At 39.9% G+C, this 125,429-nt stretch overlaps 3 protein-coding genes across 3 annotated transcripts in view; 2 read left to right on the top strand and 1 right to left on the bottom strand.

The window, feature by feature from the left end:
* TENT4B (terminal nucleotidyltransferase 4B) overlaps positions 1–29,858 on the top strand; it is a 37,429-nt gene extending 7,571 nt beyond the window's left edge. Inside the window, exons 2-12 of the mRNA XM_072346314.1 lie at positions 10,553–10,676; positions 15,553–15,599; positions 18,046–18,166; positions 19,152–19,259; positions 20,266–20,394; positions 21,657–21,870; positions 22,808–22,934; positions 23,034–23,137; positions 24,886–25,073; positions 25,625–25,789; positions 26,844–29,858. Coding sequence (XP_072202415.1) covers positions 10,553–10,676; positions 15,553–15,599; positions 18,046–18,166; positions 19,152–19,259; positions 20,266–20,394; positions 21,657–21,870; positions 22,808–22,934; positions 23,034–23,137; positions 24,886–25,073; positions 25,625–25,789; positions 26,844–27,023 — 1,507 coding nt within the window. The 3' untranslated portion in view covers positions 27,024–29,858. The remainder of the gene's footprint in view (positions 1–10,552; positions 10,677–15,552; positions 15,600–18,045; positions 18,167–19,151; positions 19,260–20,265; positions 20,395–21,656; positions 21,871–22,807; positions 22,935–23,033; positions 23,138–24,885; positions 25,074–25,624; positions 25,790–26,843) is intronic.
* A 33,985-nt stretch (positions 29,859–63,843) lies between these two features.
* Positions 63,844–92,043, top strand: ADCY7 (adenylate cyclase 7). The gene is made up of 26 exons (XM_072346367.1): positions 63,844–64,364; positions 65,043–65,243; positions 67,208–67,369; positions 68,150–68,299; positions 70,384–70,532; positions 70,825–70,936; positions 72,494–72,621; positions 72,866–73,024; positions 76,057–76,189; positions 77,259–77,444; positions 78,311–78,354; positions 78,747–78,827; positions 79,267–79,339; positions 80,168–80,265; positions 80,969–81,053; positions 82,100–82,237; positions 83,241–83,303; positions 83,860–83,898; positions 84,565–84,728; positions 85,547–85,628; positions 86,158–86,313; positions 86,987–87,133; positions 87,501–87,608; positions 88,350–88,464; positions 89,009–89,133; positions 89,257–92,043. The coding sequence occupies exons 1-26, from the start codon at positions 64,194–64,196 to the stop codon at positions 89,401–89,403; spliced, it is 3,216 nt and encodes a 1,071-aa protein (XP_072202468.1). The 5' UTR covers positions 63,844–64,193; the 3' UTR covers positions 89,404–92,043.
* A 1,496-nt stretch (positions 92,044–93,539) lies between these two features.
* BRD7 (bromodomain containing 7) lies at positions 93,540–107,332 on the bottom strand. Its single transcript, XM_072346368.1, has 17 exons — positions 107,196–107,332; positions 106,722–106,930; positions 105,519–105,648; positions 105,095–105,152; positions 103,752–103,896; positions 102,572–102,682; positions 102,054–102,238; positions 101,467–101,590; positions 100,862–100,937; positions 99,925–100,032; positions 99,260–99,392; positions 97,823–97,934; positions 96,635–96,685; positions 95,766–95,877; positions 95,458–95,601; positions 94,650–94,793; positions 93,540–93,739 (listed from the first exon to the last, which is right to left on the bottom strand). The coding sequence occupies exons 1-17, from the start codon at positions 107,242–107,244 to the stop codon at positions 93,675–93,677; spliced, it is 1,956 nt and encodes a 651-aa protein (XP_072202469.1). The 5' UTR covers positions 107,245–107,332; the 3' UTR covers positions 93,540–93,674.
* Positions 107,333–125,429: the final 18,097 nt, after the last annotated feature.

The following is a 125,429-nucleotide window of genomic DNA, read 5'->3' on the forward strand; positions in this document are numbered from 1 at the left end:
CAGACCTCGTTCCAGATCAGCCTCTCTGACAGTCTCGTAATGTCCTTCTTGGCATGGGAACTACATCTGAATTATTCAGAAGCAATGTGCAGCTAAAGAGGCACAGTCTTGCTACAATTGCTTGAAGAAGGCTTTACAGTATGGCATGCTCCATCACTACTCTGCTCTGTCCAATCTTGCAGTTTATTTCTTCTGCTTTGGTTTGTGGAGGATTTTTACTGAGAAATGGTGGTAGTAGGGGGCTTAGGAACAAAGTGTGCCTATGCACACCCACTCTTTCATTTTATTGGCGTGATTTGAGGTCAGGGTTGAAGGAAGGAATGAGGCAGCTGGAGTTACTTTGTAAGTGTTGTTGAGCAGTACAGAGGAACTGGTGCTGTGATTCTGCAAGTAATGGGATGTAATAATGGGCGGATGCAAATGTTAAAGTCCTTCACAAACTTCCATATTGGGAAAATGAGGGTACTGGAGAAAGGATTACACTTCCAGGTCAGCAGGAACTTGGCTTGCTGCCTTTGCTCAGTGTAGGTTTTCTGCTGGTTTGATCTGAGAGCACATGTGTAGAATGTTGCTTATTTGCTTACAAGTTGTTGTACAGACTCAATTAATGCTGAGAGAACTTGCACTGTCACAAGTACAGTGTAGAGATAAGCCTCAAAGTGTCTTGCAGTGATTAGAGTGGGAGCTTTGCTCCAGTATTGCAATGAGGAGCAGCATGCAGTCAAAGCGGACCTGGCCTGGCTTCTTGGTCTGTCAGTGGCCCTGGGCTGAAGACGTGGTAATGCAGCCAGCCCCTTTCTGTGAGTTTTTCTCTCGCTATGTTAGTTCTGGAGCTGTTCAATTCCACTGTTACTTCAGAATCAGCTGGTATTTTCCTATGTAGTCCAAAAAAGCCTGTGCCCAGGGCTCTGCCAGCTCTGTGTCAGGGACTCCCAGCCTGCAGGTGCCCAGTGGCTGTTAGTACAGGAGCTGGGCTGAACAGCACAGTGTAGGAGCTGTCTGGGCCCGAATAGTGGCCATGGCTACAGGTTGTGCTGGCTTGGGTTAGGACTGAGCTGTGCTGAGAGAATGAGATCCTTATGGGTTTTGTTATTATTTGCTTGGTTATGTCACGCTGTAGTTGGGTGATTCAGTCAGTGTTTGAGGATCTTCTGTTTACTTGGCCTTCTGGTTGTGTTTTGGTCTCACTGTCTCATTCCCATTCATCCATGAGGATTCCTCCTTGCTGGAGTCATACTTGGCAGGTACTCATAGGAGAACATCGTCATGTTGGTTTTTGCCTTGAAGAGCCAGTTGTCTGAGGTTAACAGCTTTATACCTATTTCTGCTTCTAGCATTGTAGAGACGAGAGGTTTGTCTCACTGAGCTGTTGCATTTACCTCTTACTAGATACTTTTTGAGATCAGATTAAGAACGTTGTCTTGCTTTTGTTTCTGTCTTGTAATTGTATTATAATTGTATTATACATCAGCTGTAAACATTTTCTTAGCTAAAACCTATATAAATTTGAATTAGCTACTGATCTTCTGAAGCTGCTCTTGTTACAATTTGGCCAAATGCCACAGTGCACCTATAGGTTTTAAAAGATGCTCTTTCAGTGACAATAAGTAGCAGTGTCAGTTCCTGGGATAACAGTATCTTGAAGCAAATGAAGAGTGTAATGGTATAATAATAAACTTAATCTTTCATTTCTTGTGTAATGCAGTATGTGCCTGTAGGTACTAAGTTAGTTGTTGGATGCTGGAATAGTTCACTTCAGCATCTGCTCCTCTGGTATGTACCAGCTGCAGGGACACAGGAACACATCGTCCACAACCTTAATTGACTGGGCAGTGTGTGGAGATCGCAGTGACTCCCTGAAAGCTGGCCAGCTGGGCTTCTCTGCTGCATTTTGTGCTCACTTCTTGGTGTGCTAGACAAATTCACTTAATGTTCGATTTATTAACGGAATTATTCTGAGATGGTGGTTTCAGTAAATTAGTTGGACGAATCTCGAGTGCATGTTGTGAGAACTCCTAACAGCCTCATGTCCATTTACTGCTTCTGTCAGGACCTGCACACAAATTAATGCTGTGCTGGGGATGTCCCATCCTACAGAGGGGCCCAGAGTTCAGCTGCCTGCTGTTACGTCTGGGCCCATTGGGTGGGTTTGACTCTGCAACCACTAAGAGCCCTGTTTTATCACCACGTATGGATTCTCTTGTCCTTGTGTCCAAGCAGAGAATTCAGCAGTAGTTGCAGTCCAGTCACATTACATCCTTAGCAAATCCTTCAGCATATAATGGTCTATATGAATTCTAAGATTTTATGGTTTTGGAAAGTATCTTCAGTGAAGGGTGTTTTCCAGGCTCAAAGCTTTCTGACAGATGTACTAGCTCAATCTTAGGGGAAGAAGGCAAAAACCATGATTTGATCTGCAGCTTTAGTCAGAGATTTACTCTTCTAGGTGCTGTGAGGAATGTGTCTGGTAGCCTGCGTGGGATGAGGAAGTGTTTCTTCCAGTTCTCACAGTGAAGCTCCTGAGTGAGCATCTCTATCATTGATAGAGTAGGGACCTCAGGACACACTTTTCTGTGAGCTGCTGAAGTATTATTCTTTTCTGGCTGTTACCATCTGAAGCCATCTAGCCCGGAGAGATTGAGCGGAGCAGAAGGCAGCTGGTGGCTCCCCAAAACGTTGCAGGTTGTGTGCAGGTGTGGCACAGTGCTTTGCACAGCATATGTTCTTTCTGGTGCCTGTGCAAATGTCTTGTGAGTAAAAGCATCAGAATGCTGGAGAGCAAACCAGAATGTGAGCAAGGAGCTCATAATACGTACCTGTAAGAGAGTATATTATTGGTTAAATGGGCTTCCAAATGAATGCCAAGTTGTCAGTCTGAACTTAGTTCACTTTGCACAGCCTTACTGTAAAGATAGCAAGTGATCAAAGAAAAAAGCAACCTGAAATGCTCCTTGTACATTGCCACAGCATGTGTGGTCCTTCCACCACCTCTTCCCTCAGGGTGCTCCCCCTGCACGGACATCTGAGCACGGTCGCATCTGACTTTGCAATGCTGTTGTATCACAGAGTCACTGAAATGCAGTAACAGGTCTTAAATGGGATGATCTGGTTCTGAGCATGTGCTAGGCAGGTGAGTTGTGATCGTAGTCCCTTTTAATTGAAGAATATAAATTTAGCATACAAATTTAAAGCCTTGTGCAAAGTAGTAAGTACTAACTTCAAATCTTTATATTTAAAAAAACAAACAGACAAAGCACTTGTAACATGAAGGTCCAACTGGTGTGACTTGTGGCTCTTTCCTACATTCTTTGAATGTGTCCAGATGCAGTCCCCACAGCCCTCCCCACATCCCTAGCCCAGATAGCTACCCAGGACTGAGTGTTAGACAGCTATGGGGTTCTGCACTGACTTTCTAGGTGGTACGCTCGGATTTCAGGTTTTATTTGAAAATATTCATGTGCTGGACCTGAAGAGTCCTGTACTGCAGGTGTAAGTTGTTACTGGATGCAGTATTCTTACGTTCAATTATTGGCAAGTTCTCTCAAATGCTGCGTTACTGAAATGGAGCTGCTTAGAGTTGAGCTCTGTTCTGGGCAGTTCCTGCTGAGCAGCAGAGCAATGTGCTTGTTGTGCAAGCGGCCCTGAGGGAGCTGCGCGTTTATCACGGCTGCTGCTCTGCAGCCAGGTGTGTCAGCAGCTGCCGCTGTGGGGGAGCTCAGACTGGGCCCGGCTTTCTGGCTGACTTGGTGTGTGCAGGGAGATGCGGGATTGCCTCTGCTCCTCCTAAGGCTGCTGTAGATGTAGTTGGGCTGGAGCTCTGGCAGTTTAAATCAACTCTGATGGAAGGAGGCTGAAGTGAATAATTGTGTTACTCTCCTCTTGGTTTAACTGATCTTCCCAGTGAAATCTGTTATGGAGTAATAAGCGAGAAGAGCATTTCCAAGCAGAACCCGCTGTGTGTGGGAGAGCAGACAGTTCTCCTCAGCTTTCTTCTGTTCCAGAGCTCCGTTCTGGGTCTGCATCAGGCTTTCTTGGCCACACGATGGACTTGGCTCTCGGCTCAGAGGCAGCCTGGCATGTGCGCAGCCATCTATGTGCTGAGGGGAACCTGTGGTGTGAGTTGTAGCTCGGATGGTAGTGTCCAGGTGGAGAGCTGTTATCTGTCAGAAGTACTCAACAGCCGTCAGGGAGTACAGTGATCCCACCTGTGCCCTGGCAGCATGTGGTGTCACTTACAGGCACACCTGACATTGAGTGCTTACACCATAATATTTCCTGTGCTAACAAAATAGTAGCAGTGTGTTAGAGATGTGTAAAGAACCTGATATAGTGTGTGTTTCTGAAGATGAACAGCAATGATTATAAGCTGACCTACCAGATCCCTCTGTTCTATTTTAATAGTGAACACCGTGGCTGACATTTGCAGAACTGATCTGGTGTGGTTGTAGGTTTTTTTTGTTGTTCTGTTTCTTTTAAGCTTCCTTCTCTTACCTGTTGTGTTGATTCAGGAGGTGTCAGGCCTAATTGCAGGCCCTGGGGAGGATGTCCCAAGGGTGACTTCTGTTACAGCACTAACACTGATACAGACTCACTGTGTTGTTGCAGCGTTACTTGGGAAAGTAACATTGAACTGCTGCTGATGATTACTTTTACTTCTCATTAAAGTCTTGTTTCAAATAACTTACAAACCGGTGTTTGGCCTCTTCAAGTGAGAGCTTTTTAAGCAAGGGAATCTGGCAGGCTGAGGAGTTTCTGGTTCCTCACTAAAGGAAACAGATACCTTTATTGTTTCAGAAGTTTTAGCTGTTCAGAATCCTACCTTGCTGCTATTACGGAACGCAGAGTGTACGTACCAATAGTCATGCCCTGCATCTAAAGGCTCTTTTTAATATAAATCTGTTTTCTAAATTATGAGTTTGCAAAATGCGGAGCTGCTGCAGCATATATTTCACTGTATTCCAACAGATCGATGCTTTTCTACAAGTGAGTTGAAGAGAAAAGCCTTGCAGTATTTTACATGTGCTCACCAGAGGGGCTGCTGGAATGAGAGGTGATTCTCAGGACATTAACTGTTACTAGGAGCTGAAGCCATTTTGACACAGGGAAAAAAAAAGCTCACTTGTATATCATCAGAAAATGCAGTCTCTTGTGTTACTTTTTGACTGGAATAACAGTGATAATTTAATTTCAGTAATAGAAAAAGCTGCCCACATTGCTTTCTTTTCCCTCCTGTGTTTTAGTATGTCTTGGCCATTGCCAATGTGCAGTGTTATTTTGATGCGTTTTATGATGCTGTTAAACCAATAAGTTAACGTTTATTGGGGGACATCGCTAAAAAGCTGCGTTTTTTTGGAAGGACCTGGCGGAGTGGTGTTTATTGGGAGGAAGGAGGAGGGGCTTCACAGCATTTCAAATGCTTGCACAGGGCAAACATTATAGGCCTTGTAATAGAGGTTTTTGTGGCATCTCTCTGTGTCCCACTGCATTTGAAGAAATGTGATAATCAGTCAACCATGAATTTTTAAAGTGAACAAATTCAGGGAAACATTTTCAAATTTAACATCAGAGTATTTAGATGGATCTTGAAACACGTTGGTCCTGAAAGCAGGGTCTGGGCTCCTGCCTCGCTTACTAGTTTGGGCAAACATTGCCTGCCCTCCCTGTGAAAAGGCAGTTCTGTGGCTCACTTGGTGAGCTGGGGGTGCTGGTCAGAGGTGTCCGGCTGTTGGTAGATGAATGCTGAGCGCTGCCCTTCCCAGCAGTACAGCTCTCAGCAGCCCGGTCGTGCCTCCTTGTGCTCTCCTATCTGTTACCTTACTAACAGAGAAGTCTCCAGGGATTTTTCATTTTGAAGTTCCCATAGGGCATGTGTGGCCACAAGATCCAGTTACTGTGTGACCTGTAGTGCATTGATGTGGTTCAGTGATTGAGGGTAGAAAGCAGTGGCCAAAGTCTCTGTGGGTTTTGAAAGTTGTTTGCTTTGTTCAGTGCAATTTTAGTTTCTTATGAGGACCGATTGTATCCGTTGTCATGAAGCTTAATTGCCTGTTAAATCACCTGCAGATGCACTTAGTTGTTATTTCGGTAGCTCAAAGCCTAGCACACGCTAGAAGAATTAGTCTGATGCAGAGACACAGGTGGCAGGGACAGGAGCTCAGCAGATGCTGTGTATTTACTGCTCCCTTTGCTGCTCTAATGCTTGATTTTGCTCAAGATTGAAGGTAGGCAAAATGGTTTGTGGTCTTTATGCTGTCTGCTCTGTCCAATTTTGTTACTGAAAGCATGGAGATGGTGATAATCATCTAGAAATATATATTTTAATTATGAACCTTGAAGCTGAAAAGTGAATTTAGGGTGCTGTGTTAGTTCTGTATTTAAAAATACTGGAGGAGGGAGGGGTTTGGGCTCCCAGTGCTTTTCCTTTGCCTCAGTTTTGTTCAAAGTCCCTTCAGGACCAATCAGCTCACGAATGGGAGATGGCCAAGCTTCGTTTGCTTCCCAAAGCATCTAAAGGGTCAGAAATCTCTGCCATAATTCTGTTTGTTTGTTTGTTTTATAGTTGCAGAAACAGTACCATCTTTTTCATAGTAAAGTATTCTGGGAAGCTTCAAACCAAAGTAGCTGTTCTCCTGTGCAGTCCTGGTTTTCTAACTGGAGAGGGATGGATGCTGCTGAGTTGTTTTTTTTCCCCTCCAGAGTAGATGTAAATGAATGGTGAGGGCAACAGAATGCTGCTGTACGGGAGTGATTCGGCCAAAGAAAATTCAGATATAAAGACTTGTTCAGTGATACAGAAGTGCATTGTAAATATCCCATCCAGGTGTGGATATAAAATCAATAAGCTCTGAAATCAGAAGTGATTCATCTTAAAGCATAGAGTTTGGGGAGACAGAAGTTGTCTGTGTGTTCATTGCTTGCTTCTGCCCACAGTCCACAGAGGTTCTTAATAATTTAAATTTTCATCACTTTGAAAATGGAGCTTCCTTCAGAACATCCTGTAGAATAAATTGTAGTACATGAGCACTGTGGGATTCTGGATCAGAAGCTGTGGGTAGCACCCTTACCAGGGAAATAAAAACGTGTGTGCCTGCTGAAAGGCGAAGAGGAGCCAGAGCAAGTGGATTTATAGCACTGTTCTAAGATGACAAAAGCAGAAAATTTTCAGTTACAACTGATTTCTCTGGTTAGCATAGAACTTCACGTTAGCACACGATGGCAACACAGCTGCTGTTCTGTTGTTATTCTCGTCTCACTGCTTAGCAATATGGCAGCTTGCTTCTCAGCATTTGGGCTGCACCAGGATGTCTCCAGTTCCACAGAGCAGCATGGCTATAGGTAACGCTCCTGGGCCCAGTTCTGAACTTGTTGGTGTAAGTTGTGCTGCTTCATACGTCAGGCAGCTGAGTTTGTGTCTGTGTGCAGGGCATTTCAAGTAGACACCACGTTTTGTTTGTCCATGACTGCTTTTAACTGATTGGCAAAGGTGTGGTAAAGTTCATCCTCCAGAATAACAGCATCTTGGCCACACAGTTGGAGAACCTTGAGTAGTGATCTTAGAGCTCACAAGTTGTACTGTGAAAGGAAATAAGGTGTGATCAAATGAAGAGATGGAAGGTCCTGCATTCCCTGTTACTTGCAGCTTTCTGCCTTATTGGTGCAAGTCTCATGGGCTTTGTGTTCCTCATAGTGCTGTTCGTGGCTGTTGCAGTGTGACGTCCTTTTTGTCATTACAACTTGTGTGAACATTGTTTACTTTTTTATTGATGCATCATTATGGCTGTCAGTTAAACATAACAAACGCAACACTCCACTGGATTCAGTGGCATCTTTTTTTCTGTAGCTTTAGTTCTGTTTGGTCCGTAAAACTGTAGTGAACACATCTTAACGTGGTTTGAAAGCAGGAAGTGATACTGCTGGTACTTGGTTTTAAGGCAAATTCAGAGCAACTGTAAGGTGTTTTTTTCTCCCCACGTTAAGACTTCCTTGAATACAGGACAAAGGCCTGCTTATTTACTGCTATTTACTGTAATAAATAAACTAATGCGCTTATGCATTGCAGAGTACTCTCTTCATGCATTCTAAGCAGCTCTAGGGTCTCAGTAGCTTCAGTGTGATTCTGAAGCCAAGTAAAATAGCCCTATGTGCTGTCATCAGGTTTATTACGGTGTAATTTCCTTTTAAAAACAAGCCTCCTTTTAAGGACTTTTATCTTAAATAACTAATGAACGTAGTGGCATTCAATAACAAAATACTGTTATGATGCCAAAAATAACTTCTTGGTCTCTTTGATCTTCATTTCAGCTGAAGATATAAAATTCCACCAGAGACTTTAGACAACAGGCTCCATTAATCTCAACAAATTGTTTAGAAAAAGTGCAGCTATAGACGTTGATTAAGACAGTGAATAACCTTGGGTTTTAATTTTCAATGCAACTCAAGTTAACTGCGTTAATTGGAGTTACGCTACCAAGTCGTGTTGTCTTGCTCTGAAATCTGCATGTTGCTGCTTCTGTTTATCTTGTCTTTGATTAATCATTCTCTCACTTGTTGGCAGCAGTTGCGGTGGGCAGGGAAGTGCAGTTCCAGGTGGAGCTGAGGGCTGCGCTCTGCAGCACAGTGCTCCTGGGGCTCGGCAGGTTTCCACCTGGCACACTGGGCTGCAAAATACTCTTAAAGCCGGTCTTCTGTCGCTGAGAAAGTTCCCATTTCATTCTTGCTGTGTCTATGCTGTGTAGCAGCATTCAGTGTCTGTGTTTGTGTCCTGCTTAATTTCTTCTCTTCACCATAAGAACTTGCACGGCAACCTAAGGATAAGAGTGATCCAGATGTAGGTATGTATGATACTTATGTGTAGCACCTCAGTAGTTACATGGTGTACAGAGGGTGTACCAGCTTATGTGTTTATCTCGATAGGAGCATCGTGTGGCTGCATTAATGGAGGAGGCACTGAGACCTGCAGTGTCTGCATGGCACAGACTTCATTTGGCTTCAGGGACTTAAACCTCCTGGTGGCGGTGTTTCCTGAAGTGGAGCTGAGCGTGCAGCTTGGCCCTGGAAGCCCAGTAGCAGCTGGGGCCACCAGCAGCTGGCAGGAGGCTTGTGCTGTGCAATATGTTCATGTACCTCCAGGTCCCTCGGTTTTATCTTGCGCTGGGCCTGTGCCGTCATGTACCCTCTGACAGCCAATGCACAGTCAGTTCTGCCTTGTTAAAAACATCGCTGTAGGCAAAATGGTGCAGTGGGTGTAGCTAGGCTGCCCCAAGTCTGGACTTGAGGCCTTGGTGAGGTTCCCTCTGAGGGTATCCTGGCTGCATCCCTGTGAGGAGCTTTTCCAGAGGCGTTTTTCTTTTTGCATCAGCCACAGAGAGCCTGTGATGTTTGCCATCGCAGGCTAATGGGCTGTTAGCACAGTTGTCTTGCAGATGTTGGATCTAATTCCAATAAAAGCTGGGTAAAAAGTAACATAGGTATTTCATTCCTCAGTCTCTTACAGAAATAAGCTTATGTTGTTTGTAACATGCAGTGCTGAAGAATGCAAGACTAGTGATAGACTGAATACTGTCCATACTCCGACTCTGTTAAATACACCTTTCAGATGTTTCTGTCCTTTTGACCGTTGTACAATTTCCAGTTATCAACATGTGATTTATCTAAACGTGTGTGCAGTGGGGAAGCGTTGGATTCTGTGTGTGATCTAAGGATGTGCTTTTGTGAATGGTGATCCTTTTTGGTGGTCCCTTGGAGCTTGAAGGAGGGATGTGTGTGTGCTTGGAAACTAGAAACAATACATTTAAATAGAATAACTGTTACTGTAATGATCGTTACAGGGAACAAATGAAATTAATTTCACTACTGTGTGCCAGATGTATTTTGATGGAATTAAGGGGTTTTTTGTGTCTGCTTTTTGAATACAATGTTAGTCAAGCTGCTGATGACACTACAGAAGTCTCCACATTGATGGCACTGTGTGAAGACTTTGTTATTGCAGCTGTAGTGAAAGCGATGTATATGTAGCTTGCTGACTGTGAGCAGCACATGTAACAGGGTAACTCACATCTGCCAAGTTGGTTGTGTGCTTGTCAGGCAGTTTCTGAACCACAGCTGCTGTGTGTGTACTACTTACTTGCTTGTTACGGGGAGAGAATGCTTATTCAGTTTGTGTCTTGTCTAAACAGTAAAAGAAGCAATTTTTCAAGCTCTAGTACTGGCACAATTACTATAAACTTTTCTGAAAGCTTGGGGCTGGACATAGACTGATGCCTGGAACTCCCCTGCTGGTGCCAGGGGTAAGCTGGGAGGTGCTGGCTGAAAACCTCGTCTTGGAGCTTTTGAGCTGGGTGTGCTTTGAGCTTACAGCTGCATACTTAGTTGAAGACTGAAATGTGCTGTATAATGCTGACTTTACGCAGTGCAAAGGTACTTTGCATAGATTTGCTTCTGTACCTGTGATGCAAGTTAATGTGGGAAAACTAATGAGAAACTAAATCTTGTGAAGTATTGCATTATGCTCATAGACTGGTCCTTAACTAGGAGTTTGTTTTTTTTCTTCCAGTCTTCATGAAGAAATCATTGACTTTTACAAGTATATGTCTCCCAGACATGAAGAAGAGAGAATGCGGATGGAAGTGGTGAACAGGATAGAAAACGTTATAAAGGAACTCTGGCCTAATGCAGATGTGAGTAGGACACTGTTCTGTTTGTTGAAATATGAAAAAGAACATTTTTTGCCTGCTCAGTCTTTGAAGTATTGAATAGTGAAAAAACTGTTTATTCTCTCATTTAAAAAAAAAAAAACAACAACAACAAAAAAAAGGCTTTCTAGTCAAATAAGAGAGGTGATGTTTATTTCTATGGTAATATAGGTCAACATTTTATATCACACCTGAGAACAAAAAAGAACAAAGCCAAGCTAGACCTGTAGTCAAAGAAAAGATGTAAGGTATGGCAAGGTAATGTTTAATCTCATTAATATTTATTATGATGAAGGTAAACTTATCAGGCAGGCAGACATGCTTATACAGTACCATGTTAAAAAAGTAAAAATCTGAAACTCATAGCTTGACTGAAAGAGTCTGTAGCAGGGCTTCTAGTACAAAGACCGGCAGTCTTGAATAAATCTCTGAAGGTGGAATGCTGACGATGCCGTGCTGTGCAGACCATAATGGGCAGTTAAACTGAATTGAAATATCTTGCAAATGTAAAGGATCCAGGTTTCTTACAGGAAAAACAAAGGAAAAAAACAAACAAACCCAGGTCTGCAGATCTTTTCACTATATATTGAGCTTTAAATCTGTAATACCACTTTCCATCGAAGGTAGGTTTTTGCCAATGCTTTGTTCAACTGAAACAAGTTCCTCCTCTGTATTTATGAACTATGTATTTATGGCTTGTTTTGTTTATGATAAATGATGGATTGAAAAGAAACTAGAAAAGCTTCTGTTACATCTCAAGGAATTTTTATGGAGACACTGTTTTTAGCGTAATTGTCTCTACTAACATGGTGTTTGTTTCCAGAATGCAGGTTTGTAGCCTCAGTCATTTATCTACAGATAAATATAGATAACAGTAGCTCAAAATAAAGACTCGCTAAGCAGAACAACAAACCAAATTCAGACAGCAGGCTCTTTAGTTTAAGGAATGCACTTTGATCCTGCCTCAGTAGAAGGTAATGTTATGACATGAGTGACTTTAACCTGCTGTTCATTTCAGATCTTCCTAACATTTTTGTTTTTTTGGGAAGTGTTTTTAGAGATTGGCAGAATGACTACTGGAATTCAGTATGAGCTCTGTGTATGTGTTTGTTTTAATGTGTAAAATGTACTGCTGTCTTTAAGGTAGTTCATGTGTTACAGACAGCGTGTTAGTGATGTATATAACATGCAAAGAGCACACTCCCATCAGTCAAAGCCTTCGTCACAGAATTCTGGGGGATTGGTGCAGTCAGTCAGTACTATACATTGGGTGATTTTCTCTTTGAGGATAAAGAAGTATTTTTTCTAATGGAACTCAGTATATCTCACAGGTGTTGTGTAGCTCTCATGTAACTGTGAGGAAACAAGGTTGTAGACACTGTTCAAGGGCAGGACTGGTGGGCTGCTACTGTGACAGGAAGCAGTGCTGGCCTTGAGCAGCTCTTACTATGGTACACCTTGCCAGAGTCTTGTAGTCAAGGTTTTCACTGAGGAAACACATTATTTTCAGCCTAGAAAAGATGCCACTGTTACCCAGAGACAAGTTTACATGCTGTAGGCTTACTAGCTTTGTGGGGTGAGTGGATTTATTACTTGGGGATCTTTCTTTGTTACTGCCAGAATTTTGAGTGGTACACCAGAATTTACTGCTTTCCAAGGTGTTCCAACCATTTGTAGGACAGACTTGACCTATGGGAGCCAGATGTTTTATATGTAAAAAAAAAATATATATATTTATTTTTTAATTTTTTTTAAGTATATGACTTTGGGCCATCGAGACAACATTTTTTTATCTAACATACTGTTACTGGTTTTTTGAAGCCATAATCTTTTTAAGAGCTGGAATTTTGCCAGCTTATAACCTGCCAATTATGGTCATGTCATTTTTCTAATACTTTACAGACCTGCTTGGGAACTAACTGCTGAACTCAACTATTTCAGCTTTGGTGTCCATCTGTAATTTTCCAGTCTTTTCAGTTAATCACTAACCTTTTGGAAATCTTACTAGTTTAGTACTTTCAAAGTTTGAGTACTGAGTACATGCTCTGAGAAGGTGAGCGGTATCTGGTGCAATGTCCTCTGCTGTAGCTGTAGTGTAAAGTGATAAGTTAATGTTTAAGCTGTTCACTTTGACTGATAGGTGCAGCAAATCCAGCTAGAATCAACTCTCAAACATACACATTCACCTTTGTGTATGTTGTAAAAATCTGATACCGCAGGAAGTAAAATCTGGCTGCATGAATCCAATTGTATAGTGTAGAATGTGTGTTTTTTCTTGTTCCATTTCACAAAAGGCTGAAAAAAACAGATGGGAAGGGGTAAAACTAGGTATCCTAAACTGTTACTTTATTTATAGAAGTTAGCAATTGTGTCATTTGCTCTCTTACTCAAGGGAATGTGCTTAGAAGGAAACATTCCTAGTAAGTGAGAACTGTTCTTGGCATCGGCAAAGCTCTGACCATAAGAAAGGCTTTAATTACACTGGAACTGAACAACCCAAAATATTAAATGAAGGCATTTAACAAAGGCACAGCGGTTTTTGAGTAGTTGAATCTGAAAAATGGACTGTTGAACAAGTACTTCAATGGAGTTTAGGATGCATTTGTCATAATGCCCTCAACTTTATGTCTGAGTGTCTGGCCTCATTGAGGTAGTGTTGCATACTTCATGCACTTCGGTTATAAAAATACTGCGATTGGAAATAGTAGGACTGTATTTATTTTTATAGACTTTAGAAAATTCAGTATTTTAACTTAATGATGTAGCAGGAAGAGGAATTTAAATTGGCTATGGATAGATTTGTTCTTTGTCCTGATGTGGGGATTTTGGTAGCACAGACTTCCCAATGTTTTGTGGGTTTCCGAATTCTGTTCTGTTCATAGTGAGGACGTATTTGGACACATACCATTATTAGAGCTCCTTCAGGAACTTGGGAATTTAACTTGAACAAGTTTATGGAGATAAATACTGACAGCAGTAGGAGGCCATTACAGTACTGTGAAATGCTGACTTATGAACATATATTCTTACCTTTGTCTACACAGAATAAAAAGAAGGTGAACAGTATTAGCACAGTGTAAAAACCAACACATCTCTCGTAACAGTATCCCGCATTTGGGGTGCTTTTAATGTGAAAATGGCTATACAACTACAATGGATTAAATTCTACTTTGGTAGTAAACCGAAATCTTTTAAAATACGTGTTCTGATGTCCCCACTCTTCCTCTTCCATCTCTGTAGTTTTGATGGATGAGAGAGGGATTGGAGTGTGGGTGTGGGTTTCTTTTATAATAATTCAGTTTCTTATACTCCAAATTATTGTACAATAGCAGATGTTCTCTCATTCCTTTCAGCAAAGGTCATATATGTCGTATCATTAAGTTTATGAATATTTTCAGGGTTGTTTATTCAATAAGAGCTTTCTTTGCTGTCGAGTGGAACGCGCTCCTTTGTTTAGTAATGTGAAAGCATGTTTGGACTTTCATAACCCATCCACGGTGTTCGCTTTATTATGCAAAAGTACTTCTCAGACGTTTTTAGTGGTGGAATAAATCCTGATCTGGCTGGATCCAAACAGTTTAAGAGAGAGTGCTTTTTCTATTATCATAAGTTTAAAATTATTGTTATTTTTGTTACATTTCTATCTTTATCGTGTCTTGTCTTTCTGCTTTTGTCAAGGTCTAGTAAAATATTGATACTGGTGCAGTAACATCTCTCGCAGTCTTTTGTGGTGTGAGCAGCTGTGGACTTTGAACATTAAGTTTACTGTAGTCCTGTGCTTTTTGTTGGCCTTAGGAGTGAGAAAGTTTAAAGAATGAGGTGATGCCAAATAATCTAGAGGAAGCATTTGTGTACTGCTTCTTAGCCTTTTAAAGTGTAAAAGCACTTATTTACAAAACATCATCTTTTTCCTATCTCCCTCTTTTCTTATCCCAAAGGAGAAAAAATATGAAAAGTGGGTCACTTGACATACACATAGGTGGAAATCAAGCTAGTTTGTGAGACTCATTAAAGCAGAATATGCAACTGTAAGGTGGCTCCAGGAAACACATCAGAAGACAGTCTAATTGAAAATTAGTCCGAGCGTGTAGATAACTTACCTTTGAAGTCTCCCCAGTCCCCTCTGAGACGTGGATTATGAGTCTGACCCCCCAGTGAGGCTTGGGTACATTAAGATTGAGGTTTTGGACAGCTTGCAATACATGTTTTAAACAAATACAATGTTTTAAAATTCCAGTGCTAGTAAAAATCCAGCACAATGAATCTGCATGATGTGACAATTCCTGCAGTGATTTTGTTGATACTTTAGGAGAGAGTTGTGCTACCTGTAATTCAGGAAAAATAAAAACAAACACAACAACAATGAAAACTATTGAGTTTAATTTTTATTATTATTAAGAATATAAAGCAACAGAAGTATATAGAGCTAAATTCTGACAATGTGTTTAAAAACAGAAGGGTTTGCTTTGAGCAAAAACTGAATTGATGTAATATTTTTTCTGTGTTGTCTTTTATGTGTGTGCTCTGTCAGTCATCAGTGTTTTAAATCATCTGGTTTATGGCTTTTGCCAAACTTGGCAATGGTAAAAATTCTGATGTTACAGAGAAGGTTTAGTAGGAGAAAAGTTGAAGTTGTAAACGTTATTATCTGTGCTTACACAATAATTAACTATTTATACTACGTTAGAAATGTAAGTGCTTTGACAGAAAAGAGTTCTTTCTTTAGTAACGTACCTGCTAGCAGTACCAAATTCTACCAATGGAGGGTAGCAGTAATCAACCCTTACAGACAACTGCATAAATTTTTTTGTCTTCTGAAACCAGCAAATCTGATTTCTTGTGCTCTGCTCTTGTGTTTCAGGTGCAGATATTCGGAAGTTTTAAAACTGGTTTATATTTACCTACAAGGTTAGTAATTTTGCTGTATAAATTTCATACAGGAAGAAGGATGTCCTGTGGAATCTGTACTGCTGTAGGGATTTATTCAGTATCCCAGTATCTGTTACTGGTGCACATATGTCCATATATTTCTTTTATTAAGAAAGGGTTGTGCTATTAATACTCTGCAGGATGTGTAGAAATACAGTAATTAATGCTACTAACTCTAATGCATCTATGTAGACTTCACATTATCAGTAAAAGATCTGAGTTACTACATTGCTAAAAGAAAAGAAAAATGTGATTTGACTTTATTAAGAGACTGAACCAAAATAAGAAGCCAGCTTTAACAGAAAAGCATGAATTTCATCTAGAGATGAAAACATGCAGGGCTATTCTACTTGAGCTGTTTCAGTCTAAGATGTTGCAGAAAACCTGAATTGGTCCTTTTTTGTTTAAAAAGTTAGAAGGCCCACCAATATATTTTGTTTTCATGCTTGGCCTCAGTCTCAGCCTTTTCACATAGATTTTAAATGGGCTTAATTAAACTTGATTGTACACTGATAGTGCAAGAGATTCCTGTCCCCATGACTGGTGGCTATAGTTCTGTACTGTATTTGCTTGATTGTTTGGAAGTTGATGCAATAGCAAAAAAAGGTTTGTTGTTTTCTACTTGATTCCATAAACTTTGTTTTCTCCTTATTGGTTTCGAGTGAATTTTTGGCAGAGAACAAATGCAGGTACTTGGAAAACAGTGTAGGCTTATGGGAAATCTTCCTGTGGCATTTCTTCCCTAAATTTCAAAATAACCAACATTCACACATCAGTAATTAATTCACTGTTGCACTCTAACAAAGCTTCTCTTTGCGCTGTTTTTTCCCTCTCACTGGTAACTCAATAGTCAACCTAGATTTTAGGTCCTTGAACTCAAAGAGGCCTTCAGTATGTTTTTAATTGTGTTACTCTGTGCTAGAATTTCTCTAATATTCTTCTACTTAGACAAAATCTTCAGTATCAGCTTATGTGATTGTTCAACTGCTGGATCTTTGTATTATCTCACAGGTAATTTGTATACTCAAGGTGATGAGAGAGCTGCCTTTTCTTTCGTAGTGTACATCAGAAAGATGTCTCCTACTGCCACCATCAGCCTCATTAGTGTGTTAAACACTAGTTTAGTTAAAGTAAATTAGAAGAGAAGTGTTCAGCACCTTTTCCTGCTCTCCAAGCAGGTTTTAATGTGGTTTTTGGAAACTTGCTGAATGCTACCTGCCCTTGTCAGCTAAATGGTATGCAGTTGAACTGGTGCTGAACTTGCCTGTTGCTACCAGTAGTTGTTGTCAAGAGATGTTTCATCTAGTGCAGATGTTGTTTCTTCGAATGATTTGAGAATGTTAAAGCATCATTATTTGTGAATGAGCAAACCTAAAAAATCGATGTGTGGGGGGGGGAAGAATGTTGGGAGTAGTGTTCTTGTGTTCTTTTTTTTTAAGCGGTATTCTGTTATGCAGCTCTCAATATTTCTGAAGTGACCTTGGCTATACTTAACTACGGGGTTATACGCTTGCCTTTTTTGCATAGGAAATCAAGAACAAAGTTGAGAAGCAAAGAGGAAAAAGGAGTAATTAGGGTTTCAGCTCCCTGCGTAGCCAAATGAATGTCAGCGTGCGTTGGCGGGAAGTGTAGAGGGATGGAGGTACTTCTTCAAGGAGCTGAGTTAATGAGTGAAGTTAATTAGAGGGTTTGATCTTATTTAACAGCTTGTTGCTTCCTGAAAAGTTGCCACGTTTCTCTCTCTTCTTTCCTGCTCCCTGTTGTTAGCACTACATGCCAGCTGCTTACCACGCACCCGCTCTGGTGTGCGGATCACCCGGAAAGCAACATTTGAGTCGTGAGGAGGCAGGAAATTACCTCCAGAGTGTGGTGTTTTGTTTTGGGTTTGGCTTTTTTTGTGTGTGGAGGGACAGGGGCTGAGCGAGTATCGGTTTCTGCCAGGTTCATTAGTATATGAATTGATTTGCTGTAGATTAGACAATATCAGACTTGGAGTAAAGAAGACAGGATTGTGCATCTGGGAGAGGAAGATGGGGAGCGGGGCTTTCCCTTTCAGTGACTAGCTGTTGAGTTGACCTTAACGATGAATACAGCCCAAAGATGATTCACAGTTATTTACTTTCTTGCTCTGAATTATTCTGGAGAAACTGATTCCTCTCTGCTGACTGTGTGATGTGAGGAGATTCATGTCTGACTTTGGCAAGTTGGTTGATTTGTATGTGTATCAGTCCTCTGCTCTTGATAATCTGAAATGCTCTTTATCTTCCCAAGCATAAGAGTTCACCCCCACCCCTTTCCAAAGAACATAAAGAATAAACTATTTGGCTAAGCTGCATTCCATCAGCTTACTTCTAGTTACATGCGGATATCAATTGTTTTTTTGGTGTATTGATTTGAATGTATCTATGTTTTCTTTTCATTTCAGCGATATTGACTTAGTTGTGTTTGGAAAATGGGAGACGTTACCTCTTTGGACCCTGGAAGAAGCTCTTAGAAAGCACAATGTAGCAGATGAAAACTCAGTAAAGGTTTTAGATAAAGCAACTGTAAGTTTGGGAAAGGAGGGTGTTTCCTTGTTCTATGCTAAATTTCTGGCCAAAGGAATATCACTGTTAAAAGGATAAATACTCATAAACAGAAGTTACTTCACATACACATTCAAAATAGAACCTTTTTGTTTAATGATGGTTTTATTTCTGACAAAATAATTGGTGTTCCAAAAGAAAAATTTCTTCTATTGGGAAAAAGTCTTTGAAGCTTCCACACAGAGCAGCATGTGCTTGCTTTCAGGTGTGGTTATGCTAGTCATTGAGGTGAGTTATTATGATCAAACTTATGAATTTCTGGACAGGGTTTGTACATGTGTAAGTGAAATATATGTACTTTTTATTGCAAGTAAGCAGACATAATATGCTTTCATATAGAAGTAATAAGTATGGCATAAATATTTAATGGTGTTTCTTGTGCAGGATGGGATTAATTCTATTTTGACTTCTTCCCTTTTGCTTGTTGCAAGACTGTGTTAAGGGTGTTGAAGTTTAAACAGGTGTCTGATTGCTATCATTAGTAAAGGACATAATTTGGAAATCATGCAGACAGAGATGCAATAGAGTGCTCTCAGTACCTTCTGCTTCTTGTTTAAAGATAATTTTGCTGAGGAATCTGTGTCTTTCCTCAGGAGTATGTCTGTTACCATTTATTTCTTAGGCGTTTGTCTCCCTCTGGTGTTTGTTTCTCCGACTAGAACTGAACCAGAAACTGACTAAAACCGGTGTAAAATAAATAACTTTGAAGCTAATGTGTTATGTTCTGTTAAAACAGTACAGTAAACTGAAAACAACGTATATGAGTTAAAAGCAAAATTTGAACAGATAGGCAGAGTGTGTTCATAACTTGTTAGGAGTCCTTTTTTTTCTATTTGTCTTCTCTGTATGAATTCATAGAGATATATCAGTTTTATCGATGCATATTTAAGGATGAAAACAAATGTGTGTTGAAAGTGTGTTGACTTAATCTGTCTTTCTCTTGCAGGTACCTATTATTAAACTGACAGATTCCTTCACGGAAGTAAAAGTTGATATCAGTTTTAATGTACAGAATGGGGTTAAAGCAGCACAGCTCATCAAAGATTTTATTAAGGTTAGGCAATACTATGGTAGAGCTATAGAGCTGGATATGTGATGACTTAATTTGATTCTGTTTTACTTTGACCTGCATCCTCACTGCAGATAAGCTTTCACAGTTGCTTTTTGTTGTCTGGTAGTACTTTATGTAATTCTTAGGTTTCTTGCCATCAAAGACATGGAGAGAGTAAAATGTACAATGAGAGGTACATATGGAAATGTTACAATGATACAATGACTAATGAAAATGCACTAATACTGACTTTGAATGTTCTGCTCTTTAACTATGGTTCCGTGAACATTAAATCAGTAATATCCTGCAGTCTTGTAGCAGGTAGGAATAATCTTATTCTAGATTGAATATTGTTCCAGCATACGAATGCTGATTAAGTAGGATGGGAAATGTTTTATGAAAATGGTAGAAAATGTTACTTGGATTTTCATGTTCTATGTAAGGGTATGAAGTGCAGTCTCATTTTGGCAATACAGGATTGGTTTTCTACTGCTAATGCTTTGTTTTGTTTTTCACCAAACCAACAAGAAAAAGAAAGTATTTCAATAGTTAGATAAGCAAAATTCCTTCAGGAAAATCTGTGAGTCTGAGTAAAACAAGCACTTTGAATCAAAATGATGAGAAATCATGTACATCTATCTTGATAATGTCATTGAGTTGCAAGGTAACTTCCAAGTGTTGGGGGATTTTCTCAGTTGCTGATGAGCTAGATGTATGGACTTCAACTTGTCAGTCTTTGGTTCTTTTATGTATATATATTAGTAAGCATGAAAGTAACTCAGTTTGCTTTTACACTGTCTTGTACTTCAACCTATAGAAGTTTTGTAGGAGAAAAAAAAATCTTCATTCTTTGCTCAGTTTTGGCATAATAGTCTTGAGTACTTGTCTGTCTAGTCCTGTCTGTGTGTGCTTATACAAATTTTAGGCAGAAGGTTTATATGTCAGGCTTTTTAGCATCAATTTTTCATATGTATCAGAGTGCCCTAATGCTTTTGTTCTTCTTTTTCAGAAATATCCTGTATTACCATATCTAGTTTTAGTATTGAAACAGTTCCTGTTGCAGAGGGACCTTAATGAAGTATTCACAGGTGGAATCGGTTCTTATAGTCTTTTTTTAATGGCTGTCAGTTTCCTTCAGGTAAGCTTAATGAAATCTATTACTGTTGATGCTAATGGGCATATATTAAGGGATTTAATTGTTAAACTTAATAATTTAATCCCTTCTGATTGTAGTTTTGCACCCCCTTTTCATTTATAAATAGTCACATCTCACCTGTCTTGTATTCTGTCTTCCTTACTGCTGCTTCTGGAATTAGAGGAGGTGTTTGGAACATCCATTACTGTATCAATACCAGGTCTTGAGCATGGTAGTTAGTGTTAGATACAGCTGTTCTTTATAGCACTTGGTTTCCAGCTCATGCATTCTGTATGTGGTTAAATGTATACAACAGAATTTTATTTGCTTGTTCAGGTTTTTAACCTGGTATAGAACAAAGATTTTACTTCCTGTTAAATGTTAGAGAACAGAGTTCATAAGCTAAAACCATTTTGTTGTTTTGGGTTGAGAAAATACTGCAGAAGTACGAAGTAGCAAGTTCTGTCTTCTAGCCTCATTGTTTTCTTCTTGTATTTAATCTTATACACACACACAGTATATACACAGTATATTTGTACTTTTTCACATTGTAGTTACTTATAAACCTGAGCCTTGAACTGGAGATCAGTGTTGGCTCATTGCAGTTTTCAGTTGGCAACTGAGCAGAAAAGAAGTGAAGGAAACAGGCATATCTTTTGGAAACAAACCAGAGCCTCTCCCATTCCCTGTTTGTTTGTTTTTATCCCCCCTCATTGTAACTGGTGGCATCTCCATTTGCAAAAGCAGATCCAGTCAAGTTTTTCATCAACTACAAAATCAACTTGTAATCTCTTAGGCTGTGTGCTTAACAGTAAGGGGGCTAATTTGTATAGCTTTGTAAATTGAAATCCTGTATTTGTATTTTGAGGCCAGCTTTTTGAAGATCAAATTGATTTTGGAGTACTCCGTGTGTGTGCAAACTCTGTTGTTGGCACTGAAGTTGACGTACTGAACTGAAAGTTCAAATACAAAGTATATTAATATTAGAAACATTTAAAATTCAAATATAAAGGCAGAAATACCTGCCAGCTTTGTTGTAAACAGGTAATGAGATTATAGAAGCTTTGATTACGTCTTGTTTCAAAGAGGTAGGACACCTTTATCAAGAATAGTTATTACTATTGAGTTATGTTTGCTTTATTATTATGTATTTCTTATTATATTTCAACATGCTTGCTTTGAATTGGAGAAGAATACAAAGGTAAACAGAAGAGGACTTACAGGCACCTAAAGAATTAAGAATTTGTTTGTTTTCTTCTCAATAGCTGCATCCCAGGGAAGATGCCTGCACACCCAATGCCAACTACGGTGTTCTTTTAATAGAGTTTTTTGAACTATATGGACGTCACTTCAATTATCTGAAGACTGGAATCCGAATAAAGGATGGTGGCTCTTACGTTGCCAAAGACGAAGTGCAAAAAAGCATGCTGGATGGCTATAGACCGTCAATGCTGTATATTGAAGATCCATTACAGCCAGGTATCCTCACAAACCATGCTTTTCTGTGTTGACAAAGAATATGCTAAATTCAGAGTTAAACCAAGGGATAATTTAGTGACCCCCCAAAAATCAAAGAAATGCCTTGTTTGTGTCTGAGAACACAAGATGCACTCAATGTTGTGGGGTTTGTTTTTTGTTTTTCTTTTAAGATGTTCCTAGCAAATGCTACCTTGTAATCCAAAAGTGTGTCTATGCTATTGTCGGGAAATTTGGGTATAATAAGGTGTACCAAATAACCTTACAGCCCTCAAGAGCTGTGACAGCAATATAGCTACAGCAGTGCAGGCATGAGTATGAGCTGGCTGTGTGTGTATGTGTCCCTTCCAAGCCTGTGACTGCCTCCATTGAAGTTGCACCTTTGTGCCTTATAATATATGCTTTTGCCCACTCTTCTCATTCACAGAATCACAGAATTGTAGGGCTTGGAAGGGGACTTGTGGTGATGATCTAGTCCAGCCCCCATTCTGTGATCCTTTAGAATCATGTAAACACAGTGATTGTATTCTATCTTGTTACTTTTATGTTAAATTCAATTGTTAATGTGAATGAGTGCATTCTGAAGTGGTAAACAAAGTGCTGTTTAGGAAAGAGTGAACATTCGTCCTGTCTAACTTTTGCCCAGGATAGTACTGTTACATTTGTAATACATGCAGTACATGATTTGTATTTCTATTTGTATTTTTCTTCATGTATTGAACTTTTATCCTTTTGGGCTTCCATACATGTAAATATCTACATGTTTCCTAAAGTCTTTCATATGTTTAGGCTTCACTAGAAGTCCTGTATTGTAAAAGTTTAACTGTAGTGAGATGGAAATTAAGGACAGTTTAAAAAAAAAACAAAGTAACTGTCCCCTGTTGGAAAGGAGATAATCTTGGTTTCAGTTTCATATGCTTATTTATATTCTTATTTTAAGGTAATGATGTTGGGAGGAGTTCATATGGTGCCATGCAAGTGAAACAGGCTTTTGATTATGCCTATGTTGTTTTGAGCCATGCAGTTTCCCCAATAGCTAAATATTATCCCAACAACGAAACGGAAAGGTAAATTTTATGAGTCTAAATCTCAGACATTAATTGCTTATGTTCTCGTGTACCTAAAATTAATTGTTTGGATTTTTCTTCTTTTCTCCTGGTTTGCAGTATATTAGGTAGAATAATTAGAGTAACACAAGAAGTAGCCACCTACAGAGACTGGATATCAAAGCAGTGGGGAATGCAAAGTAGGACTGAGTCTTCATGTAATGGTAAGACTTGACGAAGCATGACTGACAGACTTCCTGTGTATTTTGATTACGTTCATTTTTTTTGTTGCTTCTGCTCCACATAAGGCAGCGCATACATCTTAACATAAGTTTATTTGCGAAGTGGAGGAGGATTTTCTTGTGTTTTCACCCAGAAAATTTAAACATCTACAAGAGAGGTTATATCGTAGCATCGCTGTTCCACAGTGATAGATTTGGTCAGTATGGATGTCTGTGAAGAGTGCTGGCTTGCAAAACTAAGCTCCTGACAGAGAGTTAAATCACATGAGTTGTTATTGTTGCATTTCCTTTGTGGATAGTGTTTGAAAAAGAATTATTAGGGATGCTAGTTAAAATCCAAATCTTTACCTTTTGTTCATCTTGTATTTTTAATGTTTAACATAGCAATGTCTATCTACAGAAGCAGTAATTAAACGAGGATTGTCCATATAAGTGAAATAAGCCTTTAAAACATAGACATAAAAATTGTGATTGATACGTTGTTACTAAGGAATGGAAACACACGAGATCTATACAGAGAACTTGTTGAAAAATGTATTTTAAAATCATCTTTGTTTTCATTGCCCAGTAACAAGTTGTTACTTTCTGTGGGTGTAGGTGTATCTGCTAGCTGCAAGTTTTCCAATTAAAATTAATTATAGCACTCTACAATTAATTTTCGACTGTTAGTTACTGGAAGTCTTCTCCTGTTAGCCATTAAATCAGAGAAGATGCACAAGTACCAGTGTCACGGATTACCAGGCTTCAGGCTAGGCTGGGGTTTTATTTGTTTTTAAAGATATTTTTAGTGATTTCCCCCGATGGGTCATTTCTGTTTTACCTCTCCGTAGAATTTTGTGGCACTGCTGTACCACTGGCAATGGCAGGCAACTGTAGTTTGGTCCTGCAAGCTCCATAGCGTGACTTATCTACCTCTTGAGACGTATGAAGCTGTATATAAATAAAGCTAGTGGTGCAATAAATGTGTATTACATAAATCTATTAGAAAGCCAATTCAATACAAGTTGTCCAAAAAGCCTGACAGCCTTTAACGTAGATACTAGTTACTGGGAAAGAAGCAGAGGTAACTCCAAGGTACAATATGTGGGACAAAGCAGTTATTTAATAACAATAACCATATATTAGGGAGGTAATGGTGGCAGTTGCGATGTTCAGCTGGTGGGTTTAGCTTGAAGTTCTGATTCTTTTTATTTATTAAGGTAGAAGTTAAGAAATAAAATGAATTCTGTGTCTTGTATTTTCAGTTGAGGGAGTCACAGAAAGCCAGTGAGAATTATTTGGAGTTCTTGTGACCCTGGCAGCTCCAGTAGAAAACAGCTGGGAGCTGCTGAACGCTGAGTGCGTAGGAACAGTATTTAAACCAAAAATAAAGCTAAATATAGTGTGCTGTTTAAACATGCTGTAAAGCAGTTCTATTAATCCATACCTCTGGGCTCTGTTAACTGCCCTCTTCCATGCCTTATCTCTCTTTCATCCTGAACTGTGGGTAATGCTTAGTTGTTCTCATATTGTACAAGAATGGATCTCGTCAGTAATCCACCACAGCCTCTGCAGAGCACTTGTTTGCTGCATGCAGTACATACACCCAAACATACAGATGTGTGCAGACAAATGTCTGTCTGTGTCCTGCTGTATATAACAAATACGTACCTGAGTGGGTGCACATATTGAAAAAAGTAATCATTAATGTCACTTAATGTATGTTGATGCTTCTGTCTCATTTTTAATAGGTAATGGAGTAACCTTGATAGTAGATAATCAGCAACTAGACAAATGCAACAATAATCTCGCTGAAGAGAATGAAGCACTGGGAAAACCTAGAAATAAAACTTCAGAAACACTTAGTAAACATTCTTCAAATTCTTCATCAGGTCCTTTATCGTCATCATCATCTACACTGTCCAGCTCTAGTGATGTAGTAAGTTGGAGGTTTCCTGCATTTTGATTTTGAACTGTGTTTTCCTTATTGGTATTGCCACAGAACACATTTGGAAGGTATAGGATCAGAGTTAAGTATTTTGTCCAGAATCATAACTTGCATAAGATGTTCCTTTTTATTAAATTCTTGCACATGTAAATTGCAGTGTTTTTTGACACTGCATATAAGTGAGTGCAGTAGATATGAAGCTACGTAGCCCTTCTTAATCTATATATTTTTTTAAAAAAAGACTGATAGTCATGATCTGTATGCTTAAAAAGAGAAATAGGAAATGTCTTAGAAATAAAGTCTGTTTGAATGAGAATTCTATTTAAAATTAATACATGAAAAATACAGCCCAACTTTGGAATCATGAACCAAGACTTTTTAAAATCAACCTGTTTACTCAGTAAGAATTCTGAGTTGAAAGTTTAGGAAACAACATTTGAAGTTGTATGCATTGCTAGCTTTATTTCTAAGGGAAAACTCACTTATAGAAAAACACGCTTATTCTTAAGAAAAGCTCACTAATACTTCACATTTTCCTGAAGGATTCTGATGGAACACCTTGCAAAACCTCTAAACAATTGAGTTGTCGCCAACCTACGACAAACAGAGTGGGGTCACAAGAAGTATCACTGGAATCCTCCCAGTCAAGTGGGAAAACACAGAACAGCCAAACAGGCAATACATCCAGCAACACGAACAAATCTCAGGTTTGTGAAACGTTTAAACTTTAGGGCTGCCTACTGGGAGCATCACACACACCTCTATGGAAGGATGCTTTGTTCTGGAAGGAAAACGTTGTGTTTTTCTTCTCTCGTTTATTCCACAAGCAGAAGCTAAGTACCATTCGCATTTAAAATTCACCCAGTTCTCTGTCTAGCTTAGTTTTGTGCTTTCCCTGGTCTTAAACATATTCAGTTGGATTGGCTTTATTTTGGGAAGTGTAGAATTGTTAAAGTACATATTTGTGTTGTAAACATTTTCTTTTTTGCAAAGATTTTGTCAGTCCATTCTTAACTCCAAAGCACCAGAAATAACGGGACTTGCATATGCTTTAGTAAATAATAGTACAGATGTGTATGTGAAACAGTGACTGGCTGCTGTGTTCACTGTTATCCTTGTTGAAATGCCTTTTAGTAAAGGAGATGAGATGCTTGCTGACACATGAAATTCCTTCTCATTTCCCCTTAAACTCAGATATCTCTATGATGAGCCCTAGCAGCCTTATATGCCATGCCAGGGCCTTTGATATACCGTTAATGTATGTTTGTGTTACTGCACAGAGCCAGTTCTGGTGCTGGCAGATGAACGTGCACAACCTGAGGGGACTGTATGTCTGCAGAAAGATGTGATGTAAAATTAGTCTTGGTCTTAAAGGGATGTTGTCTTAATTTGCACAGATTAAGAGACTTGAGCAATCTTCATCTCTCTTCTTGGATTATGGAATTCTGTTTCTGTCGATGTTTTTGGTGGTTGCACGCTGGGTGAGATGGAACAGTTGTATGGTTTTCAAAATTCAGCGCTGTGTTCTTCACTCTCTTGACATGCGTGATTTGGATCTAGAGATGAGGCTTGTTTGCAGCTGACAAAGTGAAAGATTTGTGGTTCCAGGCTGCCACCCAAACAACAGCCCAGCTTCTGCCTGTCAGGTCCTTTGTGGACTCATTTTCTTGGGTTGATGTCCTTGTTATCCCAAAATAGGTTTGTGCAATTGCCTCACTTTCTTCTTACCATGCACTTACTGGGCTCTCTTTCTTTTCACAGCATGGATCTGCACGGTTATTTCGCTCTTCTAACAAAGGCTTCCAAGGTCCAGCAAACTCAAGCCATGGTACCTCAGTCACAAACAAACAACATCAAGGCAGCAAATCACACCATCAGTATTTCCATGGCAAAAAGAGGAAACACAAGAGGGATGCAGGCCTTTCAGACCTTTGTAGATAGTTGCCTATTTTATGACTGTTCTTCTGTGTGCAATGATCTCATGCTACAGGATAGTTTGATAGTGACTCCTTGGATCTCTTCCGGAGCTTCAGACTGTTCGGACATTGATTAGCAACTGCATTTTTTTTTTCCCAGCTCGCCACGGAACGGATCATGAAGATTGATCACTGCAAAATAAAAAAGGAAAAAAAAATAATAAAAAAAAGAAAAATAGGAAAAAAAAAAAGAAAAAAAAATAAAAACCCAAAAAATATAAAAAGGAAAAAAAACAAAAAAACAGGAGAAAGGCTGCTCATTTGATAAGTCATATGCTACAACAGGGTCATTTAGGATATAAAAGCTTGAATGTAAGATAAATGTATTTCCCATGAGCTCATGCTGACCTATAGGGGTAGTACTCAGTGTGTCTAGGGGGTGGTTAACAAAACACAAAAAATAGGAAAAAAATAAAAAAGGCAAAAAATTGTATTTTGAGGGAAACCCAGCCTTTAAACGTGAAAGTAATTTGTGCATGATTTTTTATTATTATTATTATTTTTGCATATACTTACCATTTTATTGTGTATATATAGATGACCATATAGGAAAACTGACATTTGTAATAGTGGATTTGTTAATACTTTTTACATAACATTACTGTTTAAATTGTACACATAAATTTTTCTCAGGATTAGTTTGGAAAATGATCTGAATTGTCATCTTAACATCCATATAAAGAGACATTACTAGTTACATTGCTCAGAATTTCTTTTCTTGGCATTAAGATTTCATAGAACATTTGATCTGCAAAAGCTGTTCCTCTGGAAGAAAGTTTTATGGTGACAAATGAAACGTTTCATTTGTATAAAGTGTAGCTGTACTTTGTGTAGACACTGAGCTTGTCATCTCGGAGAAGTAACCTTCACCTTGTTTTCTAGAGTGCCATCATTTCAGGGCAGTGGGGTTTTATAGTTGCACCCTTCTCCTCCTCCCCTTAGTGGTCCTCCCTCCCTCTTTTATTTTTTCTTTTTCCTTTTTTTGATGTAGGCCACTTTGGGGAGGGCTGCTTGGTTGCTGTTGGTGATTCTTTTTGGGTTTTTTTTTTCTTTTTTTTTCTTTTTTTCTTTTTTTTCTTTTTTTTTTCTCCCATCCTTAGTTTAAAAAAACCAAACAAACCCAAAACAAGTCAGTTTGCTACAGGCCATTTGCATTCCTGGGCTGCTTTGATCCCACGCCTCTTTGTTTGTGCCTTCCCTCCCCATTCTAGGTCTGTTTTTTTGTCTTTTATATTTTTGCTAACTCCTGTAGGAGATGATAACTGTTGAAGCTTTAAGTAAATTTTACAATTAAAGTATTTTTTCTCACTCCCCTCTAAGGCATTTTTGTATTTACACTTAATTATTATTAAAAAGAAAAAAAAAATAAGAAAAAAAAAATCGAATGATGAAATATATTTTGTATTGCCTTAAAAACCCAAACCTTTCATATCTCATAGTATCTCTTCATTGATCTAATTGCCACTAAATTTAAACTCCGCATTTGTCTGGTTGGGTCACGCTGTAAGCCTAGCAGCTCGACGCCGTGAGTGCAACTCAGATGTGTAACTGCAGGTATCGTTTGGAAAAGGGGCTGGGACACTTCAGTGGTAAAAGGTTGAGTAGCATTTACTTTCACGTGTTTCTTTTAAGGGGAAGGTCTGTACCCGGCATACCTGGCTGTATTTAATGCAGCTGTTCTGGAGATATTGCTTTTATAAAAAGTACAGTTAGCTTTTCTTTTTTATTAATCCATATACATTGGTGGAATTCTACAGACCAACCTGACCTTCGATGGGCACTAATGAGTGCAATGATTCTTAAAGGAAAAACAAAAAAGCACAAATAAGACCAGAACTGATGTCATCACTTAAATTAATAAACATGTTCAATGCGTTAAAGTGTTTTACTTCAAAAAGGAAAGAATATATATATATATGTATTCCGAACGTATGGAAAGCCGTAACAGTTACTCAAACACTAAGCTTAAGTGATGTTAATTTGACAATATTTAACAAGGAGATTAGATTCATATTTTAATTTGATCAGATAATTTTATCCACAGGATGTTGAGCTTTTATTCATAGAAACTAGTAAAAGTTACACCACATTATGCATAATCACAGTATTTATTTTGTTTCAGATTATTGTGAATGTGTAGACTTATGTTCACCGCTTAGGGAACAATTATTTATAAATTATATTAATCCAGTATTGTTAGCTGCTATTAGCAAAACTGTTCCAAAACTTAAGTAACTGCAAAGATCTGTATCGCATTTACCACACTGAAGTGTTTTTTAAAAGAATCACCCTCATTGTTGAAAGCAAATGTACTCTTAGGGTGCAGATGTTAGTGTTCCAATAAGCATGTGATAATTTTAAGGTGGTGGTAGCGGGAAGATAATCTTGATTCCATTGGGAATCTTAGGTTTGCCTCAATTTATGGTTTTCATAAATTTAATGGAAAATAGCTTTTCCTGGACTGCTCAAGTTTCTTTTTGGTAAACAGTATCTTTCTAAAAGAAAAAAAAAAGGAAAAAAAAAAAAAAGAAAAAAAAAAAAAAAGCATGAAGGAAGAATTGAGGTATTTTACATTGCCTCAAATGACCAGCATTGTATTCATAAAATACTGTATATCTTGCAAATCTTTATTTAAACAGAACAGTTGAACTGTTCATTTTTCAATCTGAAGTAAAATACTTTCAAGACCTTTTAGTTTGCCTGCTCATTTGTCTTGTACATTTCATCTCTGTATTTGACTCAAGTCTAATTCCTTTTTGAGTTTCAATACTTTTGTGAAGATTTTGTGAATATATGAAAAATAAATGTTTAATCTAACCGCTGCGGTTTATCACCATTCTTGGCACTCACCCTGTTTTTCCCTTCACAGTACTGAAGAGAACAGAACAGTCGAAGCCCTTTAAGGTTTTGTAGTATCTGGGTGCTTCACCCGCTGGTTGCTGGGCACCTCTACCTTTTGCGTTGGTAGGCCTGCCCTGCAGCTTTTCACTTTAAGAGAGCTGAAGCAGAATATTCTGAGAACAAGTTGTAAGGATACGTGTGTATAAAGGCTTTTGTAACTATGAATGTAATTTCCCTCCATAGTATATGTAGGAAACTTGTCCAGTCTTGTGTTCCGTTTGGAGTTGCTCAAACCTTCCTTTCGGAGCAGGGTGCTGTGGATATACGCAGAAGTTAATGTGAGTGGCCTTCAGTGGAAGCTTTGTTTAACATAAATCCTGATGCATGGTTGATTTTAGAAGTGTACGCTCTTATTTCTATTAAGTAATTATAACTTAATTGTGCAATTCCTTGCATAAACCAGTAAGAAGACATATACATATTGAATTCTTCCTTGCTGCTGCTGGTTTAATAACATAGACCATCCAAAATACCTAGAGATGCTGAAATGTTTACATGTCTTCTTGTTGAGACATCAGATTGGTGGGTCTTTTGTTGTTGTTTTTAAAAGGTAGCTCAGATTGTTTTTATAGCTAAAATGCTGTGTGTTTATTATACACTTTTTTTACACAGTTGTTCTTCTACTGTATGGCAAAAAAGAAGCTGAAACGTAAGTAAAGCTGCATTTGTGACTCATGACATGGTTCTCTCTACTCACCTCTGTGTTCCTTGCAGCATCCTCAGCATTTACAATTCGGATTTCCAGTCTTTTAAGTTCTAGGAAAACACAGCGGTCTTATCTTGAAAATGTATGTTAAGTTAAAGAGGTCGTCCACTTGATGTCTCGATGGATGCTAGAACTCATGTTAGATGTTAATGTGTGACTCCAAAGCAAAAAAAACCAACCTAAAACCCCCCAAAAAGCATAGGAGATTGCAAACTACGTGATTGCTTTAGAAAGGGGCATCCCCATTCAGGGGCTGTTGTAAAAAATGTGTTTAATTATTCCAGCCAGAGTTAAAGTGAAAAAAGGTCAGTGATTACTTACGCTGCTGGTTCCTACAACTTGATTCTTTGGCTTAGAAATGCAATTTTCTAGAATCAAATCTGCCACGTCTTGTAAGTGTTTCTCTCTCCTGACAGTGCAAACAGATGACAGCTTTATTTTCTAATCTGTCGTGCTTCCATAAGCTCATTAAATAGCTTCTCAGAAATGTTTTCCGCTTTCAATGACCTAAATGTTAGTGTGTCTCAGCTCCATATCCATGAGCCGTTCACACATCTGACAGACGTGATTGTGGCTTCACCTGTAAGTTGAAAGCAGCTTTGTTAATTCTCATGGTTCCAAGTCAGTAGTAGTTTGTTCTGAGCCTAATAACTAATCTTCAAAGGCTGGTGGTGAGGATGTTTGAGATAATCCCAGAGATTATCTCAAACCAAGTGTGATGCCTTTATTAGACTTCTCGACCACAGACCTGGGTGGGGTACAGTGCAATCTGATCCTGTCATTGCAGAGGCTAGCTTCAAAAAATCACTTCTTCCCATTTGTTCATTCTCTTATGTGAGCCACCAGTGCTGAGCATGAGTGTGAAGCTGAGAGAAAACCCATAAACTTTGTTTTCTGCAAATGAGTTGATAAAAATGAATGGGATCCTGGAAGTCCTTTATGTATGCAGATAAGCAAGGGAAGATGAACAGAAGAAATCTTGGGGATACTCAATGTGAAAGTGTTGCAGAGGAATGCCATCTCTTTGCCTTCCAGGATGAACGATTGCTGAGACACCACAAGTCTGATGGGTCACTTTGCTCAGACTTTCCTTCTCATCAGGTACGGAATGACCTGGTACATCTGCTCACCACTGAACACTGTTCAGGGTTCCTACGTTCCCCAGCAGCTATAAAGAGCTGCAAAGGTGTTTATTAGTAATTAGGCTGATATTAATATGTCTTGCTTCTGCCTTCTGCTGGGAGACTTTTAAAAGATGTCATTTTAATCCTTGGCTGCTTTTGTTTTTAAAATCTTGCTAACTTGAGTCTCATAAGCCTTTTTTTTCCTTTAAGCCAGCCTTCAGTTTTGTGGTGCAAAGTCTTGGTGGTGAACGTGGTATTTATCAAAGCCTGTCCAGCCCTCTGCAGGGAGGCAGGAATTGAGGTGAAGATTGATAGTATTTTGAAGGGAATATTATCTTCTCTGACCATAATGCTCCCACCTTAAAAAACAAAACAAATCTATTTCACTGGTCTGTGCACAACAGATCGTTGCACCTAGGAGTATTAATATATATATCTGTTTATTTTACAATGTTATTGTGGTTTATGTGAATTTAGTGGTTACAGTTCCTATTTCCCTTGTTTTATGGTCTTTCCAAACAGGACCGTTGTCATTCTCACACAAAGTCGGGCACTGGTTCAGTTTGGGGTGCTTGTCTTATTTTAATTCACTACAGTAGATCTTGAATCAGACTCATTTGTGGTTGTCTGGTAATCAGTGACTATGGAAAGACCATCCCCAGTCAGAAAAATCAATGGCCAATCCAATAGCAGGTAGAAATGTTTCATGTTTTCCTCCTTCATTGCGGGCTTGTTTGCCTTTTCAACATTTTTAACAGTGCAAAGGAATAATTAATAAAGTAATATTTTCTATACGATTTTTACCTACACCGAAACGTGTCTTACCAAACGTATGTTATGACATTAACTTGTATCCCTCAAGGTGACAGAATAAAGCAGTCTAATTCCTGAAAGCCCCAAGTACGTCAGAGCCGCAGCGTGTGCCGCCTGCTGAATGACTTCTGTGCAGTGTCTAAGCAACGTACTCCATCAAGAAAGGTAGTTCAAAGGTTTCTGTTTTATAATGTTTGTACATAGATGCTGGGAACTTAAGGTAGTAGGAATTTGTTTGATACTGCTGAGCTACACCTCCATTCTTTATACATCCCAAAGCCCAGAGCTAAGAGCACGGCTGAAAAAATCCATTTCTGATGCTTGAGGAAAAGAAAAAAAAGCATAAACAGTATCAACAGGGTTCAGAAGCCAATGGGTAAGAGCAGCCTGCCCCTGCAGAGAGGAGCTGCCACAGGGATGGCAGTGCTTGGCCTGGAGCCTCCCTGTGTACAGGGACTGCCATGGGCGGCTCCCACTGACCGGACCTGCCTTCCTAGACAAAGCGCCTTGTTGAAGTGAGTGCAGCAATTAAGGATTTCTCAATTCTTGAGAGCAAAGTCACGTGATGCTTTATCAAAAACAGAACAAGCTTCTCACAGTAGGTTGGCAAACACCAAAGTTGGAAACCTGGAAGCTGAAGAATTAACACAAAAGGGAAGGAATTCAGACTTCCACAGGTACAGAGCGTGCTGGCTTGGAAATGTTATAAACAACAGAAAGCAACAACAATTCATTAAATAATGCCAGTTCTCTTTCTCCAGGTTATCAACAAGCAAAATTCTGCCCATGAGAAGCAAAGTACTTGGGCAGTGTGATGAGGTCTGTGTTCGTACCTTCGGGGGAGTCTGAATATCCTGATGTGGCTTAGTAAGGGAAAACTGCAATTAACAATTTTGATGAGCTGGTGTGTAAAAGCTGGAGTAAAAGGACATAAATTAGAATTGATGTTTACTTTCCTGATGTCATAATAGGAAGTTATTTCCATTTCTTGTTTCGTGTCCTCTTGGATATTTCAGTTTTTACACTCTTTTTCTACCTTGGTGACACATCTGGCCTGTAGAGGAAATCACAGCCGTCCTTCATTCCAGCTGCCAGTTGGCATCAGTTAAGCCTTTATGTTAGTCCATTTTCAACACACGCATAGTTTTTGATAGAGCAGAACTCTCTGATTTCAAAACAGTAAGAAACTAAAGCCCCCTATCATCTTAGTCCCTCTCAGCTTTGAGATAATCATGATATTGAAGTGTTTGAAAATGCCACCTACTTGCAGGTGGAAGGTTCGAGCCATTGGCCAAGCACTGATTTTAGGGCACGCTGCATGTCCTTGTTCTGCAGAAAGAAGCACAAGAGAGAAAGGAAATGGAAATACTTCTCTGATTCTTAATTCAAGAAGTCAACAAACCTCACAGCCAAGGCTGCGAAGCTGGAGAAATCCAGTGCTAAGACTTGGACTGCTAAGGGCTGCTCTTCCTTGAGAAGCTGGCTTATTAGCCCTATTGTTACAGTAGGGCTTCCTTTGTTCCACTGGCAGCCATCCTGATCTCCTCAGTGCTTTCACATCGCTGTGAGTTTGTGCTGGTTTTCAGCACAAGTGGAGAAGCTGCTTCTCTAGAAAGTCCCACTGACTTTCACAAAGTACAGCAGAAAATACGACCTTGGTTCACTTAGACTGTGAGAACCTCAAAAACAAATCACAGCTGTGACAAGAGTCCTGAGTAGCTTTTCATTAGCCCAGAGATGCTTGTAACTCCTTTAGGTTTTATGCTCTATTTAGAGAAAAGCAGCAAATTATTCCCAAAAGTTCCTCAAATGGATCCAATAGCCCAGAAATGTAAACTACGTAACAGCAATGAAATTCTGCCTTCTTTTTATTGTGGCTGATGCAGTATTTTTGCATTTAACATCATTACAAATGGTCTTCAGCAATCCATTCTAATGCTGTCCCAAAAACGGGGGTGATGATAACCCATCTTTCTAGTATGAATAGTGCAATTAAGAGTATCCTGTAGGCAGATTCAGCCCACAGTGACTGAAGAATTACGTTATCTACTCCAACTTTCATTGAAGAGGAATTCTTTCTAACAAGTGTTTTGCTGGAGGATCTTATTTTGCCCTCTCTCCTGATCAGCGGTGCCTGCGTGGCCTTCAAAGGGTCCCTTAAAAGGTCCCTTAACGGGTCCCTTCTGCCTCAAGCGGTTCTGAGATGCTATTAATTGACGGAGCTGGGTTTGAATTCCCCATCCCACAAGGCGCTCCTGTCGGGCAGTCTCACAAAGCATTTCCCATTTGCAATATCCAACCGGGAGCGCGAGAGACCAACGGAGCGCTCGTGCTGCACGTGAAGCGCTGCTCCCTGAGCGGCCGGCCAAGCGCGGGGCCGCGGCCTGAGGGAGAAGGTCGGAGCGAGCGCTGCCCGCGCTACACCTGCGGTCTTCGGTTCCTGCACCGCGCGGCGTTACGGCGGTGCGGGGCTCCGTCGGACGGTGGTGCCGCCCTCGCTGACCCCTTGCCGGCCCGCACGCTGAGCGGATCCCGCTGGCCGCCCCGCAGCCCCTCGCGCCGCCGCCAGGAGGCGGGCAGGGCATGGCGCGCGCCGCCCCGCGCACACGGAGCCTCCCGCGGCCCGCGGATACCTCAGAGACGGCGGGGGGAGGAGGACGAGGAGGACGAGGAGGGAGCAGCAGCGCCCGGTGCCGATCCGCCGCTCCACCGCTGCCGCTTCTCTTCCGGCCGCCACAGGTGAGCGCTGGGCCGGGCGGAGGGCGCGCCCCTTCTCTCCCTCGGCGGCGTCGGGCCGGGAGGCGGCGACACCGAGAGGCGGCTGCGGCGGCCGCGCCCCGGAGGTGAGGGGCCCCGAGGTGAAGGCCGCGGCGGGGGGCTCGGCGGGGAACGGGCACGCTGCCGCCGCCATCGCCGTCCGCCCGGCCCTGGGGAGCCTCTGCCTGCAGGGTAAGGGGAGCCGGGGGGGGCGCTCGGCCGGGGGGAGTCCCGCTCCGGTTCGCTTCGTCGCTGCGGCTCACGCCGGAACGATGCTGAAGCGGCGCGTTGTGCCCGGGATCGCACCTGGCCACTTACGGCGGTCCCGATCGGGTCTGGGCGGTTCCAGTAACAAAGGGAAAGAGAGGCTGAAAGAGCAGAACTTGTGGAAAGTCACAGCGTGCCGCGTTGCGCCGAGTGCCGCGTGGGAGGAGCGGGCGCGTTGTCGGGCCCGGGCTGCTCTGGCTGTGTCAGCTGGGCGCGCTGAGCTCCGCGCCCCGTGCTGAGCGCGGATGAGCGGCGGGACCGCTGAGCTCGGCGTCCTGCAGAGCGGCCCGGAGCGAGACTGAGAGCCGCTGAGTCCTGCCGGGGGAGCTCGGGACCCCGACTGAGAGCTTTTACAGTCTGTTCGAGTTCTACTTTAGGGAAAGAAGTACGTAGGGTGCTCCAAAAGTAATGCCTCCATTTAGTTTTTTTTTTCTTAGATACTACAAGACTTACAAAGACACAGTAATATTGTTTGGTAGAGCAAATTATCAGCCACATAACGTTGTTTTTCAACACAGTCGTGACCGTTAGCTCTGCAGCTGCAGAGGTGCCCCACTGGCACTATTGCTGCTGCTGAAATGCACCACCCACCCCTTCGCTGTGCTCACATCCACTGTTTGGCCTCCGTAAGCATTCAGCAAACGTTGATGTTAATGGGCGTTATTTTTTCTGCGTGTAGGAATCCAGTGACACACCTTTGCTTCATCCTCACTTCCATGTCAGACATCGTTTTATCGGACTGCCCCTCTGCTGCCATCTGTTGCATGGCAACAAACTGATTGTAATTGGTGGGAAGGTTCAACCTCTGCTGCCGTACCACCACCATTTGCTTCTGCCATTGTGGGCCAACGTAATAAAATAGGAGGTATTTCTTTTGGAGCAGCCTTTGTACTTATAGCTCCAGAGAAGACTGAAATGCATGAGGCAGCTCAGTTCATGTCTGTTTCTGCTGTTGAACCAGTGCATATCATTCGACTCTGCTCTCGGTAGGAAGCATTACAGCATTACTGCAGTGAGTGAGCGCAGTTAACTGAGGGATTTGTGGTGTGCAAAAGTATTGAAGTCTGACGAAGCCACTTGAAGCCATTTTTGGACAGTAAAAGTAAACACAGTGTAGTGTTTGCATTTGGCTCAGCATAGAAGCCCGCTTCTCTCCTGTCAGCGTGCAGCTCTTTATTTGTATTGCTCTCTGCCTTACATGCTTGGTCATGGACCAAGACCACGTTGTGCTAAGTGCTGTGCAAATATTGGGGAGCCCATGCAAATGCATCTAAAAACCGGTTTGGATTTTGAGGCTGTTGTGATTTGCTGTAGGAAATAAAATGTCCTCTGCTGGACACAGGAGTGTGAACGTTCCTACAGGGTGGGACACGCACTGGTGATTTTACTGCTTTGTGCTATAGCTGCGGATGCTGCAGGCTTTCCTATTTATTTAAATGAAGAAACAGGCTGGGAAATGGTTTATTAGCATTAAGCAAACAGAATTCCAGGTGAGAAAGTTTCATGGCAGGTTTAATGATAGTGATAGGGCCGAACTAAACAAATAAGCTTTGTATTGCTTGTGGGTTTTTGTTTGTTACAGAGATATCCCAATCTTCCAGATGCTGAAATACTGATCTGGAAGTTTTTAGAAGGTCCCCTCTGGGCAGGAGGACGATGTTCTGCAGGTCTGTGGGAAGGCCTGGGATGCTGTGTGCTCAGGGGATGCTCGTGTGAAATTAGTGCTTTGGGAATAAGTATTGTGGATCGTAGTGGTTGACAGAGTCATCGTGCATTGACAGTTTTCTCTCTATCCAGAGATGTAGAATAGAAAAATAAGAACAAGAGCCAGCCTGGAAGCAAGAGGGCAATACTGGCTTCTAATGGCCATTAAAGGATGTTATTTGTGCTTCCAGAAGCCATTACTGACAGCAGTTAGGGACACTGGGGGTTCTTGTAGAGCAGCCATTAAGCTTCTTAATTTTTTTCTTAATGAAGCTAATGTCAACACCATTAAGAATAAGTGGGGAAGGCACTTCATTCCCTAATGTATGTGAATACTTACCTCATGGTTTGTGCTAAGTGAAAGAGCAGGTGCTGGTGGAGAGCTAATTAGCTGAGGTGTTAGCCTAGAGACAGATGAACTTCTGTTAACGTGGGCGTTTGTGTAATTGCCAGCAGCTCTTGGATCAAAAAGAGAAAAGGGGACCACTTTTAATCTGTTGTAAAGGCTTTAGATGTGTAGGGTGAAGCACTGCACCCAGAGATTCCTCCCTCAGTCTGATCGTTTGTTTATCTGCTGGGAAAAGCACCCAGCCTGCCTGATGGCTTGGGAGGGTTCGGCTGCTATGTTAGGTGAATAAAACGCAGCTCTGAGCAGGGCTTCTGTTCACATCATGTTTTGGGACTTCTATTGGAAATATACATGTTTATAAATCCAAGACTTAACAGCAAGTGACCTGGAGATGAGGGCTGTGTGGGAGGTAGGACTGGAGATGTCTGGGCTGCATAGAGCTGTCTACTGGTAGGCACCATCTGCAGAGCCTGCTTGTTCTCTTACAGGCTGAGTGCTGCTCAGCACATCATTAAGCGAATACCTGCGAAGTTTCAAGATGACGATCTGCTAACCTGACAGGATGTTACAGTGTGAAGTAGTTTGTTACCGCTCTGCAGGCAGATCATCCTGCATCAACATGAGGAAGTGCAGCTTCTGCCTTAGGCCACGAGGTCCGTACCTCGTGTGCGGTGCTGTCGGCTGCTGACAAACAGGCCTTCTGCTTATAAAATGTAAAGTCGGAATCTGGGATTTCCTCCTACTCTTTTAAAGAGCCATCCTCACCTGGAAAAAAGAAACAATAACACCTTTAATACAAATGGTATAAAGCATCTCATGATAATAAATATTTCATCATTATCTCCAGAGAGATTTGCCAGTCACTTGAAGTACCTTTTGCTGTTCTTCCCATTGCTTCATACCCTGCCCTGCCTTCCTCCATTCGCCCCAAGGAGGGTCCCAGCTCTGTCCCACAGTGCAGTAGGTTCCTGCTGCAGCTGAGCATCATCTCTTCAGTTAGGAAGATTAAGGCTCAAAGGGTGAATTCATTCCCTCCAGGTTCTGCAGAGACAGATAAAAGGTAGTAAGATAGTAGGATGTGTCCTTCAAATAGGAGCGTGATTTGTTTTCTGTAGCCTGATTTCAGTAATGTTCTATAAAACTCAAGACAGTGCTCTGTGACAGCCAGGCTGCCATTCTGCTCTTTATGGCGCAGTGTGAGTTCAGCAGCTCCAGTCTGCCTGTGGTTTAGAGACAAAGCCACGTCAAAGTTGGCTCAGGGCTGCACATGCTGCTGCTTCTGTGAAGAGCTTCCTTGCAGCTCATAGCTGAAGGTTCATCTCCTAGCGCTGCACGTTAGCACAGTTCTGCAATCCTCGTTTCAGCATTAGCAGCAGCTTTTGGTCTGTAATTAGACAGAAGGAACAAGCAGGGTGTGTTTAGCTTCTGTTTTTTGACTTACAGCTAAGTGATTAAGTAACACGCTGTAGTTAATACAGAAATAACAAAGACTACCGAGGCTGTAACTAAGGTGTACCTAAGAGGAAGGTGACAGGTGTCTCTGGATGTGGCTGTTTGTGGCACTGTTGCTCCGTAGTGCCTGTATGCTGCCTGTATGTCTGCCTGGGTGTGAGCTCAGTGCCAGCAGCATGCGGGGCTTCTGCTAAGGACAGCTGTGTGAGGTGTTCCCAGCTGCCTTCCTCGCATCCTGCCTTCAGTCTGCTTCCATCATGGGGCTCTGCGTTGTCCTCTGCATGATGCATAAGCCAGTGCTGCTCAGCCTGGGAGCTGTGGTTCATCCCACAGCCAAGGGAACATGTCTTTCTGAGGTTCCCAGCGAGTATACTGATAAATTCTCTTTTGATAACATTGCTTTGTAGTTGACCACGAGCGTCCTCTTGTACTGTAATCAATATTAAATGTGTTAAAAGGACTTTGATTAAGTCCTAAGGTCTTAACAGTGAATACTTTATATTGGGGAAGGAGGGAGCGTAAGTCTTTTATAGGCAGATAAATGTCGAAACAGCCTACACGTGACTCCTTGCAACTTGTTACTTTTTGCTCTGGGAGAAGTTTTGTTATGACCAATAATGTCAGCGCTCCGGTGAGTTGAAGAAAATATTTCAGTAAGAAAGTCTTAATTTGTAATTTATCCTGGACTTTAGTCATTAGTCGCATAATGTCTGGTTTGTGATATCTTCTTTATTTCTATGGAATAGAACTTTTTAGTGTTAGGGGCTTCTTTTTAAGATGTCTTTCTCAGAACCGGTTGCTGACCAAAGCAGTGACTGACTTCCATGCAGGCACTGACTTCTGCCCGTGTAACCCAAGTGGAGCAGCTGTGCAGGTGCTGCTGGGCTGGATAGTGAGCGTGGTGGAAGCAGCCATCAGAGCTGGGTTTGAAGCAGTCTGAGGTCACTGAGGTTTACTCTTGGGCAGCTGAAGTTAACGGCAGTGGGCAGGAAAAGGGATCGTTTTAAATGTCAGGTGTTCTTAGCACCTGGCTGGTGTCAGCCCTAGTCCATCTGTTACCTTCCTTTCAGTCAGGACCTGCTGCTGGAGCCGTGCTGAGAGGGAAACAGTGGGGCACTGAGAGAGAACAAACTTCCTCCTTGGGCTTCTTGTCTGTAGCTGATTCTCTGTTGTTGCCACTGAACTTCTGGGGCTGAGTCAAAAAACCCTGAGTTCCAGTAGCAGAATAGGTTTTCAGTTTCAATTTCCTCATTCGAAAGGAAGCTGGGGCACGGCTCTCCACACTTTCTCACTTCCCTGTGCTGACTGATCTGCTGGGTTGCTGCTGGAGGGCGGCTGTGGGCTGGGGGAAGTGGTGCCTGAGGAACGCAGCCGAGTTCGTGAGACACTTCTACTGCAGTAAGCTAAAATAAATCGCAGAGATGTTGTGTGTTGTTGTTTCTGAGCATGCTTTAATCAGGATTAATCCGGGTTTTGAGATGAAAACTCTCTGAAAGTTCGTATTACGGATAAAAGCAATGAATCAGTTGTGATCTTTAATTACCCACGTGATACATACACTTGTGTGTGTGCCCTGTGCACTTCATTAGCAGAGATCCAGCAGAAGAAAAATACAGGTAAAGAATACTCCTGTCAGTTTACAACTCGTAGGTTGCTGGGCTGATTTATTTCAGTAAGAAGCCTGAAGGGAATGAGAGCATTGCAGTGTGTTTCCTCACATGTGGGGTAGGAAGAACAGCTGGTGCCCACAGGAGGAGATGTGCGGCACCTCTCTGCAGCTCTCAGCCCCTCAGCTGCTGTTCTAAGCCCAGGAGCTGATTGAGGTTTGGCTTTTGGGGGCCTAGTTTTGCTCTTCTATGGACTTCATTTGCAGCTCATGAATTGAAGAATTCTTTCTCAGCAAGGGCTTTGCATATGTCCAGCAGCTCGCAGCTTTTTTTGGGAATGCCTTGGGAATGCCCTGGAAACGTCAGGTTGCTTTCTGCATGCTGGTTATGTGCAAATGACTGTTGATGGCTTTGTAAAGTGTATTTTTTGGAAGATATTCCTGTGTGACTGAAGAAAAACGAAGGCGTAAATTGAACTCTGGGAGGGATTTGCATGGTGAGGCCACATGTCTGTCTGTGGGTTGGAACAACTCTGCCCACTTCCTGAGCTGGTTCGTGGGCAAAGTATCAGCGTCTATAGGATAAGCATGTTTTTTATTTTTAAGTGAGAGCTTTTTCTTCCAAGGGAACGGAGCAAGCAGGATAGAGGAACTGGGAAGGCAGCATTGGTGGACTTCAGGAGACGGGATGTGCTGCAGGATGCCAGGCTGCACTGTGTGCCATGCTGGGGCTGGAACTGTTAGCACCACTGCAATGCTGCTGTAAAGAGATTTGCACTCCGCTGCTTTCCGTGTCCAACAGGAAATGGAACGGAGTGAAGTATTTTCACATTCTTCTTAAAAATCTACAGGTTTTTTTTGTTTTGGTTTGAGTTGTTTTTGTGTTTTGTTTTGTGCTGTTGAGTGTAACAGAATGATAAAAATAAACAGATCTTGGAAGGCAGGCCAAACTAGGAGCTAATCTCAGAAAGTAAGAATTTAGTTTTGTTACTATAAACAACATGCACAGCTTTCAAAGAAAGTAGGGGAAAAAAAGCAGCACAGTTACTTTGTAAACCTAATTGGATGCAGTTCTTACAAATACGTGAGGTCTCTCACGGGCAGGGCTCTTCTACCTGGGGAGCTGAGGTGTTGATTGCCTGCATGCTGGGAGCTCACTGAGCCATAGAGCACGCTTTGGTGACGTCCCTTGTCAGTGGGAGCAGAACTGGGGGCTGCTACCTTGCTTCTGGTCAGGTGCAGGCCAGTTAGCTAACAGCTTTACTGGACAGTGGTGATTAAATTGGGATTCGTGAATAATGTTCTGGAAGAATAAAAGGAGAATTGTTTTGTTGTGTTTTTTTCCCCTAGATTTTGGACAGATTTTGAATCAAGCTGTTCATTTTGTTACGTTGACTGTGTGTGTTCTGTAACTGTTTATAAAACATGTCTAGACGGGGAATTTGGGTGTAGTTGTAGCTCAACTGGTTTACCAGAGTGGCTTAAACACTTGTTTTAAATGTTGAATCAATTTTTGCCCTACATTCATCCAGGCTGTCAGTTAGAAATGCATTCTGCTGCACTTCACTGAGATGTGGTTCCCTCACCAGTGATGGTTAAGCTTTTCATAGTTATCTCTGCTGCTGAAAAAAAAGCACATATCCATAAATGAAGAAAGCTGACTAAAGTGTCATTCCTGGAGACTACAGAATCAAAAAGCTGCTGTGCTTGTTTGTCTTTCTGGATGGCTTCTCATCTCTGTGTACAGGTATCCCGGGCATCCTTCTTTGATCTTATGCGTTTACAGATGGATAACCACCATTTTAAGAAGCACTTGCCAAAAAAAATATCACACTACTTGGTGGTAAGTCTATGAGCAGTGCTGGCTGCAGAAAGTGTGGATGCATAAGCTGGTTAATTTATTTTCTCATTGAAACCAAGCCAGGGAGTGAGGCAGCACTTCTCCAGCACATAGTGTATTCAGCGTGCTGAAAGCTATGCTAAGTAACACAGTGTGCAGCTGGAATGGTTGGAAATAGGATGATGTGTTTCTGTCCTTACATGCTGTGAAAACATTCTCACTAGAAACAGGGGTTTCAAGAGTGGGAAAAGGTGGCTGAGGGTGCAGAAGAGGAATGACTCCTTTGACTGTAGCTCTTGCTCATGGAAACAGGCTGACTGCAGGTTGCAGGCAGAGGGGCCTTCTCTGCAAGGCAGCAGTCGGTAGTACTGTGCCCCCTGTACACGAGTGCTCTGAGCACTTTGAGGCTTGAGGGATGCTCGGTGTGGTGCCTCTGCAGACTTGCTCAATGGGCCTGGACCTTGGAACAGCTGTCCTGGGCCTTAAAACCAGCACTGACTCTGCATGCATGTCAAGTAAATTGCTTGGAAGGCCCTTGAACCAGTACCACCCAGGCTCCTGGGTGCCTGGCATAGCTGCCAATCACAGAGACACCGGCTAATTCTGGGACATGTTCTAAAGAAGGCTTTTAGGTGACACTGAACATTGCCAGTCGTAGAATCATAGACAGTGCAAAATGAACAATTCTACATGCTGTTCCCTGAGCCTCCCTTCTTTGACATGTTCCCTGGGGTCTGACTGATGCTTTCCTGGGCTCCCATCTCTGCTTCACAGCTGGTGCAGGCCTGTGTCCACCTGGAAGAAGGATCCTCTCACCATTCCCTCAGCTGCTGCCTGGCCTTCTGTTGGGCACAAACCCCTGGGTGGTCTGTTGCGTGGTTACCATGCAATTTGAGTTCAGACCTGAAAAACTGGTTTTTATGGGCACTAACCATCTGTTCTGTTAGGGAACAGCCCAGGTAATTGTGGATGGTCTTTAATGATGTTCAGCTGTGGAGGCTGAGCACCACTCCTTCCTCAGTGCGTTGCAGTACAGTTCATCCTCTTAGCTAGGCTCTGGGTCTTGAACAGAGATGCTATCTACAAAGATCTAGGAATGTCCAACTGACATTCAGAATATAGATGTCAAATCACGTGTAATCCAAGGAATTTGTGGAGTGGAGCTGTATTTTGCACCTGTGTTTTTTCTGCCTCTCCAGAATGGTGCATAGTCAGGCAATCTATACATCTGCTGATGTGTCAGGAAATAGCAAAGTAATTCTGGCCCTGGTAGCTCGTAGTCCCTACCTGGGCAGGTAACTGGTCTGCATGCAAACCAGAGAAGGTGACTGCAGAGAAAGCTACGAGGAATGAGCCATAAAGCCTCCTGTGTGCATTGCCATCCTATGTAAGGTACATGTGAGCCAGTTTGTTCTGGCTTCATTTGCAGGAGGAAATAGTTTGTACATTGGCAGTTGTTATGGGAGATTTTACATGTTATGGATCCCCTTAACTTTTGTTATTGAGTGGGTTTGTTTTCCCTTTCATTTTTTTCCAAAGCGTGTTCATGCTATACAGCTTCTCTTTCTTGTGCTTTCTGAATTTTCACCTGTTTTTGACATAAGTTTAATTTCTCTCTGTGGACAAGTGCTGAAAGCTCTGATTAAAACACACAGTTTTGTGATTTAGTGTTATACTAAAAATGTCAGCTAGCATAAATATTCTGATAAAGCAGTAAGCTTGTCAGCCGGGAGGCTAAATCATTCTTATAACTTCCTTCCTGCCTTAATGGGGAAGGCTGCAAACTTCTGTGCACTTTAATTGGGCCCATGACTTACACTTTTGTGTATGTTTCTCTACCATGCAATACTCATTCTAGATTTCAGGCACACTAAATGAAGGAATGTATGAGCAAGGTTATATGCTGGGTTTCAGTAATGTGTGAGACGGTTTTGTATTGAGGCTGTTGTCTTATTTTTACTCTTCTGTGCAAGTGAATCATTTCTGTACAAGAATCAGTGGTAAGGACCTTAAAAGTAGGAGTACTGAAACAAACCTCTGCTTTTTATTGATGAGATCCTGGTGTTTCTTTTGTTTCACTTTAGTCAGAGTGTGCATGCACGTTTCTTTTTGGGGATTCGTTCACATAGGTTTACCATGCAGTCTTTCAGTTCCTTGATTCTCCTGAAGATTCACCAGATGTTTGCTTTTCATTTAGGCTGATCCCTTAATAGCTTCTGTAGGATCATAAAAGGGTGATATGGGAGAGACATTGGTTTGCTTGGAGCAGGAGTGGCTGATCCCTGGGAGCAGCGGGGAGCCCAGACCTCTGGCCCCATCTGCCTGTGCTCTGGGACAGAGCTCTCTGGCCTCCCGACGGCAGGAAGGAAGGTGGGGACTGCGTGCAGACTGGTACTTAATTCAGCGTTGTTGCCTTGTATTTAAATGATAAGTTTCTCCATGCATTTTTGTGCTAGCTTCCAATCATCACCTCAGCCAAGAGGAAACCTTTGGGGAAGCTTGAAGTCAAACAAAACTTGAAATAATTGTTGTATTAGTTAATGCATTTCCTGTTGTGAATACCATTTTCTGTAGCTCTTAATATTTGTTTATTTTGGGTTATGTACATTCTGGCTTTATGCTCAGGGTACAGGTTTATTTTCACCCACGATGCTGATAATGCAGACATCCAGTGTTCACAGTGCATGCAAAACATCTCCTTGTCTTGGCATGGTTGATTGCAGCTGTTATATTGTTATTTTATTATTTTTTTTTTACTTTTGTGCGTCATCCTGTCTAAGAATTCAGGATTTCATAAATCAATGCTTTGGGTGGGGAGTTTAGTGAATGTTCGTTTCTTTGTTCATTGTCCATAGCATTATCTCAATATAAGAACTTATTCTTCTACTGTTCTTAATTTGTGCTCAGTACCTCTTAGTGACCCTGCACAATTCATTTCCCAAGGGGACATCGCTTGTACTGTTAATACCTTTGTTACAAACCTGCTGTGGTTTAACTAAATGTTACAGCATTTCTATGGCTGTGTGTAACACAGAGAGTAGCTAAAAATGTAGATGTGCCTGTTCTGTGCGTGGTTTAGGTCACTGAAGGGTTGCATATGGTTTGTGTTTTTTCTTACCCTGAGATGTTTGGCTGCTGGCTCCTGAATGAAGCAGGCTGCGTGTTAGGTATGAATACAGGGTTGGTCACGTCGCACAGGCTATTGCATTTCTGCTTCATTTGTTAAATTTTTGCCTTTGAGACACTCTCCTTTTTTCCAAGCATCGTGGTATTCACTATTGAAACTTTGTCAGAGGCCATTAAATAGCTTAATTAAGTGTCAACAGAAATACCTGAAGGAAGTAAAAGCAACTTTTGGACATGAAAACATTTGGGAGTGTTGCTTTAGAGATACAAAACGTGTACATGTCTTTGCCTCTTTATTTGCTTTCTCTTTGGAAATAGTACATCTGGAAATGAAACTGGAAATGAAATGCAAGATGACTTGGTTCTGTAATTTGCGTAGGTGTATAAAAATGTGTAAAGCATATGAAATATATATACTTCAAAACAGTCACAACAGGATTGACATTTCTCTGTGATTGTACTGAGAACTGTCGCCTTACCAAAAGCATGAGCTACAGCTTTTAAAGGTTTCTTTTCATTGTGAAACTTCTTCATTTAATCCTCCCCCCTGACCTGCACTTGTATTCAGATACTTGTGGTGTATGTCTTACGATGTGACAGTCTAAGATGGAAGAAGGGATTTTTTCCCATGTGAAGTTCCTGCTTTTTAGGTGGCACTCAGTGTGATTTAATGGTGGAAGCATAAACCTGGCAGTCAGCAGATGCAGTTGGTGTTGGTAGGGTGATCCTAGCAAGTCTGCTTTTTTTCTGGCTTTTTCTGCCTGCGAAGTGCTGATACTAACAAGAGTACAGGAGGTGTTAGGTGCTCCTCTGGGGCGCCCCTGGCAAAAGCAGAATGTGCTCTGGGCATTAACAGTAATTTGGCTGCTGGAAGTTGCCCAAAGTATTAGCAATGTATTCTTGCTCTTTGTGAAAAATAAAATCACAGGTCTTTTTCTAATAAGTGAAAGCTTGGATCCTGCACTGCAGCCCGTGCACGAGTCCTGGCTTCTGCCGGCACAGAGCTGCAGGGATGGCTGCAGGGCAGCGTCTGGCTCAGCACTGACTCACAGGAAGGAGAGCTGCTGCCCGGACCGGTGCCGCTGCTCAGCTCCATCCAAGTGGTGCAACCACAGCCCTCCGCCCAGCTCGGGGAACAAGTCTCTCGTCGCCTTGATTTTCAGTGGGGTAAGCCAGCCTGGCTGGGGGGAAGCTACTCTTTTGCGTACTTATTGGTCCCCCGTTCTTAAATTCTTGAGTATTTCCCTGGGGGTGTGGACTGGCTGTAACTGAACTGGCAGTTACTGCTGGCAAGCGTTAAAATAGAGAATTACTGACTGCTCTGACTGCTTGCTTAGCTGAGCAGCCTGTTTTCCACAAGCGGTTGATCTTTCCTGTCACTGACCCTTCCCTAGCATCTCTCTGGGCTCAGGGCATGCAGGGGGCACAGCTCCCTCCTGCCCTCACCCTGCTCTTGCTGCAAGTCGCAGCACCTGCCCATGCTGTGCTGCCTTGCTGTGCTGCTGTGCTTCTTAGGGGAAAAGAAACGAGAACCGAGAGGCTCCAGTAGGTTATTTTTGAGCTGAATTTGCTGAGTGTGGGTCTAGAAATAGTTGCATGCTCATATCGAAACAGCGGTATTGCGTGTTGATAAGGTAGGAGCAAGCAGTGTGGAGGGAGAGAAGGGGAAGCTCCCTTGAACCACTGTTACCAGCAAAGCCCCTGTCCCAGAGCTGGAGCCGAGACAAGGGATGCAGTGGTTAAAACTGAGCAGAAGTTCTTGTCTAGATTTCTGTTCACTGAACTAGTTTAAACCAGAGAGGGAAGGAGGTGTGTTGGGCAGGGGTTGATTCATTAATGTGTGCACTTGCCAACTTGTCATAGCAGCTGTTTGGATTTGAGTACATCCCTGGTAGCAATACCTGTCATTTCACCAGCAGGCCATTGGCTTGTTATATTGGGGTTCATTTTCTTGAGCAGAAACTTAGACTTTAGAAGTAATGAAATAATGGCAGTGGTCCACCTGTCAGGTTATGGCCTGCAGTGGCTGGTTTACAAATATGAGAAAGAGAGGCAAGAAACCCCATGATTTTATCTACTCTCAGCTTTGCTGTTTAGGTGTGCTGAAGAAGCCACCATTAATTCTCAGATGGTCAGACCGTAAATGGAGGATCTTTTCCCGCTTTCCTAACTGAATTTGCAGCACTGATTGACTCTGTTTTTGTAACTGCCATGACTATTGCTGGGAGTGGAATGACTGGCATTCTGTTATCCTTAGCATGCATTCTTATTTAATTTTATATTCAAAAATAAATATAATAATATTATGCAATAACTTAATTATTTTTATGTGATATTTAAAGCCTGGCATTGTGCTTCCTGCCACAGCCAAACAGACTTTCTCCTTCGGGGCTATCAATTTCTGGAAGCATAAGATTAAAGTTAAGCAAAAAAAAAATTAAGTGCAAAAGCTGATGTCTACTGTATTGCATTGTTACAGTCCAAAATGATTTGTGGCTTACAAGCTTTGGACTGTCATACTCTTAAAATGTCTTGAGTGTTCATTTGTTTTGTCAGCACCTTTGGGTGCTGGTATTAGTTCAGCCCCTTTGGAAGACAAAAGGAAATAGCCCTCTCTCAAAGCCAGCCAGCAGGAGATCTTGGGAGAGCTGAAAGTTAGAAAATGAGTTTTGAGCTCTTCGCTTCAACCACATGTTGAACATGGTCCTTCTCATTCGTAGGCTGAGAACTTCAGATGGTTTTGAGAATTTGTATGTGCACAGGATGGAAAGAAGGGATTGCACACAAGAGAAATGCCTCTGGAATTTATTACACTTTAACCACAGGATGTGGTTGTTAAAATAATGTCTTGGGTTTTCTGGCAATGTTTGGATTTCAGGCCTGCTCTTAAACTGTAGTGGGCACTTTAAGTGAAAGTTAGAAGCAATCAGAATTTTGAGAAGTAGGGAAATGGCTGTGGCACTAATTAAATGGGTGTTTTATGCTTCCATGGGACCTCCCTGATTTACCAGATAAGATCTTGCCAGCAAGCTATCAAGCCTAGATTTCTTCACAAGTTTGCTTCTGAGGAACTTCATGGTGTTTAATTAAATGCTTTTCCTGTGTATGGCTGCTTGCTTTCCCTTCGTGTTACTATTTGGGATGTGAAATCTTTGAATCATGGATTATCTTTTAGGATGCTACCATTTGGTCAGATCATAGGGCTACTGCTGACGTCCATTTTTAGTCAGTTTTCTTGATGTATAAAACTTTGTGGAGAAAAAGAGAAAAACCAAAAACATGTATTTCTTTCACCAACAATAAGAGATAAACTAGGGATTTTGTAGAATTCAGTTACATAGTTTAGTTACATTTTCATTAAAAGGTTTTGCCTTTTCTTAGTTTTGAATTGGTTACTTCCTAAATTGTCGTTTCTGTCCCTTTTTATGTCATTATCCTCTCTGACCTGGTTACAGATGAGTAGTTGAAGTGCATCGCTGTATTATCAAGGTGGTGTATTTTCTGTCTCCTCTAGTAGATCCCAAAGCTCTCAGCTCTGTAGTGCCTTTCTCTGAGGCTAGTTTTGGTGTATATCCACATCTCGTCTGTGCTGGTGTATCGCTGTTGCTATGAGCACCAAGGTACAACCAGCACCAGTATGAACATGCTGACAGAAGGACTGTGTATGTTGAATCTGTGCTGGGTTCTGGCAAAGAGCTGCCATTGATGCTGGAGAGCTGCAGGAGCTTACAGATGCTGTGTGTACTTTGCAGCTGCCTGTAGTCATGGTGTTTTTGTCCTTGCCTTTGCTTATAAAAAATTGCAGTTCTAGATGAGAAATAGTTTAAATGTGAACTACTAATTGCTAAGTTCTTAATTACTGAAATTCTTATGCCAGATAGAGGAACTCTAGTCACTGAAACTTAAAAGCACTCCAGCAGTGCTATGTAACCTTTAAAACTGTTGGAGCAATAAGGATTGTAGCAGAAAATCTTGGGGACCTTCCTAGCAGTGCTTCTGGGACGGGCTCTGCGAGTGTCTTATTGCTTCAAACTTCCTGCTTCCAGGAAATAGTTCCTGTGTTAATGAAATATTACTCCCCGGGGAGCAGGAACCAGTCCTTGCATAGAAGTCCTGTTTTCTAGGCGTATCCAGAGGGACATCTGTAAGATGTTGGTAGCCACAGAGTTCCAGGGTAACAACAGGTGAAATGAAGGAGGGAACTGCAGGCTGACCAGGAGCTGCAACCAGTGCAGTCAGGCTGCTCTGCTGTTGCTTAGAAAGTTTAAAATTCATTTTATGGGAGAAATCGATACACTCTTGGCTTTTCTTGTGGTTTTCAGCGTCATTTTGAAGATAGTACTGGAGAGGAAGTAGTCCCAGTTTTATTTAGTGCTATTTTGTTATGACTTTTGTTCCTAAGCATTTATTTCATTTCTCCAATAAGCTGTCTGATACGTTGCTGATTAAAGTAAACTGAAAGCTAAGTATCAGCTCAATTTCACAGAATCACAGAACTGTAAGGGTTGGAAGGGACCTCTAGAGATCATCGAGTCCAACCCCCGGAGAATTTATCTTTCTTTAGACTGTTATATGAGATAGCATGGAAGAGATTATTTTTTTTCCTGCTCAGCTGTGAATTAGAAGAAATATCTTAGTCTATGTATTAATTTTAGTTTGCTTCATTTGTGCTTGTTTGTTTGTTTGTTTTAAAAAGAGAATATGGAAAATATTTTAAGGATTTCTGAAAGGCGCTGAAGAGTTCTTAATTATGGACTCTAGTTTTTGTGGTAGGTAACTTCAGCAGTGTTATGAAATGCTGTTTGAGGATCTGCCTGTTAAGATACTGCAGTATGGTGTGACATTTTAATAACCCAAGTTACATATTTACTGAAAAAATCTTGCGTGTACATATTCCAATATCGTACGCTTCGTTGTAGATTTGATAAAAAAAGAATCCAAACCCGGACCTGCTAAATGCTATGCTGCTATATCTTGCCTAAAAAGACTTCAAGTGAATGAATGTCAGTATTTCACTTCAAAGGTGGTATGAGAGATTAGCCGTAAAATTTTCTCATTCTCTGTATAAATGTGATTAATTCGATATGAATTGAGGTATTTCCACAATTGTGCAGATGCTGGATGAGCATTCAAAGTAGGGCTGGAGCACCACTTCTGTTACACCTACTGCCAGGGTGAATTCTTGAGACTCATTTAAGTTAATAAACAAACCAAATAGATAACCAAAAACCTTGCAGTGATTCTTTACAGAAGTGGAGGCGTCAAATGAACCAGTAAGAATGTCTGAGTAAGGATATTGTGAACACTTTAAAAAACAGTATCCAAACCCAGTAATGGGTCGTATTATATTAAAATAAAGAAGCCACTGATCAAAAGCCAAAAGTGTATCCTATAACTGGACCAAGAGAAGAATATGAAGGAGAGTGCCTTGTAGAAGAAAAATGAATCTGAACTGCTGCTTTCAGAACTTCTGTATGATTTCTGTGACCACAATGAGATGTGAATTTCCTCAGGTTGGTTGTGCTGGTGAGTGATGAGTGAGCTGATGTCTCGAGTAAAACTGGGATAAAGAAAGTAATGTGGGAGGTCTGTACTCTGAAGAGGTGTGTTACATTTGGATAAACTATGATAAGTCTGGGAACTTGTAATACAAAACTAATCTGTCCCACTCCTTGAAGCTTCTGTTAAGTCACATTTGTTATTTCTTGAAGTTAATGAACTCTCTCTAAAACTGACTGAGAACCGTTTGCATCTCTGTCTTCATACAACAAACTTGTTCGTACTGCAAACCTAAAGCAAGGGAAAAATCATGAGAAAATGAAATAGTAGACAAAAAGTTTTGCTAAAGAGTAAAGAGAAGAGGTATTATTATTGGTATTACAGCTTGGCTGCAGGTTTTTCACCCTGTAACAGTTTTAGCTTGAAATAGATGCTTTTCAGAAATGACAACAAAAGCAATAGGAAAACAACAACAACAACAAAAAACAGCCAAACCAAAATCAAAACCTATTTGTCCTGCAGGTGCATCATTGATCCATCAGCTCAACAGGACATAAGCAACAATTGGTAGGTGTGAAAAGCAGCTGCTGTCAGGGCAGCAAGGTGCAGTGTTCAGATGGTGGAGTGCAGTGGTGGAGCTGCTTAAATGTGCCTCGGTCAGAAGGAAGACAGCCTGCAACCATTCTTAGGGCAGCAGGCGCCTGTGGTTAGTGCTGAGCACGGGGAAGTTTGTCTTTCTGATCAAGAAAAGGCTCAAAGTACTCAGCCTGCATATCACTTCCTGAAACCTGCTGCTTATCAGCAGAGTGCTGCGTGCTGACAAGCTTCAGCTACAAAAACAGAATAACCTTTTTTCCTCTCTGTAGATGTAGAAGTCTTCTCTTGCTTGCTGTCTCTGTTTTCAGTGCTTGTGTTTGCCATGGAACTTGCTGTCCTTGGGCTCTGCTCCTGACAGCGCTTCCAGATGAGCAACTTGATGACAGTGAAGTCAACCTTACATATAAAGCTTTGTCAGAGGCTCAGGGGAAAGTCATATTTGCAGGAACATCTTTAAAAAAATACAATGGAATTTGGTGAAATTTTGGGAATTTGGCATAGTCCTTAACGTAACCCCCTACTAGTTAACCAGATACACTGCAAATACAGATTACGGCAGTGAAGCCTCTTCAAAGTACTGAAAACATCAGTGCTCAGTTCTTTCTTTCCTCTTCCAGAGTCTTTGACCTGTGTTCTTTCTGGATGGTTTCAAAGCAGCATCACGGTGTGTTTTTCTAAAAGGCATTATGCAATTCTGAAACACCTCAGCTGCTGGATGTTTCTCTCCCTGTCCCACCTGAGTACCAGTAAGCAGCTGCCTGGCTCTGTCCCTGGACAGCAGCGACCCATTTCTAAGAAGCACGAGGCGTCTGTCTGCTGATGACATAGGAGTCATCCTTAATGCTAGAGAAATATCAGGGTGTGAGTGGAAACTTGCTTGGGCGTTCCAGATTGAGCATGTACCTCTAACAAGACATACGAAGGTTAAAGTCTTAGTTTTATCTGCATGTACATACACGTGCATACATATGCTTGGTGGATTTCTATCTCCTTTAACAGATCAACTCTGTGAGATGTTTTGCTTTTTAAAATGTTTTTTTTTTTTTTTTTTTTCTTTTTTTTTCTTTTCTCGTTTCCCTTTTAGATCCAAGGCTGTCAGCAGCCTTTGTCAGGGTCTTGACCTTCTTCTCAAGAATCATCTCCAGTTTCTACCTTAGTTTTATAAATTCTGGTGTCCATTGACGTGGCTTGCTGGAGCTCACTGCTGTGCAAAAAGTAATCAGCTTTGATTACAACTTGTCCTCTTTCTTATGTCTATACTGGACGTTTAGTCCATTCTGACAGACATGCTCCCAGGGGCTTGGATGCTGAGTGGGATTGTGTCCAGAATTTTTAACAGAAAATTACTACAGGTTTACTTGAATTCTTTTTTACAATAAAACACTTGGCATCCATGTTCATTTTGTGCCAGACTATTTGGCAGTTCCATTTGCTATTCAGTTTCCAAAGTGAACTAATACTAAATGAGTCTTCTGGACACCTGCTTACCTGGAGGTAAAATTTTCAGTTCATCACATCTTAGGAATGTGCTTTCCTGCTCTTGTGCCCCAAGACAAAGACAGTGGGCAGTGCCAGAATGTCTTCACTTCCATGCTAGCAGTAGAGAAGCCTTCATTCAAAGCAGCAAGGTGCAGGGAAGGAACTTATAAAAGTTGGTCTTTTAATGTTATGCTATTTTGAATTATACGTTGTTTTATTCAGTGAAACTGTCGATGTTTCATCTCATGTGTAATAAAACTTATTGGAAAAAGATACAGCTTTTATTACAAAGAATGCTGTCAGTTAAGAAAAACATTCTCCCATTTTTAGCTGACTACCGCTTGCTGTCGTTGCTTGTAAAGCACTATGATCAGTTAGCACAAAGACAGTACCTCTCTTCTGTCTTTTGCCTTCATCTCAGACATTTCCATCTATCAAGTATTTCAGACAAGTTGCTTTCATTCTGCAGCTTGTCCCAGTATAATTATTTTAAGTTTTTCCTGTATTGATTTTTCTATGCCAAAGTTTTACTGTCTGTGGAAAAACTGAGTAGTATTTTACTTCCTTGAGCTAAGAGGGTAAGAAATAGAAAAATTCTTAGTGCTGACACTGATCCTCAGAATGTTCTTGTCTGCCTTGGTGCAGGTTGGTGTGTGGGGTGTCTTAAAGATGATGTGTCAGGGATTATACCTGACAGGGCTGCACTCGCTCTGCTGCAGAAATTTCAAAGTGATCAAAGGGATCACAGCAGAGTGAAGAAATACTACTTTTGCTGATTAATTCTGTGGCCTGTAATGGTAAGCAAACAACAATTATATTTGTTTTTAAGCTGGAGTCTTAGTAAAATTCAGGACAGTAACACCTGCGAGTTACCTGTTGTGCACAGCTCAGCCTTAGGGTTGCAATCTAAGAAGCACTTTCTCAGTGGCTACACCCAGCTCTGGGGATCGATGGGATGTTGATCCTCAGCATGATAACCTCTGTGGTAGTGGCTTTGTCCTTTGCTGTTTTGGAAAGTTCTTCTGTGAACTGTCTTACTCCAAGGCAGTAACTGCATAGTTGTGTTTCTTCATGTTTGGTTGGTTGGTTATATTTGTTGTTTTTTATTAAAGGAAAGTGACTTTTGTCATGTTCTCAAGCTTTGCTATTGCTATCAAATTAGTTCAAGTTTCTGGTAGTAACTATTTCTGTTCTAATTCCAGATAACTGAATGTACTGTGAGTGGATCTCAAGGGTTAAGCTGCTCCAGGATCGTTTAATTTAAGCATCTGCTTCATTTCAGCTGCTGCCTGTTGAGACACCAGTGTTTCCCATTGTGAGTCAGTGCTTCACATGATGTAGGTTTCCAGTAGCCTGTTAGTGTGGAAAACAGGGGGGTTGGCTGCCAATTAAAGCTTTGAAAATAAAAGATGGAGGATAAGATGAAACAAGAAGAATGATACTGATCACAGATTTGTGTTCAGCAATTGCAGTATCTCAATAGACAATCAAAGCTTACAGTGCAAACAGTTCTCATGAGGTGTGCAAGTTGTGTGTGGAGCAGTACAACATGGAGAGCTTTGTTCTGCTTCTGTTCTTCCAAAGATCCAAAAGTACCTACCCAGGCATCTGTGGCATGTAGCCTGAGTGAGTGATAAATGTGTACAACTCCTGTACAACAATTTTGAAGTTTGCATTACTTGAAGTGTGACTAAAAAGACAAGATTTTGTAAGTTTGCATCCTGTTGGTGGTGGTTTATTTCAGAGCGAGTCTGTAAAGGGCCTTTTTTAAAACCTAATATTGTATTTTTTCACAGCTTTCTTAAAAGAACAGTTCTGGTTTGGCTGCCGTTCTGCCCTGAGGTAGGGTACAACTGCAGAACTGATGCTTCCTGTTTGAAGTATAGGTACATCTCCTTAGTGGTGCTTTCACACTTACCCTCCAAGGGAGGGAACTTCCTCATTGCAAATGTTAGTTTCAGTTTTGGTTTTGGCTGTTAAGCACAGATGTGATGGTGTAACCAGTATGGCGTGGTTGATACTTGAAGATGCTCTTAAAATCCCCATGTAATAAGTAGTTCATAGAAGTAAGATGTTTAAAAACACATATTCCATGGAACTTACTGCATAAGTAGTAGTCATTAAACAAAGAGGATAGGATTTGATGTCTCCTTCCCCCCATTATTATAAATGGCAGGAAGGCTTTGCTTTCTAAAACTTCAAGGGCATTTTATAACTTATTAAGAATATTTGTGCTCTAACAGCACTCTGCAGTGCATCATTCCGGGTACTAAGGCAGTTATGTCCTTTCCATTGTCCATCCCTCAGCCTCAGGCTGAGCTTTATTCCCAAAGTGAAGCTGCCTGCAGATCTCTTTGCTTCTGGAGGAATACTAACCCAAAGAATGTTGCAGACAAATAAGCAGAAGATCAGATGGGAAAGACAGTCTTTGCCTTTAGCAGCAAACATAACCAATGTGATTCTTGTATTATTATTTACTCTAGAATTTTGGTTATGATGTTTGATACAATTCCTTGAAAAGTGCTTAGTTCTGTAGTAGCTTTTGATGACAGAGTGTGATACAAAAATAGTGCTGTTCTGTGCTTTGGGCAACCCTACAGGTCAGTTACCTGCTATTCAGTGACATCTTTTGGATATGAATGTCTGTGTTGTTCATTCTTCCAAAAATCTAGAGTCTGGAAAAAAGAAAAGCCCGAGAAAGCAAGGTTGTTGGGTTCAGTGCATCCGTGCAGCCTCAGCTACGTCTGTTTGCATTTCTACTCAGTACGTGGAAGTACTGCAGAGAGAAGAGAGGTTTTCATCTTTGAGTCTGCTTCTCTGTTTCACCGTTTTTGGTTGAACTGAACCTAAATCTAAACAGCAAGTGGTTTCTTATCACGCTCAGAACAGGTTTTATCTTCCTCCCGCCCACAGTATGCCCCCTATCCCTGGCCATATGATGATTGCACCTGTTCTGTGCAAATATACTATTTACCCTAGAGGTGGGAAACACACATTTATCAGGAACTGTAACACTCCCCCTAAACAACTAAATGAGATGGGGAGGGGGAGAAGATAAGGGTAACGTGGGATGCCTGTTGCAGCCATTGTGATTTATTTATTTTTTTGAACATCTCCTGGCATACTGAGCTGTAATTAGAAGAGTCAAGTTACATCCATGTACTCTGGCTCTGTCACATCAGCAGTCTGTGCTTCTTGATTGCTTTAGTGAGACGGAAAAACAGAGGCATATTTAAAACATTGCTATACAAATGAGAGAAATTTGGTTCTAGATGTAATTCAGCTGAGCTTGGGTCGCTTGTCAGCATTAGCATGTTTCTGTTAAAATTTTGTATCCTAAATAATAACATCTGAAAGAATCTCCTGTCAGTTTGAATTTATCTCTCAAAGAGATTATTTTTTCTCAGTGCTAATTTCAGTACTGACTGAAATTTACTCAGTGTAATGTATTTCCTCGCTAAACTCATAATAAAAAAAAAATAATAAAAAAATCTGAAAATACCAGGGAGTTCAATTTCTCTAAAAATTGTGGGTATTCAGTAGAAAATATTGAGGCTTTCTCACTATGGTACACACTATTTTTGCCTGTAGTCTTCAAGCTAAATGTGCTGGGTTTTTTGGTGTTTTTTTCCTCTCAAATGCTGTAGAAGTTGCTTAATATTGTTGTTTTTATTACTACAAATAACTGCAAGCTGCTTTTGATAAAGTTGAAATTATACAATGAAAACTCATCCGGACTTCTGAGGACACAGTGTTCAAAGATGCAACTTCTAAATAGATCTCTGAGAACCTAGTGTAAGTGGGATATTGACTTTTGTAGTTGTAAGTTCAATTTTAAACCGGGTGAAGTCTGAAAATCTATCAGTGAGATAGGACAGAGTGTCTGGGACTCATGAAGCAATCACGCACCTTGGACTTTGGAAGATACAAAGCACAGCTGAGTTCCTTCTGGTGTGATATGTTGTTTTACACCCTAGAGTTGGCTGCTTATGAAAATCAGCCATTATAAAAGGACTTCTTTCTTTCCTGCTGAGATGGAAATAGAAGTTAATTATAAGGCCTAATAGATTTGTTGGCTGAACTGTCATAGCACAGTAAACCATCTTGGAACAGTGGTAAACCCTGCCATCTAATTCAGTTGTGCTGCTCTGGCTGTATGGATTCTTTTTCCTTCTTTACTAGCTTATCTTATCCTCAAAGCAGATCCTGTAACCATCATGGTATTTAGACACGAACACCACCACCCCACCCCAGATCCAGAGGTGATGTTATCGATGTCCTTTTCTTGGGCTGCAGACGCATGGGAAGGGGTGAGTCAGTTCCCAAGCCCTCCTACATGTGGTTTGCCTGGTGCCTTTCCAGATGCTAGGCCAGCTCCAAGCTCCACAGCCACCTTTGCTCCAGTACCATGGCAGAGGTGTGACCATCAATGCTGTTTGGTGGCCGTCCCAGCAGCCAGGTGCCTGGGAAGGTTGTGTGTCTCAGGAGAGGGCTTTGTGTGGCAGACCTTCTCCTGGGGCTCTGAGCCACTTGTGTTAGGGAAAATAAATCCTCTGACGTTTCACACCTTCAGCTTCTGCTAGTTACTGGAAAATCATTTTCAAATCCCTACTCTTGATCTGATTTTAAAGACTATTGTAGAATGAACAGCACAAGAAGAAGCAATCTATTCAGAAAAGAATGTGAGAAGAGAAAGTTTTAAGTTTTAATCTTTATCTGCAGGGTGTTTGGCCCAATTGTTGTTACAGCTCTCAAAGTGCATAGTCTAGGTGATTTAATGTCATATTTTAACCTTTGTTCTGTTTCATCAATAATGACCATTCTGATGTGTGGTGGGACTACATCTACCTCCTGGTTTTTTTTCCAATTGCCAGACTGGTTTGTATTTAAATAGAGTTTTGAACGATGAGTGGAAAACAGAAGGTTAATCTCAATATGATTTTTTTTTTTTTCTGTATACCAGAAAGAATCTCTTCAGACATTAAACATAAATAAGGAAGGTGGAATGTTGCATGTAAAACTTCAAAATGTAAAAATGGTTTGCCTTTGGAGAGAGACTGACCTGCACAGGTGATGAATTACTGCTGATAGCAGACAAGTCATTGAAAACAGCAGTTCTCCTTTTAATGTCCTTCTAGGAGTAGAAAAGGCCAAGAGGGCTGCAGGCTAGCACTTGGAAGTATCTTCTGAAAGGAAGTCGTCTGTAACGTGAACGGTATTTCCTGTGGTGACTGCTATGAAGTACTCAAAGTCCAAAAGAATTACAAACCTTTGTTTCCCAATCTAAATGAGTTGTGCAGCCCACTAGACTGTAGATTGTTTTTGTCTGAGGTTCGTAACTCATCTAGCAATACTTTTCCAATAATTCCATTTGGTGTTTAGAGATTCCCAGTTCCCTTGTAATATCTGCTAATGGGTAATTGTGGTCAGCAATCACTCTTCTCACGGAAGTTGCTGAAGTCATTTCAGAAACGCTGTTGACATTTGTGTGAAACAAAAGATGAAATGAAAATCAAAAGTGTATCATCCTTCTTTGATACCATAGTAGTTAAAAATAGAAAAACTGGTTCTGCTTGCTTTTGTGCTGTGGTTATGGAGAGGAGTCAGGCAGTAGACGTCATTTTACTTGATTGTGGCTATTAGGGATTGTCTTTAATTGATGAGACTGCTTTTTAGTGAACAGCAAGATCTGAGTTTTTGGCAAATGAACAGCTAAGTGGAAAAATAAGTACTTTTAAAACTATTGAGGCAGTTACTGAGAATGTGTTTGTGACTACATTGGTAATTTCCAAATGGAAAGCAGAACTGCTGCATGCTCAGATCCTGCTTGGAAAGATATCAACTTGGTCAGCAGCTGTAGAGTAACACTTCTAAGGAAAAGGGAGAAAGGATGCAATTCCTGACCATTTGCATCATAGTGAATGGGAGACTGAGCAGGAGGATACAGCTTTGCCAGATCCACTCTGCAGTTTGAAATGAAGCTAGCACCTGAAAATGGTTTGTGCTCTGTAAATCATGAGAATAGAGGAGTGCCATACCAAGAGCCGTTCTGTTATCAGTCTGATTTTTGTATCAGATAGTGTGTCATTCTGTCTGTTGCTCTGCCTTGCATTGTCAACAAGGAAGAATGCTATTTGTGCCACAGTTCAAGAGGAAAGCCTCAGTGATGAGAGGCTCTCTGCTGTGCTCCCTCAATGCCTGAGATCTCCTCCTGTGTCTCCCCACTCGCCCTGCTCTGGCAGTGATCCTTGCAGGCAGCTGCTGGAAAGGAAGCTGCCAAAGTGACCCTATCCATCTGGGCTGATGTGTGACCCTGCACCATGTTACAAATAAAGAAGGAAATAGAAAAGGTCTGGAGCAATGTTGCTGAAGCAAACGCTTCTGTATATCATGGGGAAAAACTGGTGAGCCTCTGCCACTTCCTCAAGGAGTAGATGGGAAGTACAGAGTGAATGGCCAGGAGATGGATTTCTGAAAGTAAGATGTTTGTCCAGGCAGCAGGAGAGACTGTCAGAGGTGAAACAAAGAGCTGTTGAACAGACATTGCTAACTCATGCTTGCAGAGAGATGTTAGACCCAGGGGCAAGACCCCTCAGTTATTGCCAGGACAAAGGCTCAAGCTGAACTTTTGATCTCAGTGTATTTTGAGCAGAATCTAGAGAGCCTTGTGGCATTTACCCATTTAGTATTGTTTCAGAGAAATTAAACTGTGTGTGCCAGAAGCTTTCAATGGCCTGTGACTTTGATGTGATCCCGTTTCAAGTCAACAGGGGAAAAAAAAGACGACTTGATTTCTACTCACTGTTCAGTGTGTGTTTGTCTGCACTGGATGCAGAATGCACATACAGTGTGGAATACACCACTGGGAGGCAGAAATCATCTCTATCTCCCAGACAGTTACATTAATTACAGATGCTCACCTGGGATGAAATTTGAGGCACTAACAAAATAATGTAGGTGGTTGTCAGCTATTAGGATGGCAAGTAGAGCACTGATGCACTTTGGAAAGCGGCAGTAGCCTATTTGGAAAATAAGGTGGGAAAAATGGTTTGTTTAGTAAGTAGCTCTATTGTGAAAATTTATCTGCAAGCAAATGGCTGGTGGAGTATGTTCCCTGGTGAGATGGCACATGCTGTGCAGGACAAGGCTGGAGATGGCAAGTGGGGTAAGTTCTTGCAGCCGTAGGAGCACAGGAGTTTGGTCACCTTCCCTGTGCTGTGCGAGGTTCCTGATTAGTTTTCCTTGTGATCAGACTTGCTTTTCTGTAATCACTTATCTTACGCAAGCTGCAAAAGCAGTTTTCTCTGGCTTTTTGTAATATTACTTGCGAGTGCAGCCCTTGTGTTTCTGTTGGTTTTGTTTTTGTTTTGTTTCAAGCACTTGGTCTCTCTAGGTTCTGTAGCACAGTCTTGCCTATACTGAGACTGCTGAATCCTGGCCCATTCCTAAGAAAATGTTTTGTATTGACACAAAGCGCTGCAGGCAGCCTCACTTGAGATGGAGAACAAAAGAGCTCCAGTCCAAGCCTGGTAGCTTCCACAATCTTATAACAAAATCCTATGGCTTTGTCAGCAGGAGACTGGTGAATTTAGTGGTGCCTGATGGTTGTTTTAAGTGGAAATCAAAGCACAGAGCCTTCAGAAATAATCAGGTCTGCAGTAAGCATGGTCTTCTTTTCCCTGGTGAGCCTGAGGGGTCTGTGCGCATGTGAGAGAGAAATCCTGCCCAGTACTTGTCTGAGTTTCTGTTGCCGAGTATGAATGCAGCTTTGTTTCTATTGGCTTGAACCAGAATGGATTTACAGGGTGGTTCTGATTCAGGTTCTGGAAGGTACCTTACTGCGGTGGGTCTTGTGTTGCTGTTTTTCTGTTTGTTTGTTTTTCTTGTCTTGTTTTGCCTATCGCATCCAATGTTCTTGCATGTTGGTTGGGAACATGTATTCATCTGAGCAGGAGTTTGTCACATTAACAGGCATGCAGGTGTCTGGAGCTCATCTGGATCTGGGTGAATGTTGTGTAGTTCTTCTGTAGGCATTCCTGTCAGTTCTCAGTGCAGTTTCCAATCCATGCGCTTCGGGTTATTTTTTATGCACACGTAACAAAATAATCGTGTTGACAATGTTCATGTTGAATAGAAGGGAAGACTTCCAAAGAAAGGATACTTTTTGTTGTTAAGGTGATGACCAGAGCTCTGGGTCCGGTCCCTGCTTGGCTTGCTGTGTTTGCTGCCGGTACTTCAGGGAGTGCTGTTGGGTTCTGTGGTCTGTCCCCATTTCTGGGTTGCGCCTTTCTTGTGGTGTGAGAACAACAAATCTCCAAGAAACTGACCTAAAAAAGTAAAACTGAGTAACAGTGCTCATGTGATCCTTAAATACTTAAACAGGTGTGCCTTCCATTGGTGATGTTGTGTTTTTCCCCCAAGTCTGTCTTCCTTGTTTTAAGATGGCTTTTGGAACGAATTCAGAGGAAAGGCACCTAAAGTGGGGACTTCCAGCTAGGACTGTTAGTTCCTTGAATGGAAGATTTGTTTTTTAATTAATTCTTTCCAATACTTTAACTTAATATCAGTAATGTTTGTTTATGTGTTTTAAATCTAGTCATGCAGTGCTGACAGTTTTGGAGCTGCAAGTAGCTAATGTCTTGTAGTGTGGGAAATTTGAAGTTTCGAGGTACTTAACTTGTGTTGGAGGAGCAGAAGTTGCTGCATGGTTCGTTTTCAGCAGGGTTCTGGTAGCGGCAGTGGACACGGTGCAAATTGAATCAAGTCTACAATTGAATCACCTCCAAGTTTTTGTAGTGCTTTACAGATTTCTGTTAAACTAGTGAAGTATTGCTCTGGGATTTTTTTTACTTAATGGAGATTTTGAGAAAAAAATGCTATGACCCAGGCCTCGTTTGTAATTACGTGCATGGCAATGAGAATCTGAGAAGGAATAAATGAATTGATAAGCTAGCACTTTGTATTATTAAAAGCAATTAAGTCATTGACAAGACAAGTCTCTGAATTCGTGTCTTGTAAAACTCTTTAATAATATTCAGAGAGAGCTCCAAGTTAATATTTAACATCTTTCTCATCTTTTAAACTAATGCTAGAACTAATTAGACAACTGAACCATAGAATGGATTGTCCCTGGTGCTGTGTTTTCATGGACGTGGTCAGAAGGATAAATTACAGAATGAAAATTGTGAATTCATATTTTCTGGATTTCAGAGTCAGCAGCCTGAGACAGGACTGTATGTGCCTCATCACTGTGAATGTATGACTGTGTAGCAATTAATAGTTATTATAGTTATAACAGCTGATAATGTATGCACCAAAATTATTTTGTCAGTTGAGCTATGGGAGACTTTTTTCTTACAAAGGAAAGCTCAATAGTAACAAGTACAGGTGAGATGTCAGGTGTAGCATTAAGATGTATTGAAGAGTGTCTTCCATTTAATTTCAGTTTTGAATATGTACATCAAGTTACTCTGGTACAGACTTGTTAGCAGGGTCTGTTGTGACAGGACAAGGGGGACAGGTGGTGAGGCACTGGCACAGGTTGCCCAGAAAGGCAGTGCCCTGTCCCTGCAGACACTCAGGGTGAGGCTGGGAGGGGGCTCTGAGCACTGCTGGAGCTATGGACGTCCCTGTGCATTGCAGGGGTGTTGGACTGGATGGTCTTTAAGGGTCCCTTCCAGCCCAAACGATTCCATGGTTCTGCAATGAATGAAAGTAGTGCAATATACTCTTTCACTTTTTATAATTATTGCAGGTTTATGATGTACTGTGAGCAAGAGGTTAATTTTTCATTTTTATGTAGAAGTTTGCTTTCTTTTTGTGTGTGTGTGTTCAGTCTCAGTATGATATGTCTGTTTGTTCCTTCTTGGTTGTTAGTAAAAGAGTGGCATATTAATGTTTGGCTGTGTTTACACAGACTAAGTCATTCAGTGTGCTTTCTGAAACTATTTTTCCTTAATACCACTCCTGATTGCAGTGTGAATGCAGTGTGAACACGTGTGGCTAAATGTTTTGTCTTTTGACAGTAACTGGCTGGAATTTGGCTTTCCTTTTAGCTGGTTCTTTCTCCCCAGATAAATAGGCACCATGGTGACGGCCGTCAAGTGACAAAGAAGCTGCGGTCCTGTTATCAAGTTCTAATAAAACTTCTCCTGAAAGCCTGTTTTTCATGCTTCCCCTCATCCCATCCCCCCATTCTTTTGTTTTGCTACAAGTCTTTTGGCACTGAGTGAGTTATATTCGTGAATCTATCTGAAAAGCAGCAGTCATTAGTAATTAATAATACAGTTTGTTCCTTAATGTTCATTGCTAGTAGAGCACACCTATTGCTGCAGAAACACTGTAAACTGGAGATGAATGCAATACGAGCAGCTTGATGTTAAGTGCCTTTTTTTTTTTAATATAGTTGAGTGAATTTTGTCTTGGACAGAATTGTATCATTTTCTCATTTTCCTTTCTTTTAATCAGAACAGTGTGAAAGGAAGGAGGTGCTTTTCTCTTTTCTTGGGGAACGCTGTGTCCATTCAACTGAAGTCAATTAATTTAATTGTATCTTCTCTCTGCAGAGTTCATCCCAGGAAGTAAAATCTGAGCTTGCTGAAAGAAGTCCTGCAAAATAATACTTGGGGAAAAAAAAGCAGAAAAAAAAAAGACATAAAAAGATCCTATCAGCACAAATACGCATTGATTTAGAGATTCATGCATGAAACTCCTGGTTTCGGGGAGACTAACTGTCTTGCTTTTGGAAGCATTGGAAATCTGAAGTTCATGCTCATGAGAAGTCAAACCGGAGAGCCCGGGTTGCTCAGTGCAGTTACAGATCACAAGTCAAACGTTACATGTGAAGTGGGAGATCCATCTGTATCCTTCTGTGAGCACTGGCAGCTGAGAGAAATAGTGGCCAGCCTGGGATAAAATGCCAGCCAGGGGTAAATATTTCTTCAGTGAAAGCGATGACTGCAGGATCACAGACCCTCTCTATGAGAAGTACCGTTATACAAGCCAGCAGCTTCCACTCCTGCTACTGCTGCTCTTCATTGCAATCATCTTCTGGACTACGCTAATCATAATCTTTTTTGTCAAAGATGTGAGTATTGAGCGGTATTAATTCAGCAAAGTGCAGGGATACTGTAGGCATTCAAAAGATGCTGCTTAAAGAAATTTGTGGCTGGGTAGCATATTATGATTCTGTTTTTTGAAAAAAAAAAAACAAACAAAAAACAAAACAAACTTAAAAAAAGAGTAAAAGAGTGATGAGGAAGCTGTTACAGTCCTTTATTGCCTTCTAACACTGCTTTCCAGTTGCAGTGCTGCATGGGAGTGTGTCTTTAGGTTAACTGCTGAAGAGATTTAATCGTACCAGTTGTTTAAAAAAGGAGAGTAGCATCAATATTCATGTGTTGTAAGTCATCCTCTGTAGAACTTGGAAAAGTGCTGTTACACCACTTTTAGCAAAGCTTGAATTCCTTAAATGCATTTATCAGGATTATAACTTATCTTAAAAGACAACAACAAAGAGAGTAGTTTGGGAAATGAAAGTGGTGAAGCTGGGTAGACTGGATAACTTCAGAATTATTTATTATCTCTGACTGTATCAATACCAGAAAGCGTTAGAGCTGCTGCAGCCAGACTGCTTAGCATTAAAGTATGTTAACCTGAGTTCTGCTCTCAGCCGTTTCCAGGAGGGTACAGATGAGTTTTCCATTTTTTTTGTTTCTAAAGGAGAATGTTGGAGCAAACATAATGCTTTCTTTTGCTTTTTCAGGAAGCACGTATTCATCTTGCCTTCATTATTGCAGTATGTGCTGTTCTTGTCATATTTTCAGTCATGTACTTACTTTTATGTGTCGAATCCTTATTTCGGAGATGGCTAACGTTATTTGGAGTTACAATTTGGATTTGCTTCTTAACGATAGGTTACATTCCTCTTCTTGAACGAGAAGATTATTTTTCAGCATGGGAACAGGTATGTAATTCCCAGTGATTCAAGTATTTACCATAAAACCTGTGGTCACTTTGTGTGAATCTGCTTGCGCACTTCATGTTTTCTGAACACTATGACAGCTTAAAACTAGTTTTCTGAGATTCAGCGTACTTTCCTGGATTAGTTCATACTGTGGTCAGCTTTTGTTTGTTTTCTGACTGAGAAAATACAGTTCAGCTAAGAAGACTGGATAATTGCACACTTCTGCTTAGGAATTGCGTCTTTTAAGTTGAAATTCTATTTCTGTGTAAGCAGGTTAAAAATTAATATTCATAAGTTCATTTTTAAGAGAATTTTGCATTAATTATGCTGGCTTTTATTAATTTCTGTGTGTCAAAGTGGTGTTCAAGAAATGTGTAAAGGACTCTGGAACTGGGTGTGCCCTAGAGAGCATGTTTTCACATCAGTGGGAGAGGTGAACAATAAGAATTAATGACACGTCCTGGCATAGCTGGGTGCGGTTCAACTTCATTACTTGGTATCTCTGATCAGAAGACGGGAGATTTTGTGATGCCAAAAATACCATAATCTGTAGGAAACTCCTCCTAAATTCTCATAATATAAACAGAAGAATTTTCAGTAAAATAAAAATGACTTTTTATCTTGTTTTACTGACTCTTCCCCTTCCCCTCTTTATTTCAGATAAAGAAAGATATAAATTATGAGTTAAACAACACATATCTGATTGTATTATGGCCTGGATCCAGCCACCAGTATTTACAGTTGCTATTCAGTATTTTTTGATTTACGAAAGAAGATATCACCATTAGAAAATAAAACAAAACAAAATCTAGTTCTTAATTATAGGTACAAGTGTGTAATAAAGCAAGATTTGGTTCTGTTGCTTTCAGTGCTGCAACACAGTGGCTTGTGTCATTGCCACATGGTGATATAAAGACAAAAATGGAAGGTTAGATTAGAAAGCAGAAGCAAATAGGTAAATTCCAAATTTATCACAGATTGAGGCTACTGTTTAAATGAAGCTTAACCTCTGCTTGTCTGTGCTTAAAAAAATACTGCACAGCATCCAGAACGGTCTGATGAGGATTATATGAATGGCAGAGGAGGTTTTGGTACAAATGAAATAGTAAAGACAAACATTTCAAAGGTTACGCCTGTTGGATGGAACCTTTTATTTGTTTGTCTGCTTGTTACATTCTGTCTCAGCAAAGAAACGTGAGCTGTTAAGCATTTCACTGTAGTCTGGGCCTTGAAACTTCCTTGAAGGAAGCTGCTGTCTGGAACAGCGTGAGTTGAGCTGCAGTGGGGAGACAGAGCTGAGCCAGAAACACTGCCCTATATTTTGCTGATTGACGTTGTTACTTTGCATATATATGGATGTGGGTATAACAGATCTATAAATATGGGTATAACTTCTGTCGATGTTCCTTCTTATCCCTAGCAGTGCAGCAGAACATTGTGCATTTTGTAAGATCTCTGCTGTTAAATACATAGTGGAAATAGTGATTATTCTCTTATGTCAGCATTGAGAACTATTATTTAGACTTTTGGTTTTGTCAAATATGGAGTAAATAAACAAGTAATGTGGCGCTTTTAAGATTAAAATACTAACTTGGAGAAGGTGAGAAATTCCATTCTGTTCAGCTCTGCTATCCTTGCAGTGCACTGTTCTTGATCTATCAAGTGCATCTTCAGCTGTAATGGATGAGCTAAGAGTGAAGGGCAAGGACAACTGAAAAAATTAAGTGATACGTTGTGTTAATCATTCAATCTTTGAATCTGCATCTACTAATTCATTCAAAGCTTTTAGGGCTACTTCTTTCCTGATGTTTTTAACTCTGCTTTAGAAATGTCAGTATTTCATTGTTCAGCTTGAAAATAAGAAGAATGCTGCTGCTTTCCTTCTTCTTTAGTGAGTTTTGTTAAACACAGTAATGTGTGTGTGTGTGATTAACTGTTCTGTTGTTTTTTTTCCCTTTCCATAGGTGCCATTTTTTCTGTTCATAATCTTCACAGTTTATACCATGCTACCCTTTGGGATGAGAGACGCAATCATAATTAGCGTTCTTTCTGCTCTCTCACATATTATTGTGCTAAGTGTTTTATCCAAGGATTCTCATGCAAATAAAAGATCCATTCTGTTTCAGGTAAGGAAAAGCTACTTTAAGTCATTAAATATCCTAGTCATATTACCATTTGATATTGGCATAACTATCCTGTTTAGATTGCATTCCAAACTTCCACAAAGTTCAAGGATTTGGATCATGAGCCCATATCTGTTTTTTATGCCTTTAATAACAATGCATTTAGTTTCATTTATAATACGTTTTGATTTTCTGATGTAAGTGGAAGAAGCAGAATTTCTTAACTGCTACTCAACATAAGACAAACTTGGTCACAATCTTTCTTCCCAATCTGTGCTGTTCAGATGGGTCCTATCTTCATCTGACACTGCCTGCTGGGTGGATCAAAGGGGCCACTGTTGCCCCGGGGAGTCAGCAGGGCCTGGGGGTGCTACAGGAACCTTTCAGGGTTCCTGGCCCTTATTTATAGGGCGTGTTCAAAGCAGCACCCTGCTCTTTCAGTGCAGATATTTGTCAGACTCCACACAGCATGCTGATGCATGGTTTTGTGGACTGTATTCTCCCAATGCCAGTCACTGGTGTCTGCAAATAAAAGTGTTAAGTGATACAGCAGAATTGTTTCATCGTACTACTGTATGTTCCCACAGGAGTGCCCTTTACTGCATAAGTTGGCTTCTGTTGTCCAGGTAAATCCTGGCCAATGGAAATGCTGTCATTTGGTGTGTAACAGGGTAAGGGGAAAGTGGAACGATGCCTGGGATCGATTACTTTTAAGGAACTAGTGGTCATACTGGTGAAATATCAATGACTGTTCTGCAGTAGGTAAATATTTTTCTTGTGCAGGTACTTGCCAATGCTGTCATTTTCCTTTGTGGTAATCTGATGGGTGCATTTCACAAACGCCAAATGCAGGTTGCTTCGTGGGATTTGTATAGATACACATTAAAGTGCATTCAGGTCCGAATGAAACTGAAGATTGAAAAGAGGCAACAAGTGAGTGAAGTGGTTCTTGCGATGAATTTCTTGTTTTCGTTTCTAAAACTGGTGCAGTTTTATAAGGTTTGTGATTAATGTTCATAGAAAGGCTTGGTCCGATCTTCCTAATACCCACCTCATATCAAAAATAAAAGTCGTGCCATTAGTAACAAAAGAAGGAAGTTGAAAGGAGGAAGCTGTTCCATGCAGCTTGTCTGTATGAAAATCACAGTATTTGTAGCAAGGATGTCGCTGCCAGTTATTTCAGCTAACTTGTACTTCCTAGCACAAAAGGTTGATGGGACTGGCCTAAGGTAACCCAACTGAACATGTCCTCGATGTCCTGACAAATACTTGTGGGGTAATTTTAACAGTTTCGTGCTTCCCTTTGTTATGAATTTTCTTTGAAATTCTGCAGTATTGTTTGTTCTTTTGTTTTCTTGTCTCAGAAACTGTTTTTCTTTTGCTAAGGAGAAAATTGAAACTTAAATAAGAAAAAATCCAGGCTGGATTTGGCTCTGGGCAGCCTGGTCTAGTGGCTGGTGACCCTGCACGTAGCAGAGGGTTGAAATTAGGTGATCATTTTGGTCCTTTTCAACCCAGGCCATTCTATGATTTCATGAAAAAAGTCATTTAATAAGTTACACTTTGGAGTATGATAACATTTACATCTCTAAACTCCAGTGGTATTTAAAGAGTAAGCAAGGAACTTTAATCTCCTGCTGAGGAAGGACTGTATGGAAGTATCAAAGCTGAAAGTAGCGTGCCTTCCTTTAATCCGGGTGTGGAGCAGCAGCTCTTGAAGGCTGATGTGAGCTGAGTTCTCTGCCCACAAGTTCCTACATAAAAGGAAGGGACTGAGGAGTGACTGACTTGACAGAACTGAAGAGAATGCCACACAGCTAATGCAGCCTGTCCTCCGATGCTAATCTTGTGCGGTGACAAACCTGCGTGAAAACCCTGGCAGAAAGCTGTTCCCTGTGCAACAGGTGGGGAAGTATTTAAGCAGCTTACAGAAGCACTGTGATTCAAAAACATCCTTGGATGATGTGGTAACTTGCACATGTTTTATGGTTGCTTGTTTGAAGTGTAGATGAGCTGAAGTCTATGGACAGTTTACTTTTCAGCTGTGTTACAATTTGCCAGACAATGCTGAGTTGCCTTTTTGCTGCCCATTTTTTCCCTATGAAGATAATACAAGAACTGCACGTCGGGGTTCATCATCACTTCCTTGAAAACTGAGTAGCATGCCATCATCACTACATGCAGTGGGGCTCTGTTTTCATTTAAGTTATTCCCCAAAGTTGGCTCTCCTATTATTAAAACATTGGAGGAGAGAAAGGAGACATTTCTGTTTCTGGTAGGCAGTCTCAAGTCAGACTGCTGTCTAAGGCTAGTTTAGTCAAGTGCTTGATGGGCTCCTTCTTCCCACTGTGATTCCAAGGCATTTATTTTTGGTGGCAAGTGCTGTTTAAGCAATCCTGGCAGCTTGTTCCCTTCTGTGGACTGCTGCGTAGTTGCTTGGGAAGGGGAGACAAAGTTTTAGGCAGAAGAGGCAGGGTTTTACTCAGTTACACAATCTTCTGTCTTTGCTGGCAGTGTCATCAGAAGTTGTTCCTGCTCATAGCTGCTCCATGCGGCGTTTCCTCTTCTGTGGTGACCCTGCTGTAGAGCAGCAGAGCCCTTCCTGGATTAGAAGTATTCATTTGTATTCCTCCTCTGCCCTGAAGCTTCATGGTGGTTTGAGGGGGCAGGGAGGGATAATTTATCTAGAAATTGTCATAATATTGATGTTCTTTTCTCTATTTCATAGTTAGAGTGATGTGGCATCTTTGTTACAAGCAAGAAAATAGAATGCAACACCCTTATAGAAAATAGAAAGAAAATAGAATGCAACACCCTTATTAGTTCTAACATCAGAGTTTTTGAGAACTGAAATGGAACAGTCTTTTCTGGAAAATGTGACATTTGTTACTCGAAGGCTGGTTGAATAAAGAGTTTTTATCTCTTGAATTCCTTTCTGTTGTCACTACATCCTGCAGTTTCCAAATTAATATATGAAGAGTTTTACACTGTAATTTTTTTTTTTTCCCACCTTTTAGGAAAATTTGCTTTTATCCATACTGCCAGCTCATATATCTATGGAAATGAAGCTGGCAATCATAGAGCGACTAAAGGAAACTAATGATAACAGGCAAATGCATGACAACAACTTCCACATTCTATACGTTAAAAGACATGAAAATGTTAGGTAAGTTGAAACTCTAGAGGTATTTGAGTTTATATAAACTGCTGATTTCTTAGTGCATATTGTCCAGTGATTCCGAAAGTCAGTGAGAGGCTTTCAGGCTGAAGTGAGCTCCTTTCATGTTGTCGAAAGATAATGTCTCCTGAACCTGTAATGAGTTGAGATTTCTGGAGTTGTTTTCCTAAGGCTGAGGTGCCCTCTATTAAGTGCATTTTAATGTTCAACTGACTGTGGAATAGACACATCTTCATGTTTCAACTATCTGTTTTTTTGTTTTCCTTTTGTTCTTATCTAGCATTCTCTATGCAGACATTGTAGGATTTACTCGCCTTGCCAGTGACTGCTCTCCTAAGGAACTCGTAGTGATGCTGAATGAACTTTTTGGAAAGTTTGATCAGATTGCAAAGGTACGTGTTGCACTTTGTTGTGTTATAGGGATTTAATTTAGTTAAAGTTCAGTTGTTGTTAAAACTTCCAAGTACTGGAAAATAAGAGGGCCATGATTAGTGTATTGTATCAAAGCAGGGATTTAGAGTGCACAAAAGTAAGTTATGCCATCCCAGCTGCCACCAGCTTTTTGTGCTACAGTAAGAGCTGAGGTTAAGGATATTTGGTCACTGTTTACAGATGTTCCTTGGGTACAAGAATATAAAAGATTTGTGATTTTAAGTGATACATCTGAATTTCTCACTACTTTCCATAAATTGCCCTGTCTAAAAAACTCTTGTATTTAGCGAGTCAAGGTCTTCCAGCTCTTTTGTTGGGCTATAAGAAGTGATTCTTGTTTGAGCTTGTTTGGTTGTGGGTTTTTTTGCTATTTTTGTACTGCAGTGTGTTCTGTCATCTTTTTCATTATGTAAGGATGTTGTAGGCTCCAAACTACATAATAAAAGCCCATGGCTAACCTGGAAACTGGGCTTGATACTGAAGTCTACCAGCTCTAACATAAGGTTACCCACTGATCTTTGAAACTAAGAAGCTCAGGGCTGTGTAAGCTGGCTTACTCTGAACCTACTGATGGCTTTAGATGTTGGAGAATAGTGGATGTCCTTTTAAGGCCTGGATTGACAAGTGAGAACGGCTTAGTTTGATCACTTGTCACTGATTGGTTGTGAATAATAGTATTTTTTAGTTGGAAGAAGAATTGCTAGGCTGCTCCCCAGCAGGGATGGTTTTGCAGCTGGAGTGGCGGATGATTAAGCATCTCCCCTTATCAATCAAACCTTATACAGCCTTCTCAGGCAGAATTAGCCCAGGCCTGCTTGTAAACTTTGTAGCTAAAATTTGTCACTAGTATGGTAGCAAAAGACAATATGAGGAAGTCTTCTTTCTTCTCTTCAGCCAGTAACAGGCAGTAGTATCTTCTGTTGCGGAGTTCAGAAGTTGATTTCTGCTGCCAAACTGTACTGCTGCTTTGATGATGAGTGACAGCAAACTCCACTGTGTGCCAACTTCCTCTTCCTTTAAAGATAAAATAAATTTTCTGCACGTAAATATACCAGGTTAGGAACCCTAATTCCTAACTTCTCCCAAGATTCTGTGAAGGTTTTATGACACTGCCCTGAAAAGCTGAGGAAAAGGTGAACAAAGTGATTAATTTATTAACACCTGAATAATAAAGATGAATCTTAAAGGATAGTTGAGTAGATTCCATCCTCCAAATGGTAAATTCTTTGAACATTTTTCAGTTGCAAACAGTTCCAAGAATAAAGCCAGAAATTATTAAGATTGTATTTCAGGAACACTTGAAGTAATTTCTATTACGCTCCAGCCATTTGAATGCAGAAAATGAGAAGCGGGTTTTGCTTCAAACAGGACTGAATATAACCTTACTTTCTCAAAATGATGTAATACAAGTCCTAGTTCTGGTGTCATTCATCTCCTTGCAGTTTTTTTGGTTGTTTTTTTGGTTGTTTTTGTTTTTTTCCTTTTTCCTATTAAATATGTTCATCATTATTTTTCAGGAGAATGAATGCATGAGAATAAAAATCCTGGGAGATTGTTACTACTGTGTCTCAGGCCTACCCGTGTCCTTGCCAGTTCATGCCAGGAACTGTGTTAAAATGGGACTGGACATGTGTGAAGCAATAAAGTAAGCAAAGCACAAAAGACTTTTTAATTGTGCGAAGGCTATAAAGATATTGAATGAAGTCATTGTTAGTGCTGTCATTGTAAAAAATTATTTACTCCCTCTAGTTTGATAGTTATGCATTAGATCATAAGTTTCTCTCTTCTCTTTGCACTGAGCATATAATAAGACTAAACCTCAATGGGTCTCCAGAAGGAAGAGAGGAAGTCAGAAGTCTAAATTATACTCTAACTACTCTCCTCCACAGGCAGGTGAGAGAAGCCACAGGTGTGGATATCAACATGAGAGTTGGCATTCATTCTGGGAACGTGCTGTGTGGTGTGATCGGCCTCCGCAAGTGGCAGTACGATGTCTGGTCTCACGATGTTTCCTTAGCAAACCGTATGGAGTCTGCAGGCGTACCTGGGTGAGGCCCTCCACTCTCACTGCTGGCTCACTGTCATCACCTTTCTCATAGTCATGGCTTGTGAGACTGGAATTTGTAACTGTTCTGTGACACAAATCGCTATAATTATGTGAATAAAATGGGACAAATGTGTACTTGCCTGAGCTGTAAAAAGCTAATATTTTCTGGCTGTTATTTTTTAATGAGCTATAAAATTGTGTTATCAGGAAAGTGACTACTCCTTGACCTCTCCTTCATTTGAGAAAGCTGTGTGGCTTTAGCACTGTATTATTTTGTTGAATCGACCTGTGTTGTGTACGAGGGTAATACTATATTTTTAAGCTTCAGTGAAGAATAGATACAGAACTTAGGTTGACAAAGAAAAGCTGCATATTTGCAGCAGTTAGTGTTTCTGTTGATATATCAGTTGGTTCCTTGGTCACCTGATTTATACTAGCTCTATATTCAAACACTTCATAGCACTGAACTCTCAGAAATGAAAATAAATCCTGCTGAGGTACATCCAGGGAAGAAGAATTTAGAGCTGTTGGCTGTTGTGTGTTCTCTCAAAGCTGTATTTGGCATGGGCAGAACGGGAAGGAGAATGAGTAGTCAAATTTGTGTCACTCAGCAGTGCAGGGCATTGGGCTTACTCTTTTTTTTCTGCTTAGTGTCACTGTCATTGTAGAGTGTCTTCTTATTTGTGTTTTAGGTAAGTTCTGCAAAGTAGTAGGGTATGAATATCACGTTCTTTTCTTTCTTCAGTAACAGAAAGCAAACTAATTGAAACTTAGTTAACGGTTGCAATATCATTTAGGTTGAGTGTTTCAGAGCAATTTTGCGTGGTTAAACAAGAATATGGAGTTGTGAAGTTCCTTTTCTTGGCAAAGAAAACAACATGAATCTGAATATGACATGAATATCATACAAATATCACATTTAGGACTATTGTTGAATCTTAAAAACTGATTATTCCAATACATTTGTTATGCAAATGCTTGATTCTCTGATAGAATTAAAAATTATTTTAAGTTTGCTTGTTGATTCCAAAACATAGCACGTAAAACTTGCTGTAGCACTCACTTTCCATGTGTTAAAACTGGCCACAGGAAACCTGTTCTTGGAAGACTGAGCCTCCAAGGGAGGAGGGGTTTTTACTTGTTATGTAGCATCTACTGTAGAAAATCATCTGTCTGGGGTTCTCCATAGTTTCCACTCTTACCTTGTTCTTCTCCTTGGGAAGTCAGCAGAAGTTTTGTCATAGGGAGCAGTTTGAGGTTTTTATTTAAAATAGGAAGTATAAATGTATTGGGCCTTGTGAATGAAGAAATCCTAATGATTTATGGAAAAATGCAGAGAAACTGCTCCTTTTATGAATAATTTATTCCCATTGACTGAGTATCCTTGTTCTTCTTTCACAGTCTAAAATTTAATTACATTTGTAATAACGTAATAATTTATTGGTAAAACAGAGCAAGCACAGCACCAATATTAAAACCACATTTATGATCATTTCTCTAACATAGATATGCCTGAAACACTGAAATAGATGCTCAGGCATATTAGCATAGGGGAGTGAGAGTGCAGCGTTTCAGGTATTGTGCACTGATATAGGTGCCTTAGTGCATGTCAAAGCTTGCCTGGAGAAGCAGCTTTAGCAGCTTTTGTTATATGCCAATCCTGGAATCCACTAAAGCATTAGGAACTGTTGGAAGTTGTCAGCACAATAAGTTAAGTAGAAGGAAGTTTAAAGTAAGATCTGATGAGTACTATAATAGTGTGTGATTAGGGAAGAGGGGAGAGGATCCATAACAAAAATGGATACTGAACAGATGAGGTAAATAGAAAAAGACAGAAAAGTTACTGCAGTAAGTGTGTGTTTTAATGCTGAGCTAATACAGACATCACTCAGTATGCTTCAGTTCCTGTGTGGGGGGAGAAATGGCGATTAGAAGCTGGCTGTAAGATTTCAGATACAAATACTTGCCTGTATTTCAGAGCTGCTTAATACATTGGAAAAAAACAAATAACAAAACACCATAGTCTTTTTAGAAAATTGCCAGTAAACAAAAACCTCTTACCTTCTAGTTCCAAAAGAATTGTGGAAGGTTTTGCTTCTCTCTGGGAAACCACAGCCTGTGGTCTCCAGGTCTTGGCTGCTTTATCTTCTCATATCCTATTCAGGTTAAGAGAGTTGAGCTGGATCACCCCCTCTTTTCTTCAGTTAGACAAATGCATTCTGGACATGAGCTGTTACCAGCTCTGTGCTGATGGGTTGTAGGAATGATGGTGCACTGGTTTGAACCCCTCTATGCCAAGGAAAAATGAGAAAAGTTGTGGGATGATGGATGACTAGAAAAAATACAGCAAAATTATGCGTTCATATTTTCACGAACGTATTGAGGCCTCTCATTAATAAATTCTGTGTGGAAAAGTGTAACTCATCATTTCTGTGGAAGTACATGATTCAGGATGTTGAACTAAGTCACATCCAGGGGGAAAGCATGAGTGGATACAAAAAGTGCCAGCTGTTGCTGTTATACTGTACTTGTTTCTGTCAGGAGAGACAGACTTCAGGACTTGGCCTCCTTGTTGACAAAAACCTTTTCCATTTTCTTTTCCCCTTTTCTTTGTCACTCCTCATGCATTGCCAGCCTAAGACAGTCCTCCCTTGTGCGCTTTATGTCAGCTTTCCTTGCAGCTCTTACAGTCTGCAACAACCTGCCTGTATGTCTGTCTTCTCAGTCATCAGATCTTCTGTGATGATATTTCTTCTTGTATCTCCATCTTTCTTGTATTGTGCTTACTTCATTTTAATCTTGCACTGATATTATCTCATTCTGGGAAGTGTTTTTTGGGATACTTTGTATGGAAGATGTACAACAAAGGACTGTGGTGATGGATTGCAAATGCAGTTTTAAGTGCTGCCAGGATTTTGGAGTTGGCTGCCAAAGCTGAAAAGCAGAAATGTAGCAGTAGCCATTGAAATGTAAATGAAATGCTTACTATGACCTTTCTGTAAATGCTTGTTTGTCTTTTTCTTCTATTCTCAGTCGTGTACACATCACTGAAGCAACCCTAAATCACTTGGGCAAGGCTTATGAAGTAGAAGAAGGAAATGGACACCTTAGAGATCCTTACCTTGAATCCATGAATATCAAAACCTACTTGGTGGTTGATCCAAGGGTACGTGTGTGTTTTTAAACACATATTTAAATACATTCATTTTAATTACAGAGCTGTCTGTGTGAGTCATCTGAGTAACTTAGATTTGGGACTTTAGATCTGAAAGCATATCCTACTGTTCTGTGTATGAAACCTCAAATGTGATTCATGTAGTCACAGCATTTGTATTCGACCATGTATTTGCTTGAAGCATGTGACTTAAAAATTCAATTCAAAAGGTGGGATGAAGTCATGAAAGTGCACCCATGCAGTGTAGCCACTTCCAGATAGAATGTTCTGTGAAGTAGATTCCAGCAACTTTCTCCACGCTGTTGCATATGTAAGATTCACCTTCCTTTCAAGGTATGAAGTAAGTAACTGTCACCCATTTAGGGATGAGTAATGCCTCAAGCATTACTAGTTTGGATTGGCTTGTGGCTGACAAGTAAGACATTTCAAAAGGAGGGCCACTTTTAATTATCAAGAACTCAATCTTATCTTCCTTGTATGTTTTATTTACACAACACTGAAACAAACTATTGAAGTGGTCCCTGCTCAACTGAAGATACCTATGAAATGTTAGCAAATAGCCAGTCAATGATGCATCAGTTTATTCTGTAGTTTAAGCTTCCTTTTAGACCCACAGAAGTCTGTTTATCTGTTGTATAGGGATATAATCTAAGAGTGACTCTGTCATCGATGGGGATCTTTCTCCTGACTATTCTTTTGATATGCTTTGGCTCAGAAATTGGGAATCTTATGTTCCTGCTGTTGCGCTGATTGCATGGAAACTGTATCTATGGTCCCAGGATCTCTAGTATCATCACTCTCTAATCAGGGAGCTTGAAAGTTGTTTTACGCGTGAAGGCTAGTAAAGGCAGCTCAAACGAATTCATTATGTCATGATTTGCTACAACTGAAATTAATGAAACAAGACAAAGGAATGGAGGTTGGCTGACTTTGCTGATGAGTGTCAAGTCCTACTAAGTGGCTCAGTTATTTAGTTTACAATTACTCAACTATACTGCGCTTTGTTTGTTTGTAATTTGTATGATTTCCTGTTTTCTAAGTTACTGTGTTTTTCTGTCAGTCCAAACAGTGCTTATCAAATAATCATCTTCCTAAAACAAGAGTGAATGATGGCCTGAAAATGCGGGCATCTGTTCGGATGACACGTTACTTAGAGTCCTGGGGAGCAGCCAGGCCCTTTGCCCACCTAAACCATAGAGAGAGTGTGAGCAGTGACTCTTCGACTTCACAAGGAAGGCAAAGAAAGGTGAAGTTCAAAGTGATTATGTCGTCTTAAAACTTACGAGCTACTTGTGTCTGTGGTTTGAAACTTGAAATCTGGCATATTTTTGTGTTTGAATTTCTGCTGTTACTATTAAATATGTGTACAGAACTAAGCAGGTATCTGTGCAACAACTACTTCAGTCAAAACAATATTCACACTGCGCTTAACTCTAGCATGTTATGCTTGTAGTAAACCTTCAAAGAAAAACACTGAAACTATCTTTATCTTCTGACATCTCTCCATCCTAGAGTTGTACTCAATATGTGTGGTCTTAGAAAAGAAAGAATTTGTCCTAGCTTCTAGATGCACTCATGATTTACTTGAAATTATATAGAAAATAAATTGTCCCTCCACATGCTCCATTTACAATAGGCTTTTGTCAGCAAATAATTTAAGAAAATTCATTCTTCCTACAATCTGCCATTACTGAAAGCTGAAAGGAGGAGATGCTCACCTCTCAGCTGTGTTTCCAAGGCCCAGCAGAGCTGTGCTACTCTCTGGCAGTGATACTTTTTAAAATGAAGTATCATTCCATTCAGGTTTGTGCAGGTAGTTTCCTGTTTACTTGTCTCTGCTCATCTTAATTATTTCAGTGTATGGAAAAAAAACAGAAAAGATTTGTTAAATTATTTTCTAATATTTTTTACAGAAAGGACAGAAAACACCCACTTCTTAAAGCAGAAAATGTTGCTGGGAAGTGTTGGTTTTGAGAAGCCTTTCTGTTTGAGAGCGTTTCTTGAATGCTGTTTGTAAATAAAACTGTTTTTGTCTTCCTCTTGAAGTTCATTCTCAATAGTTGCTCACAGTGTTTAGTGTGTAACTTATTCTTTATTCCTTCCATGACTTAGGAAATACCTCTGTGTTCCACTGGGCGCCAGAGGACTTCTGACAGGTTTGTTGGGTACTTTTTTTTCCCTTGATATATCATTCTGTGTTCTGTCTACTGTAAGCATGCAATCTTTTGACTGATTAATCAGTGTGTGTATGCTGTTTCCACAATGAAAATGTGCAGCTAGGTCTCTGGACTTTTAGAAGGCATCTAAATTCATGTTTGTTATGGTTGGCAGTCTCTAAAGGCTTTCTCCCCAACCTTCTCTTCCTTCAGTTCTGAAAGTAGCCAGATGTTATTTTAATGTGATTTAGAATACCTGTATTTGTCAAAAAGCTTTTTAGTTAAGATAAACAATTTGTGTGATAATTCCACTGTGTCGTTGGGATAGAGAGGATTAAGCAGTTACTTGTTTCTGAATAGTGTTTGTGACATGGGCTTCATGTCGTTCACAGAAATTCATCTCAGAAGGGAAGAATAGAGGAAGATATTTATGATGAAATGATGTCAACCATTGAGGGACTCAGTTCAACTAAGTATGCAAAACTCTTATTTTCTATCATCTTTTATTTTTTTCCTCAATTTTTAACTGGATATTAAAACTGTACTTCCTACTATTCCTGGTAGGTGATGCTGTTGGTAATGCTTAAGGGCAAAGTGTGGAGGCTGTAAGCCATCTCTAATACTTGCTGTTCTATGTGGCTATTTTTAAACCACAAAAAAGGTCTGGGGTCACATTTTGCACATAAATGGCAAACTGCTGTTAGTGGAAGTTCTGGATCTGCCTGTCAGCAGTGTAAAAACTTAACAGCTTCTGGGTCACCCTATGAATTATAAAGACTTTTTGGAGCTGTCAATCACGTATAAATCCGTAGCACTATCACCCTGTGTACTGTGGGCTGTAACTACGTTGCTTTTGCATCCTTCCTGGGCTGTTCTGTACATTGTGTAACACGTGTGTCTCTGTGCATGCAGCCCATGGTGTGGCAAATCTGATGACTTCTGTGGATTTTCACTGATATTTGCAGAACCTGGTCTTGAAAAAGAGGTTGGTAAGAGCAAAGTAATAGTTTTTGTTCTTTGATTTCTACTTCAGAGCAGCACAGTAGTATACTTAAAACTGTTTTCATTCTTGAACTGGATTCTGGTGATGACTGCAAACCCAGAATGGTTTTTGATACCTAATGGAAAGTGAGTCGCATGATTTGTTTAAGTTGACCAAGCTTCCTTGAATACCCATGTTTTGGAGAGCGTTTCTAATCTATGGTTAAATTCTTGCTGTGGGGAGTCAGTAGGACTTGGGCTGGTTTTACTGTATGAAGAACTTTCCAAAGTAATGAGAATTTTAAAAATATAGATACTAAGTCCATAATAAAATTACTTTCTGTGGTTGTTTCATTACAACTATAATACCATTATTGGTTAGGTTCCTAAATTTGCTGTGCTGAGATGCACTGTGCATAGTTGCTGGTGCACATATATATAATGAACCAATATGTGGTGTGTGTGTGTATGTATATTAGTATATACATATATAGCATATATGTGTATATGTAGATATATATACACACATGTATGTACTAGATTTACTTCTATGTATGTCATTTTTTGGTAAGGATTTTGGTCTTATGCATCTGAGAAGTTCTAATTTATATAATCAGTGCTGGATTTTCCTCTAGGTTAAAAACTATCCTTTGGTCTGGGCTGGTATATATTAACAGATGTTCAGGTGACTTTCTTTTGTTGTTTTTTAGTTCTGTGTATGTTTTGAGTAGTGCGGTGTAAACTTCTATATATATGTAATCACAAACACATTGTAGCCTTTTAAAAAGGTAATATTCTTTACAACAATCTGATTTATTAACATCTGTTTCAGTATCGCACCATTACGATTCTAAAACTGAAGAGTTACTTCGCATGTGCAAGTTTTGTGTTCTTCTGTATTTTTCTGATACAAGTGTTTGTAATGCCCAAGTAAGTGCCAGTATTTTAATAACTGACGATTCAAATTAGCCAGCAGCTAAAGTGAAACTCACATGCATGGGACTTTTTGAGGTCCTTTGTAGTTCCTGAGGGTTATGACTCTTAGGTGTAATTTAACCCTTAATAAAAGGTGCATTTGTGTTGTTGGGAAATGAGCCCACATATCACTATGAAAATAAAAGATAGATATTTCATAAATAATCTGCGTGCCTCATTAGTTTACACAAGGAGATGATCAAGGAATTGAGGATTACTATTTTATAACAGCTGTCTGTAAAAATGTTGACTGAATGGGGAATAGAAAAATGGGATTAGCTGGTAAAAAGGTGCTCGGTGTACCTTTTTTCTATAGAGTTGCAAGGAAGGAACTTCCAGTTTCTTCTCATACTTCCAAGAAAGCAGATGTTTGATGTTTCTGTAGTTTTTTCATGGCCACTGGAGTTCAATTTCCATGTGATTTATGCATAAGGGAAATAGCTCAGGCCCTCGGTGAGGGAATAGAATAATTCAGTTTTATTTATGCAACACAGCAACAGTAACTTGAGCAATTTGGTGGTTATCCAGTGCCATCAGAAGGGAAAAAAAGTCTATTCGAAGTTTGAGAAACAGTGTTAGGAAATGTTAGTCTGAAGTGCAGTTTGAATGACGTTTTCATTTAACACTGGTTTGTTTAAATCCTTTCTCTTCTGTTTAGAACTGCAAAACTAGGAATTTCCTTTGGCGTCGTTGCAATCATCATTGCACTTATTTTGTTTGTGTGCTTTGCTGAGAAATGTATGGTAAGTATAAAAATGTGGATGGATGTGATTTGGCAGTTCATTTTGTCTTTCAGGATGATGGGTTAAGCTGCTAGTTTCCAAAGGAGCTGAAATGGATTGTCATGTTTGAAAGTTGTTAATGTAATTCAGAATAATTTGAGTACCAAAATAGGTGGCTAGGAGGGAGGAGGAAGTTGCTAACACTTGTGTAGTGAGGCTGTTTTCTTTATTTACATTCATTTCTGTGTCATTAACAGTAATTTTGGCTGTAAATCCTGAGGTTTCTATAGTGGAAACTGTATTAAAAGCAAAATAAAGTTTGAATTAGTTTTCATAATAATTTGTAAAGCCCCATGAAAATTATAAACATATGAATAACTTGTTTGATACTGTTAGTTAGCATGCATGGCTTTTACATACGTACAATTGGTGAATGGATTTTATATGTATGTGTGTATACGTCTATGTAGAGAGGTGTATATGTGCATGTATAGGTGTGCGTATGTAGTTTCTACATATGTAAAAGCTGGTGGAGAAAAGAAAGTTCTAATATTACAGTCAGGATTGAATTTTACGCTGGGAATGTTTGGCTGTAGCACCCTTGAACAGTGTTTGCAGTCTCTTAAAATCATACATGTTTTTTTGCTGTTCCAACAAATGGAGGGTATTAGGATGGCAAAGGAACCGCCTGGTTTTGGTTTAGACACCTGCAAATGTAGTTCCAAGAAAGATATTATAACTGAATACAAAATACAGTGCAGGATGTTATTATATTTTTACTACAATTTCTCAGGCCCTTTCACTCAGATCCTGACTTTGGATCTTTATAGCAGAAATTAAAAAAATGCTGTGGCCCGGTATCTTGGAAATGAGAAGGCATTTTCTCACTTAACAAACGTGGAATCCAAGGTAGCAGGCATGGAATCTGAATGTCTGGATTCAGAGTTGTAAATTAGGATTTCAACAAAGAGTCTTTTCTCTCTCTTGCCCGCACAAAGCATTCCTAAACTGACACATATTTCTTCCACCGTGTTGTCCGTGTTATTGAAACTTGTGTTTTTTAACAGAAGTGCTGCTCAGAAAGGTGGCCTTTCCTACGCCGACTTTGCACTGTCTCAGAAAAAGTGGAAACAATGCCTTTACTTCGGCTTCCTTTAGCAGTCATCACTATTGGTGCCTTGTTGGTTATAGCCATTTTTAACTTGGTAAGTAATCACATTGTCTTCATTCTGTGCCAATACTAAGAGCAGCTTTCTGTTATTCCTGTCATGAAGGGTTTGGCTCTTGCTTTTCTCCTCCCAATGTCCAGTTCCCACCTGAGCTGACTTGCACATGGATAAATGCACCGTGTGAAATAAAAGAATTCAAAGGATAAAAATCCTACCAAAACTAATGTTCTGAGATCTATTTTACATCACCTTTTCTTGTTTTCAAGGTGGCATTTATAATTACAATAGCCATAGATTATGGCTATCATCACTAAAATTGTCTTCTGATTTATGTAGGTTTAAGTGTTGGTATTGTGTAGAACACATTGTAGGTAGTAACTGCTAGACTAGATGCAAACAGAATTCATCTTTTAACCTCAGTTGTGTATTGTATTCCACCTGGAGTACACACATGTGAAAAACTACTCTTTGGTGTTACCTTATGCTCAAGACCATACCATTTGTTTGTTTTTTTGTAGCTTTAATAAGCATTACGTGACATCAAGTTAACAGTTAAACCTCTCTAGTAGCTAACTACTATAAGTGATATATTTCCTATCCCACGTTCTCAGTTTATCATTCTCCTAATTTCATGGGGAGTTCATTCTGAAAGCTGTTCTGCAGCTTTTGCAGGGCTGTGTTTCTGCTGGCTCAGGTCCTTGAACTGACTCACGGTGGTGTCATGTGAACACCGCCAGACAGCCCAAAAGAGAACAGCAGCTGTGAGACTGGTGAGTGGGACACTGTGCCAGTTAGCTGCTGGATTAGCTTAGCTGTAATGTGAAGCTTCACCCCCAGATAAATAAACAAAAGGTAAACACTTGGCAATTTTAACCTCTCTGCATATAAGGGGTATCATGAAATTTTAACACTTAGATTGCAGTAGCACTGAAAGGGCAACCGGGTAAGGATTCACTGTATAACATGTGGAGAGAAGGCACTTAAAATAAATGACTACCTGCTAACTGATTTCTGTCTCTTTTTCTTCCTAATAACTGAGACTACTGAAAAGAACAATGCTGCAAACTTTACTGGATCAAGTGACTTGAATGGCACTGCTAATGTGAGTTATGCCTTCATTTCTAAGGTAAAAAGAAATAAGGCTTGGTGTTTATAATATAAATGGATGCAGTATTTTAATACATTTTCATGTATTTATAAAAATAGAATTAAGTCATTGAACTCAAAGATTATTACTTCCACAAGGAAGTTCTCAAAGTGTTTTCTGTAATTAACTGTGACTTGGCTCTGCATCTCCCAGGGATTTTCAGAAGTCTCCAGTAGCAGAGCATTAACCCAAAGACAGCTTGCTTTGGTTCCTCACACTTTTGGAAGCTGTTCCCTGCCTTTTGTGTCAGGGACAGTTAGACGCAGCATTAACTGGACAAAAGGATCATTTCTAAGGATTGAATGTTTTTAGTTCTTTAACTTCTAAATAGCACTCAGTTTAGAGATCATTCAAATCCGTAGGGTGCTCCTTTGTCACCCAGAACATGTTTTTGAGCCATGTGTGAAGACCCTATGACTGAAGCTCTTAGGACACATAAGTTACACGCATTTAATGCAGATGATACTCATCTAATTTTGTAATTTTCTGTTCTTGCATGTTTGTAAATCAGTCATTTGAAAACACAACTGAATACTTCGTTGAGGAAACTGTAAGTAGTAAATCCATTTTGTTTTAAAGCCCAGATCTTTGAATGCTGTCCTCATTTTTGACAACTGTCAGGTTTTGTTGCTCTAAGGAACAGCTTTTCTAGGTGCCCAGCAGCAGCAAAGTTTTGCATGAAATCAAGGCATTTCAGTTGCTGTTGCTGTGATGAAGAAAGTATGGTTTTGCAATTATTTTATATATATTTTTTTGCATTTTAAAAGGAGAGATCTGAGCATGTAGCGTCAGCTTAAGGTTACAAAGGGAGCACTATGAAAAATAGGACCAGGATTCTGGACTTCCTGCTTTGGAATCGATTTCTCAAACTATAAAGCTGCTTTAAGTTATTCCTGAACTCATAAGAAGTAATTCATAGTTATCAGAAGATACATTTTCAACACTCTGTAGTTTTAATCTGATGCTGCACATGTTGGCATATGATGCTTTTTGTTTGAACGTTTCTCTCTGACAAAGTAAACAAGTAGTAGCCAGGAGAAGTGTGAAATTCTGCACTACAGTTCAGTTAAGAATAAAGGTTTGATTGTATTTGGTGATCATAGTTTCTTTTGTTTAAATTTAGATGGTCGTGAACTTAAAGCGTTTGCTATGTTTGAAAGCCTTATGCAGCATAAAGCCTGAATAATGCAACTGTATTGAAATTCTTCTTTTCCAGTATTATGCCTATTGCTGCATTTTGGGGTTCATTGCTTGCTCAGTATTTCTTCAAATGAGCTTCGAACTCAAAGTTCTCCTCCTGTCCATTGCTGTAACTGTATACCTCATCATCTTTAATACCCTTCCGCACAGAAACACGAGTGTCCCTGTCAACGTTACCAGGTGTGGTAGAAAATCTGTTAACAATAGTGTTCTGTTAAAGGAGATGTTAGATTTTGGTATACTATATTGAGATATCAGATTTGCGTGAGTCAGACATTATAAAGCTTTTTGTTAAGCTTAACCTCAATGACACAGAAATTGTCTAATTGAAGAAACGGTAAAAAATATGTGAAAAACTTGTACTGTTCATTTGCAAGTCTGGTTCTCAGGTTTTCAGCATATTCTCATAGCTGATGATTAGGATAAATTCATTTTGCGGAGATCGTCTGTGTGTTCTCTGTACAGTTAAAAAAAAAGGCTAAATGAGCTCTTAATTTAGCCTTGTAATCCCAGACTAATCATGTTATGAGAATTTAGTTTGAGACACTGTTGAAAATTCATCATGTAACGTGGGACTGATTTCACTAAAAAATAGGAATGCCTCTCAGATTTCCACGGAGTATTTTAATGGCTGACGTTTTAGTAATTCCGGTTTTTATTTGTTATCAGCTGCCATTCTACAAACAAGAAAGTTTTGCTTTTGAATCTGAAGGTTCTGTTGGCTGTGTTTTCTGTAGGACAGTGTGGACAAATACCTCCTTGCAACAATTAGCAAAGTTTCAGTGTTGTTTGTTGTTGTGTGGAAAAGTTCATGTACTGAACTGAATGGTAATCTTCCTTCATTATTGGATAATGCTGTAACCAGACAGCCACTGGCAAAAATGACACTGGTGATAGATATGTGTGTGCATGCTTTCTGTTGTCCTCCCTACCCCCAAAGCAACTCTTAATTGTATGGGATTAACACAGAGGATTTTGTATTGCTTTCTTGTTTGCAGGCTTTTCATTGAAGAGCCAAGAACAATGATTAATATATATCTGGTTCTGTTTTACATAACCCTAATATTACTTGCAAAACAGGTATGTATTGAGAAAGCAATAGGTTAGTTCTCTTTTACTTGCAGCCAGTTAATTTAAATAAAATGTAAATGTATGTGTGAGTATGTGTAGATATGTATAAATTCTTGTACTTAACTGTAGATAATATAAATAAATAAATACTATTAAAAGTAGGAAGGCAGGAACATTTTTATTCTTTTCAATAGTATTTATATTAGTCATAACTTTTTGAACTTCCTCCAGTTTGGATCCATCTATATTTATATGTAATTACCCTAAATCAAGGTAGCAATTATGGATAAAAACAATCACTCCATTAATAAAATATCTTTTTTTAATACACCTGATGCTACCTGAATGGCATTTATTCATAGTGACTGCTTCTTATGTTTTTGACCTTAGTTTTTGAAGCATCCTCTTTGTAACTGCTCTGGTTCAAGAGGTCTTAGAGAAATGTTGCCTCCACGCTGTTGGATTAATTTGACTCATGTATGTTTCTGCAAGATATTATATGTGTTTATTTAATGTATCATATTGTGTTCTTCTGCAGATTGACTATTACTGTCGACTGGATTGTCTGTGGAAGAATAAGTTTAAAAAAGAACACGAGCAGTTTGAAACGATGGAGAATGTCAACAGGCTTTTACTGGAAAATGTACTTCCAGCACACGTTGCTGCCTATTTCATTGGTGAAAAGCGAAACGAGGTAGGTTTAGTCTCTACTAATGACAGTAAATTGGATGTTTGTGGCACAGAACATCAGGCTAACAAGCGCACGGAAAGCTACAAGGTTCTGCACTGTTTTCCATCTTGCTTGTGTCCCTTTGTAAGTCTAATCTGCTATCCAGGAGGGCTCAAAAAATGCAAATTTTAGTGTCAGCATCTGAAATCTGTATTTAGAATTGGTTACTTTGCTTTGGGACACAGTTTGAGTTTGGCAAATAGTTAATGCTGATTTACTGCTTTCTAAAGACCATATTTTACTGGAGAAAACAGGATTTCTTTCTAACCAAATGAGTCCGGCAACAGCTGGTATCTCTGTGCTAACAACCCCTGTGAGAAAAGCTGATCATTAATGATTTTTCAAAGACATCCTTCTGATTTTGCCAACATGTTACCAGAATAAGTGTCGCTGATTTTATAGCCATGCTGAGTGCGAGAAAACAAGCACGGTCTAGAACAGATTAGAATCTTGGAGATAAGGAGATTGTATGCAAATCAACTTTGTTAACGTTTCTCTTGAAATTGGACACACCCATTGTAAAGTACTGTAGCTTCATAGGAAAACTGTAATTTGTTTGCAAACAGTAATTGTGGTTTTGAATACCTGTGGTGGAAGTGAACTGCTGACAGTGTGTGATTATACTCTTTTCCTGTAGGACTGGTACCATCAGTCTTATGACTGTGTCTGTGTCATGTTTGCATCAGTGCCAGATTTTAAGGTGTTTTATACTGAATGTGATGTCAATAAAGAAGGTCTGGAATGCTTGCGACTGTTGAATGAAATCATTGCTGATTTTGATGAGGTAATTAAGGTTTTGGCTAAAGTGAACTGGATTACATACTTGCTGTAAAATGCTTCACTAGATTTGTGAGCAGTGGAGGGAGAAAAAACACCTTTAGACTGATCTACTACTTTGAGTTCAGCCTTGCAATCTTGGGAAGAAAATATATCCCATCTGATGGGATCATCTAATTCATTAGTGATATGGCTTGAAAGTCATAAATTTCACTGCTTTTATTATATGAACTCTTAGAGCAAGACAGTGAAGTGAATACCCAGTGCTTTCTTACATCTAATGCTCACGTGGTGATTGTGTTCCTAGAGATGTTTGTTGCAGACACTGTAACTGGCTATTAAAGTCTCTGTCTCTATTTCCTTTACATTAACAGCTCTTGTTAAAACCTAAATTCAGTGGTGTTGAAAAAATAAAAACAATTGGAAGCACTTATATGGCAGCAGCTGGCCTCAGTGTCACACCAGGCCAAGAGAACAACCAGGTGAGTTTTCTCTGAAATCCACCTTCAGTATCCTGTGTTTTATGAGGCTGCCATGTCTGTATGTGCATTTCAGAGCAACAGGAGAAAATGTCATGGAAAAAAGAAATTATCAAGAGTGACTTTCTGAAATGTGGGAAAAGGTCACAGAAGCAGATTGTCTCACATTTTCTATTTTGAAGCGAGCATTAAGACCGTAACCCCAGTATATTTCTTACATATTTTCTCTCTTATTACTGTAGTTTAACATTTCTTGAGGCATAACAGTAGCTCTAATGATAAGGAAGTAAAAGAATGGTTGCCAGAGAAATAGCTATCTCAGAACTTGACAGGAAGCTTTTTATGATACCTGAGAACCTGCGCAAAAAGAGACTCTTTCAGTGCTGCGTTAGACCTTAATCTGAAACATTCTGCAACCAACAAGAATTAGAAGCAGTGTTTTCTGTATTCAGGCTCACTTTCACTGTAGCAGGATTACGCAGGACAGCAGGATGCAGGTAGATGTTATGTACATATAAAGCATGTACATTAAATGTGGAATTCAAAAGGAGATATGTAATTGATTGTAATTAGCCATGCCAATTGAATTTAATCAATTTTGAATATCTGTTGAACTGTGCTGTTTTATTCCATGGCCTCATCCTTATATACTTTACACACTAACGGTACTGTTTTGGAATGGTAACCTAAGTGCAGCCATCTGTGTTGTTATTTGATCATTAATACATGTTACAAACTGTGTAGGATAAGGAGAGACAACATGCACACATTGGGATTATGGTGGAATATGGGATTGCCTTGATGAGTAAACTGGATGGCATCAACCGGCATTCCTTTAACAATTTCCGACTACGGATTGGTAAGTTGGCAAGAGCTCCAGCTGCTCCTCTTTGTACAAATTAAAAATGAAGCACAAATTAAAAATGAGGCACGTTGAGTGTTCATAACACTCAATACTTAACACTGAATGCAGTATTTGGGTGCTAACAAAATGCTGAAGAGATGAAGGTAATGTTGTATAGTCTAGCCTTTTTAATATGCCAAGTTAATTGAGGAATGGGTTCTTCTAATCACTGGAAGGACCAATAAGAAGACTTCAGGTTGGATCAGCTGGGAGAAAACTACAGGCACAGGTGGAGATGGAGATAGCCCATAATTAAATAAAGACAGTGTTATCATTATACAAGTGAGGTTTTTTTCTATATATTAAGACTAGAAGTTTTGCTTTGGCATGAGCTCAATGTTGGATCAGTGGTGAGACCGCTAGAAAGGCACAGCAGGGTTAGTATGGATCAGTTTTCCATTTTTGTCTTTCCTTGAGACTGACAATTTATAGCTAATAATGAAGGTAGATAGCAAGTAATTTTCTGCTTCGGTAACGACACCTGCTTTTACTTATACAGGGATAAATCATGGTCCTGTGATCGCTGGTGTAATTGGTGCCCGGAAGCCTCAGTATGATATCTGGGGTAACACCGTTAATGTTGCCAGCAGGATGGAGAGTACAGGGGAGCTTGGAAAAATCCAGGTAAAGAAATGTATAAGCCTTGGAAAGTCTAAGAAATTATTTCTAATTGGTTGTGGATTTTTTTTTTTCCTTTGAATAATCTGCAGTATTTCAACAGAGCTTTCTAATTCTTTTCACACAAAGGTCACAGAAGAAACGAGTAGAATACTACAGGACCTGGGATATTCATGTGAATGTAGGGGCCTCATTAACGTCAAAGGAAAGGGAGAACTGAGGACTTACTTTGTTTGCACCGAGACAGCCAAATTCCAAGGTATTGGACTGAACTGAGGCTAAGACAAAGTTAATGCAAGTAGACTTTGAACTGCCTCCCTTCTGTGAAGACTTAAGAACTTCCCTCCTTATGTGAAGGAGATTATTCTAAAAATACAAACATAGTATTCATATTTCTTCTGCATCGAAAGGTGGGAGAATGTGTGCAGTTTGGGGTGTTTGGGTTTTAATTTTTTTTCTCTTCAAAAGAAGCTCTGAAAAGTTCCTGTCAAACCACCGCTCTGAACAAGGCTACCTTTTCATTGACATGATTTCAGGATTTACCTGGAATGGTTGTGAAGCGTTCTCTGTTAGGTCCTTTCTTTACTTGCACTGTGAGAGTCTAACAGCTCCTGTAACAAACTACGTGGATGCACTGTTGAACTCCTTACCACGTTAAAATATTCCACTGCTTCATTTTTTGTCACACTTGCACGCAGTATTGCATTTGTCACAGACATATTGAGATGACACTCCAGGCACGGCATATCCTGCTATTAATGCTAAACAAACTTCATGGCAGAAGATGGCAGAATAATGGAAAGAGAAATACAAGTAAACTCCGAGCTGAGAGCCTCTGAGGCGGATACAAAAGTAACTGCACAGATTTGGATGGCTTCTTCATTATCTTCTCCTCCTCCACTGCAGTATCATGTATTATGCAAGTGTTTTCCTAACCAGCAGCTGTCCAGAAATCTTTCATCTAGTTCAGGGTGTTTACATTAGATATGTTGCCCCTTGTGTTTATGTGCCTCTGTATTTAGCGCATGCATGCGCTGTACGTACAGCCATACAGGACAATGGTCTTTACAAATCTGGCTTAAAATTACAAAAAATTCTACCTAGTGCAGTTTGTGCTGAATGGCTGGTCAGACAGACTCTGGTACCAGCTTCTAGCACTGACATCCAGCCGGAACTCTGCATTCTGACTGCATTCTTGAATGTTTGTGTAGAAGAAAATAATCTGGTTTGAATTATTTGGAAACTGAAGAACAGATCTAATAAAATAGTATTAGAAACAGCAGCAGATACTGTATAAACAGAGCTGCAGCTGAGATGAGTTTTCCTTTTTGTTTTTTTTTTTCTATTTTGTTTCTTTGATATGGTTGGCTTCTTGCTGGTTTATATTCCTTTTAAAGGCACTGCAGCTTATGAAACAATTTGGTTTTGAAGATTACAAAAGGACACATGGAAAAACATATTCATAAGGGAAATGTTTGAGCAGAGCCGCAATACCAAAAAGTAGGCTTAGTGCATTGGTGACGTGATCACAGAAGCTGGCTTGCTGTAAGTGGGGTCTGTAAAGTTTTTAAGGTGTTAATAGTCTAAGCAAAAATCTAAATTAGCCTTTATCTAATTACAATCAATTTTCTCATGGTGGAGATGACCATTTTTTCTAATGATGAGATCTTGTGGCTAAACACAGAAACGCATACAGTTAAGGATGCGTTCTGTCCTCATCCCTTTGTATCCCATGGAGTATGACTAACAGCACAGTGATTAATAAATGCAACATCTGCTTTGTTAAGCCTTACTCATTTACCAATGAAGCAGCATCTACTACTTTTGGGGGTTAGTACTAAATTATACTGGAAAAGATTGTAACAAGCAGTCATACACATTACTGCCACTTTCTAATTACTGTGTAATTTCCTTAGGAAATGAAGCAACTGTTTCAAGACAGAAACAAACCTAAATATTGTCCTACTATGGATTTAAAAAATCGTACTTACAGCCTTTGTCAATCTGGTAGGTCAAAGCTGTGCTTGTAGTAATTCTCCAACAGAAAACAGCAGGTTAGAAAACCTTAGTTTGAGGTTGTCTGGCTCATGTATGGGCTCTGCTGAGGATGGAAGCTTCATACTTGGTGTCTTCTCAGTATCAGGTCAGTGTTGTAATAGAATAAACTCTCAAAGAGCTTTTGCTACTCTTGTATGATGTGTGTTTGTAATACCAGATGCTCAACAAGCATTTGTTTTGAGGTATTTATTTATTGTTTTATAAGGACCATGCATGTGTGAAAGACTCAGCAGTCTTTCATGTCATGTAGTAGTTAGGTGAAGTGGCTATTTGCCTTGCCAATATATTTTGAGAAGTGCATCGTGCCTATAGCTAGAGCTGGCTCTAAAGTTCACAGAACTAATAGAATCTAGATGTAAGTTATCTATGGAAAAAAACTGGCTGTCACTAACAGCATTTGGAAATGCTTCTGTTTACATTGTATTGCCTGTCAGGCTAATGACTTGCTTAGGCATACCTTAACCTCTTTTACAGAAGTGGTATAGAAAGATGTTGCTTTTGAACTGGAATTAGTAACTTTTTTCTTGTTTTTAAAGGACATTGTGTTCTGCTCACTGAATTTAGGGTTCATAGCTGAAGATGACTAACTTCTTGTTAGAAATACTATAGAAATTGTGTGCTATGCTAGGAAAACTATTCGACTACAGAAAAAGATCAGTTTAAGAGACAACTGTTCATTAATCTCAAGAGAACTGTGAACTGACCACTGAGAAAGTAATCTTGTTAGAAAATCTTTACAGCATTATTGAACTATGAAAATGACACTGTATCTAATCTGAAGAGCTAATAATGTTTAGAATTAACAATCTATTTTAAAGAACAAACTTTTGTTTTTATTATTAAATAAACAACTTCCTGAAACTTGTTTGTTTTTGCAGTTATTTTGAAGGGAGGCAAATGGATGAGCCCAGGCTCTTCTCAGTGGTGTGTAGTGATAGGACAAGGAGCAGTGGCCTAAAACTTGAAGATAGGAAGTTCCATAAAGAGATGTGGAAGAACTTCTTTACGGTAAGGGTGATGGAGCACTGGAACAGGCTGCCCAGACAGATGATAGAGTCTCCTTCTCTGTAGATATTCAGGACCTGGCTGGTTGCCTCCCTGTGCAACCTGCTGTAGGGAACCTGCTTTAACAGGGGGTTGGATCTGATGATCTCCTGAGGTTGCTTCCAACACCTGCAATTCTGTGATAGTCATGAACAGGAGCTGTTATTTCTTATACCCCCTATAGAGTTAGTAATTATCTTTTAAGCCGCAAAGTGAATTTGATACATATACGTATGAGAATTTATACAAGTGAAAAATACATACTGAGCTACTTGCAATCAACAGCTGAAATATAACTTCAATGCTGTTTTCTGCCATCTGTGGCCTCCTACTGCACTATATGAAAGGTAAGTGAGGCAAGTGATGGGAAATTAGATGCTAAAAACTGAGCCAACAATGATTTGGCTGAACATCTTTGATTTGGCTTTACATCTTGTCTTCTCTTGTAGTAAAATAAGTTTAAATATAAATATTAATGGAGAAACTCACTCCCTTGAGAATGTCATGGTAATCAGCTACAATTAGCCACTGCTGTGGAAGAAAACCCCAGTGACTGTTTGTTAATAAACTAAAAACATTCTGTGACAATTGAAATTACTGGGGAAGTGTTCAGGGTGACAGTTCAACCTTCTTAGGAATGAATTTTACGAATTGTGGAAGCACACAAAAAACCCCAACAAACAGACAAGCACCTCTGCAGCTCCTTGTTATAGTGGAGGAAGAAGAGGAAAGGAGTTATAAAGATTACGTTGGACATAAGGCTGCAGATTGAGTGGAATTTGTTATTCTGCTTTACCTTTAAGTTAGCTCTTCATTTCGGTTTCATGCCACTTCACACGCTATAAATTGTTAATCAGATAGAGATGAACTACTGCGTATCATTGCTGTAAAGTCTAAAGTAATTCTGGAATCTTAACGTGAGTAAATGCTGTAGGTAACAATCAGTGATTAAAAATACCTAACGCTGCCTGTTGCAGAGTTATTTTGAAAAGGGAAACTTTCATATTCAGACACAAATTATTTTTGCCTTGGTCAGATTCATCTACACCACATACTTATCACATTTGGAAATTGAGTTGAGTTTTTGCACCATATACAGGCTTGTTTTCACATGTACTCTGGTTTTTCATAGAATCATAGACTGACAAGGTTGGAAGGGACCTACAAGATCATCTTCCAGACTTATAATAATGGAAGGAGAATTTAAATGCAGCAGAAGCCCTATTAAACAATAAAGAATGGCGAAAGAGTAGTAAGTACATTTATGAAGCAGAAGAAATTCTAATACAAACAACTCGATTTCAAAAATCATCAGTTCCAAAATTTAATAAACAAAAGTAGTTTCTTTAACACACAATATACACATGCCCAGTGAATGCACCTGAAGGACGTTTATCTGGTTCTTAAACAGAATCAAACAAACACCTGTAAACTTAACTGACGCTTCAGACTGTAACTGGACCACATTCGTTTTCAGTGATGGTGACAGTCTTTTTAGGTTCTTGAAACTCTGAAAGTTCACAACAGACACCAGGTCAGTCAGCATGTTTGTCACTTTTCAATGACACAAGTGCACAGACAACACAGTACTTCTCAGACGCTCGCTATTTGTGTACAGTCCCGAGTTAGCGGTGTGTTCTGTTAGTCCATGAGACATCTGTTACATGGCCTCTCTTGCAGTAGTACACTGCTGTGAAAACTAAATTGCTCACTAATTGTTTAATTGAGATTTCTTAGTTTCATTGAAACAATCTGGATCTTATTAAATAACTTATTAACTAAAACCTTTTACAAGCCACAACTTGAGTAAATTTTGTTGCGTGAATTATCTTGAAACTGAATTCTTACGTGCCTTATAAACTGTGTACAAATTCTAGGTGTGCTTTCATAGTTTACATGACCTATTAAAGCCACTGCCACAAGGGGGAGACCTGATTCTGGCACTCGTGTTTTCCACTGTTTTGGCCAGACTCCTAATCCAGCAATGAGTAGTTAGTTCTTGCTAGATAAATGAGTTGATGCTGTCAACTAGAGAAGCATACAGCTGGCCAAAGTAAGCAAAAGGAGAGCACAGCTAAAAGCCTTGCAAAAAAGGGAGCAATATGTCCTCATTTCAGCAAGTGAGTAACTTTAACTCTTCTCTTGTAACTTCACTCTAAATGGAAAAACTGAAATTTAATGGAGCCAAGCTTTAAAATTTGGCAGTGCTTTAAGATGAATGATAAAATAACTATTTGGAGTAGTTGAACCAAAGTTCCATATATCCTAAAGATTAATTTTGGACTGAGACCAAGCACAGGAATTTTCCATTAAACACAATTTTCAGAAGTGGAGAATAACTGGAAGCTGACAGTCCTGTAAGTTGTACCAGAAGCCGTTCTAATGATTTGCAGACATGGTTTTGTTTTAGTTATACTCACCATCTGTCAAGTCTACCCCATTGTCTCCTGTATCAGGTAAAGGAATTGAAATTCCCATTGCTTTCCGGATTCCATAAGTACTAACAATATCACCTGGAGTCACTTGTTGTGCCAGTTCCTTCAGATTGTTGGTTACTCTCTCCGCTAAAAAAAGATAAGTGGATGTACTTACAAGCTGCATATACAAACACACACATGCACAATCGCTGACATGAGTCTCTCATCTTCTAAGAAGTGTTTAATTCTCAAATGCAACTGGACCAACACTGGCAGCATTTTAACTTTCCTCAGTGAGCTGGCTACTTCAAATCACGTACACTGCAGTTGATAGTGCACAATTTAGTTCTACTTGCAGAACAGACATACTCTTTGCATAGTCCTAACATGGAGGGCTTCCATTACCTGTATAACTGACCAGTGGGACAAGGAACCTTGCTCAGATAATTAAACAAATGATTGCTGTTAATTGCCATAATAAAATAGACCAAAGCTGGAATAAAACTGACCTTACAATAAAAACCTGAGGAAATGTAAGCAATATCTGTTCAGAGACATGGGAAAAATGGTGGAGTTAGAGGTGCCTGGCTATCATCTGCCCTGTGGCATTGAGAAAATTACAATTTTAGGATAGCTCAATTACTTGCAGCTATTGTTTAAAAGCTCCATCTGGCTCTCCATACAAAAGATGAAAAATAAATATACATACTACATTGAACAGCGCACAGATTCCACTCCGTTACACCTCTGCTTTACTCTAAGTTGGGACTTCATCAGTTAATGCAAGAATGAGCAGAAGAACTGTATTTACCCAAGTGCATCTCTCTGTAAGACGGACCCAGAAGACAGATCATATTAGGGGGCGGCTTTGTACTTAGTCGTTCATTTTGAGCATCCTGAAGTTCTCTCAGAAGCTTTGTTGTTTCATCAAGTTTCCTCTGGAAGATTTCAGCCTCTGTTTATCAAAGAAAAGTCCTGGCTAAGTAAGGAGGGTACCTCTGCTTACATTCTGATATAAAATACACTAAGGCTGACTGTGTGGAGAGATTGAAAACGTTAACTACCTTTCATTAGCAGTTAAAGATGCATATCAGAATTGCAAGTACCGTGCTAACTTACCCTCAGAATCAAACTCTTCCATAGGCATGCCAAAGTTTGTAACAGCTTTTAGGGCTGTAAGTCTGTCGTTATTAGCAGAATCCAACCTTGCAGTGATATCAATTTCCATAATCTAAAAAGAGCAAGTCATAATTCAGATAGATAATATTTAGATCAACCTTGAAACAGCAAAGTTGTTTTGGGTAAATCAGAATGCAAAGTGAATTAAAATTAGTCAGCTCCTAAAAGGGAAAAAAAAAAAAAAGTAGTAATGATACCCTATGAAACACTGCTCTCTAGATACTCAGTCTATTATTATGTTTCATACATAGATAGGAAGGAATTGGCATCTGCCAAAAGCAGTGGGGCCATGCTGTAAACATGAGCTCACCTAAAACTGAACTGATAAACAATCTAACAGTAAAAGTTAAAACCAATGGGGAGCTGACAGGAGATGAAGGCTTTGGCCCCTTCCCTGTACTATTACACTTTCTCTCTTTGAACAGAATTTGCTGGGTGAAGCGATTGTGCTGATACACCGCCTGCCTACAGGGACACAAGCTCCTTAAGACTTACTACAACCTTATGTTAAATCAGGTTTTTAAGGGGAACGGTACAACTAGAGCTGCCAACCAGAAGATCAAATGGGTGGCCAAGCAATCACAAATACATACGCATTTTTTTCTGGTTTTCTTGACACAGTAAATTAGTGTAAGACTGACTTTTGTGATATTCTTGTGCTCTAAATGGCTACACAATTGTCAGAAGTGAGGTAGTGCATATTTACATTCAAAGTTTCACTGTTGCTTTGTAAGCTGCAGGGGTTTTGGCTGTTGGAAAACTGAGGTGTTTCTTAAAGCAGCTTACAGCTATAAAAATTTTACCCTTACCTCTTTTAATGCGTCACTTCTTTCATGGTGCCCTTCATCTTCCTCCAGGGGCTGAATACAGAAAGGATTTTTAAAGCAGGCATTAAAACTAATCTTTTCCTTAAAGTCAAAGTGAACCTTAAAATGCAGCAGTTTGAATCTGAGGTAAACGATTCAAGCTCTCTCTGTAAAACCAAGTTACAAAGCAGCTGTTTTTAAACAGCCTTCTTCAGATACCAACATTTATCAAAATATGCTATTAGAGCACACATTTCACTACTCTTTGCAAACATCCACATGTTTTTCCCCAGTGATGTCACCTCAGGGGGAAAAGGGAAAAAAACAAGCATGACAATCAGAGGCTGAAATATATTGTTTCAATACATAACTCTATTTCTCTTAATATTTGCAACAACAGTGAGTGAACACTATAAATCAATGGCACTGCTGGGTACAACAGAAGAGATAAACTTGTAATGCAAAGCAAAGGTCTGACCTGGAGGCCAGGGGTCTGATCTCTGTGAGCTATTCCCAGAATTAGTTTAGCTTAGATACAAATCATTCTAAACACCTATTACTTGTTTATTACAATAGCATCCATTCAGTCAGAGTAAGCTAAAGCAGCAGGTAGGGGTAACTACTTTTTGGAGATACACAACTAACTGATGATGTATGAATTCAGTCCTGCCTTGCTCACCAAATCAGTCCCTTTGATTCCAGTCCTGTTTGGCACACGTGGATACTGAAGTCTCACAAGTTGTTTACCATTTTTTCATAGCACATAGTTGAGTTTAAAAGCGCTGCACTAACTATTGGGAAAAAATTAGTTAATATTCTCTTAAAATAAGCAGCGGTGCTAGAAGTGTGCTGAACTTCTCATGGAAACAAACAAATAACAGCGATAACTTTGTCTCTAAGCTGAGCTCTAAGCTGTTTTCTTACTAACTGTAATAGGCTCAAGTAGGAGAACAGATGGATAAGGGCTATGAGGCTCTGGCTCTATCTACAATATTTCATTTTCACATGACTCCAACTAACGAACTGGCATAATATCTTTCCAGGAAACCTGTTCTCTGGAGACAGGTGTCTTGACTTTCAAATTTCACTGTTAAAAAGGGAGCTCCTTACTAGGATCAGTGTCATCTTTTTCTAGCTGTATAGTTTGTGCACCAGGAATAATGACTAGAAAACTCACAAGTTCATCCTTACCATTTCTAGTTCTCGGAGAGATCTTGAATGTCCTCCTTTAGTTAGAACATCAAGCAAGCTGTCAGCCATTAAGAAAGGATAATCTTGCGATTTCATCAAAAATTCATGAATACTAAAAGATCAAAAGATAGTTGAGACAACCATTTCTGTATCAAACATTCAAGAGAAAAAAAATTGTTAGGTAAAGGCTAACCAATGCCTACAGCATGGAAAACACAAAAAGGAGCTAAGAATTTAATTTAACTGGCTTGCTTTTTTTTGTATTGCCTAGAGCTGTTGTAGCCCAGGAACACATTCAGATTCAAGAACTGAAAAACAAAAATCTGCATCTTCAGGCAGCTGTGTGAAATTGAAAGCAAACATGTACAGCATAGCAGGAGCACTAAGTCGTGGCCTGAAGCAGTGATGGAGCACCTGGTGGGAAGGCAGGGCCAACCCAGGGGAGCTCAGGTGCATGCAGTGTACCTGAGTGACTGGAAGGGGTGGAGCCAGGATGCACCCCTTCACAGACCTCATTTAAGGGTTTTTAGTGGAGGCAGCAGAGTCTCACTGAAGATCCCTGCCTACCTGAGGCCTTCTAAGGGTAAGCAGATTATTTTTTTTTTTCCATTTTTGTGCCTATAACTGCTGTATTTGAGCAAGTCCTCACTTGCTGCAGTCTAGGACTTTGCTACTTTGCTGTCATTGCTGTGCTTTCCATCGCATTACATGCAGAAACAATGTTGAGAGATGTGGTTTAGTGAGAACCATTGGTGATGGGTGGATGGACTGTGGGTGATCTTGTGGGTCTTTTCCAACCTTGATATTCTGGGATTCTATGACACTTAACATTTGCACTGTACTTAAGTACTCCCATATTTCATGCAAATGTATATCTTTGTATTTTCTTTCTGAGTTTTTATAATGGAGGGACTTTGACATGCTTATGGGGAAGGAAACAATTGGAACTTTTTTTGTTGTAGCAAATAACACAAAAACCAAGCAGCGTGTGCTATTTAACAATGAAACTAGTGCATACTGTCTGCACTCAGATCTACTACTGCAAGCACAGAAGTGTGGTCATTAAGAAAAACTGCTTTTACTAAGGCAGGAGTGAAGTTCTTTAACATCAAAAAAAATCCAATCAATGCATTTCTGTTTCTGAACAGGAGTCCCAAGTTATATATATATATATATATATAATTGTTATGCTGTATGTTCTTATGTATCAGCAGCATCCAAATCCCCTATTCCTGCCTCATTTCACACTGCGTGCAAATTCCTTTACTAAATAAGGGAAGTTGGCGTTTCTTAAAACCACCAAACAAAAAAGCAGTAGCTGTAAGACATGTGACACACTGACATCATTCAGCAGCACAGACACAGCCCGTGCTGCAGCAATTTGCATGCTGTTTCCAAACATGACTGCTGTAATGCACGCTCCAGCTGCAGAATTACCTGAATGATCCCTGATTAGAGTCCTCCCCATAGGTTGAATAGATTAAGTCAGAATCTTCTTTGCTGATGTTGGCAAATGTAGAATCGTATGTTGGAGCATATGAACTGTAGGGTCCATAGTTCAAGTATGTCACTAATGAATAACAACAGTACGAATTAGTACCTCTGGTATGAACATATTAAATAAAAGTGAGATGAAGTTGTCAAGTAATCCCCCAGAAGAAACTAAGAACACATTTCTTAAACAGAAAACACGTTTTACATAGAATACCATCTTTTCACCCTGCAAATTTAGTTTTTTTAATAATGCCTATTTCAAATGCGTATTTTTTTATAGCTGTTCTATTAATGATATTGTGTGCCTTAAATCAATATGAAAATTCAGTCTGGTGCTGGTTCTCAGGCTTCCCGCTGTGCTCCTTCAAAGCTAGCAGAAACCCCTGCATCTCTCTGCTGCTGTTTCTCTTAGTGTAGATCAATCTTCTATTGAACATGCTCCCCCTTTTGTATGTATAAATTAAGCTCGATTTTGTGATGTGCTGCTTAGTTGTGCCATAAATACATGCGAAGATGTACTTTATTATAAAAATAGTTCCAAACTGAGTACTAGTAATGAGATCAACATATTTTGTTTATATAACAAAAAGAAATCAATCAGCACTTGCCTGGAGTAACCTTGTTTCTTTTATCTTCTTTGAACCCTTGTAATGTATTAACTCCTGACTGAAGTCTTCCTGCTGTCATACCAAGCTTTACAGGGCAGTAACCTGGTTCTACAATAGCATACAATCAAAATACAAGACTAATAAGGCACCATTAAGTGACACAAGAAGATGTCCAAACTTATTAAGTACTTGCTTCCTGTTTAGTCTGAAATTTCTGGCTACAACTCAGTGCATTGTTCTTCAATTGCTTCATATTAAAGACCGCACGTAGTTTTAAATATGAATTCAAACACAGGATAACACACTGGTTTAAGTGCTAACACTAGTTAAGGATTAGTTTTCTTCCTTCCTGCCTCCTGTAACAAAAGCTGTGCTGTCTTACTGAGGTTGCCTACTGCATAAATAAGAGGAATTGAGAAGTTTTCAGTATGGTTTCTGTCTACTGTAGACATTCAGCTCAATTCTGCAGTAAGGTGGCAGTTAGATAATCAAGCACCTGCATTCCAGCTGGTGGCACTACACAGATGGCACTGATGAGACAAAGTCTTGTGGAACTCAGAGAGTTCCCAGTTCTGGGGAGTCTGACCCTCTGGGTCAACAGACCGCACTGAGTACTTGATCCTGACTTACAGAGAGTCCAGGAGTTAAATGTACCCTAACATATGGCTGGTAGTTCCTTCTCTCATGGCAAAAGCTCTCTTGCATCTCCCACAAACAACTCATGCAAAATGGAGAAGGATTGGCCACTAATGGTTCCCTCCAGCTGCTCCTCAGTGCAGCCCCAATTGCCTCAAAAACCTGCAGCTTTCTAGATTCAGATTATCAGGCTATTAAGAACCAAAGGCATTAAAGCATCTAAACCAGTGGGGAGGAAAAAAAAAAAAGCAGCGGAGTGCTTTGGTGGAAATGGTTTGTTACCTGAACCGTGCTAACTTACCTCCTGCAGTGAGATCAACTGGATTAAGAAGGCCCAGAGTTGTTGTACCATCTGGCTTTCTCCTTTCAAATTCACACTGAAATAAAATTATAATTTATGCCACTAGATGAAATTCAGGTTCTTAAGACAACTTAATTAGCTGTTTCTGTACATTTATCTGTAGGAATTAAAATCGATTTGGAAAGGTCAGACTTAAGACTTTTTTATTTCAGTAAAAAGCCTTTCACTGGATTAAGGAGTTACACCAAATAGTAACATTTCTATGACAGGTAAGAAATAAGATATGTATCTCATACTTAGTAGAAACAGGCTGTTGCACCAAACTGGATTACTTCCCTTTTGCTCAGATATGTGGCTGCTTCAGACCTGGGAGGTTTTTTTTCCTTGAAATTCCAAGCATTCACCCTCCTCTATTACTTTATCTAAGAATTCTGACAATGTCAGCTGAACTTGCTCTGCTGATGACGTTCAGCATGCATTCAACTGATTCTCTTCCTGCCTCCTGCCTTTACACTGACATTTGTAAGATGATACAACCTGTACTAAGAGCATTCCTTGAGTTTCAGTGATGCTACCTAAGCCCAGTTCAGGAAAAAGGGATTTACCTGGCTGTTTGCAAGTCGTCTTGTTAACTTTCCTCCGGATTCTCTAACAATACGATCAATCTGCTCTTGTTCCCTTTCCAAGCTATTGATTCTTAATTTATCTTCAAGTAGATCTTTGTCCTTCCTATGAATAAAACCAATATACCTTAGTTGATAGCTTTAACAGACACAAATGGCTGAGTATCATGAACAGGGCACGGGATAATTTCTTTTTGCAAACTATGCAAAGTTTGCAATGTCCAAATTTACATCGTTATTCTGACAAAACAAACTAGGATTGGTAAAAATTACAGTACATGAAACAGACACTGGAACAGAAAATAACTGAAACGGAGTTGTTGAGAAGTAAAAGGTTATCCCCATGAAAAATGACAATATCATATAAAATATATATATTATATATATATATTCCAATTGTACTTGTATTGGTATTTTGACTCAACATAAACGTTACTCCGTTGAGATGAAGGACTGTTATAGTATACCCAACACCAAAGAAAGCCACACCTCCAAGTCCCCAGTAGTCATCTTATTTCAGTAGCATTAAAGAGGTCCGTCCTCTAAACATTAATGAGACAATACTTCACTTTTTTTGTTCCTTGTTAGGTGTTTTGAAAGCTTTGACATCACCATCCACAGGTTCTCCTTTGTCTTTCCCAGAACCACCTTCATCCTCTCCACTTAGCTGCATTTCCACCTTGTCTTTCTGTTTCCTCGTCTTCTGCAGATCAGCCATGAATTCTATACTTTGTTTCAGGCTCTGAATCCTCTCCTAAAAAACATTAGAATCCTTCTGTTTCCTGCTTACATTAATCTTTTCTTAACCACAAAGAACAGTTTAACTTTAGTTCTTTCTTATGCTTGCAAGTATAAAGACAATTCAGAAAAATCAAATATTAAATACAAATAAGTCATCTGGTAGTATCTCCTCTGGAGATATTTGAGACCCATTTGGATGCCTAACTGTGCAGCCTGCTGTAGGGAGCCTGCTTTAGCATTGGGGTTAAACTCAGTGATCCTGAGAGGTCCCTTCCAACCCCTACAACTCTGTGAAAGCGAGCAGCTTTTCTTCTTTTTAATATTTTGTTTTGTAATTCTTTATTACCTGGCTAAGTATCTTCATCCCTGAGTGCAGCAGTTTTTTTGCAGCTTTGTAGTAAATGGTGTCTGGTTTGTTGTATGTCATTGCGTTAGTACACATCAATTTGAAGTTGTCCTGTACAAACAATTTAGGAATGAAAGTTACAGTTTTATAATATGCCGTATTAATATCCTTGGTGCACCTAAAGCTTTAGCAAAAAAAGAATTTCAAAGAAAAGTTTCAATTAAAAACATTTTAAAATAAAAGTAAGCATGTGAATCAGACCCAAGTCTGAAAACCAGAATGCAGTAAACACCCTGAAAATACTCCTAAATGTTCAGCTTTCTTCCTAATATTTAAAGTTTTGATGCAAGCCATGTTAGATAAAATTACCCACCTCCTTGACAAATCAGACTGAAAGAGCACTGAAAGAGCAACAGTGAAGCAATGTAAGTTTTTCCCCGCTTTCTTTTTTGCTCACAGTGTTAAAACTCTGTTTACTTAACTCTTAAAGTTTTGACAAAATACAAAACAATGGACCCACGATATCTAATAATAGGCCAGTTATCCTTGCCTTTACTGCATTAAAAAAAATGTGTAAGAGAACATTTCAGCATCTTCTTCCACTGTTTTACAAAACAGTACTTGAAAGTATGACCTAGACCCCTCTGCTCCCCCCACCATCATTGCACACACAATAAGCCTTTGATCCACCAGACGCTACAGCACAGGGTTAACTACCTGCCATGAACAGGACTGAGCTAATCTGGCCTTTGCTGCTTGTGGTTCTACATCCCTAGGTAAGTTGAGTAGCTAGAACTGAGGTGACAGGATGCCAATGATGAAGTAACCAACAGGCAAAGACGATAAATTAACCCAACTCCTTGCTTTTCTGGGAGGTAGTTCTGCTACAAATGCTAATGTTTTCATTCTTAAGATCTAAACTGACACACTGATGGACAAGCTGATACAATCCTGCATAAGAAACTAAGACATCTATGCTGTCTTGAAGAGCGTATTCACAAAACAGAGGTAAGCTTTCTTTTCCACAACTTAGCTGCTCACAATAAAGTCAGTAAGAAACACTTCCTCAGGCACAAGCACTGATTCTTTTTTGGCAACTTCATATTATCCTAAAATCGTAGAGCTCAAGTAAATTGCACACAATCCATCTCTGTAGTCAAAATGAAATTCACACAATTACCTTTAATTCTTCTATGGACTGGTACCCATTGTTTTTGATCTTCTCTTTCATAGTACTAAAATCCATTGGATTTTTAATGATCATGGAGTAGCCAGGGGCAATAAAATCAGTCACAGGAAATGAAAAGAAAGAACTTGGATCCTTTCTGTTAAGATATGAAAGGACATTTTTATGTTTCAGCTTTATAACAAAGAACATATTGAGCTTAGAGTTAAGTAGAAAGGAATAGATCAAGTTGAAAAAGAATCAAAAATACGAAGCCAGAAATGGCTTTTGTCAGCACAGTCTTTCACTTTTGAAGACTGGAAAGCAAACCCAGATACCAGAAAAGTGCTACAAACACCTTTTAGAAGTTAGTTCTACATTCTGATAACTTTCTTTATTCCCAAGATTAAAAAGAAAAATACAAATAACTTTGAGATTTGATTTTGAGATTTTTCTCTTCACAATTTATTTAAATTAAAACTAGGTCAATGTAAAACAAAGGGAATTGATGTGATGAGAACGTATGCTTGTCATTCATTAACTAGCTTGCTCACTCTGAAATTGCTGGAAGAGAATCAAAGCTACAATAGAGCATGAATTCAGAGTTACATTCATTTTCAGACTACACAATTTTTAACAACTTTAAAACACTCCCTGGTGTTCTCTCCTTGGGATAAAGCTGGACTGATTAATTGGTATAAATTTCTCTTCCAGAACTGTGTTTTTTTTGTTGTTTTTTCCCTTTTCGCTGAACTCTGTAATTTCAGACTGGCCTCCCATGCCAGTGTTGCTGAATTCCTTGCTGCTACTGCATGCTGGTGAAACCACCGATGTTTCAGGCCTTAGTTCTGCAGCACTCCTAGCTGCAAAGCTACTTGTACACACATTTTGATAGTATGCTGTCAGTTTCCCAAACCTGATACCTCCCAAACAACGTTTTGATCTTAATCTGGTAAGGTAGGGTAAGGGTCTTTCAACCACTTTAAAGACATACTCCTTCTTAAGAATTAATGTACCCTGAACCAGAGCTTACTTGAAGGAACTGCAGCTTTTGCAGATCTGATTATTTTACTCAAAATTCATTTGGTTAATAGGACATAACTTACACTTATGAAGCATATACTTCATTTTTATATCAAAAATTGGAGAACTCAAGGTAATTAAATGAAATTGTAGTTTTTTTTAACTTTATTCCAACCTCACAGGGGAAAAAAAACTTTATATAGGAACTATATGTAATTTTCCAGTAATAGATGTTTTATCCAGTAATATTTTAACTAGACTTTTTATAGGCCTTTTCTCTAAATGTATGTTATATTCATTTTGCATCTCTGAAAGCCTGTAGCATGGATACTTACCTCTGTAGCTGTCTCATGAGTTGATTCAGAGCTTCCTGAAGCGGTGTCTGCTCCACCTCTAGACCAAAAAGAATTGTGGATAGGAAGGATATGAAACGGAACTGACTGCAAGTGATACTGAATTTCCAAGATGTTAGTAATCAACCAAACAAAACTGATCTTACTTGAGAACTCTGCATAAACAAATACAGTGGTAAAAAACAGGATAGGTGGACATGCTTTTCTCATGGGCCTCAATGTTCCACACATACTGACAGAGGCAGTAGATACTACTTTTTCAAAACAAGGATACAGTAATTGTTTCAATACTTGTAGGAGAAGAACATGGGGATGACAAAAAATGTCAGCACACTTGTTGCACGCAGCAAAAATAAAAACCAAGTCAGAAGAGAATTAGAATTTAGTGAATGATTTTGTTTTCTACCTTCCTGTTTTGATAAAGTACTGGTCAGTGGTTTCTCTGGTGACAATTCCAATCTGACAGGGGTCTGACATTTCAGTTCCTGCTCCCCCTCACTGTCTGGGTGTTCTCGGTCGCGTTTCCTCTTGTCCTCCTAGGAGAAAAAAATGGTTACAAAACCTCAGAGGAGCTGCAAGACCAGCATTATGGCTGCATGGAACACTCTCCAGATTTTTCAAAACAACCTTGCATAATGAAAACAAAACAAACCACAAAAAAGCACACCGTGTTTATAAGGCTTTAGAAACCCTGCGTTTTTTTTTAATGTACTGTCTCCATCTACTGGTCAATGCGATAATTCAGCCATACAATGCAATCTATCATTGAATGTTTATATTTTAAACACCACAGGGACAGTCTTTACAGCATGACAGGGATGCCTCTGCACAGAGAACTGTCTCCAGTGATACCTCTGGGATGAACCTGAAGTTTATACAAAAATTAGTGAGATACGAAGTTTAAAATGAGAGCGTAACCACGTGCTATAAATAAATGTGTTATCAGTGCTGATCAGCTAAAAAAAAATCCCCAAAAGGAATTATATTTTCTTCTTAATTAAGAACCAGTGATGTGTTAATTCCATTTTATATAAAACGATTTATTTGGACATCGTTTATTTCTGTTTTTAACTTTCTGTATGTTTGTACTAGCTAGTATTTGAGATGACTTTACACACCTTTTTCTAGAATACCTGAAACAAAGAAATTGGCAAAGCCAGTACACAGAGTCTGAATGCATTCCAGCATAGGAAGGTAATCAAGGGGTTGGAGCACATCTATGAAGAAAGGACGAGGGAGCTGGGCTTGTTTAGCTTAAAGAAGGTTCCAGGGAGACCTCATTGTGGCCTTCCAGTACTTGAAGGAAACTAACAAGCAAGAGGGGAACTGATTTTTCAGTCTGATAGTGACAGGACAAGGGAGAATGGCTTTAAACCAAAAGAGGGGAGATTTAGGTTAGATGTTAGGAAAATAGTGACTCAGAGGTTGGTGAGGAGTTGGAACTAATTGATCTTTAAGGTCCCTTCCAACCACAACCATTCTGTGGTTCAGGATACAAGTTACAGGTGTATCTGCTCGCTGTCTGGTAACAGGGGCAGACAAAGTTGAAGGTACTTTTCTGTGGGGTTGTTGTTTGTTTTCACTAATACACAATTGTGTGAATACATACCTTAACTTTTCTCTTTCTTTTCTCCTTCTCTTCTCCAGGAACTTGTTTTTCTCCCTTCTTTCTCTTCTTCCTTTTTCTGTCCTTGTGCTTTTCATGCTCGGATTTGTCCTCATACAGGCTCGTATCGAGCCCCGCGCTTCCAGTGGACAGTTCGGCAACTTCGTTCCCTCCAACTTTCAGCACCAGCTTCAGCGGCTTCTCCACGTACTCTTTAAAGACAGCAGAGCAATGTGGCTGTACGAGCGGCTCAGGCAGCGCGTTCCTTCCCCCACCGCAGCCGTCCCCCGCCGCCCGCACCGCGCGCAGCCCGTAACCCCGAGCCCCCCAGGCTGTAACCCCCCTCCCCGCCTGGCCGTGGGTGCCAAGGCCCGGCCGCGGCTCTCTGCCCGGCCCCGGCTTCCCTCTGCGTTCGGCTGGGCCCGGCCGGCAGGCCCGAGGCTCGGCGCCCGCTTGAACGCCCCGTACCCCACCCACCCTCGTAGGGGTGCTTGTCCGACTTGTGCTTCTTGTGTTTCTTCCCCATGGCGGCCCGACAATCCGCGCTGTCGGGGCGGATACCGGCCCCGCCGAGCAGCGGCGCCGCGCGCACCCGGCACGAGCGGCCGCGCGGGGAGCCGCGTCCCTGCAGCGCCGCCTGTCGGCTCGGCGGAGCTCCTGCACGTCCCGGAGCAGGCGCAGAAGCGGGCGGCAGCCGTCGGGTGGGCGGTGGCGTCCGATGGTCGAGGCCGTGCCCTGCGACGGTGAGCGGCAGGTCGGGCGGCATTTGTTCCGAGCTGCTCTCCGTGCGCAGCCTCGTTGCACAGCAGTGCTGCTCCTGCGGAGCTGCCTCAGACTCCAGCGAGCTCCTTGCTGGTGTTCTGCCCCTCACTGCCCCGTGGGCGCCCCGTTCCTCACAGCCCGCCTCGCGCGCCTCCCCTCGCGCCCCCTCTCCACATCGCTCCGTGCTCACACACGGCTCTAAGTCCTGCCCGGAGACACCGCCCGCTCCGTCGGCCGCATCCCGGCGGTGCCGTCCCTCACGGCTGTGGGGTATCGCGGCGGGATTCAGCCCGCTGCTCCTGCAAAGCTGCTCCTGCAAAGCGGCCCCGCTGCGCCTCGCGCTGTGAGCCAGCAGCGGGACGGGGCTCCCGGCAGCGCCTCAGAAGGGCGGCGCAGCGCTTTGCTCGGCAGTTGCACGTTCACCGGGAAGGCATTTGCGGTGTCCACCGCAAGTTACAGATAACTTCGCTTTAGATATTAATGAGGGCCTCCAGGAGCTCTCTTAAAGTCAAGAGCTCGATACTGTTTCGACGGCGCTGCCCCGGCTGCTGCATTTTCCCGGCCCTGCTCTGTGAGGCCTCGTGAAATGTCGCCCCGTGGAGCTGAGCGCAGAAAGGGACCGCGTCCGTCTGAGGAGAAGCTGTAGTTTGAATCCCACCCGATAACGCTGTAAGTACTCCCTGGATTTGCTGAAACGCTTGTGATATTCTATAGCTAAAGAACACAAGAATCAGACGTGAATTAGGAACGCAGGATACGTCTATCTATAGATCTTCGTAAGGATGGTTGTAAAAGCTCGAGGAGCGCCGTGAGGTGCGAGGGCCTCGTGTTTCCTGCTGCCCGTCGGTGCGTTGCTCCGAGCGCTGTGTGGGCGGGTTCTGCTCTGGAGCAAACCGCAGCTCTCCCGCTTGATCTCGGTCCGGTAGTTGGAAATTCAGCTGTAACAGACGCAGTTGTTTTTCTGATTCACATCTGGATCCTCTGATGCTCTTGTTACACGTGTGGTGAATGCTCTCGGGCGTGCTTTGGTGAGATGCAGAGGGCTTTTGCTTGGGACGTGGCCACGTGTAGAAGCTACAAGGCTAGTAAATGTTTAAAGGACGTGTTTTATATAATGGGAAAAAAAGACAAGCAGTTGCTACATTCTCTGTTCCCACAAGAAGACTGGCTGATTTCCTGAGTTTTTTTTTCTTTTAAGTGTTGTATGGCAAGACCATTTGTTCAATTTCTGTTCTGAAATTTACCGACTAATCTTACCCTGAATCTAATGACCTTTGAGCGAACTACATGCAAAGGAGTGAGGTGAGATAGTGCCAGCGCTGCCAGCTGCCTTTTCCAGGTGTCTCATTCAGTAACATCTCCTGGACGAGAGAAAGGTACTTTTGTTTTGACTGGTAGTAGAGGCACTCATTCCTAGAATACACACCATTTTGCTCTCCTTTTCTCTAGCTTGTCTTTCCGTTTGAAGGATACGTGTTTCTTTCCTCTCAAAAATATAAATACAGCCTTTCAAAGTACAGTCAGAAGCTTGTAAAGAGAAGATTCTGCTTTTCTCTGCATTCTTTGAGTATTGCTGTTGGGCTTTCTCACTTCCCTAAGAACTGAGCTTATACGTCTTCCCGCCTGCTCAGCTGGCTCTGCTGTGACCTGTAGGACCAGAGGAAAGCTAAAGGAATCTTATCCCTGCATCCTCTTCCTTTACATGATGTCCTCTCAGCTCTGATCAGGGAAAGCCCTAAAAATAATCATTATAATGAGGTTGCAATTTGTAATTAGGGAAGATTACCTTATTTTCCACAGAGCCCAGTGTTGATCTTGCTGTTGGACTTGTGTGAATTTGCAAAAGTCTGTGTTTTGTAAATATCCTCCCTGTGACCTTGTCCAAGTCCTCTTGGGACCTCTTTTAATACACCTCTTTTAAAGTGATTTTATGCACCTGGAGGAATAACTTGTTGCGTAACTTGGAACTTAGATAGCAAAATTTTTGCTAGATGTGCATGAAATTGCATGAAATTTATACATTTATGACGTTGGTTGTTGGCTGGCATTGCTGCATTGGTTGGGAAAATTAAGCAGGATTCAGCTAGATCCATCTAGCTTCCTTCATGAGTGGAGGTGAGTGGAAAATGTAGCCCTCGTCCACACTTCTCCTTGGTCACGTGGATTTCAAAGGATTTGGAGCAAAAAGAGGGAGAAGTCTGAATAGCAAACTAGTTGGAACTGGAGGCTGCCTGGGCAGCTGTAGCAGGTAATTGACTTAGGGAGCAGAGGTGTCACTGGCAGAGTATTACCCAGATAAAGGTGCAGATGATCCTCTTCCTAGTGAGTTTTAAGTTGATGCTAAGAGGGAAAAATGACAATCGAATTCACACTTATATTAAATTTGTACTTGTTTTCTGTACAGTTTTCTGTGCTGGTATCTCTAGAGGAAATGTGGTAAATAGAAGAAAATTTGAAGAGCATTAGGCCACTTGGTGGTGTAATACGCAAAGGAAAATGAACCAGTCCTGTTGAAGTTAAAGAAGCATGCACAGTAGACCATGCTTATTTGCTTGTTAAAGCAGCAGTGATTATCTGATTAAACCCAGTATGTGATATTACTATGAGCAGTCTTTTTTGGAGACCTTTAATTTCAAGCAGGAAGCCAAGAAAGTACATTTGCTAGAATCAGTTGTGGTTTCAGCTCAGCTTTCTCTGAAGGTGCCTGTGTGCAACTTACTGCTGTTCTGTTTGCTAGTCCAGGGATCCTGGACAGGTTCACAGTAGGAAAACTAAACTTAAAAATGGAAATGACCACATTGAACTTCTTGGGGAGATACCTCAAACTGCAAGCTGTGCTGAGAGCCGGGCTAAGGGATGCCAGCAATGTCCCCAGTGCAGCGTGACCGCAAACACATACACCTGCAGCAGCTACAGCTGAGCTTGTGAGGCAACACTGTAATACAGGCATGTTGGTGCAGTGAGGATGTGGAGGGATGGTGATGGGGGAAGGTCAGTTTGATGGTGCCTGTTTGTTTTTCTCCACACAACAGAGAATGAATTGTTCAGCCTGTCTTTGCCTGCACCCCTTGTACAAAGTGCAAGCAGCTCAGCAGGACAGTGTGTGCACAGACAGAAATGTGTGCTGTGTGCGCTGGTGTTCGTGTCAAGGGACAAAAGTGAGGACAGGAGCACCAGGGTAACGCTACTCTGCAAACTGGAGCTGAAGCAAACCACTTCTTTCAGGATATCTTTCTGTTCTCTGAATATGGCTCTTGGAACAGCTGATGGCCCTTTTCGCGTTTTCACTAGGCTGCTGTGATGTTCTGTCACAAAACATGGATGTTTCTTTTATTAAATGCATCAGTTTCCCTTAGTTTTACAATTTCATATTTATTTAAGGCTTCATTATTTTCTGAAGTTTTTTACTGATATATTTTTTTTTTTTTGTATAGACAGCGAAGTGAGAATGTGAAGTAGTCATTGCTGTTAATACTCCCAAACTTCTGCTGTGTTTAAATTCTTTAATAATAATAATAGAAGAATATATACATACACATCTCAACCTGTTCCATGCAGTAGAATACAGATTCTTTTAAGAAGTTGGGCTGGGATTGGAAGTTGACAGTGGGGAAACATGAAATGAAATGAAAACCATGAGAGACGATTTCAGCTGGGCTGAAGCTCCAGAATGCCGCACAGATTAGAGTTCTTCCAAATTCTTTAGTAATACGTGGTATGAGAGGGAATATGGGTGCAGGTGCTGAGAAAAACATGACTCCACTACGCCCTTTTTATGCTTCTCCTTATTATGCTGCACTGCTATGGAAAGAACTGTGGTAAATGACCAGTAAGTGATCCATTTTCTATTTTTTTTAATCACCTGTAAAAAATAAATGAAGAATTTGGTCCAGAGAGTGAAGGAAGGAATTTAAGGCTTTTATCTTGCTCAGACGCAGTCTGTTTGGATAGACACAGATTCCTTCTGTCATTGCTTATTAACATTGTTATGCCAAGTGTTTGTGCGTGATTGTCTGAAAAGAACTGGATGTGATCAATTCAAAATGGCCTTGTCAGACTGCATGAAGGATTCGCTCTGAGATACAGGTGGATGTACATGTGTATGATTTATTCCCACAGGGTGTTCGCATTGCTGCTTGGAGTCCTTCTGATTTTTTCATCTGACCACCATCAATGTTTTATTTATTCTTCCTGTTAATTTAAAACAGGAAAACAGCAATAAGGGTGCTTCTCATAGGGTTGTTGTATCTCCTATTAAATGCAGTCAGTCACCCCAGTGATTGAGCTGAATGCTGCAATGCGCTTCAGGTGTCAGCCCCTCGCTGCAGCCATTTCCTTCTTTCCTGCTCTGATAGAAGGGTAACTGAATTACAGCATGCTGCAGGCCTGGGGGAAATACCAGACTGTGATCATGAAACTGGGGTGGGTTTTTTGTGTACCTTTCTGTAAGTCCTTCTTCTGTTCGCTTCGTGCCTCCAAAAGGAGACTGCTCATTCCAAAAATTGCCTACCAGGGTTACAGAACTTTACATAGACGTGCATTAGGCAACTGAGATGAATGCTATGAATGCTGGCATGGTTATTCACTGATGTTATACCCTGATCTCTCTGGAGGACATTGTCTTGCGTACTGAGAATGGAATGACTGAATGTAATTGAAGTTTTAAACTCCTGATTTTTTTGGGTTGTTTTTATTCTGTTATCTTATGACAGGTGGTTCCATGGGCTCATTGGGCAAGAAGGTGTATTTTTTTCCATCAGTTTTAAATTTTCTGTCCTCATTTGGCTAATAAGGCCCTTTTTCTTTTCCCCACATAGAATACATGAATTTCAGTTAGAGCTACTCTCATGCCAAGCTACTATGGCCTGGAAAACCAACATCATCTGTGCTTAACCTTACAGCAAGATAGCCAGTATTTTTCCCCCAAGCCCATAGTACATTGAGTCACATAACTTCTAGCCCCCAGGGTTTTGTTTTTCTTTGTTTTTGTTTTCTTTTTTTCTCTCTTTCTTTCTAGAAGAGCACTCTCTCATCTTTGTTGATGCAAAGTAAAGCATGGAAACGTGTATTCCAGAGATAAAATTAACAGAAGATGAAAGTATACAACATACATTTGTTTTAAGATTATACAGTTTTTCCTGTGGAAATTGCAGCATTTTGAATGACTGAGATTTCTATTTATTTTTCTCTTCAATCCTGTATTGAAATATCTTCATCCATTCGTGTGAAAGGTAGAGGTATTTCTAAATGTAGCTCCCAAAGTGGAACCATCCCTGAGTGCTCTTCAGCCAAACGTGCACAGGAAGCAGCACAGGAAGAAGTTTTAAGCATACAGTAGATGGCGCTTCCAGAGTCCTGATTGGAACACCAGTATTGCTGGGAACGTTTGTTGCAAAGTATGTTGCAAAAGTTTTTCTGCTTTCTAAGGAAACTAATTCTGTTTTTTCCAGTGGACGCTACATATAAAAAGACAATACAACTTCAGAAAAATAATTTAATATTCTACTTGATTTCATTGTAGGGATAGATATAAGTCATACTTATTCAACTGAAACCTTATATTTATTGCTACCTGCCAGAATTCTTGCTTTATTGTATAGAGTAACACTTCATAGTTGCCAAGTTTCTCTGGAGATGAAGTGATAATCTCAGGCTATGAGTGGTAAATTGCTTTGGAATAATAGGTGCTGCATAAATGTAAATCGTTACCTTATTAAATGCAAGTGTAGCATAACATGGTTTTCAAACTACTTAGGAGTATTTTCTCTACAAGTCTGGTGGCCTTTTTAAGATACAATAGCACTGGGTTTATTTGATCAGCCTACAGATTTCTTACTTAACACCCTGGGATCGTTATTCTTATTGACATAAACAAAAATGATTTAAAACAAGTATGGGATAAAGTAAGTCTTATAGAGTTTTTATAAGGCTTAATGTTTTGATTACCAATCAGGTTGCTTATTTGTCTGATTAAATTAAGATAAACATTTTATTGTCATTCTTACTAAAATACTTTTCTTGTTTTGGCCCTGTGCCTGCATTTAACAACACATAGAATCTATTCCGGGTGTGGAAAATGATTAGAAGTTTTTAATATCAAAAATGCTGTGATTGAGATAATTATTTGGAGGATTTTTAGCTGAAGTACAGTCTGATTTTTATTACTTCAGTCCCTTCTGCCCATTCATAGGTCTTTTTTAATAGGAGGAAGGAAAAAAAAAATGACAATAACCTAAATGAGAGCTTTCATCAGTAGCCTGCAAGATGATCAAATTCTTACCAGCCTCACTGTGACTGTTGAGAAGTTCTGGGATCTCAGTTCTACTTGGCTCAACTTAACACTCATCTGAGCAACCATAATGATGCAAATAGGATTTTATATAACAAGCACTGAAATTTGACAGAGAAGATGCTTATAAATGATTTAGTTTTGCAAACTTACTTTGTGCAGCGAGGAAAGAGAGGAAAAATAGGAAGTATTTAAGTAAAAATTGCTTAGGAAGAATGAACATTGCTAAGCACATCAGTGAACATACAGCAAGCGGGGAGAAGAACTGCAGGTAATTGGGAATTGTCAAGTTCTGTTACGGTTGTGCAAAGATCAGAAAGGCAAGTGTGATGAGAAATGGTGAGACTTAAGTGGAAAAAAAATCCATTAAGGCTTGAATAATGATGCAAAATGTATTCCTACAGCATGTGAAAAAACTTCTTGGATGGTGAACTTTTAACAGGTCCAACGTTGTGTCACTTTGTGCTGAAATGAAATTCATTCATAATGCATACATACATTTTCTTAGGACTCCTAAATGGTAGGCCATTATGTGTCTAAATGAAGAGAGTTTTATGCATGTGCATTTTAGCAAGTCTAATTTCAGTCTCATACCATGTTCGCATAAGGTAAACACTGTCACTCTGTGTTTTGATTTGATTCATTATTACTCTGACATAATTCAAGTTGTAAGACCTGGGAAGGGATTAATGCTAATACAGCAATAAGCAATGTGGTAAAAACCAGAACTAAATTCTCTGGAGATGTATCGCTAAGCTGAACTCAGGAGCAAAAAGGAACAGAAAAGTTGTTTTCTGTCATCTCACGCTGAGCATGTTAATTTATTTGTGAGTGTTGCTCAACACGTGATCTTGTAAGACTTACACACATTTCTAACAATAACCATAAACAAAACATAATAACCACTTCTGTGTAATGAAAATGCTTGCTAAAAACTGAAGGATGTAAAGGAGAATATCTTTTTTCTAAAAGTATTTTTTAAAAATATTTTCTGCTTTTACTAACATTTCCCAAGTAGGTAAATACTGTGCTCAGGAGAGCTAGAGGAAGAAATGCTAGATACGTGATTCACCAGATCACTCCTGATCTTTGGGTATCTAAAGATCAAGCACAGTTCTTATCTTTAAAAGTAGCACCATATTCTAAGCTGCTTGCTGATGTCCGACTCAGCAGTACCTGAACACCTTCCTACCTGCCTGCAAGTGGCACGGCCTATTCTGCTGTAGTGATTAAAATGAGCATTATTTTGTGAGAAAACGTCTAATGCATAAAGTGAGTCTGAATGATTATTAAGGATGAAGATAACACAAAGTGAAAAGCTTTCTCTAGAGGGAAGCTGTTTGCCTTAGACTCCCATGCTCCTGTCAGTATCACTGTAGTGTTAAAGCGTTCCACAGAAATACAGCATTGCTTCCTACAATGGCTCACTCAGCAGTCCCCCCAGCTATTTCAGACTTTCATTAGAACTCTATCAAGAAGGCTTATTTCACAGTCTGATTTAAAAAAAAGCAGAACATTTGTTTGTCTAAGGTAAACCAGATGACAGTGCTGGTATTTTTGAAGATTACCAGTTTACACAGGTGGTTAATTGACTTGAATATCTTTCAGGTTTAATTCACTTTATTGCAGAAAAGCTCCATAGCCTTTTCTCGGCCACAGACAACTCTTTTTGCTTTAATACTTTGGCAGTAATAATGCTGCCAGAGTTCTCCTTATTTTTCCCCATAAGCCAGCTAGATATCTGGTGCCTTTGGATTTATCAAAGAAAGAAACACATGGCTTAACTGGGCTAGTGTGTGCTCATGTCAGCTGGATCAGGGAGTAAGGGTGTAAGTGTGATGACTTCACTTAGCCAGCAGGCAGTTAATTAAGTAATAACCTTTTCAGTTAAATGTGTGAGTTTTAATTTAAAGTCAAACTTCTGATAGTCTCTGTTGATAGACTTCAAGCCTTTTTTTATTAGAAGGAGATTGTAATATGCATTGACCATAGGGATTGCATCATTTTCCTTGTGCTGAAAAAACTTATTTTGTGAATGTAACATTTGAGGCACTTTGCAGCCAGGATGTTCTTCTGCTTTTGTAACATGACTGATTGCCTTGGCTGGCACTGAACTAAGATCTGGATTTACAGAGGTTAAAAGTACTTGTATTCTTATGTCAGACTTGGCAGGTGGGGATTTCACAGCTGACATCGATTTGTTCTATAGATCAAGTATTGATAGTCATATTTGCTGAACAGAAAGTGGAGTAAAATAGGCAGGACCACTGTTTCTTAGCAAGAATACTACACTTTGTGAGCAGTTAAATGCTACCTCCTTCTAAGAGTGTAGCTTAGTCCATGAGGCAAAAGAAAAAAACACTTTTTACAGTTTGTTAGTGCAACACCTGGAATATTTTAGCTCAGATTTATTCAAAACACAGTTTTACTCTTGAAGCTGAGTTACTGTAGGATTACTTCAGTACAAACAAGAGAAGAATTTGGCTTTCATTATAAATAGTTCTGAGTTTTGTTCCATGGTTTTCATTTTGCACTGACTAGCGCAGAACTTCAGCTACCAAAAATACACAAGAAATAAGAGGAACGTGTATCTTGTGTCAGCTGTGAACATATGCTGTTGAGTGACACCTCTGCAATCAGTACGTCACGGAGCAGAATCAAGCATATTGTTTACTTCACAAGGAGGCCAAAACTGAAGAGCTGCAGCCTCACTTCGGGGTGATTTGTAGTGTTCGCTACCACATCTATCTGCATAAATCTGCTTCCTCACTGACTTTAGATGAATAGAAATGCCTCCTCTTTGGCTTTATTAATGTCATTTATTTTTAATAGAGGGGAAAATTGAAATAAGTTCTTTATGTGAATTCTGTTGAGGAAAGGAATCTGGGGAAAAAAAACTTAAAAGTTAATTTTTTTTTTTATCTTGAAATCTTGTGCTTAGTAAGTGTTTAAAAATTTCTGGCAGTCCTGTTAGTAAAAATAATTATTCACAGCCTTCTGGGTGTTGTGGATCTTTTCATTTTATATGTTCAAAAGAAAGGGGATTCTTCCAAATCCTCCAATGTACAAAAGTACATTAATTTCATTTTCATCACATTTCTTGAGCGCATTAGATTTGCAAAGATTTCTAACGCAGAGATTTAGCAGCAGTGTGGGAAGGCAAGGTTTTTTTTTTTCTTCTTCTTTTCAGGAGGGCGTTTTGGGTCATTTTAGATGAAAGAAACTTCAGTTCATGCTATTATGTTGGTTTCCTGGTTACAGTTCAGTTTTGATTCCCCCTCTAGAGAACACACGAAAGGGAAAAATGTTGGCAACTGTGCTGGACCTCTGGGTTGTTGGGTTTCTTTTTAATTTTAGCATATATTCTAGTTAATACTTTTGAATACTGTCAGCCTTACTTCTCAGGTTAGTCCCACTGATCATCTTTTTGGCAGAAGTGTGCTTGTTATATTGGAGCTACTTACTGCTGCTCAGAATAACTAGAAGCGGTGGATCTTGAATGTTTGATCAAGGGAGTCTGGTTTCTTAGTAATATGGATGACATGCACAGTATAACTAAATACAGGGTAACGCTGCAAGATAACACTACGGATTACAAAAGCAGTTCTGTGTACCTAAACCTTTGCTATACAGAGGCTATAAAGATGTCCACTCTGCTGGGATTCTTCTTGTGCAGCCATTGCTTAGGGCTCTATGTCATGTAAGACCACAGAAGGGATGTTTTTGATGCATTGTCTCTAAAATATCTGAGTTATTAGAGTGAGCATTTTATACTTTCAGAATAAAATAATCTTCTTGAAGGAAAATGCTGAAGTGACCTCTTGGTATGAGTTGTGTGTCACCTGTACTACAAGTGCAATGATAAAACCTACTGCTCTTTTATGATAAATCACCTCAGTGTATCAGATCATGGTGGCTGTTTGTGTGGGTGCTTATGAAGAATATCCTCCAAAACAGATATGTTTGAAGTTCTGGCATCTATAGCAAATCTGGTCATGTTCTTTCATCCCTATTTATTTTTAGCCAAATGTAGATAGATGTTTCACTGTCCTTTACTAATCACTTAACCACTTGCTGAATGTTTTACGATGGGTCTGTTTCTCTGGGAGTGGCTGCTACGCTCAGTATTCTTGATGACAACTGGTATTCCATAAATGCAGGATATTAATAGCAGAAGTGCTTTATTTCTTGTTATTCAGAGTTTTACAGGTTGTTTCTGTAAAGGGAAGAATTTTTTTTTATGTAGAAAGACATGAGAGCAGTTCCGTATTCACAAAGAACATGTGTAGTCCTAATAATGGCTGGAATTAAATGGCAGCAAAAAATTTTCCTGGCTTATAGTTCCTAATCTTTTGTTTTAGAAGGTGTGTAGTTGCTCTTGCTTTCTCTCCCAGTGTTCTCCCAGGGCTGTATTACCATGCCTTTCTTCCTGTGTCCTTGACTTTCCTGCTGCCTAATTTTATTTTATTGTTTGCCTCTGGCTGCTTCAAGCTGTTTTTAGTGTTCAGTTTTAAGTTGCATGTGACTCCACCAAAAATCTCTAGGCTGATTTTAGCATTCAGACGTGAGGAAAAACCTCAGTCCACCTGTCCCAACCTCTAGAACATCAAACCAGGGTTGCAGAACTGTGTTTGGAGTGGTGGCTTCCTTGTTTAACTTTTACCACGACAAAATGGAATTTAAGCTGTTCTCTGAATGGCACATGGCTGCTCTGCCTCCTAGCCTGGAGGCGTTTTATAAGATTACCTGTTGGTCAGACTCCTATTCCTAGGGAGGTACTCTGTTGTCAGTGTGGCATTTTAGCCTTTAAGCCATTGAAGTCCTTCAGTGCATGCTTCTTGCATGCACCTTACATTTTTAATGCAGGCAGCATTAGCACTTTTGTGTGCAGCACATACCGCTTGGAATGTTACTGCTGTTCTACATCTTCACTCATTTTCTTTGAGCATATTATTCAGCATTTAGGTCAGTACTGATTTTCCAGTAATATTGCATAGTACTGAGATTTTTATACTATTGAAAGGATATCTGTTATGACTTCAGATGTGACATTATAGGAACTGCTGCTTCTATGTGTAACTGAAGTTCCATATTTCAGTGCCTGAGTTCCACAATCAGATAAACATTTGCTTAACAGTAGGGAGAATCTGTGGATCTATGGTTGTGTTAATCACATAGAGAAAAACTGCCACTGTTTAGAAGGAAGAGTTGGTGATTTTGAGACGAATATTAGCAGGCTGGTGGATTTCACACTCATGTGACAACTGATGCTACTTTTTAAATGCATTTTGTTAGCCTTATTTTTGTTTTTGATTAGCATTAGAATATAGCACATTACAGTGTTGTCTGACATGTACCCTTGCTGTGCTGCTATAGAGGTTAGGGTTTCATTGGTTCTTACCCAAAATAGCTTGCTAACTAAATAAAAACCATAATGGAGCTACAGCTTTTTATATTTGGTGAAGTTATGGCCCAGAATACTTTGCTATATTTTTACCTAATCATATTTTCAGTGACTCAAAATGTAATGTACATCAAATCCCATTAAGAAATCAAAGCTTTTAAAATTCAGGAAAACTTTCTGTCTCATAGTTTTATTTGCTCATAATTCATGCTTATGTGATTTATGATGTAACTGGATTAAAAATAAATAGAACACTAAGAACTGACACATTGTGTAGAAGAAAATTCCTTTACTTTTTAAGGATTTGAGCCTGCAAAATCCTGCAGGGCTGTGATAGAAGGCATTGCCCTGCTCAGAGCTGCTGCAGCATTCATGTGCAGTAGGGCAGGTACTTTCAGTGACCACCAATCCACTGTGACTGTTGCTATTCTCAACAGATCGGGTAATCCTGAGAAGCCTGGAATACATCAGGGTGATGGGACAGAACATAGTTGAAGCGGTGGTACTGGAGGATAGGCTGCTGCCACAACAGCCTTTTGCTGTAGCTCTCACAGAAGCAGTAATGAATAAAGGTGCTAGCTGTGGGCTAGTTGGGATGGCGTTAGAGCATTTTCCACCAGGTAGCTGTCTCCTTTCTTAGATGACTCCAGGGGGAAAAAATGTATCAGCAATTTAATTACATTGTTCATATTATTTTTATAATGATGCATGTCAGTCTTTCTTTAATGTGATTCTTCTGATTTAACTCAAATCTTAATTTTAATTATTTAATTATTTAAGGCTTCTTGTTGAAGTTTCTCCTCTCTCTCCAGTGCTAATTAATTACGCTTTTTTTTCCCCTAGATGATATACAGTCCATGGGGAAGCACTCATTGAGATTAGTTGCCATATTGGGCTAAAGAATGGAAGTATAGTGAGATATGAATACATATATATAATTATATACATATAATTATAGCACAGATATGAAATTATAGGATGGTTTTGCAATTTAGGTGTACGCTGTAGACATAGTAAATGATTTAAATTACAATGAGAGGTAAATATGGTATAGAAATTGTTTACATTTGGATCTTTACTATTGCATAAGCTAGTATAAAATACTCTTTTTTTAAAGAGTAATTTTGCCTAAGTAAGTGGAATCTGTGTGTAGTCAGTAATTGCCATTCTTGTCATAGCAGCAAAGCAAAAATACGTAGTATTACTTTGAGGATGCTATTTTGGTTGAAAGAATGTTGTGTTTCAAGGCTCATGGAAAGTCTGATTAACACTTCAGAAATGAAGTATTTGGGATGTTTTTGTGTGTATAGAGTTACTGCTGTACTGCTATGAAGAGTTAGTCCTGGGTTGTAAATAAGCTTGACCTTTATGGTTCCTTGTCCAAGATGTCTGAAGATTGTGTCTCTTTGAGTTTTACTTCTAAAAGTAAAGGGACAGAAACACTTTTTAAATTATTTATTTATATATATATATTTTCCTGTCAAATGCTGCCTACAAATTCAGTTGGGATCTGTAGCAGTTCTGTTCTTTCCTGATGCAGTTTGGTACAGGGGATTTGTCTCTTTTCTTCCCACTGTTCCTTACAGTCACTTATTTACCCCTGCTGGCCCAGCTACTTACAAGCAAGCAGCCGCTTACAGTGAAGGAGCTGCACTTTGAAACAAAGTTCTTTTTTGAAGTCATCTGTTAGTTTTTGGATTTGTTTTCTTTGGCCACATGATAGTGGACAATCATTTGACCTCCGTTGATTGTATAGGTTGTATTTCTGCAAGAATGACAATGGAATTCTCAAGTGACATGAGCCTTCAGTCTTTGAGCTGGTTTGTGTTAGAAGACTTACAGCACAGCAAGGATCTGGTAATGTCAGATTGAGGATGTCCTACTGAGATGCAAAGTTCGCAACCCAAAATCGGAAGGAAAAAGAGCATGTCCTGATCAGAAATTGAATGGCAAAAAGACTGTTAACTTGGAGGGTTCTATCAGAGGAAGCAAGAACAGAAGTTCCTGGATTCCTGGTCAGAGGGATCAAGTTTGGAACACAAATTCAGGAACCTTTCTGAGGTCAGGTATAGAAGTTATGCGTAGAGGGGTTTGGAACAGGGACAAGACTATACTAATTAACTACATGGATTGAGGTGGTGCGGTAAAAGGCTTGCTTATTCCTTGTTCTGAGCCTTTCCCTGAAGGGTTGTTGTGAATAACCTACATATTTGTCTACTGTGCAGTGTTTGGAGAACTTGCAGGGATATTTCACAGTGCTATCTTTACATTTTTATCAAATTAAGAATTCAGGTGTACTTCATATGCTGAAAGAGATGTAAGTAATAGTTGGAAAAAAAGTTTCTTGAGAATAGCAGGGCATTCAGGAAAGCAGATGAAAACAGTGGTGTGTAGGGATGTATTTTTTTTCTTGTGAAAGGTAGGTTGGAAATCTATCACAGCAACTTAGTTCACAGTCACATTCATATATTTTGCTGTTTGCAGTGCACATAGGAAACCAGCTTTGTCGTTTTTCACTCATAATCCACTCCACAGCCTAGAATCCAGGAAAGCTCTGGGAAGCCATAGCTGACATTGTAATGGTGTATGGCTTTACCACAGTGTGAATTCCTTTTAATGTCAGTTTCTCTATGGGGGATTAGCCACCACAGATGTCACAGATCCTGGGAATATCTTCCATGATAAAAAAAGGAAAGCTGGCATCTCGACTGTCATTTAATAATCTACAGACTTGTTAATTTATATGTTTTACGATACTTGACACCTGCAGATACGATAAACCTGTTCTTCAAGTTCTTGCTGGTTTGATTGCAAAATGTATGTTAATTTATGTTCCTGTAGAACGGTTAGATTATAGAATGTCGTGTTGTCTTCATTTTGATGTTTTTAACATCCTAGTGGATAGATCAGGAGGGCCAATCTTCTCATTACATGCATCTTGCAGCAAGCCTCTTTGATTAATAATCTCTCCCTTGCTTTTCTCTCTCTCTCCTCCCCATGTAATGGTAGTCTAAAATGCTGATTAAGGTCAAAACAAGTTTATGCCAGTTAAAAACAGACATATGGAAAGTTCCAGCACTGAGCCCCATAAGGTATGAGGGAGGAATTTATAGCCTTGTGATGCTCCCAGTGCTTCTCTTTAATTAACTTCTGTAAGCATCCTAAAATTCTCAACTACAATCTGCCCGACAACAGGGTACCCTTTAAATCTGTTTTTAGTAGTAATCACCCTGCCCACCAGTATTCCATATAGATGTGTATATCAGGTGTTCTGTGGCCTCCAAGCAAATGTCATTTATTCTGCGCTGTGCAATGTGGAATGTAAGTCAATTCATTTGTTTTCCTCATGTTAAGGAAAGTGGTATGACTCCTGAATTCTGTTTTACTAATCTTACTTGTAAAAGCATGTTTGTTTCTTTGTTTTAAAGAAATAGACAAAAAAACAGCATTCCACAAGGACTTTAAGCATGTAACTGCTCTTTTTGTACATTTTTCTTTCACTTGTTTCTAATTAAGGACATTTAACTGTCCTGTGGAGGTGGGGAAAAAAAGAAAAAAAAAAAAAAAAAAAGAGAAAATAAAAAGAAAAAGAAAGAAGTTTGTCAATATTTAATCCTTTTGAAAAGTAGATCCTCAAGATCTGTACCCTAGTGGTGATCTGAAAAACAGATGGAATTGTATTCTTCATTGCTTATGCAACAGAAGACCTATTTCAGTAGCTCATGTGGCCTGGTGCCCGTGATACTGAGTTGTCTGCTGCCGGTTACAATTCGAAGATACTTTACAGTGTTGCTGCTTTCCAGGATACTTCACTCGGTAAGTATGGCCACCTACATTTGTTTGCAGACGAGCTGACATTTGACTTCTTTTGATGTCTGTTTTAGCTGGATATGGATGACCTATTCATGCTTTAGTTTAGTTCTCTAAATGGTATCTGCAGACTTGATCAATATTTATGTATTTTTCTTTTTTGTCAATACTGAAAATGTGAAACGCATTGACCTCTTTTCTTATTAATGATTCATTTTGTAATTCATTAATGTTTGCCTGTCTATTTTATTTTATTTTTTTTTTAACATTAAATTTTAATGAAATGAAGAGTTGGTATTCATCAAAGATCTTACAGCAGTGCAGTTAATTATGTCTATACTTCCCAACTTCACCGATCAAACTCATCATCTCATAAAAGAATGAGAAGAAATGAATCTGATGTAATCTTTATGCCTTTTCCCAGGCTGCCATACAATTAGGAGATGTGTGTGCCCTAGAGATTTGTAGCTCAAAGTTTTTGGAGTTCTGCTAAAAGCTCTCATGTAGTAGCTATATAAATATGATAATGCGTAACATACTGTTATACAATCGTCATTTATTCTTATAATGATCAGTACAAACTTTGGTGTAGCATGGTGTGGATATGCCCAAATGGGCTGGTCTGGGCCATTAATTGCATCACAGGGCTTAGCGGAACCTGTAAGCACCTGTAATCATGCTGGCTAAATATTTTTATGGTTAATTTGTACTCTGTTTTGTGCTGGTAGATTATACATTTTAAAGCAACATTGAGTCTATTTACACAAATGACATTTAATATGTGTCTGTAGGGCATAAGGTTTTGAGGAAAGGTTTCAATACATACAGAGAATTGAAGTTCCTTGAGTACTGAAATTCTAATGTGTGGTTTCTGCAGTAGTAATGGCATATCTGTTTCCATGAAATAATATTCCTGTCTTTGTTTTCATGTTTTATTTTTCCACTGCTAGAGTTAAACACTGATCAGTTCATCATTGTGGAAAAAATACCTAGAAAATGTATGGCCCATGAGAAGTGTGGATGTGTTGGCTTTCTATCTCACTGGGTGAACCAATGGTTTTGCTCAAAGAAAAGGGTAAAAAGCAGTGTCTGGGTTACATTCTGCAGAGCTATAAAATTCCATCATACTAGCCTATATTTATTTTCTTTTGAAGATAAATCACCAGTCATCCCTTTATTTCTTTTCTTAACTTTCTCCTTCACTCTAACATTTCACTGTTGAGCCCCTCATAAACGTTATCTTTTTTTGACACTGGCCAAAATGGGTACACATCTCTGACGAGGCTGTTTCATTGCTTTGCAAAATATCGTAGTTAACAGAGAATTTCTGAAGCTGCAAAGGGCAGCTAGACAGCTGACTGAAAATCCGTGTCAGCTGAATACTTCACTCTGTTTTTACCTTTGAAAATCTCACCATATAATAATATTTCCCTCTGAAGCTGTGAGTAAGAAAGATAACAGATGTCTGTGTACCATGATTGCTTACCCAAGACATTGCTCTGTAAATCTCGTAAGTGGGGATCAAGATACTTTGTGATATGCTCTACCATGTCAAAACAGAGGCTAAATCTTTTCACTGAAGTAGTGATTAGGAAATTTATGTTTAATCGGAATAGTCCATATGTGACACTACAAAGGAGTGAGACTTACTTAGAATTATTTTTGGTGACATACATTGTATGCAGTACATGTTAGAATAATGTGCACTGTGTAAAGATTTTCAGTATCAGCTTTATAAATTCAGGGAGAAAACCTGAAAATTCTGGTGTATGAGCGTGCTAAAAACATTCCTGTTTTCTGAAGTTCTGTATTTTTTACTTACAAAGTGACTCTAATAAGGGTGATGTTAATAGAGGCAATTTGTAGCTATTTTTCAAACTTCTAAGTGTGCACAACCAGTTTTTGTTGTTTTTGTTTTGTTTTGTTTTTTTCCTCTTCTCTTGCAGACAAGTAGAACAGGTTCAGTCAGGGAATATGCAGCAGAAAGTGGAACATGTGGACTGGCTGTATGAACAAAAACTTTGGAAATTGCCCACATGTCTCAGTCCCACAGACTCTCTGTGAAACATTTCCACCTGTGAATGCCTGTTTTGCTTAGGAAAGTGAGATTGAGCCTGCATCAACACATCAAAGTTGTGGTGCCTTTGTAGCCCAGATACGTATACTCCAGTTGGCTTTAATCTTCAGTAACAGTAGTAGCAAAGATGTCGTGTGAAGGGCTCCAGCATGGAGCAGCAGCCAAAGTAAGAGTCCATTAAGTGGATTATATTTCATTTAGTAGTCCACAATACAGTTATTGCCAGGTGACTTTGGTGATGTTTTTAATTGGGTCTGTTGTATTAACATTTGCAAAAGCTTGTATAATTCTGCTGTCATCTTTACTGCGCATGCCTGACTTTTGACTCAAATCACTGCATTGCTAGTGAAAAATTAACTTCAGGCCTGT

Source organism: Excalfactoria chinensis, chromosome 11 (genome assembly GCF_039878825.1).
Source record: "Excalfactoria chinensis isolate bCotChi1 chromosome 11, bCotChi1.hap2, whole genome shotgun sequence".
NCBI classification, from domain to species: Eukaryota; Metazoa; Chordata; class Aves; order Galliformes; family Phasianidae; genus Excalfactoria; species Excalfactoria chinensis.

Bases quoted from the DNA above. Each gene is read 5' to 3' on its own strand.
- ADCY7 (XM_072346367.1), top strand. From the start codon at position 64,194: ATGCCAGCCAGGGGTAAATATTTCTTCAGTGAAAGCGATGACTGCAGG. The intron at 70,937-72,493 runs GTACGTGTTGCA...ATTATTTTTCAG, and splicing joins AGTTTGATCAGATTGCAAAG to GAGAATGAATGCATGAGAAT. The intron at 84,729-85,546 runs GTGTGGTAGAAA...TCTTGTTTGCAG, and splicing joins GTCCCTGTCAACGTTACCAG to GCTTTTCATTGAAGAGCCAA.
- BRD7 (XM_072346368.1), bottom strand. From the start codon at position 107,244: ATGGGGAAGAAACACAAGAAGCACAAGTCGGACAAGCACCCCTACGAG. The intron at 101,591-102,053 runs GTGAAGTATTGT...TTTTATTCATAG, and splicing joins CCTAACAAGGAACAAAAAAA to GAAGGACAAAGATCTACTTG. The intron at 97,935-99,259 runs GTAATTCTGCAG...TTGATCTTTTAG, and splicing joins TCTAATCAGGGATCATTCAG to TATTCATGAATTTTTGATGA.